Source organism: Zalophus californianus, chromosome 8 (assembly GCF_009762305.2).
Source record: "Zalophus californianus isolate mZalCal1 chromosome 8, mZalCal1.pri.v2, whole genome shotgun sequence".
In the NCBI taxonomy this organism is placed as follows: Eukaryota; Metazoa; Chordata; class Mammalia; order Carnivora; family Otariidae; genus Zalophus; species Zalophus californianus.
The window spans coordinates 57,675,812-57,819,990 of record NC_045602.1 but is presented as its reverse complement, the minus strand read 5'-3'; the positions used below and the strand labels follow the sequence as shown (position 1 = coordinate 57,819,990).

General features: G+C 41.0%; 2 protein-coding genes, 1 long non-coding RNA gene and 1 pseudogene across 10 annotated transcripts; 3 read left to right on the top strand and 1 right to left on the bottom strand.

Moving 5' to 3' along the window:
- The first annotated feature begins 1,786 nt into the window (after positions 1–1,786).
- LOC113937956 lies at positions 1,787–2,292 on the top strand (annotated as a pseudogene).
- Positions 2,293–10,175: 7,883 nt separating this feature from the next.
- Positions 10,176–17,599, top strand: LGALSL (galectin like). Its single transcript, XM_027623670.1, has 5 exons — positions 10,176–10,311; positions 11,120–11,191; positions 11,337–11,425; positions 12,304–12,481; positions 14,473–17,599. The coding sequence occupies exons 1-5, from the start codon at positions 10,276–10,278 to the stop codon at positions 14,614–14,616; spliced, it is 519 nt and encodes a 172-aa protein (XP_027479471.1). The 5' UTR covers positions 10,176–10,275; the 3' UTR covers positions 14,617–17,599.
- Positions 17,600–65,490: 47,891 nt separating this feature from the next.
- AFTPH (aftiphilin) lies at positions 65,491–133,271 on the top strand. Of its 5 annotated transcripts, XM_027621357.1 has the most exons (11): positions 65,491–65,766; positions 77,652–77,800; positions 93,291–95,254; positions 107,753–107,904; positions 109,814–109,940; positions 110,359–110,415; positions 113,456–113,578; positions 119,471–119,531; positions 121,075–121,158; positions 125,201–125,324; positions 132,134–133,271. In XM_027621357.1, exons 3-11 carry the CDS (start codon positions 93,323–93,325, stop codon positions 132,276–132,278), a joined length of 2,805 nt encoding a protein of 934 aa, XP_027477158.1. In that variant the 5' UTR covers positions 65,491–65,766; positions 77,652–77,800; positions 93,291–93,322; the 3' UTR covers positions 132,279–133,271. The 5 variants fall into 5 exon arrangements, 4 of the variants coding, with proteins under 4 accessions (XP_027477158.1, XP_027477155.1, XP_027477159.1 ...); XM_027621354.1 differs by lacking the exon at positions 77,652–77,800 and having other exon boundaries at positions 65,492–65,766; XM_027621356.1 differs by lacking the exons at positions 65,491–65,766; positions 77,652–77,800 and adding an exon at positions 78,020–78,097.
- Positions 133,272–140,508: 7,237 nt separating this feature from the next.
- On the bottom strand, positions 140,509–143,777 carry LOC113937015. Of its 4 annotated transcripts, XR_003524460.2 has the most exons (5): positions 142,466–143,777; positions 141,844–141,990; positions 141,599–141,671; positions 141,404–141,496; positions 140,510–140,983 (listed from the first exon to the last, which is right to left on the bottom strand). It is a non-coding gene; the product is annotated as an uncharacterized LOC113937015 (long non-coding RNA). The 4 variants fall into 4 exon arrangements; XR_003524458.2 differs by having other exon boundaries at positions 140,509–140,983; positions 141,404–141,671; XR_003524457.2 differs by having other exon boundaries at positions 140,509–140,983; positions 141,404–141,990.
- Positions 143,778–144,179: the final 402 nt, after the last annotated feature.

Here is a 144,179-nt window from a genome sequence, read left to right as displayed (position 1 = left end):
GGAGCCCATGTTTGGTGACTAAGTGAGGCTGGGGTATAAAGGCAGGCCATTCTGGTCTGATGTAGGACGCTGATGGGCAGCACTCGCCTCAAGCTCCCTGCCAGGCCGGCCAAGGCTTTGTTCAGCCGGCGTGGCAGTCTGACATTTTCCTACTTTTTCCCCTTCTCTTCCAAGGTGTTAATTCCTAAGAAGCATCCCAAACTCTGTCTCAACCATTGCTTCCAGAGACCACAACCTGAGATGGCATTTGTCAGGTATTTAGAGAAGTCCCTGAAGTACAGTGAACACTCTTGTCAGTGCTTGTTAAATAAAATTAAATAAGGAATCTGGAAAGGCAGCCCCTTCACCGCTCATCCCTCTTAGAGAAGAGGTTATAATTAATGTTGAACATCAGGTTACTCTAAAGAGCCTGAGCGTCTCCCTAATCGGGATGAGGAAACAACACCACTCGTACTAACTACCGTACTGCTATGTTTCGGCTTTAGGACTGTTTTTAGCTATTATCTTTCCTGTGCTTGCTCTTATCAACTCAGTTTTTTCTTGCTTACAAGGGTATTTGCTGACGTTTTAAATTTAGGTTCAGCCATTTCTCCCAATGGCTAACATGAATTTAGATATAACTCCGATGGCTTCTAGAATCAAGACTTCCCAGTGGTGGGAAGGACAGCTCAGTGCCGTCTTTACAACCCAAGGCGGATTGTTCTCAGGCTGTGTAACGGGAGGGAAGTGAGTGGACTCTGGCCTTGGGACCCCGGCATCCTCAACAGTTCTGAGGTTATATTTCATCTGTGGATCTGTGGTTGTGCCCAGTTTCACCTCACTTCATGAAGAAGAAAGAAAACAGCCTGCTCTCAAGGCCCTTACCCTCTGGTGTGGGAAGGCCACGCCAACTAATAAACAAGATGATTAAAGATGGAAGTTAAATACTGTGGAGAAGTTGAGGATACAGTGAAGAGCACGGGCCAGGGCCTAAATTAGGGAAGGCCTCTCATGGGAGGGGACACGTAAGAATGGAAGGGTGACAGATCAGAAAAGTGCATTCCAGGCAGGAGGAACAGCAAATGAGAAGACCGAGGGTTAAGTGTACTTGGCTGCTGGAAGAACAGCAGGGAGGCCAGTTTTGGCTGAAGAGCAGCTAAACAAGGGAGAGTGTGGCCCCAGGGGAAGTTGGAGACATAGGGCCAGATCCCGTAGGCCTTAAAAGCCATGGAAAGGAGTTAAGGTTTCATTCTAGATACCAGGAGAACCCACCAAGTGATCTTAAGGAGGGTTGATGTGGTACAACTTCCTTTTTAAATCAAGCTCAACATTGAGGAAGGGGAGCTGAGCTACAATTACTAAAAGAAGCAGCGTCTCCTGGATTCCTGGGTGACACTCTATTTTAGCATTGTGTCATTATTTCAAAGGGCTTTTAGGTGAACCTGTGGCTGTTTTATGTGCCACTAGGAGACCACTGAGAATGAACAGTATTATAGGTTAAAACCATCACTAGACCTGAAACAACACTCATCCTGCCCATACTCAGAAATGGTACCCATCGTCTGTCCTCACTAAGCCCGTTCCTTCTTATTTCCTTTTATAGCGTATCTGGCATTGGCTTGTCTGTGTAAATCATCTAGAGCCAACTCTTGGTTGTAACTTCTCTAGAATAATTGTTAGCTATATCACTTTGGCTTGAAATAGGATGATACTTTTTGGACTGTCCCAGCTATGGCATTAGTCTGTCAACAGTGACTAAAATTAAAAAGGATGGCTTTCCTTTTATTACTGCAGCTGCAGCCATGCTATGCTCAGGCTTCAGAAGAGGCTTGCCTCCAGGGTCCTGTGCTGTGGCAAAAAGAAGGCCTGGTTGGCCCCAGTGAGACCAATGAGATCGCCCACGCCCGTCAGCAGATCCGAAAACTGATCAAAGATGGGCTGATCATCCGGAAGCCTGTGACTGTCTGTTCCCATGCTCGGTGCCGGAAAAACCCTTTGGCCTGCCAGAAGGGCATTGGTAAGAGAAAAGGTAATGCTGGAATGCCTGAGAAGGTATTCTGCGCCAGAGATTGACCGCATGTCTCACAGCCTGTATCTGAAAGTGAAGGGTTACGTGTTCACAAACAAGCGGATTCTCATGGAACACATCCACAAGCTGAAGGCGGACAAGGCTTACCAGAAGCTTCCAGCTGACCAGGCTGAGGCCCTCAGATCGAAGACCAAGGAAGCACACAAGGGCTGTGAAGAGTGGCTCCAGGCCCAAAGGAGGAAATCATCAAGACTCTGTCCAAGGAGGAAGAGACCAAGAAATAAAACTCCCTCTCTTTTGTCTGTACCTAGTGGCCTCGGCAATAACACAGATCAGTTATTCAATAAAACAAAACTTTATCTGCCAAAAAGAGAAGGGGAGAGAGAGAGAGATGAGTATTGGCCTCCGGGAAGACAGGGACTTCTGCCTTCCAAAGAAGGACCGAATGTATACAGGATGTGTTTGTTTTTAATTTTCTTTCAGGCTGAGAACCTATTCCCTAAAGACGGGTGGAGGAAGAACCTGCTCAGGAGAGCCCAGAGCTAATAGAAGGAGTAGGGAGGAATCTAAAAGACCAGAGAGGAAGTGGACCAGCCTCTCCAGGGGAGAAGCTGGGATTACCAGGGAAATGAGCTATTTTGCATCATTAAGTGCAACCGATGTGTGAGGTGGGCAGGACTGGCCAAGAATCCAGTTGTGTGAGGGCAGATTCCAGATTAGTGTTAAGGGGGACTTGGCTTAACAGAGAAAGCTTCAAAGGATATAAATTTAATACTTGTGTCTCTGCCTCACTCATTTCAAAAACAACAAAACAAACAAACAAAAAACAAACCCCACTTTTTTTTTTAAAGCATGAGTTTCCTCTCTTCTCTTGATGGAGTTTTCCCTTGGTTCCTCTCCCCAATTTACTTGTGTTTATTCTTGGTAATTAAAATGAGGATTGGCTTTTAAGATAAGTTGAAAATTTCCCTCTGTCCCCATTCAACCCAGCCTTGACACACACACACACACACACACACACACACACACACACACACACACAGAGGCACGCTTGCCAGCAATCTTGAAAAGTCATGCCTAGGCCAAGCCCCAGTGAATTTATAGAGTTCCAACTTATTCTTAGGTGTAGGAGCAACACTAACCAACTCAGGCCAAGGTTGTGAATGAATGAAATGTGAGGAGTTTAATCAGTGTAGACTGCCAATGTGAACTTCTTCTGCTATTTAAAACATTTTCTTCAACTCGTCATTTAATCTTTCTCTGTGAGATAAATTAATCATTTAAACAATTCAGACCTAAAATAAACATGTAGCAGATAATCTAAATTTAGATAGAAAATCTGTTATCTGATTGGAAGTGGAATGTAACCAGCCTCTGGATTCAAAACATTTTATTTCTATTTTCTGGGCTTAAGAAAGTCATATGGACACTGATATGAGGAATTCTTAATCTCAGGAAACAAACTGAGTGTTGCTGGAGTGGTGGGGGGTGGGAGGGATGGGGTGGCTGGGTGATAGACATTGGGGAGGGTATGTGCTATGGTGAGCGCTGTGAATTGTGTAAGACTGTTGAATCACAGACCTGTACCTCTGAAACAAATAATACATTATATGTTAAAAAAAAAAGAAGAAGAAGAAGAAGATAGCAGGAGGGGAAGAATGAAGAGGGGGGAATCGGAGGGGGGACGAACCATGAGAGACGATGGACTCTGAAAAACAAACAGGGTTCTAGAGGGGAGGGGGTGGGGGGATGGGTTAGCCTGGTGATGGGTATTAAGGAGGGCACATTCTGCATGGAGCACTGGGTGTTATACGCAAACAATGAATCATGAAACACTACATCAAAAACTAATGATGTAATGTATGGTGATTAACATAACAATAAAAAGAAAAAAGAAAGTCATACGGAAGAAGAAGGCAAGTATTTTAAGTGCAAGCATGGGTATGGTTGTTTTTCTTCTTCTTCTTCTCCTTTTTTTTTTTTGAAAGTAAAAAATTATCATAATGATGACCAAAATGGAGCCCAGCTCCAGAAAGAATAATAAATAAATAATAAATGAATGAATAAATAAATGAAATCTGTTTTCTCTGAATCTCTTTGATTGGTCAAATTTGGATTCCAAGTTTAAATTTCCAGGTCTCTCCTGGCTGGTTGGTGGTCTGCTCAGAAGCTGCGCTGTGTTAATCCCTACTCTGTGTAGCTCACCCTGTAAGAAATCCAGAAATCTGTGTCACCCAACCACATTTCCTCTAAAAACCAAACGACCACCTGGCAGCCTGCCACCTGAGTTTTCCTCCCCACTAGCTGGGATCTCCAAATGACTGCTAAATCCGAATGTGTTGGTCTCCTTCCACCCAGCTGAGCCACGCAAGTTTCCATGAAACTACAAAATAAGGAACCCTTTCTGCCACTTGACAACAAGAAAGTAAAATCACAGACGCAATAAAAGGGAGGACTCTAAACCAGCAAATGAAAACAGAAACATCAAGCACAATGAGAAGAGTGAAATTAGGCCTGGGGCGCTGTCACACAGGCCTGTCATATTCCTCACTGGCAAAAAGACTGGCTGAAGACCAGATCCTCCTCTTGGAATCACTGAAAGGTGAGGCTGGGGAGAAGCCCCAGAAGCGCATCCTCAGCTCTCAGGATACGCCCAATGCCATGCTGGAGAGAATCTTAAAATATCTTTCATTCAAGCTGCCAGTTCCAAACGCTGGAAGCAGTGTTCTTTCTGTTTTCCTTCGCAGAAGGCTTTCACTTCCCCGGCAGCTCTTGTCACCCTTCCCGGGAGTGAGCTCTCAGGACAGGGTGCACCCCAGCGGCTCTCACACACACTAAAGGGCCCACAGTGACATCCCCTGGGTAGGAAAGAGCAAGTACCTCTGAAGCCTTGGGGGGATGGGCTCATTATTCTCTTCCTCAGCGAGGAGGTTTTCTGAAATCAATCCTTCTTGTGCCTGTAATTAAAACACAAGCAGGAGGCTGGTTCTAGTTTCCTCATAAATAAACTGAAAATAATGAAATGTTAGGAACTGCCATTGACTGCCAAGTTTTATGGTTGTCGCCTGATTACTTTGGTACAACACAAATGTATGCGTGTCTAAAATAATTATTTGATAACGGTGAGCATTGTTCCTACAATAATTAAGGACTTTAATCATGTACTGAAATATAGAAAAAGAGCTTGATAAAATGTGTGCCCTCCTACCTAACTAGGTAAGCAAAAGGATGCTGACTTTGTGTATTTTGCCACTTACATGAATATTTATCATGAGCAGAGACTGGCCTGGCAAAAATAATTATGGAGAGTGGAAAGCCTGACGGGCCTATAAAACTGTGCAGTGTCATCCCTCAAAATAGGCTGCAACCAGCCTTTAGGGCCTGGGGTGGGGAAGGCACCAAGCCACAGGATAAAAGAAGGTAAACACTTGGGATACTTCAATTTTACTGTAGTTAAGGGTGTAGGGAGCACATTAGGTTTATATCAAAAATAAACATGGCAGTATGATAAAACAATGCAAATTTCTCAATATTACAAAGACATTTTGAGCTGGGAGTTATAGCTACAGGGGCTTTCACAGGTGCCCCTTCATCTTAGGTGTTCTTTGTGCGACCACTTGTGAAGTGCTCATGTAGTATCAGGAAGTGATGACTCACCAAATACAAAAGAAGGCGTTTCTGATGTGCAAGTTTACTCTAGATTAGATTGGATACATTTCATATCATGTATAAAAATATGAATAATGGGAATCTTTTTTAAAGAAGATTTTATTTATTTATTTGAGAGACAGAGAGAGAGAGCACAAAGCAGGGGGAGCGGCAGGTGGAGAGGGAGAAACAGACTCCCCCGATGCGGGGCTCAATCCCAGGACCCTGGGATCATGACCTGAGCTGAAGGCAGACGTTTAATGACTGAGCCACCCAGGTGCCCCTGAATAATAGGAATCTTAGAGCACCTTCTAGATAGCAGGTCCTGAATGGGAGGCAATTTTGCACTCCCCACCTGCACCCCATGGGGTACATTTGTCAATGTCTGAGGACATCTTCAGAGTAGGGGGTGACATTACTGTCATCTAGTGCTGAACATCCTATAATGCACAGGACAGCCCCCCTACAACAAAGGATTTCCCAGCCTACAATGTCAATGGCGCTGAGGTTAGGAAAACCTGCTCCAGCCAACGTGTCTATACACACAGAGAAAACAGGCGGTGAGAAGGTCAAAGTCAGGCCGAGGGGGTCAGGGCCCGCAGAAAGCCTACGAAGGCAGGGGCAGGGCAGGGAAACAAGGCATGTCCATCTGTACCAGGGCGGGAGACAAAACGCAACCTCTGAGACATGGCTTTAGCTAGTTGCTGGGCCAGAGAGAATAGAGAAGACTGGATTTAGAACTCAGACCATAAATGGAGCTGTGATGTGGTGTTTGAAGACATGCTTTTTCGGGACTGTGGAAGTCGCTGTACACTTTTGATCAGAAATTTGCCACCTCCTCCAGGAAGCTGACTTAAGCCTCCAAATGCAACTGACTGCCCCGCTCAGTGCTCGGGCTATGGGTGTGAGGCCTTTATTACCTTACCAACCACGACATTCTGCCATTGGTTCCCAGAGTGAGCTGTGAGTGCCTGGAAGACAAGACTTGGGCCTTTTCAAGTATTTCTTTTTGGTCCATGGTATCACAGAACAAAACAATAGCCATAAAGTAGTTGTTTAATTGACATCAATGCTGTAGTCTCTTCCCAATATTAGAAATGCGGCCTGCACACATGTGAATAAAACACATTAAATGGGAAGGAAAAAAGGAAGTGATCTACTCTTTTCATCTGGGAAGACCATTTAGCAAAATCTTCAAAGACCTGTTTATACTTCTTTTTTGATGTTAACCATCTGTTTGACTGCACCACCCCCCTTCTTTAGCCTTTTTAGCATTTTCCAGTAGTAGTGCAGTTCATCTTGGAAATTTCACTGGTGCATCTCATAAAAGGGTCACAGTCTTGGTTAATGTTGTTTTAGACACAAATGCCTGAAATCCGAGTACAGAGCAGTCTGCCTTCTCTACACAACTAGGAATAAAAATACAGCTCTATAATTCATTAATTTGCTAATAACTTTTCCCTGTAAAAAGTAGTTTGACTCTGTTCAGCTTTAATTAGAATAAAAAATTCATTTAGGCTTTCTCCTTTCTCTTCATATTTAAAATAAGTCATTCTGTAGACTGAGAAGGAATCAAGCATTTTTGGGATAAAAGGCAATTTTCCACGTCAAAGTATTCTGGGACGGTTCAGTACCTTCCTGTTCTTTAAATTCCCAAGATGTAAGAAACACAGCTCAAACAATCCAAATATCTTCAACGCCACTTACAAAAAAATTAAAGGATTATTCTTCACCTTATAAAATCACTTATCAAGCCAAGATTCAACCCAAGATTGCTTTCATTCAGTAGCCCTTACTCTCAAACCCATTCAAATTCAGATGGTATTTACACATCTTTTCAGGAACCCCAAGAACTTTCTAAGAGCTCAGAAGGAATGATGAATGAACCCAACCCTTCATTTTGCAAGGGAGGAAACAGGCTCAGAAGTCAGTATGAACTCTCAAAGCTGCGTAATGGTAACAGCTAGGACTTCTCAAGGGCCCACGGCTTTTCACATCTTTATCACTTCCACCGGGTGTCCGAGCCGCCATTATATCTTGCTGGCCCGGTGGAGGAGTCCTGCCTGTACCCTCCCTCCTGGGCACTCCCCGCCCCACAAAGGCCACTCCACACAGCAGCCAGAGGGATGCATCTACAACAGAGGGAAAACTATGTCACTCCTTTGCTCAGAAACTTCCAATGTCTTCCCCCCTCTCTCAAGTAAAAGCCAATCCTCACATGGTCTATGGGGCCTATTCTATTGGTAATTATTTATCTCTTCTGTCCAAGCACCCAACACTCTTCGCATACTTCACCTGGGACTTTTTCCTTGCAGTTCACTCCACCAGAAACCTCTTCTTCCAGACTTCCAAAGGACTCCCTCCGCCTTCCCTTTCTTCAGGGGTCTTATCAAACATCACTTTATCAGAGGTGGCTTCCCTGTCCACCCCTATGTAAATAACACCACTCCACCTCCTATCTCTCTCTCCCACCTTACTTTCTTTCCTATTTTTTTCTAGCACTTTTACTGCCTGACATATTATGTATTTATTTGTTTATGGACTGCCTTTCCCCACTAGAAGATCAACAACAAAAAAATTCCCTGCTGGATCCCCAGTGCCTGGTACGTGGCAGGCACTGAGTTTTTTTGTAGAGTGAGTGCTACGATGGACCAGGTACTATTCTAAGGAAGGTACAAGAACCCATTTACTTAATCTTCCCAACAAGAAGGCACTAGGAACATCACTGCCATCTCTGGTTCACAGATGAAGAAATTAAGGCACAGAAAAGCTTAGAAACTTGTCCAAGATCACTCAGCTAGTAAACTGTAGAGACAGGATTTGAACCCAGGGCACAGGCTCTTTAACCACCAAGATGTATTCTGTCACACTTAACTAATGACAAAAAATGACTTCAATGGTTTTTCCCCATACCAGACTCTCAGAAACCGAGATATATCCAAGTGTGCTTTCAAAATGTCAATAGTTTCTTATAACTGCCTATATATTTTAAACAATCACTAAGGTGTGATTTTGAGCTAAGACTTGCAAACAAGATCAAAAATGTGAACCACAACTGTGTTGCGTCTGAGTCTCTACTTCAGAGTACACAAAGGATAGGACTGTGGCGTACTGATGTGTGCAGGTAATTCTCCCTACTGGACTGAGATTACTACGATTAGCTCTGGTCCATAAAGGGAAAGCTAAGACACAAAAGCTGCAGTGATGTTCCAGGCCACACAGCCAGCAGCTCTGGCCGGAAGGGAGCCTGTGAGGGCCCCTCTGGGACTGCAGCAGGTCACACATGCTCCCTGCTTATGAGTGTAAAACACCCTGGTGATTCATGCAATGGAATGTTTAAACCAAGATGTCACCTAATAGAGAGTATGTTGATACAGCTTTATCTAAGAAGTTACATAATCATCCTAATGTGGAAATGCCAAAAAGGAATTTGTGCCTTGGACTAAAAGAGGGCTGTACCCCTGGGAATTACTCTACAAAGGATATAAGGAGTTTCCCAGTGAGAAACTTATTGGCCCTCGTGTGAAAAACGGGGCCCAGTGGGGGCTGAGGACTCGGAGCAGTTCCGCTTGGTAAGACATAGCCAGACCCCTGTCCTGGAGAGCCTCCAGGGTGGCCCAGACCTGCCCATCAGTCCAAAAGGGAGAGAGACGCCTATTCTGTATCTAGCCTCCTGGGATTTAAAAAAAAAAAAAAAAAAAAAAAAGTCCTTACCCTGAGTCCTCTCTGCCTCTTGCTTTCGGGTCAAATATTTATTTACGCAAATCTAGAGCCCTCGCATTATCTTTCTACCCTAGAGGGCAGAACGAATCCATCTTCTCTTCCACTTTGTTGGAATTTTCTGAAAGAAATCTGGAGCTCTGGAATACCGCCCCGCCCCCCCCCCAGTCTTCCCTCGACCTCAGCCTCCACCGTTCCACCTGCCCCAGGACGTGACAGAAGAAAGGAGGTTGGCTGGAAGGGAGGGGCGAAGGTGTCACAAGCACCTGTCACCTGGCAGGCCCTGGTCCCTACTTCCCCAGCCCCCAGGGCCGCCGCCCTCCCGCACGCCCCGACTGCGACTGGCCCGTCCCTCCCCCTTTCAGCCTCCCGCCACCTTCCAATGGCCGAGGGGCAGGGCAAGCTGAGCAAGCCGCGGCAGCCCAGCCGGGTCCCCGCCCTGTTCCCAGTTCCCGAGCCGGGCCCCAGCGGCCTTTAAATGCCGCCCAGGGCCAGCGCGACGCGGCCCTCGTCACCTTTCTGCCTCGGGAGGCGACAGCAGCACCCCGAGGAAGAAAGCAGCCCGGACTCTGCAGCCCCGGCCCCGGCGGCGGCGGCCACCTCCGACCTCCCGGCCCGCGCCGCCCTCCCGCTCCCTTCCCCCTCCACCCCGGCCCAGCCTGCCGGGTCGGCGCCTGGCCTCAGGCGTGCGCGCGCGCGCGCCCGTGTGTGTGTGTGTGTGTGTGTGTGCGCGCGCGCGCGCGCGCGCCGGGCCAGCCTCGGACCCGCGCCCCCGCCCGGCGCAGGACCGCCCCGGGATCCCCGCCCGCGCGCCGCGTCCCACGTCCCCCGCCGCCGCCGCCGCCGCCGCCGCCGCCGCGGGGCCGCCAGCCGTGCACCCCGGCGCGCGGTGCAAGAAGATGGCGGGATCGGTGGCCGACAGCGATACCGCGGTGGTGAGTGCGGAGGGGTGCACACGAGGCGCCCCTTTCCCGCGGCCCCGCACGCCGCCGCCTGCTCAGCCTGGCTGCGGCGCAGACGAGGCTGAGGCCCAGCCCGGCGTCCCCCGCGTGGGAAGGCGCCCAGTACCTGTTAGCGAGCGCCGGCTGTGAGCGGCCGGCCTGGGGGGCAAGCGGGGTGCCCCGGGTGCACCGGAGAGAGGGAGCATGGGGGCGGACGGCGGCGTGGGGGTGACCGACTGCCCCCGCGGTGCCATGCAGCCGGCGGCCAGGTGTGTGCACGTTGCACGTGTGAGTGTGCGCTTGTGCGAGTGTGTCTGGGGCGCGCGCCCCGCGGCCGCCTCCGACGTCCCGGGGATTCCCCCTTGGAAATGAGTCTGGCCCGAGGGCCCCCGAGAGAAGTTGAGCACGGCCCTGCACCCCAGCCAGGTCCCTCAGGACAGGCCTGGGCGACTGTGGGTCCGGAGACGTTTGCGGTTGAAGAGGGGCCTCCCCTCCTCCGACGCGGGGCTCTGGCTCCCAGGCGTGCCTCGACCTGGATTTTGATCTAGATCTGAAGGTCTGGGGATCTTCAGAAGCTGAGCTACCGGGTGGAAGGGACGGGTTTTGTTCCCGAGCTTTATGCGGTTATTCAATGGGCTGTGAGGTGGCAGCATCTGCAGACGCTGCCTGTGTCCTGTGAAGGCTGCTGGATTCAGCCAGATTTGTATAGGTGCTTCCCCACTCCCTCCCCTTCTCCTCCCAGCCCCCACGCCCCCTAAAACTAGACCCTCTGGAAAGCCAATCTGTGTGCTGCTATTTTTAGAAACTAGATGATGGGCATTTAAACAACTCCTTGGGCTCTCCAGTTCAAGCCGACGTGTACTTCCCACGCTTGGTAAGTGATTTCGTTCTGGGCTCTGTGTCTCTGCCTGCACCTTTTTCCTTTCTAATTGCATTTTCTGATGGGTCAGGTCCTCAGGATCTGAGGGCTTGGCTCTTCCCAGACAGAAACTTCCTGTTTCTCCTGTCCTCCTTTGCAGATAGTTCCATTTTGTGGGCACATTAAAGGTGGCATGAGACCAGGCAAGAAGGTGTTGGTGATGGGCATTGTAGACCTCAACCCAGAGAGGTAAGCCAGAGAGTCCTTGTCACCCCAAAGCTTATTGGGCAGTTACAAGGCCCTGCCCACTCTTGTGGTTGCTTGCTCCTCCTCTTCTCCCTGTGGCCAGTGTTGCTAGTTGGAAGTGCCAAGAAAGTACCACGTTCCCATGAAAAGAATGTGTATGAATCCCAGCCATCATTTCTCCAGACAGCTATTTATATCAGAGATTATAAATATAGGTCCACATCATTTTCTCTTTGACCCTTGAGGAAGCCAAAGGATATTTTTTTGTTTTTGAGGGTTTTTAAACATGGTGCTTGGAGCAAGATCTACCAATATAAATGACAAGCAAATATTACAAGACATTATTTCCTCCGGTCAATTTCTGGGGCTGTTTTTGAAAATTCTGAAATGGATTAAGACACAGATGTGTGGGTGGTTTGGGGTATCTGAAATCCCTAATGTTAGTCATGTTCAACTCCACTGAAATTCTTACCAGAGTCTCCTTTCGGTATTAAAATACCTGGCTTGGGGGCGCCTGGGTGGCTCAGTCGTTAAGGGTCTGCCTTCGGCTCAGGTCATGATCCCACGGTTCTGGGATCGAACCCCGAATCTGGCTCCTGGCTCAGCAGGAAGCCTGCTTCTCCCTCTCCCACTGCCCCTGCTTGTGTTCCCTCTCTCACTGTGTCTCTCTCTGTCAAATAAATAAATTCTTAAAGAAAAATAAATAAATAAATAAAATACCGGGCTTGATTGTAATCCTCCTCCTCCAGACATAGTCTCATCTCCTATGGAAAGAGTAGTGGCCCATTCAAAGCAGACAAACCCCAAGGAGAAAGAGGAACTATGGGAGCCTGGGTCGATGATAGCCAAACCCAGAATAAATGAAATGATGTTCTTTTCAGCTTTGCCATCAGCTTGACCTGTGGTGACTCCGAAGACCCTCCTGCCGATGTGGCCATTGAACTCAAAGCTGTGTTCACAGACCGGCAACTACTCAGAAATTCTTGTATATCTGGCGAAAGAGGTGAAGAACAATCCGCAATCCCTTACTTTCCATTCATCCCAGACCAGCCGTTCAGGGTGAGTACCTCGAGCGCTTCCACTGCAGCCACTGGTGGGGTGATGGTGCTCTGCTCCTCCAGCGTACGCCAAGAAATGCTTTAAGCAGCCAGAATTTTTCCATGTCTAGGAAATTTGTCACCTGATGGTGAAAAAAAGAAAAATGATCAAAAGAGCCCTGTTTGCTGATACAAACTGATACTCACCATAGTAGCTCTTGGCTCTGTTTAGCCAGTACATTTAGTAAATAAACCCATGTCCAGATTGTTAAGAATAAATACTTTTCTATGTAGTACTCAACCTAGCACTAGGCACGTAATCTATACCTGTCCCAAAATATCCTGATTGATTAATAAATAATAAATGCTAGAAATTTCCTCATTTTTTTTCAATCTATAAGGAGCCCTAAACCTTATTAGTGGTGACTTTTTTTAAGAACAATAGTGATAATCTTTTCATTTTCTCTTGTTACTTTTGCTAATGAGGTCTGGTCCTTGTGTCTCCCTCTGGGTTAAGAAACCTCAGTCTGTTTTATTGTCACAGGCTGTATGGCTGGCAGATTCCTTCCCTTGGGCCCAGATGGGTATAACTTGGCTCTCCACTATCTAGTGGGCAGGAAGCACAACCCAAACTTCCCATCCAGCCAAGCAATATTAGTAGCACCTTCCTTATGAAGTGCCGAGTAAGAGATGCAAGTAATGTGGGTAATGTGTTAGGAAAGGATTTATTGAAATACCAGGCCTGGTGATGAAGTTGTTTGTATTACACCTTGTTAACATACATCACAATAATAACAGCTCGGTGAAAAGCTGCATGTTGCATATATGCCTAATAAAGCACAACTACCCTTAACCTGTTGCTCTTTATCTAGACATTTACAAGGGCCTTATAAAGAAGTAGTAATTTTTCTTCTCATCATAACATCTGGTGAGGGGGGGATAAGAACCACGACTTTTACGTCAGTGATAGAATTGAGATTGTTGTCCTTCTAATCATAGTCTGGGGAAGGTACCCGTACATATTAGCTGTGCCCTCCCCCTTCTCTAGAATGATAATGGCCCCTTAGGCTCCTCTTGACTATGACAGTTTCTTTCTTTCTTTCTTTCCTTTCTTTTGACTGTGACAGTTTCTTAATGATGAATCTTAATGCGTAGCTCATGAGTATGAGTAACCAGAGCTTCTGTCTGCCAAGAGGAATATAGTGCTCCCCAACAACCAAACTGAAATGAAATCAGCCCTTCTTGGTGATATAATTTTAGTAATAATATGAATTAAATGTGACTAATATCACATATGAAGTCTCTTCTTACATGGTGGCCACCAATGCTTTTAATAAATACATAGCACAGAACCAGTGATTAAAATCTATGGTGAATTACTTAAGGAAAAGAGGAAGAAAAAGCTTTTATGGAATCAGCATTTCTGTTTGGCTTAACAAAGCCTTGTTAATTACACATCCTTGATCCAGTGGTAATTACTGTGTACCCTTCTCTGTGCTTTAGTGTTTACCATGGTTAAATGCCTAGACTGTTATTACATGCTTCTAAGTGGGTACCAGTTTATCTCTGCGATGGTTTCCTCTGAGGGTGGGATAGGTTCAGGGGATGACCATGGAAGCCTTAAGTGCCATATAAATAAATCTGTGCTGCTTTACGTTACTTTCTGGAGTACAAAGAGAACGGAGAAGTGTGCAAGCATGAACAATTAAAATCTTTAAAGGATAGTGAAGAGTGAAGAACAATGGTTCACAAGGTGTGTTCCTCATTCCAGCAATAGCAGCATCATGTTAGAACGTGATGCAAATGCAGATTCTTAGATCTTACCCTAGACCTACTAAATCGAAAATTTTGGGGGTGAGGCGTCCAGCAGCCTGTGTTGCACTTCTGTATGATTCCAAGGTTTGAGAACCACTGAAGATGTTGCCTTTCTCTAAAGTGAAGTATTGTGTGTTTGTTCTCCCCATCAGGGTTCATTGAAATTGTGAATTGAGCTTATGATTTTGTTTCTTCCAGGTGGAAATTCTCTGTGAGCACCCACGTTTCAGAGTGTTTGTGGATGGACACCAACTTTTTGATTTCTACCACCGCATTCAGACGTTATCTGCAATTGACACCATAAAGATAAACGGGGACCTCCAGATCACTAAGCTTGGTTGATGCTGTTTAAACCACCTCTATTTCAAATAGGATCAGGTGCCACAATTATCTGACTGTGGGTCTGGAAGAAGTGTCCCAGCCAGACCTGGAGACTTAAAAAGAAAACAAAAACAAAAAGCAGGCTTCACTGTCTCTTCTTTCTGTGCAGTTTAAACCCAAAACGTCAACTTCAAACTGTGGTTTGCCCTTAGGAAGCTGTCAGAACAAAGACACCGAGCCATTATTTCCAGAACAAAGTAATACATTTATGCTGGATTTTATTCAGACTAAACTGACATGGATTTGTGATAATTTGTGATTTGGTAGCAAGTTATTCATCTTTTCAAAGCAAGGGAATACTTAGAAACAAAAGTGCTTAAGACTTAACACCACCGCCAACAAAGATGGTACACCGAGATCAACTCATTTCTGCACTGAGGTGAAGTGAAGTGTGTAGCACAACCAACATTTTAGTCAGGGTATTTACATAGAATGTAGGTTGTTCAAGGTTTGGTTGGCTTTGTTTTGGATTTATTCTTGTTTTTTGGTTTTTGCACAGCATAACGTTAATTCAGATTTTTAAAGCTTTCTCGTATTTATTTATACTCAATGTACGTATTAGAGAATGATTAACGTCTCAAAAATAGCAAGTTACGAACTTTTGAATGTACAGATATCTTAGGTCCAAAGGGGAAAATTACATATTACAGTCATGAAAGAATTGTTATCTTCCATACCCCTAAACTTAGGATCTCTTGATATAAATTGCTGTAAGTGCTTTTGGGAAAAGTTTGCAACATTTTGATAAAACTGCCCTTCAAGTAATCGACGATTACATAAATTCTATTTATATCACGTTTTCTCTTTACTCTGAATTAGCACAGTATTGGCTTCCTTAAGACTAATTAACTACTTTTGCCTAGGTCTTTATAACAGCTTGTTAAGTTGTTATTAAACTAACTGAAAACATGTAAGAGGTGATTGCGGAGACAATTTTTTAAATAACTATTATATAAACTTTCAAAAGTATACTATGAAAATGATTCTGGAATGCAGTGTAAAGCAGAAGCAAATGGCCCCAAATAACTTACTTGGAAATAATTTATATCAACTTAAGCTGTTAGCTCATTGTATTACTTTTATTATGTGACCCTCACCAGTATCTCTAAGCAATGCCTTTGGAACTTCAGAGGAGAGGATGCTTCCTACTGTGTTAGCTGTGCTGAGACATTAGGATAAGGGGGGATCCAGATTAGGAAATGATCCAATTAGTTTATCTGGAAGGTTAACTCCCAGAACTCCAGATCCCTGGAGTCCAGCCCATAGTGTGAATGTTTCAAATTAAGCTGTAGGAGTTTCCCTGCGTTTGCGGAGCTGATGGGACAGCAGAGCATCTCCAGGAGGAGGCTGCAGTGGTGTGAATATCACCGCACGGCAAAGGATGGCTGGAGTCCTGAGTGCGGGGCTTCACAAACTGCGCTGGCCCTGGAGAGGAGGAGCCTTGGCATTGCTTTGGTCAGGTAGTGGGGAGGGACAAGGGGGATCTGGGGTGGGGATGTATTTATATACAATTTAGGTTTTGTTTGCACAGCATACTGCGTCACGTTATGACATGTCCTCGTGCTTTGCTTTTGAGTTTTTTTACACAACATGCAGAGGCACGGAAGTGGCCACGTCGTTTTCACGTGTCAAGAATGTAGACAGTGTTTCAGTACCAAAGTCTAAGAAAAAAGCAAACTAAAATCGTGAATTTTTTTATAGGTGATATATTTGGGTACTTCTCAACTTTGAAACTATTTAGCACAGTTCCATTGTGTTATAGAAGAAGATAACCTTATCCAACAAGACTGGCTGAGCATTGAAAAGCTTTATGTACCAGCTGACTTAATCGGCCATATTCAGCCAAGAGGGCTGTTCTTTGGCTCCAGGTATTTTCAAGCCTGTGATTCACTTCTCGTGGTTTAGAAAGCCACTAGATTTTGAGGCGTGTTTGTGCAGACACTTCGAGGGTACCCTGAACCGTATTTGTAGGGGTTTTGGTGGAAGATCCCCCCCACGGGAGGTTTCCTTTGAGTGGCCCTCCATCCCCACACACTGCATAATTCAGCAGAAACCAGAGGAGCGGGGCTTGTGACTAATTGGAAGTGACACTGTTCTCTCTACCTATCAGCTAACCGCTTAGCTGCCAAGCCCTTAGGCAGCTCTGTGTAAACATACACTGTTAACCCTTCCTTTCTCTGGGAGGCCCAGTGGGAACCTCTTGGTTAAGCCTGTTGGAATTAATCTAAATGATGTGATGGTTTGATTCAGGTACAGCTCAATTAGCAGGGGGTGGGCTGTGTTACTCATTAGCTGTAAACTAGAAACAATGTTCTCGCCTCTCATTGGCATGTGAGATCTAAGGTGGGAATTCAGGGTGGAAAGTGCAATTTAAAGTTTCACAGGAAAGCATTTGGGTATGTAAGGAGTTATTTCTGAGCAGAGCCCTAATTTTGCAACGTGACCAAAACCAAGGAGTATAAATAACAATCAGGCTCTGGGGGAATAAAAGGCAGGCTTTAGACAATCTGTCCATTTCTGCATCAAAATTCGAGTGAATGTATATATCTACTTTAATAGAAGTGACTTCTACTTTCTGGGCTGTCCCAGAATTGTCTTAAAATTATTATTTTTTTAAAATCTGAAACCCCATTTCAAATCTTGCCAACCTCAGTTCAAAACCCCCTAAGAAGTCACTCTGGGAAATGATGGTGGCTTGTTAAAATGGCAAATCCTTTCATTTCTATTAAGAAGGAAATATCCAAAAAGAGGGAGGGAGCCCTGTTGCCTTGAGAGAAACAGCCTTGGCATTTTCCGGCATTAATGTAGGAATAATGTTCTTATGATGACGTATTTTCAAAGAAACACTTTCTTATTTACTGCGTGGTGTAAAATGTTGCTAAATGTGTTCTTACATTATTATGTCACTGCTGAAAGTTATTTGCACTATAATAAAGGAATTTTCTACAAAATGGTTTCCAGTTTATAAAATGCTAAATTTGGTACCAGGTAGGTATACTTAGCCTAAACCATACGGTATAGCAGTGTTCCCTCACTTTCATGTATACTCCCAAGACCAGTTGTTCACATTTCCCACCTTGATAAACGGATCAAGGAGAGTGTCTCAGAGACCTAATGAGTTTATGTTGTATGTGCAATGGGTTTTTTGTTTGTTTGTTTAAAGATTTTATTTATTTATTAGAGAGGGAACACCAGCAGGGGGAGTGGGAGAGGGAGAAGCAGGTTTCCCGCTGAGCAGGGAGCCCAATGTGGGACTCTATCCCAGGACCCTGGGATCATGACCCGAGCTAAAGGCATATGCTTAACGACTGAGCCACCCAGGCGCCTCCAATGGGTTTTTTTTTAATAGTTTATATACAGTAAATTAGCTTTATTTGGTGTACAGTTCTTGTGGGTTTTAACACATGCATAGATTCCTGTAATTACCACCTCAATCAGGATAGAGAATTGTTCTATCACCCCCAAAAATTCCCTTGTGCTATCCTTTTGTAGTTAAACTTGTCCCCCATTCCTCACCCTAATCAGGTAACCACTGTTCTCTGCCCGCTCCCTATAGTTTTGCCTTTTCCTGAGTGTCCTATAAAGAATATCATACAGTACCTAATCTTTTGAGGTTAGCTCTTTTCCATTTACATAATGCATTTGAGTTCCATGTGGTGTGTGTATCAATAGTTTTTATTGCTGAGTAGTGTTCTATTGTACAGATGTACCAATTTCTTTATCCATCTACCTGTTAAGGATGCAGTGGTTTCGTAATAAATCATTAAATATAGTCTTAGCACGTTGTATATACAAAAGCAAGGTTGCATTTCCCCATCTTCTCTTTCCTGTGGTTGGAATGATTAGGAAGGGAACTTGATTCCTTGGCTATTCTGCCTACAAATAAAACTATGGCTTATTGAAGTTTGCCTAGCTTCAGTTATGGGAGATGAGTAGAGAGTTACTCACAGGCTGTCCTACTTATGTCTTAATTATTTTTATTCCCCTTTTTTCCCATTTTTATTTTTTAAGGATGCAAAGCTATGAGACTGGTCTCTGTCACAGCTTTTGCAGTTAAGTAGAGGCAGGGTGGTACCTATATAGGCACCTGTTAAGATGGGGACAATTTGTTGACGCTGTTGGGCAGGGATGGGAGAGCTTCCCCTCCCCCACAGCCTAGCTAGGAGATCCCTTGTGGAATATGACATTATACTTGCTGTGTGACAGCATTGTGGATTAGATGGTGTGGAAGAGAACCATAACTGGAGCTTCCAAGTGCCTCAAACACGTAAGGCCTTCATTCATTTAACAGGTATTTATTGAGCTGTGTCAGTTGCTGTTCTAGGCACTTGGATACATCAGTAAATAAACTGACGAAGCTCTCTGGTGGATTCAAAATTTAGTGTGCTTTAAGAATCACCCAGAAATGGCTTAGTTGGTTAGGTGTCCAACTCTTGATTTTGGCTCAGGTGATGATCTCAGGGTGGTGAGATGGAGCCTCGTGTTGGGCTCTGCACTGGGCATGGAGCCTGCTTAGGATTCTCTCTCCCTCCCTCTTCTCCCACATTCCCACCTGGCTCATGCTCTCTCTTTCTCTTTCTCTAAAAAATAAAGATTAAAAAAAAAAAATCACCCAGGAAATCTGCTTAAAGGCAGAAGTCCAGCTTCTCCCTTGGGAGATTGTTTCAATAGGTCTGGAGTCAGTCCCAGGAATTTGTATTTTTAAGAAACATCCTGATACTACTCAGCCATCAAAAAGGATGAACTCTTACCATTTACATCGATGTGGATGGAACTGGAGGGTATTATGCAGAGCAAAGTAAGTCAATCAGAGAAAGATAATTATATGGTTTCACTTATATGTGGAATATAGGAAGTAGTGCAGAGGATCATAGGGGAAAGAAGGGAAAACTGAAAGGGAAGAAATCAGGGAGACAAACCATGGGAGACTCTCAGATGTAGGAAGCAAACAGGGTCGCTGGAGGGGAGATGGGTGGGGGGGTGCGGTAACTGGGTGATGGGCGTTAGGGAGAGAACGAGATATGTGAGCAGTGGGTATTATAGGCAACTGATGAATAACAACTCTACATCTGAAACTAATGAGGTACTGTATGTTGGCTAATTGAATTTAAATTAAAAAAAAAAAAAACATCCTGGATGTCATCAGTGGTCCTGGATCCTAAATTAAGCAGCTCTGCTTGGTGAATTCCATTCACTGTCAAACTGTTGGGCTGTATGGGGTTGTGATATTCCAACCTGTGGATATCTTCCTGTGAAAACTGCATTTCCACACAAGTGGGTCCTGCTCTCCCCACAAAAAATCATGCAACTGTCATTATAAACCTTACAGCTATGTGACATTATCCCTGATTTAACCCTCTCCTCTCTTCACTCTGTCCCCACCTCAAATATGACACTGTAGTAAAAGAAAGTGCCTTTCAACCAAGTTTTACGAAAATCTTCCTCATTTGGGTTGTCTTAGGACCTCAGGAACCCCCTGACACCTATTTTAAATAGTGCATGCTCTGAGAAAGATTGAGGTTCTGGAGGAAGCCTGCCTTCCTTATTGCTAAGTATTTCAATTAGTTATTCGTTGGAGAATCGCCAGGGTGGGGCCTAATTTTTCTCTGAGGCAAATATACAAAGTGGCTTATAACTTGGAAAGGGGTCAGAGGGCAAGTGGTAATGGCCCCAGTGAGCTGTTCATGGCATTCTGGAAATGAATTTAGAGTCTTCCTTTCACAAGAAAACACTGGTGAGTTGGTACACGACACTGCATGCTTGCCTTGCTTACTCATCACCATGTTAATTTCACAATGATTTTCCCCTTAAAAAAAAAAGTCTCCTGCCCAAGGCAAAGAACTGCCTTGCAAGACATATACTTAATAATTAATTAATATGGGTGTATACAGATGCCAAAACAATACTCAACCAAGAGAGAAGGGGAAGAAATAGCCACTGACGCTTTCTCTTGCTTTGATACACCCTTCCATCTCCCAGGGAAAGATGGTGACTAGGCAAGCAAACCCAGAAGGTAAGGAGACATCTTTGTGTCCCTAAAAGGCCCTGGGAAGCAGCAAGCCGGCCACAGGCCTTGGGGATGATGTGAGGTTTTGGGGGCCTTCCAAGCTTTCATGAATAAGAATGATAACAAACGTTTGTTAATGACCCCCAGCACCTCCCTTTCTGTCAGTATTCTGTCATTATTTCTCAAATGATAGATGCACATAATCGAAGCTTGCCTAAACAGCTGGTCTGGGAAGAGGAGGAAGAGAAGAGGTGAGGTGGTGAGAGGCGGGACTAGGGCGCCCTGGCCTCAGGGATTCCTTGTGTAAGCTCAGGTGGACACTTTATTGTATTTAGTTTTTTTTTTAAAGAAGGATAAAAATGTTTTGTTTTTTTTTTAAAGGTGATTTTATTTATTTTTTTAAAGATTTTATTTATTATTTATTTATTTGAGAGAGAGAGAAAATGAGAGAGAGAGAGAGCACATGAGAGGGGAGGCGAAGCAGACTCCCCACTGAGCAGCAGGGAGCCTGATGCGGGACTTGATCCTGGGACTTCAGGATCATGACCTGAGTCGAAGGCAGTCGCTCAACCAACTGAGCCACCCAGGCGCCCAGGATAAAAATGTTTTAATTGTTGAAATACATTAGTAAATTGAATAATCTACGTTGCAGTACAAAGCGGCTACACATGGTCATCGTCAGATTAAGAACTTTCCAGGGGTACCTGGTGGGTGCAGTCAGTTGAGCGTCCAACTCTTGGTTTGGCTCAGGTCGTGATCTCAGAGTTGTAAGATCGAGCCCTTGATCAGTGTGGAATCGGCTTAAGACTCCCTCACCTTTTGTCCCTCCTCCCCACACGCTCTCTCTCTCTCTCTCTCAAATAAATTAATTAATTAAAAAAAGAACTTTCCAAATACCCCACGAACCATCAGTCACAATTTCAGGTGGGCACTTTAAACTTCCAACTTTTCTTAGCCCTCCCGTGAGAAATAGAAATAATGACCCCTGTGTCATCGTGTTTGTAGAGCTAGAGTTAACAACAGCTTGTACAGGTGTAAAACATTCATCACAACTGAAAAAGCCAGAGTTAAAATAATCATGATGCCGGGGCGTCTGGGTGGCTCAGTCAGTTAAGCTACAGGCTTGATTTCGGCTTAGGTCATGATCCCAGGGTCCTGAGACTGAGCCCCACGTCGGGCTCCACGCTGGGTGTGGAGGCTGCTTGGGATTCTTTCTCCATCCTCCTTTGCCCTGCCCACCTCTCTCCCTCTCTAAAAAAATAAGAAGAATCATGATAACAATTTCTACAATAATCCTCCACAACGTTGTAAAACAGTATTAAAAGTGCTAGTCTTTGAGACTGTGTCTAATCCCTTGGAATATGCTTTTAATATTGTTTCATTCAAGTCTATTTTATTTAAAATCTAAAATCTTTAAAAAAAGGTCGGGGGGGGCGCCCGGGTGGCTCAGTTGTTAAGTGTCTGCCTTCAGCTCAGGTCATGATCCCAGGGTCCTGGGATCGAGCCCCGCATCAGGCTCCCTGCTCGGCGGGAAGCCTGCCTCTCCCTCTCCCACTCCCCCTGCTTGTGTTCCCTCTCTCGCTGTCTGTCAAATAAATAAAATCTTTACAAAAAATCTTTAAAAAAATAAATAAATAAAATAAAATAGAATCTAGCCAAAATTAGCAGTGTATTAGGCAATATTTAGAATGATGTTTGTAAAATATAATTAGAGATTTTTTTTCTACCCTCAATTATTACAGCTGTTCCAAAATTAGAAGCATGAGTTTCTCCTAATGCAGTGAAAATAATCTTTAGTTCAACATAAAATGATTTTTCATGTTACATTAAAAAAGTGAACAAGAAAGATATGCACAAAATGATAAGGAACTATTGAAAACACTCTCTTTTAATGAGAATCTTCATGGAGTAATGTGGTCTGTTACTCTAAGATCTAGTTCACCATTCATTTATCCTATATTTTTTAAATCCTCAAATTAAAAAAAAAAAAAAACCTCACATTATGGAACACAAGACCAGGCTCTTTATTTGAGGAGATTGGAAAGAGACCTGCTCTCATTAAGACTCTGATTAAAGTCGAATATTGGAGTTACCTCACAGTTTGGGGATTTTTTTAACATATTTTTAAAGATTTTATTTATTTATTTGAGAGAGAGAGAGAATGAGAGATAGAGAGCACAAGAGGGAAGAGGGGCAGAGGGAGAAGCAGACTCCCTGCTGAGCAGGGAGCCCGATGTGGGACTCAGCCCCGGGACTCCAGGATCATGACCTGAGCCGAAGGCAGTCGCTTAACCAACTGAGCCACCCAGGCGCCCTGGGGATTTTTTTAAGGCAACTAACATTCTCTCTACTTTTATAAGCAGGGTAAGTTCTTGACTTGGGATTCCCCTTGCAATCCTCAATAACTTCGAAATTATGTAAATGATTTTTAAAAATTCAGCTTGCTAAATTGAAAGGGCAAATACGTTTATACGGTTTATGCTCTTGAAGCACGTCTGCATTGTTATTCACGTCCACAGTTCCTCTCTCCTGTCAGAGAATCACTCGTAACTGATGCTAATGAAGTGAAGCTGGATATCAATGGAGCACTTTTACATGAAGGCAACCTATTAGGCACTGTGGCTTATAAAAAGAGATAAAAGACAAATGTCACGTACCTTTGAAGAATTGACCTAACTGGAAAGACAGGTCATGTACATATAGAGTGTACATAAAGATGAATGTCAATAAATAGGGGCCAGACTGAGAGGGCGGAACCTCGTATGTTCAGAGCACAGAGCTTGCTGGGGTGACCCAGGAGGGTGTCTGGGTCCAGAAGACTGCAGCTGGGCTTCCAAGGACCTGAATGCCCTTTGCACGTCCGTGCTACACCAAAACTCAGCGACGTCTGCACAGCCATCCACAGGACCACTGATGCCACCGATGAGTGTCGGGAGCACAGCTGTCCATTTTAGACGGCAGTGACAATCAGAAGGCTTCATTTATTTTTATGACTAACATGAATGTATTTATGTGTTTGTCTAACCCCTATGTGGCTGGTCTCCTGGGAACAGTCTTGGGTTCACCTGAAGCCAGTCTTGGAGGAGAACGCAGTGCTTTGTCATAGCCTCGAAAAGCCAACCTACTCCAGAAAGTGTTAGGCGGCAAGAGATTTTATTGGCCATTTTGTGGGAAGAAGAGCATTTTATCACATACCACTCAACAAACAGAGGAATAAAAATCCCTACTAGACATTTTTGTTCTCCCCAAGTCCCTCTCTAACTTCTAGCTGTCCACACACAGCTTCTGCATCTCCCCAATCCCCTTTCTTATGCAGAGCTATTTGGCCTGTACCAGCTCCCCAAGGGAGCTTCTTAAAGGCCATTTTCTCCATAGGGGAGATTCAGGCACAAAGAAAGCTAAGAATTCTCTATCATTTCATTTGCTAGTATCTTTAATACTGTGCCTCATTTCCAAAACAACTCAAGGCAGCAAAGAGTGAGGACACCAAGACAGGTGGGGAGGAAAATGCCAGAACCTCCTGATTCTTTCTAACCTCAAGACTCATGTTTAATGTCTCCTCTTCAACTCTCCCAATAACTTAATTTTAAAGAAGGTGCTTCCTTCTCAATGTTCTCTTATCTCTTTGCTTGTTTAATATCCCTCTCTCCTGCTAGATGATCATTTCCATCAGGGCAGGTACCATATTAATCTTGTTCACTACTGCATTTCAAGCATTTAGCAGGGTGCTTGTCACAATTAATAATAAATGTTTGTTGGATGAATCCATGGTAGCCAAGATGTTGTATGTTATCTATTGCTTTGCAACAAATTATCCCAAAATTTAGAGGCTTAATACAATAGTAAACATTTATTGTCTCACACAGTTTTTATTGTTCAGGAATTTAGAACAGCTTAAGTGGGTGGTTCTGACTCAGGGTCTCTCATGATATTACAATTAAGCGGTCAACCAGGGCTACAGTCATCTGAAGGCTTGCCAGGGCTCTGTAATTGGGTGCCTTCTTTGTATTTGACAAAATCTTGGAGAGGAATCACTTTCTCTCCACTCAGAAATACTGTGCAAAGGACATAGATCAATGGAATAGTATAGAAAGCCCAGAAATAAACGCACATTTACATGGTCAATTAATCTTTGACAAAGGAGGAAAGAACATGCAATGGGAAAAAGTCTCTTCAACAAATGGTGTTGGGAAAACTGGACAGCTACATGCAAAAGAACGAAACTAGACCACTTTCCTACACCATCCACAAAAATAAACTCAAAGTGGATTAAGGACTTAAATGTGAGAACTGAAACTATAAAAATCCTAGAAGAGAGCACAGGCAGTAATTTCTCAGACATTGGCTATAGCAACTTTTTTCTAAATGTGTCTCCTGAGGCAAGGGAAACAAAAGCAAAAATAAACTATTGGGACTAAAACACAACCTACTGAATAAGGGAAGGTATTTGCAAATGACATCTCCAATAAAGAATTAGTATCCAAAATATATAAAGAACTTATACAACTCAACACCCAAAAAACAAATAACCCAATTAAAAATGGGCAGAAAACATAAGCAGACATTTCTCCAAAGAAGAAATACAGATGGACATATGAAAAGATGTTCAACATCACTCATCATCAGGGAAATGCAAATCAAAACTACAATGAGATATCACCTCACACCTGTCTGAATGGCTAAAATCAACAACACAAGAAATAAGTGGTGGTGAAGATGTAGAGTAATAGGAACCCTCATGCACTGTTAGTGGGAATTCAAACTGATGCAGCTGCTGTGGAAAACGGCATAGAGGTTCTTCAAAAGTTAAAAATGGAACGGCCCTATAATCCAGTAATTACACCGCTGGGCATTTAGCCCAAAAATACAAAAACACTAATTCAAATGGATACATGCACCCCTATGTTTATTCCTGCATTATTTATAATAGGCCAAATTATGGAAGCAGCCCAAGTGTCCATCAATACACACACACACACACACACACACACACACACACACACACAATGGAATATTATTCAGCCATAAAAAAGAATGAAATCTTACCATTTGCAACAACATGGATGGATCTAGGGGGTACAATGCTAAGTGAAATAAGCCAGTCAGGGAAAGACAAATACCATATGATTTCATTCATATGTAGAATTTAAGAAGCAAAACAAATGGGCAGAAGATAAAAGAGAGAGAGACAAACCAAGCAACACTCTTAAATATAGAGAACAAATTGATGGTTATCAGAGGGGATGTGGGTTTGGGGATGGGTGACATAGGTGAAGGGGATTTAGAATACACTTATCATGATGAGCACTGAGTATTGTATAGGATTGTTGAATTGGTGTATTTTATACCTGATACCAATATAAAACTATGTGTTAACTATACCAGAATTTTTTAAAAAGTTAATTAAAAAAAAATAAATACCGTGCAAAGGAAGAGCATTAGGACAGACAGGTTCAAATCTTGCTGCTTGCAGCTCTGTGATCTCCCTGTATAAGTTTTGACCAATCTGAGCCTCATTTTTCTCTTCTGTAATGTGGGGATGCAAAAATCTTCTTCACAAGATTATTGTAAGGATTAAGCAAAAGAAGGTCCACAGGGCAGTTAGCATGGTGCCTAGCATGTAATGAGCATTCAGCAAAGGGTGGCTCTTCAAATACATCAGAATGATGACTCCCTCACCTGATACTTTATATTCTGGACCTCAACTTAGCAGTTCTGAGGCTACCCGAGTAGCAGAGCTTGCTAGGTTCTCACATGGCAGATGAGAAAAACAAGCCAGAGAGCTTAAGTGACTTGTCCATGGCCACTTGGGAGGAGGGATCCTGGGCAGAGCTTTCTGCAGAGACACAGTGCGAACCAGCTGAGGAAGGGTGACGAGAGGCCGGAGACAGCAATGTCCTGTCTGGGCTCCTTGGGGCCATTCCGGGGTGAGCTGGGACTCTGGTTACTGTCTTGGTTGATTCTTCAGGAGAGGCTTATGTGCCTGACCCACCTTCCAGTGACTGTTTGAAGGGATTATTTAGTGGCTGGTAAAACAGCAGTGACAGACCATCCTTATTCCAATAAGCCACCCGAGTGCATCCGGCAGCTAGAGCCAGATGGAAAACAACCACTTAGGCCTTAACGAGCTTGCTCAGCTGTAATTCTGGGGAGTCCTAAGAGCCTTACTAATTACCCCATCTTGTTGGGGTTGTTTAGGGGATTTGGGTCTTGTTTTGTCTTTTATTTGTTATGGGGTTTTGGGGTATTTTTTGTTTTTTGTTTTGTTTTGTTTTTAAAGTTCCCTCACAGGGTGCCTGGGTGGCTCAGTCGTTAAGCGTCTACCTTCGGCTCAGGTCATGGTCCCAGGGTCCTGGGATCGAGCCCCGCATCGGGCTCCCTGCTCGGCAGGAAGCCTGCTTCTCCCTCTCCGACTCCCCCTGCTTGTGTTCCTTCTCTCACTGTGTCTGTCAAATAAATAAACAAAATCTTAAAAAAAAAAAACTGTTGAAAGAAAGAAAGAACGAACCAACGAAAGAAAGAAGAAAGAAAGTTCCCTCACTGGAAGACTTCTGCTTTGATTAATCATCCACACTTTCCTGGCAAATTTTAAGTCCTTTGCAAATGTGAGCTTATGAGACTGTGTTTGTATTTGCCTGGGTCTCAGGCTCTCTTCAAGCCACCTGAATGGCTTCCATCTTCACTCCAAAGAGCACACACTTCTTTTTTTAATCCTATCTAGAAAGCTATCACAACCTACCCAGGGCTCTAGAGGAGAAAAGGATCAGATTTTCTCTTTTCCGCAAAAAGTAACTCCCTGGTTAAGCAATGAAAAAAGCACCCAACCTTTTTAGGTCAGGAGGACAGGAGGTCACGCCCTGCACAGGCTTTTATGAAAAACCCCGTATATGAAGCATCACCATGAAAGTTAAATGGGAAGTCGATCTGTGTTCTCACACTACAATAGGTTAAAAGGAACCCCCTAGTCCACCCACCGCCTAGGAGAGAGAGAAAACTCCTACTTACGCATGAAGTTTGCTTCAAGTGAAGTGTCTGGCCACAGTGAAAAAGACCCCTTAGACAAGCAAGTTCTGGGTGGCTGACTGTTTGCAATGCGTGGGAGACACCACAAAATCAGGCTCCGAATTCCACTCACCCACCCGTTGCAGGCTGTAGCGTTCCCACCAGCAGAGTCACGCTCTGGAGATGAGGCCTGCTTCTAGAAGTCACCAGGGAAGAATTCAAAGAAAAGATCTGGAAAGCCGAAGCTATTGGCCATGCAGGACTGGGACTTGGAAGGCTAGGTCTAAAGTGAGAAAGGGAACTGACAGAAGACACAGAACTCATTTTTGAGGGGATCTAATATTGCCATTTTACAGATGAGAAAACTGAGGTCCAGGGAGATGATATCAACTGCTTAAAATCACAGTGTGCCCAAGGTAGATGTGGAGATGGAACGCAGATCTTCTCTCTAAGGCTGGAGGCTCTGCAGGAGCAAAGCCAGGAGCAGGAGGAGGTGGTGTGAAAAGTAGGCGTGAGGCGGAGTTCCAGGCTGCTGGAAAGGCCCTGGAAGGCACGGAGTTGGATACTCCAAATACTTCACATGCTTTCCCAGGATTATCCCGGCTTAGAGAGTAATGAGGGTGGCCCTCCAAGAAATTGAACTTTGCTACAAGGGTAAGGAAAACAGATACAGAAAGAGAGAAGGGCCTCATCCGCTTACTCAGAGGCCCTACAAAAGAGAAGGGCTGAGATGAAGTGCTCTCAGGTGACCTTGGAAAGCTGTCTGCAAACACAGTAGTCTGCTGGAAGCATTGCAGACGGTTCAGATCTACAGAGATGCTTCCAGCAGAAAGTCTGTTGAAAGAGACAGAGATAACTTTATCATCTGTGGTACCCAAGAATAACATCGTTATCCAAAGACAGATGCCAAGGCCACCTTTGCCAGACATGCCCACCGCCCACACTCCAAACAGGCATTGGTTCGCCGGGATGGCTCACTCATGGGTTCTGGGATTCTCCGCCTCGTGGAGACCTGTCCATCCCTAAGAAATGGGGAGGGCCAGGGTTCCTGAGAGGCCCTCCAAACTGGGTCAGGAAATGGGGGTATGAGCACCGAGAGGACATGAGGTGGGGACAATAGGAAGGATGGCTAGACCTTAAGTTTCCCTAAGTTGAGGCCTCCACTCATATCCTGAAACAGAGTCCTCAGTAGTCCATGCAGGTGAGGGACAGTGCATGTACTGAGCCCCCTGGCGGGCAGGAGGCCGAAATGTCGAGCCCACGACAGCCTTGGAGCCTGCGGCATCTGCACGTGTCCCTGGGGCTGAGGAGAACGGAGAGGGCACTGGATTCTGCACCTCCATATACCTTCCACTTAGGGTGTCTGTGGTTCCGCCAGGTAGACATTTGAGTCCTCACAGCCAGACCCTCCAGTTTCTGGGCTTTTCCTCATGACCCACAGCCCCCCCCAAAAAAGGATGAGCTTTTCACTTCTCTTCCCAATAACTGACCCATACCTTCATGTGGGAATTGCAGGTGATAGCAGACACAAAGGCCAAGTGTAAGCTGGATCTGGAGAGAGAAGGTGCTAAAATGGCTGGCTCTGCTGCTGGGTAACTTTCTCTCTCTCGTGCTCCACCAACCTCCCCATCTTCCTTCACTTTAGATAGTGTGCTGCAGTCATAAACAATCCTTGAATTTTAGTGACTGAAAACAACACAGGTTTGTTTCTTGCTTGTTGCTACACATCTACCTCAGGTTGGTGGATGGTGTCGGATTCCGTATCAGCCTCACTCAAAGATCTAGGCTGATGGGGCCTCCAGTCACCCTGGCAGTAAGCACTTACTAAATGGACCTAATGTTTTTATTCTAGAGTCTGTTTTCTCCCCGCGGTACGGTTCTGTTAAAGAGCGTGTAACCCAGGGTTGACAGGATACGAATATTCATCACAGGAGAGTGGAAAGGTCAAACCATTAAGACTCCAGAAACTTATTCTCAATTTTCAAACTGCCAGTTACTAGCTGTGTGACCTAGAACAATTCATATATGCTATGAACAGTTTCTGTGGCCTTGATGTTGGTCATTGTGATGAGTAAATTAACCTCATGTGAATATGCTTTACGGTGTAGTTTTATCATCACGCATGATACATTTTGGTTCTCTGGTCATTCACTGATAACGAGCCTAGTTGTCTAGGGCTTTGGCCCATGCAGGACTCAGGCCCATCTCCATTCCTGGGTGGGAAGGAGCCGGCAGCAGCCTTGTGCGGTCCTCAGACTCACACCACGCTTAGTAGATGTGACGTCCCTGCAGCCATCTTTTCCTGTGGCCCCTGGTCTCAAAAGGGCTCCGATTCTGGTGAATGAATTGTAGAAAGAAGTCCCTTTGCTTGTCATACAACACTTTATGGGCTTTGGAGTGTATGAACACTGAGACTTTCTTCTTTTCTGCTCCTTGTTTGACTGCAAAGGGCAGCTTATGGGCCAAGAGGCTGTTCCAGATCAACCCCCACCCCCACCCCTGCTGTCAGCACACCACCTTCTCACCTCCTGAAGCACTAGAACATCCAGGCCAATGTTTCCTGTCCCTCAGGAGTCTCACCTGGACAGGAAGAACCAACAGGCCTTCTAAAAGCATTTGCTAAAGCCAAAGGACACTTTTTAAAAAAATCAGACCTTTGAAAAATAGTCATTCTCAAACAGCACAGGTAGAAGCATACATTGGAGCAGGCTTGTTGGCAGGCCAGTGAGCAGAAAGTATCCAAAGTGTGTCCGCCATTTGAGCCAGGAATTCCGCTTCTAGGAACTTACCTCACGGAAACAGTCCTAGACCTAAAGATTGAGATGCCAGGGGTTTCATTACAGCCTGCTTAGTGTAGTGAAAAATCTGGAAACAACCTAAAAGGGAGAGCATCGTCAACAAATAAATGTGATCATGGGGTGAAATCCTATACTGTCACTACAAATGATGTCCTAAAATACTGTAAAATGAAAGGAAGAAAGAAGAAAGAAGTGAGGGAGGAAGAGAGGGAGGAAAGAAGATAAAACAGTATGTAGAGTAAAATCCTATTTTTATAAAAATGTATGAAGGACACATTTCAAGAGGTAGTGGTGGAATTATGTGTGAATCTTATTTCTTCCTTATGCTGCTCAGTACTTCCCAATTTTTCTGCAGGAAACAAGGGCGTTCAGTCTTTCAACAACTATATATTGAGTACCTACTAGGTATCAAGGGCAGGGCTAGGTTGGTCCTGAGAGAGAAGATTCCGGTCCACCAGAACTTTTTGGTCTAGTGCTACTTGTGCAGTTTTTAAAATTATTTTTTGATCAGACTATTCAGTACTATGGTACTAATGGTTAGCAATCATACTAGTTAGTGATTTTTCAGGCTAGAGTCCAGGAGGTGAGTTATGTCAGAGGCTCTCAAATAGTTCCAGTCTTCAAACCAGCTTATAGTGCTAAAAACCCATGGTTCTCCTGGCTCTTTCTTTCACACCCTCATCCCTCTTGCCATGGCAAAATCAAGCAAAATCTTTGGAAGGGCAATAGGGAAAACCAAACTTGTTTTTAGAGAAGGTCATCCTTTTGGTAAATATAAAAGACAATTACCGATTTACGTGGGACACAGAGGGACACTGTGGTAGGAGATGAGCAGCTGGAGGAAGAGCCAGGTTGGCCGTGGGACCAGCCCTGCTGAGGCGTCTAGGTGGCTTACGGAAATACATTAACCTCTCTGGGCCACGCTTCCCCTGGGGGAAAAATGGGAACAATGACATCTGCCCTGCCTGTGTCACCACCTGTATGAAATGAGGGAAAAAACACCTGCCCTGCCTACCTGCATGGGGCGTCGGTTCAGTTCATACTGACCCTCTGTGGAGTGAACCTCACTCCAGGCTGGGCCTCAGCAGCGTGTCTGTAGCCTGTGGCCACCGCTGATTGGACCAGGAGTGGACACCAGTCGCACACAGTGCCAACCAGATTTGCCCTCCTGCAATCTTAGAATGGGTACCAGGGGACCCAGGTTCAGTCTGGGCTGGGTTTTTTGAGGGAAAAATAAAAACCGCCGTTTCTGACCTTGGCCACCCCTTGTTAGAGGAAGCTGGGTTACAGAAGAACCAGCGGCTGGCTGAGAAGCAGAGCTGACAGTCCTGATGGATTTCCAGTTCTGGAACCCTGACCTGACCTCAGGCTGGCCTTTATGCTGATCTTCAAATCTGTGGCAATGCCCCAATAGTTTTATCATAAATTCCCCCGTTTTGCTTAAACTAGCTTAAATGACCTCTAATTCCCATAATTAACAGGTTCTAACAACGCTTCTGTTAGAATCAAACCGACTCGTTTGAGGTGAATTTGAAAACTCCTCTGGAAAGGCTGTCTGCTGACTTTGCAGAGTTAGGGTGGGATCTCAGGGTCTGAGTGTTTTTTTAACCTGAAAATTCAAGCAATTCTGCTAATTCCAACCTCACCCTTACCCCACATTCAAAAGTATCTGTTGCCTGGCACCTGGATGGCTCAGTCGGTTGAGTGCCCGACTCTTGGTTTGGGCTCAGGTCATGATTTTGGGGTCGTGAGATCCAGCCCCACATTGGTGCATTGGTTCCATGCTCATTACAGAGCCTGCTTGAGATTCTCTCCTTCTCCCCCTGTCCCTCCACTTGAGGGGCTCGTGCTCTCTTGCACACACACACACTCTCTCTCTCTCTCTGAAATAAATAAATAAAATCTTAAAAAAAAAAAGGTATATGTTGTATCCAATTCCTGGGCTTTCCAAGGGTCTGTGGCACAAAGTAACATGATCCTTGGATTCTGCACTGTTTCAAAGAAGTAACCTTGGCTGCTGTAACAAACCAACCCGCAATTCTCAGCCAGTTAGCAAAATGAAGAGTTAATGGCTACTTCCTGTCTAGGTCTGACAGTGTGGGCAGGGAAGCTCTGCCCAATCCTATTATCTGGGAACCTAAGTTCCTCCAACCACGTGACTGCAATTTCTGGGGCCTCAGAGTTCTCCCCTGTCTCCTGCTGTACCAGCCAGCAGATAAAGAAAGAGCAAGTGAGAACACAAAGGCCAGACCTGAAAGTAGCATACCCTATTTCTGCCCATTATATGGCACTCTTCAGAGCTCAGTCACATGGCCCCATCTAACTCTGAGGGAGGCTGGAAAAACACAAGCGAATATATGTCTGTACAAAAATGGGGTTTGGTGAACACATAGCCATCGCTGACTCCATTTTCCAGCCCCATTTCCCCCACTTCTCTTTGTAGTTGTCTCTGGCCTGTTATTGTTTAACCAGTAATAGAAGGATTGGCCAACAATGAATGGCCTGTGGGCCATATCCAACCCATGGCTGTTTTTGTAAATAAAGTTTTATTGGAACACAGCCATACCTATTTGTTTACTTACTGTCTATGGCTATTTTCATGCTATCATGAGAGAGTTAAATAGTTTTGACACAGACCACGTAGCCCGCAAAACCTAAACTATTTGCTACCTGGACTTTTACAGAAAAAATTTGACAACCTGTGCAAAAATACATCAGCTTTCCAAATTCCAAAAGCGGGTAGACCTCTCTTGACTGTATCTTTTCTTCTGTTTCTTTCCCCCTTGTGGGTCAGCATGGTACATTGGGCAAACCACAGGATGAGACAACCTCTAGAGAAGAGTTCCAACATGTTGGAGAAGAACTTGGATGCTTGTTTACTTTCAGGGTTCATTGGAGGCATTTTGGTCATTTTGTAACATAAATGAAGTTTTTTATGTTGTTTAGGCTTGAGGAAGTTCTTCCTGAACTTAATTTCTTTCTCTTATGCACCCTCTAAAAGAAAGTTCCCATACCACCTGGAAGTTTTATATATATTTTCAACTAATGGATCAGAAAGTAAACAATCTGAGTATGATCAACTAAAGGACAAAAAATGAGTTCTCGGAGGAACAAAAATTGGGAAGAGACGTGAGATGTTAAGACAAATCTCACAGACTGCAACACCAACTCTTCTCCTCTTGTGTCTTCTTATTGTTACTGAGAAAGACCAACCGCAGAATATGACGTACCACGTAAGTCGTGCTATCTTTGTAAATTCAGACATTATATGGCACTTCCATCATTTTTAGTTAACAACGACCATATGTTGCCTCATTGTCCTTCATCATAGACAATGTTATTAAACTGTGCTGTGTGAGCAAGGCTTCCCGGATCCTTTATTTAATAAAGATTTTGGTACTTCAAAAGAAGCTGCATCCTGCTCAGATGGCCTCTCCTTGCCTGGGGTTCCTGTGATTCACAGCAGCACCATCCCACCCCCAGGGGTTCTGCCAAGCCCTTCTGTGGTGTTTCTAAGGACATAGATTTGATTTCAAAAAGCACCGACACCTCCCTGCCTCTCCCAGCACTCAGAAAATAAGTTTCCAACCTCCTAGTCTGCTGGCTTTGGCCAGAGCCCACGCCCTGTTCCCCTGTTTGCAGAAGGGAGGCCGGGCCCTCTGGCAGAGGCATTGTCCTCTCATCCCACGGAGTCACTGGTGGGGAGGGGGTGTGGAGGCTGAACTCCCAAGCTGTAGGGAGACTCTGGGTGGGGTTGGGGCTAGAAGATTTGAAGGCTCTCTCTCTGGGCCCCCACCTGAAAGAGTAGTTGTAGCCTACAAAGCATCTCAGGAACGTGGGCTTTCTACTTTCTGGGCCCTTTTCACTAATCCCCCCCTTTTTGTGGATCACTGAGGCCATCTCAATGGCCTGAAATCTGCGGCCCTCCTGCTAAAAGCCTTCCTTCACCCCCCAAAGGGTGCTACTAGAATGTAAGCTCCATAAAGACAGTGCTCTTTGTCTCTTCACTGATGGATCCTCAAACAGCCCAGTACATATTAGGTGCTCAGCAAATATTTGTTGAATGAATGGCTCTTAGATGATTGGCCTATATGACACTTGGGAATGACTCTGTGTCTACTTACTTGTGTTCCTTTAGAACTATGCCTTTCCTTATTTCCTAGACAAAAGAGGTTTTATTTAGGTAAAGTTTACACACAGAGAAATGTCAGGTCTTCAATGCACACAAGGTTTGAAAAATATATTCCCTATGCAACCAAAACGCCCATCAAGATTTATAATATTTCCATCACCCCATTAAATAATGCCCTTTAAAATCAACCTGGGGTCTTACCTCACTTCACATATTCCGCTTTAGGGTTCTTATTTCATTTCACACTTTAGAGGGACTCATGTCTGCCTTCATCTACCAAAGTATAAGCTCAGTGAGGTTGGAGATACCGTGATCCGCTGTGGCCTCTCCAGAGCTAGGCAAGTGAATAAATGTTGAAGGGCCCTCCTGGATAAGCAAAAGATAAAACTTACATCACAGATGCATGGATGTGCCTGTAACTATTTCTGAGTGCAATGCTGGGTGCAGAAGCACAGAGAGGAGATCCTGCTGGAAAGGAGCAGCTTCTGAAGTTGAAGAAAGAACAGAACAGGCTTCAAGAAGTGCCCCACGATGGGACACAGAAACCTGCCAATTTTGCCTCAAGTCAGACCTGCTCTTCTTACAAGCAAAAGGATTTTCTTTCCAATCTTCAAGTGAAAGATTAGCATGGTTCGTCTCCACACCAAAACCTACACCTCAGGTTTACAAGCTAGCAGTGCTTTGTACCCAGGAGATATTCAACACATGATTCTGGAATAGAATTTATTGAATACCTGTCTTATCTCATGATAGAGCTACACCTGGCCTGCAAATAACAAGGGCCTAAGGGACCCTGCAGAAAACGGGCTAAGATCTGGCACCAGCCAATAACAGTGTCATGGTGAAGAACATCAACTCTGGAGCCAAGCTGACTGAGTTCAAATTCTAGGACCAACACTAGACTGGTGACTCCGTGCGTGTCACTTAGCATCTCTGTTTGTCAGTGTCCTCATTTTATGACAAGGAGAACAAGCTTCTCGTGAGGATTAATGAAACAACACACATGAAGAGCTCAGCACAAGTCTTGTTGATACTAAGTGCTCAGCAAGGGTGTTCATTATTAACAATCCTCAGAGAAGGGCCAGCCTTCCAAGAACAGCCCCGACTGCAGGAAGTAGGTAAAAAGTAGCTAGCCCATTCCAGGGCCAGCCACAATATGGGGGAGACATGGCCACAGCACATCAGAGTTCCAGCAGAGAGGAGCCTTGGAGAATCTGGGAGGAGGCAGCAGAACAGCCCAAGGAGCAGAGACGAAAAGCCTGGAATTCGGGGGAGCAGTGGGGATCGAAGACGAGGCAGAGAGAAATCCTGACGGTGAGGATGGAAACCGAATATGTGTGACTTGTCCCAGAAATGGGAAGAAGTCAGTTCAGCCTTCAACCCTCATACATCCGATTCCTTCCCCCATTTCTTGAATTAGGCTATGAGCACACACCAGGTATGTGCTGATTATCGGCGTGTGTACAAATACAGCACGGATCAGGGGCGCCCGGGTGGCTCAGTTGGTTAAGCGACTGCCTTCGGCTCAGGTCATGATCCTGGAGTCCCGGGATCGAGTCCCACATCCGGCTCCCTGCCCAGCAGGGAGTCTGCTTCTCCCTCTGACCCTCTTCTCTCTCGTGCTCTCTATCTCTCATTCTCTCTCTGTCAAATAAATAAAATCTTAAAAAAAAAAGATTTTACAAATACAGCACGGATCTGTCATGAAGAAACGATTGTGGCAATTACCATAGGCTATTGAAAATATAAATGGGGAAAAGAATGTGTGACACGCTTCCGTGGTAGCGGTCTCTGCTGAAATGCGATTGTCAGCTCTATAAATGAGATTAATACTGCAACGCAACTGCAAATCACTAAGGTCTGTGAGAGCTTTGCTCTGGAAAGCAGAGCTGAGTTTCGACATCCCTCAATGAGAGCAATGCAGGGAGGTGGGAGGCACAAATCAGATGTGGAGCCTCTTCCAAGCAATTTTTTCCTTTTCCACGCTACTCTCCCAACATCACAGTTATTAATTATCCAACTCTGTAGTCCCTATTAGAAGCACCCCCTCCAGGGAGAAAGCAGTTGACCTTTAAAAAATGTAGTCCTTAAGGTTTAGACCTATGACTGTCCCCTCGGTGATGTTCTAAAAATGCTTCTCTGGGCAGTTTGGCTATGACTGATACAGCATAGAATAGCATATCAGGGAAATTATTTTTTGTCTGTCTCTGAAACCAGGCTCATGGTCTAGTCACTGTTGTAGGTTTCTCTTGCTGGGCTGATGGGACTTCATGGGACCATCTTAGTGATGGAATCAGAGTTGTATCTGCACATAGAACCTCTCCACTCCATCGCACGTCTCTCCATTTGGTGTGGCAGGAGAAGCTAAGGTGGAGGTTTTCCATTTTGTGGTGTGGAGGCCTGGGACATCCTCTCTGGGCCCTGAAATTCCTGGTTCCGCTTTCCTGCCAGGATGGGCAGCTGTTCTCAATAAACAAGGGCTGTTGCCGGTGCCTGTGGGAGCAGGTGGCCCTGCGTCCTCCCTGGCACGCTCAGTCTTTGATTTAACACAGAAACAATTCGACTTGGAGAGTGAAGAAGAGATTCCTTCCCAGGGGATTTGTTCACCTGGCAGCAGGTCTGGTTAGAAATTTACCTGCTGGCACAGAAAGAAAAGAAGAGAGGAATTCTGTGGAAGCTGTACAATCAAACTGGGCAGCCCTCTCTGAGTGAAGGCCTCATGTTGGAGTCCATGCCCCATGAGCAGGAACAAGTGGGCCTGTTATTGGATAAAACAATTACCTGCATGCCAGGAGGCAGCAGGCTGCCAGGGAATGACCATGTTTCCCTGTGTCCCAGCACTGTACCTTCCCTGATAAGTGATCTTGAACAAGTCATGTCAACTTTCCAGGCTTCTTACCTATAGAACAGAACTAATAAACACAAAAATAGGGTGTGGGGGAATGACTAAATTAGACCAGTCATGGAAAGTGGCCTGCAAAGTGCTTGACAGTAGGCTGTCATTATTGTGAGTTTCCTAACATATTTCTCTTCCTTGTTCCCTTCCCTTTCCTGCTGGCTCTTATAAAAGCATGGAGAATGGGAAAATAAATAAAGAAAAGGCATGAAGAAAAAAAGGATAATCCAGGCAGGGGGGAATACAGAACTGGAAGGAAAAGTCTCAAAAGGAAAGTTCAGGACATTCAGAAACGAGAACAATGATGGTATTTTGTGTCCTAGTACGTTCTGTGATGGATATCTCTGTTTTTCCTATCCGCTCAATGTCGTTCCTTCTTGTGTTGGTTTTCTATTGCTGTGTAACAAATTACCCCCAAACTTAGCAGCCTAAAGCAATGCACATTTATTATCTCTCAGTGTCTGTGGGTGGGGAATGGGAGGGTAGCTTTGCTGGATCATCCAGCTCAGAATCTCTCACAGCTGCAATCAAGCAGTTGGCCTGGGCTGCCCTCTACTCAAGTCTCAGGTGGGGAAGCATCCACTCCCAAGTCCACTTCGTGATTGCCGGCAGGACTCAGTCTCTTGTTCTCTTGTTGACTCAAACTTCAGTTCCTTGCCACATGAGTCTTTCCACAGGGCAACTTACAACATGGGAACTGATTTCATCAGAGTGAGTAAGGAAAAAGGAGGGGGCAGGGGTCCCAGACTTTGGTTAAGCAATGTCAGAAGGGATAGCCCATCAATTTTGCCATATTCTATTCATTAGAAATGAGTCACTAGGTCAAGCTCACACTCAAGGGGAGGGGGATTACAGAAGGCCTGGATACAGGAGGTGGTGGGGATCATCTGGGACCATCTTAGATGGCTTACTACCTCACTGCTCTTCTGATAAGAGCACCTGCCTTCCTCTATAAAGGCACATAACGATTCTGGTAGGGCTGCTCTCCATTATACCTGCCATCTCTACCATACCCCCACATTGGGATAGCATGGGACCCAGGTCTGGTCAATCATCATAACACAACCAGACAGCCACAGTGCTTGGTCCAAGAAGTATCGATGTGACCCAAGCTTGGCCAGTCAGTCTTTCCCTGGGATTTATATACACTGAAACAAGGAGACAGAAGTTCTCTCTTATCTAAAATCACTAGCATGAAATCATATAGCCTGGGGTTTCCTGTCGCCATATCTTCTACCAGCCATATAAAGGAATTCGAACTATAATAAGAACAATTGAAGCCATGACATTTTGAAGTAGAGACAAAAGATTTGAGATTAAAAAGAGAGCACAAGGGCGCCTGGGTGTCTCAGTTGGTTAAGCGACTGCGTTCGGCTCAGGTCATGATCCTGGAGTCCCGGGATCGAGTCCCACATCGGGCTCTCCCTGCTCAGCGGGGGGTCTGCTTCTCCCTCTGACCCTCTTCCCTCTCATGCTCTCTGTCTCTCATTCTCTCTCTCAAATAAATAAATAAAATCTTTAAAAAAAGAGAGAGAGAGAGAGAGCACAAATCAACCAGTGACATTTTAAAAAAAATTCCCTGAAAGCTAATATATCTCTGATATCTCTCTCTCTCTTTTTTACTTGAGATAGCTTAAATTGTGTTGTTTCTTGAAGCAAAAAGAATCTTGGTTAACTCAGCTTCAGTTTTTGCATCTGTAAATCAAAAAGCTGAACTAAATGATCTCCATGTTTTCCCCCATATTTTGAGTTCTCAGATTCAAACTTAAATGGCCTGATCCTTTACTAAGAAATAGGTTGTTTAAAAGTGGAGAAAGAGCAGGAGGAGCAGCTTGAAGAAACAGGAGTGCATGAGAGGGGAACAGGGGCACGCCTGTGACCAATGGGAGCCATAGACCGAGTCTGCCTTCTTCATAATGTAGGCAAGGCTCCAAGATGTAACTCAGAGCTTTAAGAATGCCACCAAAAAGGACTCATGCCTCTAGGGATCCAGAGTAAAACCCAGACATGTGCTTCTTTCACATGCTTCTGGAGCCATAGTAACACAGTATAAGGGGCATGGGCTTTATTAGCTAATGTTTACTGAGTGCTTACTATGTACCTGGCAATGTCTCATGTCCCAGCTCCTTGACTTACTAGGTATGTAACCTTAGGCAAGTGACTTAACCTTCCCTAAGCTTCGGCTTCCTCATCTGTAAAATGGGCATAACAATTTCTTTCTCACAGGGCTGTTATGAGCCTTGCATATCCATCAATGCCAGTAAAGCACCAAGCACAGTATTTGGCATGGCTGTTCTTAAAAAGCTTCTTCCTTGCCTTTTACACCCAGCTCAAATGTCAGCTCTTCCACAAACCTTCCCCAATTGCTCTCCACCTCCTCTGTGCTCCCACAGCACTTGGCCACTGCCTGCTTTTCTAGGCCTAGGACCCTGCCCTACGTTTCCCTGCTCACATACTTACCACCCCTGGCAGACTGTATCTTAGTTATCTCTGGGTCCCTGAAGGCTAGATCAATGCCAAACACGCAGTGGGAGCTCAACAAATCCAAGTGGATTGATAGACACAATGAGTCTCTCAAGAAGAGGAACAGACGGGCTGCTTAGTACATGGCCACACCTTTTGGTTTCACCACCTCATTGGGCATGAAGGGTTTTTGTCAGGCGAAACTCTGATGTGTGTTTGTAAAAGTGCTTCTCAAAGGAAACCACCAATTGCTCAAGTTAAAAGTAACAATTCCTTACAACTAAGAGGCCAGCCCATCAGTCACTGGTGGGGAGCCCAGTGTTAACAGGTGTGGTACTGCTGGTTTGGAAGCTGACCAAAGACACTGTGAGTAAACATGACGGTTTCCCGGGTGCATAAACACAAAACCACTGTCTCAGCACCTCATCCCAGGGCCACTCCAGTCACAGCATCGGTGACACCCACAAGTGGTTACTTGTTGGCTCCCGTCAAGTGCAGCAACAGGGGCCATCCAGCCCCAGGAGGCAGATATTAAGGACAAAAACAGAGTAACAGCAATTTTTATCAGAAGCTAAATACTGTGTGTGTGTGTGTGTGTGAGTGTTCAGAAAAAGATATTTTTCTAAGGAGAGTAGAGAACAAGGGCCTGTGTTAAAAGAGGAAGTATTGTTCTACTTTTGAGACCATATTCTTTTGTCCAGCTAGAGGCTGGGGAGGACTAGAAGGGACATTTTGTTGGAAGTGCCCACCCAAATGAGTAGAGAGAGGCCCTCTGGAGTATAGTCTGCTAGGCTGACCGTGTGGCACCTTATTTCTCATTAGTGCAAATCCTAGGGAAGCAGTCCAAAGTGCTTTCGGAATCTATAAGGAGAGTAGAGGAGGAAATGAGAAGCCTGCCTGGCTGGGGTGGCATAAATAATCGAATAAAAGATTTTAAATCCAATTTGCATTCCCCTGTCTTGATTGGAATTCAACTTAAGGGCTTACAGGATTGCAGTGGTGGGGTCTCCTATCACAGGACAGGAGTACAATAAAACTCTCTTATTCCCAATTCCTCTTCCCCATTTGTTTGTTTCTATTCATTCCCTCATTCATCTATTCCTACCTTGCCTGGTTCCTGAAAGTAACGCAGCCTCATCCACTATAGGCACTGGGGAGCTGTCAGTGGTTTTTAAACAGGTGAACTCCATAATCAAATATGACTTTTAGATCATCTGGAGTCAGTGTTGAGAATGGAATTTGAGGAGACAGAGGCTAGGAACCATCCACATGAGTCCTCATTAGTGGCTGTGGAAGGGAAAGGACAGAGAATCATCAGGATTCTTTGTTGCCTCAATGTGGATGGCAGAGAGAGTAGAAAATAAAAAGTTTCTTGTTTAGATGAATTTGTAAATGCTGACGATAAAATAGCAGATTGACAATATGGGACGGGGACCAACTTTGGAGAAGGGGAGATAGAAAGCTCAAGGAACTGCTTTAGTGCAAAGTGCCACCAAATGATGTGTCCATTACCAGTGTGGGGGACAGATAACATTGTTCCTGAGGGTCAGTCATGATCTGGCAGTCCGTCATGGGTCGGTCACTTGACGTTGCTCTGTCCTCCATCCATAGCTTGTCTTATGTGCTGATCATGTCCCATGGCATGGTCACTATGGGCACTAGAGAATCTTTGAGAGAGTGAGGGAATGGAACAGTACTACAAGCCTAGGGCCACTCTCAGAGACTCAACCAGAAGGCCTCTCCTACTGAGAGTAGGCCCCACAGGGTACCACTTTCACATAGAAATCAGCACATCATGGAAAAGTGAGTACAGGTGGGTAGATAACGTGACTGTTGTGATTTTTCTCATATCCCTCTCTTGAGTCTCTACCCAAATCTGACCTCCTAGTCTGAGGGTTGGACAGGAGAGAGGAGCCCTTTCGAATTAACTTAGTTTTCTCTTTTGCCCAAAACGCCTTCTTCCCATCTCAGAGCCTCTGCTGCTCCTTGCATGTCCCCAGAATGCCTTCCCTTTCCACACTGGACAAATCTATAGGCTGGGCAGCCTCCTGAGTGGGAGGATTGTTATTTGTTGGAGCAGCACCACCTCTGGATTTAGTAGGCTCTCTGTTTGTAGTACAAATAGAATACTGTCATTCAGCTTGGGAATTTTTTGTGTATTGCTTATTTATTCTCATCTTGTTTTAAATAAACGTTTGAGGCATTTTGCAGTATCACATTTTTTTTTTTCCCCACATAAGAACAGAAGGACTGGGGGATGCCTTGCACCTTGCAGGCGCTAAGAACCTACAGAGCAAATGTAGAGGCTCCCCCTGCTGGCTGGTTTTGCTCCTGCAGCCCTCTGTCTGAACGTGTTAGCCTTGGTGAAGTCCTGTGTCTCCTCACAGGGGAGAAGGAGTCACTCAGCTTCAGAGGACACTCTTGCTTTCACAAACAGGGGTTGGTGTCCCTGGTAGACTGACAGTGTTTAAAACTCTTTCCATCCCGGGGCGCCTGGGTGGCTCAGTTGATTGGGTGCCTGCCTTTGGCGGGGTTCATGGTCTCGGAGTTCTGGGATCCGGCCCTGTGATGGGAACCCCTGCTCCATGGGGAGTCTGAAGAGTCTGCTTCTCCCTCTCCCTCTGCCCCTTCCCCCCTTGTGTGTTCTCTCTCAAAACAACAACAACAACAACAACAAAAACTCTTTCCAACCCTTTCTGCCCTTCTCTTTCACTGGCTCTTGCACAAATACTCATTTTAGGGTCTTATTTTGTTCGTTTGTGGAACATTTATTGGGCCCCGAGGCTGAGCCAGCCCTTTGCTAGCAGTGGGAACACTAAGGCGAATGTGACCCACTCCTTCCCTGCCTTTAGGAGTCCCCCATTAGCAAAACTGACCTCTTTCGGTACTAAAGCCCCAGTCAGCCCATGTTGAGAACACTCAGACTGAAGGGGCTCCCCAGCCAAGGGTCCAGATAGATAGCATCTGTCTAGGATTTTCAGGAAATAGGAGTATTTTATCAGCAGTTAACCTCCAGGTTATGGGGGGGTGGGGGGGGTCCTTACTCTAGGCTGAGACAGAACCAAGCTGCCCCCTACAGGTGCGAGGGAAAGGAAAGGTAGACATCCTGGAGGCTACAGCCCTGGGCGGGGGAGGGGGGGGGCACTGTGCTTCACCCGTGTGATCTTCATCTCTGAGGGCTTCCCCGCCTGGGCGACGGGGAGATCTAGAGCGGTGGTTGTCAACCAGTGATTCCCAGACTAGTGGCAGCAACATCACCTGGGAACTTGTCAGAAATGTAAATTCTCAGGCCCCACCCAGTCCTACTGAAAGGCGACTGGGGGGAGGGGGTCCACAGTCCAGTCTAGGGGATTCTGATGAACCCTCAGGTTTGAGACCCACTGGCATGGCCACATCTGGCATCCCCGCTTGCTAGCTTGGCTTCATGAGATGTGGCCCCTCCTGCCTCCTCTCAGCCTCAGAACCACAACAATTCAGAGGTACCTGCAGCATACCCTTCCCTTACAAATGGAGAACAGTGAGGTAGGAGGATGTGTGGTTTGCCGGAGGCCATCCTGTCAAGGAATCTTCCCCCAAGCCTCCCAAATTACAAGAGAGGAAAAGGGAGGCCAGTAAAAATGACTGTCTGGGGTTCCTCAGACCTAACCGCTCGTGGTGGTCTGCCGCTCCCAGGCCTTGCTGCGTACCTCAGAGCCCCGGGCCCTGGCACAGGCTATGTGGCACCCCACCTTGTCCTCCTCTCTCCTCTGGGGCGACGTTGCATTCAGCTTTACCCTCTTTGCTCACACTGGTCCTGCCTGCCACTCACTCAGAGACGAACACAAAGGGCCCAGCTGTGAAAAGATCGCAACAGGATTTGGTTTTGTTTTTATCAATCCCAGCAGCTAAAACTACTTGTCAATCATGGACAGACGGGAAGTCACTAGAAAGACAGGAAATGTTTGAGGTTGGAAACGCATCCCCCTTAGTCTGGTCCTATGGCACAGATGTCTTTTCAGATAAGTGCCAGGGTCCTTTCGGCAGGCTGACATTAGGAGAATGCTCCGCCCCTGGCCCCCCATAGAATTCACAGGTGTTGATTTTCTAGCAGAGGGGTGGGGGCAGGAGAAAAGGAGAGGAGAATAGCATCTTTATTAATATTAGTATCTTTGTTGGTATCATCAGAAGCATAGGGCCACAAAGGGGAGGCTGTGCTTTTAAGACACAGCTTTCTCTCCAAGAGCAGAAAGATGATCAGCCCCCTTTTCTAAGCACCCTCTGCGTAGCACTGCGCTCAGCCCCAGACAGTCTTTCTGTACCTCTCCGCCTTTTATGGCCTGTGCAACACGTCCAGTGTTCCTTTGTTTCAAAACAACACCACATACACACTTCTGTCGCTTGCCCAGTGGGCGGGGCAGGGAGCGGAAGGAACTGCATACAAAGGAAAAGCTACCGTTTCTCACCAAGTGTGGAGGAGTCACTCTCACAGGAGGCTCTAATCGGTCGGACGTTGCGGGATTGAGGAAGCACTGGGGGAAATCCTCCAGTAATAGGACAACGCTTTCTCATACTTGCAGTGGGGAGCTGCCCTCCCTTCCAGCCCTCTTGGGAGGTGGGCTTTGCAGAAAACCCTGTTCCATTCAGAGGGGCTTCAGCAGGTATTGGTAGCATGGCTGGACTTTGGAACTAGAATTAAAAGAAGAGAAGGAGAGGAACTTGGTAAGGGGAGCTCACGGTATAAAAGTCTTGCTCATCTCTCTCTCTCTCTCTCTCTCTCTCACACACACACACACACACTTACACACTTACTGCTGATTCTGTTTTGTTTTCTGGATATCCCACTTCATTGCAATAAAGTGGCCAATCCTTCTATTTCTTAACCTCAGGAGCACTTGCTAGGTGGAAAACTGATGTTTCTAGAAGATGAACTCTTTCCCTGGCTTCAATGAAAGTTTAATCTCATTGAGGATACTATATTATTCTGGAAGTGGGCAGTGTCTGGGGAAGGGATGGGGTTGAGCTGAAGGAAGAGGAAGATTCATGGGTTCACCGGTGGGTTGGGACCCACTCTCAGTGCCCTGTTCGTGCCCCAGGGCTGCGGCAGGCCCTTGAGGAGGAACAATGTGTCCAGGGAGGATACATCCAGGTCTGGGGACTACCCAGTTCACACAAAGATAGTGTCGTGGTTAATAGAAATCGGATGGCCTGGATTTCAACCCAAGCTCTGTCACTTGCTGGGTATGTGACACGGAATAGCTACTTCCCTTTGTGTGTCTCGCCTGCAAAATGAAAAATATGTATGTATTCCACAAACATTTATTGAGCTATATGCCAGGTACTGTCCTAGGGGCTTGAGAGACAGAAGTAAACAAAATAAAGACCCTAGCCTTGCGGAGCTTACATTCCAGTAAGGGAGGCAGACAGGAAACACTACTAGTATGGAAATCATAAAGAGGAGTATGTTAGAAGAAAGTGCTCTGGGAAAAAAAGTACCATAAGGGAACGAGATGGGTAGCTATGGGGGGGTTAGGCCCAGATGCAGGGAGTCAGAATAGGCCTCACTGGCGAGGCAATAACTGGGCAAAGACTTGGAAGAGATGAGGGAGAACCGTGAGTTTTCTGGGAAGAGTATGTTCTAGACCAAAGAGTAGTTGCCGCATGTGAATTATTCACGTAAAGCACTACTGAGTCCCTGGCACTTCAGTAACATTCCATAAATGCTAGTTGTTATTATTATTCTGATGCCCAAGTGTGGCCCAGCAGCTACCAGACACCAGGTACCGTGTGGGCGTGGAAAAGGAACATACCCACAGTTACCAGCATGCCCTGAACTGCAGCAAGCAAGAGCCGGGTCTGAAAGAACATAATGCACCAACAAGGATCCTGTTGTAGGACAGACCTGGAGATACTAGAAGTGACCTATGAATGGCTCTACCAGCAGGGGCAGGGGGAGAGCCTAAGTCAGAGCGGCTGGTGGTGACGAGGTGGGGAACAAACGCAAAAGAAAGGTGGATACAGATGAATTTCCTTATAACCTGCGGCCTGTGGACAAATACTGGAGGCAGACAGAGTAGGCCATTCCTCCAGGAAACTCCGAGCTATCCCAACATTAATGCTTTGCTAGAGGAAAAAACAACCTTAGCTTGACAATAGTTAGGCCTCCAGGATCCTGTGAGTCTTTAGCACATGGAAGTTCTTTTGGAAACTTCCCTGTCTTTAGCTCCCCCAACTCCACAGTATATAATCAGTTGCTCCTCACAATCCATTTCTGCCCATGGGTCCTGTCCCTGTGCATTAACAAAACCATCTTTTTGCACTGAAGACATCTCAAGAATTCTTTCTGGGGCTCCAAACCCCAACATTTCCTATATCAGTGATAGGGGCAGAGTGGCATGTGACTCTGGGGAAGCAAGTTCACCCACAGGCGAAAATGTTTGGGCTCCATAGCTTGAGAGCCTTAATCGTGTTAGAATTCTATAAAGTGTTGAAATCCTGGAAAAGGCTTTGGTGCTTTTCTAATGTGACCCACTCCTTTCTATAAGCAAAGGAACTGAGACTCAGAAACATGAAACAACTTGCCCAAAGTCACATTCAACTTGTCAGCACTCTGTCATTCACAGTGACAGAAACCCAGCTCAAACGCAACTCAAACCCAGCTCAAAGCCAGCTCAAACCCAACTCAAACCCAGCTCAAAGCCAGCTCAAACCCAACTCAAACCCAACTCAAACCCAGCTCAAGCCCAGCTCAAACCCAGCTCAAACCCAACTCAAATGCAACTCAAACGCAACTCAAACCCAGCTCAAACCCAGCTCAAACCCAACTCAAACCCAGCTCAAACCCAGCTCAAACCCAACTCAAACGCAACTCAACTGCAACTCAAACCCAGCTCAAACCCAGCTCAAACCCAGCTCAAACCCAACTCAAACGCAACTCAAACCCAAAGGCATGGCACTGGCTCCTGTAACTGGGAAGACCAGGACTGGTCCACACGCCAGGATCTAGACAGAAATTTAGGAATGAAATCCAGGCTTTACAGCCGAGGCAAGATGAAAAGTAGACTGCTGTCCCAGTATTCTGGGAAGACGAAAGCAGGCATGAGGCTCCCTGAAATAGACAAGACTTTTCTCAAAACGCATTGTGGTCTATTTCCCAGAACAAAATAAATCAAATGTCTACTCTGTGGGAGGCAGAGGACTGCTCACAACCCTAAATGGCACTTTTCTCCAAAGACTGCTCAGTAAGTGTCTAAAAGCAAAATTGTAAACTGATGGCTCTTGAACTGAATCAAATCTCCAGGTGTGCTTGGTCTGATTCACATAGTGGAGTGTTTTTTAAAATCATTTACTTAACAAATAAATGTTGAGCACTATTTGCCAGGTACTATTCTAGGCACTTGGCATACAAAAGCTAACAAATCAAGACAAACAATTCTTGCCCTCATATACTTTGAGTATAGTGATAGGAAATGGGCAGACCAATCAAAATTTTTTTAAATTATTATTAATTTAGAAGGTAATAAATAGTATGGAAGAGGGGGGAAAAACAGGGAAAGGGGAGAGAATACAGGGGGGAGGGAGAGGGTGTTGCAATTTTAAAGAGGGTGGTCAGGAAAGGCTTTGCTGAAAAGGTGATATTTGGACAAAGACCTGAAGCGAAGAAGGACCAGGTCTTGCAGGTGTCTAAGAGGAAGAACATCCCAGAAGGATCAGCAAGTGCAGAGACCTTGAGGCAGAGGCATTCCTACGATGTTTAGGAAATAGCAAGGATGTCTATTTTTGGTTTTGACTTCATTTTGTTTTAAATTTGCATGAGCTGCCAACATTTAAATTTTGAGGGAGTTCACATTAACATCCAGATTTCCAGCTTCTCTTGAAAAAATAAAAATTCGGTTAAGACCCGGCAATGCTGGCCCCAAAATATTTCATAAGAGAAAGAGCTAGGTCTGAGCCCTGCTCTTCTATAACGGGACAAGCACCTCCTATTCAACACAGTTCCCCTCCCATTCCTAGTTCACTGATAGCTACTTTATTCATTTTAATTGTCTGCTAGTCAAGCCCCTGTAAGCATTTAAGCCCTTGTAGTCTGCATATCAGGCTAGGCTAGGCTGTGGTCATAAGTAAACCCTGACAGCTTAGTGGTTAATTTCACAGATTATTTCTTGTTTACACAAAATCCAACAGGGGTGGGGTAATTCTTCTAGGCATCTGTCCTTCATGCAGTAACTCCAGGATCCAGATCATTTCCATCTTGTGGCTCTACCATTTCAACTTGTCAGTTTCACAGTCACCACGGCCAGTAAAGAGAGAGCATGGAGGGGACACACTTGCCCTTAAATACTTCCCATTGGAAATGATACACATCACTCCCGCTCACATTTTATTGGCTAGAACTAATCACATGGCCTTTCCTAACTGCAGTGAAGATGAGAAGTGTAGCCTTCAGTGTCCAGGGAAGGAGAAAGAACTGGAGAGAAGTAAGAAGTATCGGTCTCTTCCCTACCCCTGTTTAAAACCGTTTAAAGGGGTGTCTGGGAGGCTCATTCTGTTAAGCATCCGACTTTTGGTTTCAGCTCAGGTCATGGCCTCGGGGTCATGGGATCCAGCCCTGCATTGGGCTCCCCATTGGGCAGGGAGTCTGCTTGAGATTCTCTCCCTCTGCCTTTCCCCCCACTCGCATGCACATGCTCTCTCTCCAAAATAAATAAATCAATCTTTTTTTTTTTAAAGGAGAAAAGAAAACTGCTTAAAAACTGTGAATGTAGTCCCAGCCAGAGCCACCTGGTTATAGCTACATGATGTGATGTCATTGAGAATTTTCCAGAGAGCTGAGCTAGCCAGCCAGATGGCTGATTAATCTAAGCAATCTTTGGTAAATTATACATGACACAGAGGTGAAGTGCATGAGCTCTGGAATCAGACAGCCTCTCTAAATTACGGCTCAAACATTCCTAACAGTGGGACTTCGGCCGAGTCTTTTAACCTCTCTAAACCTGTTTCCTCATCTTTAACTTGCAGATAGTAAGAGTACTTGCCACATGCAGTTAATGTGAAGATTAAAAGGTATTACACATACAAAGTGCTTTGAAGAGTATTTAGTAAGTATTCATCAAGTCTTCAATAAAAGTTGGTATGATTATTATGAGATATTTTTAAACTTTATATTGTGAAGTAATTGGAAACTGATAAGTTGCAAAAGTAGTACAAAGAATCTCCATATACTTTTTTCAAATTCCCCAGATGTTAATATATTATCACACTTTATTATTCTCAGCCTCTCTCTACACGCATGCAATTTTTTCTGAACTATTTGAGAGTAAATCACAAACATGATACCCCTTTACCTCTACATATCTCACTGTGTATTTTCTAAAAAACAAGGACGTTTTCTTACATAACCATAGTATAATTGCCAAAATCAAGAAACTGGCATTGAAGCAATAACATTTACTCTACAAACTTTATTCAGATTTTGCCAGTTGCCCCACTAAAGTCCTTTTTCTGGTCCAGGATTAGATTCCAAACCACATGTAGTGTTTAGTTGTTGTGTTTCTTTAATCCCTTCTAATCTGAAATAGTTCTTTCATGACCTTGACATTTTAAGATTTTAAGAATACAGACTAGTTCTTTTGCAGAATAGTTCTCAGTTTGGGTTTGTCTAATGTTTCTTCACGATTAGATCGAGGTTATGCATTTTTGTCAGGAACATTCCAAAAGCCATGTAGTAGCCTTCTCAGAGGTTCATGTCAAGAAGCACATGATGCTTTTTTGTCCCATTAATGATGGTGTTCCCTTTGATCACTTGGTTAAACTGGTATCTGCCAGGTATTCTCCATTGTAAAATGACTAATTTTAGCTTTGTGGTAAGTATTTTATGGGGAGATACTTTGAGATTATATTACTATCCTATTTCTCATCCTACATTTGCTCATTTAGTTTTAGCTTTTCTTGGGGTACCTGGCTGGCTCAGTTGGAAAGAGCATTTGACTCTTGATCTCAGGCTTGTGAGTTTGAGCCCCACATTGGGTGTAGAGATTACTAAACTAAATAAATAAACTTAAAAAAATTTTTTTAGCTTTCCTTGATGAATCTTGCCTGAAGCAGTTATTACTGTGGTGATGGCCAAATAGCAATTTTCTAATGCTGGCATTCCTTCTACCTTCCTCATTAGTTATCATTACATATCAATGTGTCTTGAGTCTCTCAAAGGAATGGGCCCTCTAGTATGAGACTACAAAATGTGCCATTAAATTAAAGATGGTGAACAATGAAAGGATGTGGCAACCTCAAGGGACTTGTGGAATGAGCACTGTTGTTTCTATAGGAACTTGTAATTTCCAGCATGAATGAATGTGGCCACCATCACCACCCACAGCCTTCCAAACTGGTGAATTAGGGTGCGGTAGCCTGGTGCATGTTTGCATATCTTTCAAATTAATCTAAGATAAACTGTGCCTCCTAGGACCAGTATACTCTTGGTCACATCAGAGGACGAGGGTGCTTCACCGGGCTTTCCGAGAGCATGGGAATGAGAGAGAACTCAAGGGTGGATGTACTGAGAGGAGAGGAATCAGCATGAAGGGGAACTTGGGGTGTTTTGACTATTACAGCTCATGCAACAGATGAGCCAGTGAGAGAGGAAGACCAGAGAGGGAGGAATAGCATGGTGTTATGGAAACCATGGTAAGAATCTGAAAAAAGAGAGAGCATCCAAGGTTATCTTGCGTTCCTGAGTATAGTGTTGGATTTGGAGTGACTTGGGTGCTTTTGATTAGAAACACTCAGGTTGAACATTTTCGGTATGCCTGACTCCATAAAGTAAGTGGGAACCTTCCCGTAGGCCCTGGGATGTCTGTTCAACTCCTTTCCCTAAAACAAAAGTCATACAGCCAGTCCTCTGCCCAAGCAGCACTGTGCCCAAGGTCCACCAGGATGTACAGGGCCTGCTGTTTGGGCTCTGACAATAGGGCCTGGGAGGCAACTCTGCACCCTCCAGCCTCCACAAAAAGGAACCAAGCCCAAGGTCCTGGTGTGTCTGACTCAGCTTTACCTCTGTAATGGCAGCTTGCAAAAACTGCACCTCCCCTCTGGAATCTCATTTACCTCCTTCTCCCTCTCCAACCCCCTTTGTCCTCCTTTCCTAAGCATGGCCCACAGTCAGGAGTATCAAGGGTTACAGAAATCAGCAGCATGAGGTCATTGGGTGTGGTGTTTAAGCAGTGCATTGATGACCTTTAAGAGTCCAGTTTTAATAAAAATTGTGATCATTCCAGGGGCACCTGGGTGGCTCAGTCGTTAAGCGTCTGCCTTCAGCCGGCTCATGTTCCCAGGGTCCTGGGATCGAGCCCCGCCTCGGTCTCCCTGCTCTGCGGGAGGCCTGCTTCTCCCTCTCCCACTCCCCCTGCTTGTGTTCCCTCTTTCGCTGTGTCTCTCTCTATCAAATAAATAAAATCTTTAAAAAAACGAAATTGTGATCGTTCCAGATAAATTGACTATAGCCTACACTTTCCAGAAAGACAGGTTAGCTAGCAATCTGACAGGAAAGCATAGCTGTGGTATAGGTTTTTGCGGTCAAGACAACAGGGCCTGCTTTCAAGAAGCTAGAGGAGAACAAGAACTTGAAGATGCCAGAAGGAGTGAGATAATGAACAATAGGGATTAAGTGGAGAATCATTGGTAAAAGACCCCCGGGAAAGGTTAGCTTTGGGGTGAAAAATAGGATGTGGCTTCTCTGGAAACAGATAGAAAGAATGGACGGTGGGGGGGGGGGGGGACAAAGGATGGATGGTGATTCAGACAAAACTGAGATAGTAGAGAGAAGAGCTGAGGCCTTGACCTTCTCAGTAAATTAGGGGTAGAGGTCATCTGTGGCAGTAGGGGGAGGTCAGAAGTTTTGTAAGAAAAGTGAGAAGAATTTGGAAGAGCTGCCTCGAAGAATTCAATAGAAAGTTAAGAGGAATAAAAAGGCTGCTCGGACAGCAAAATACTTATGAATCTGAAAAACAAACATACCTGGATAATGCAGTGGGTACAGATTGATTTTCTCCAGAAAAGTCTTTACAGGTCTCTGCTGATTGTAGTGTTTGTTGGATCATCTATCTGAATGCCTAAGTCTGATAGGAATCTTTGGCAGACTAACCAATGGCTGGAATAACTATTAGCATGCACTTCTCAATACTTAGAGAAATGAAATTTTCCACTCACAGTAAGCTGTTAAAATCCTAATTATCCCCTTGGAGGCTGGTCCTCTCAATTTCAGAAACTAGCTCCTTTATAAAGGAAGGAAATCTCACACACACACACACACACACACACACACACACACACACACGAGTACCCATTCATACACACCATGAGTAAAATAAATTGATCTTCATTTCCTCATCCAGTAGGATACTCTAAGTCACTCCTTGACACATTGACTTTCTGGTAATTTCATCATTGATCATTCCAAACACAGTAAGCTTTCTACCCACTTCAGTGACAACCGCAGCTGGTTTTTGTTAGAAGATGCATTTATGTCAACTATGGAGAACATTTACTCTACTCCCATTGCATCCCATCGCACACAGTGGCCAATTATGAATGAAAGGCCAGTTTCTTTCCTTCTGGGCTTTTGTGGAGAGACTGAGAAAATCATTTCCTAGGGAGATGAAGTCTGAGAGCCCTGGCAGGGAAGGAGACAGATCTCCAGAGAGGGATAGGAAGAAGTTGGCAGGGAGAAAGATGGAAGGGAATGATGCCAGAAGCAAGGTACCGAATGTTGACAGCACCTTCTTTCAAGCCCTAAAGGGGTTCTTTGTGCGCTCTAGCTTTCAGCAAAAGGCAGCTTGCAGAAAGCAGTGAGGAGAGCTGTCCTCGCTAGGTCTTGAGCAAAAAGACTGAGCAATGCAGCTTAGGAAACCCCAGATCAAACAGAAGCCCCATGGCAGGTTGTCCAAAGCAGAACCCAAGAACAGAGTGGACATTGGAGGAGGTTTGGGAAGCAGAGGCACGCTTCAACCAAAAGGTGATCAACAAGAGAAGGAAAGAGAATAGGAGTCTCCTGTGAAGTTATGCCTGCAGAGAAAATGGAATTAAGAGTTAAAAATAATAATAATAATAATAAATACATAACATCGAGAGATTCAAATATACTCTACAAAATTGAGAATTTGCAGCATTTTGTTATTTGAGAGCTTGTGTTAAATTGTAATTAGATGAGTAATTTAGCATACAGATCATATCATATTACATAGTTTAACATATGCAGATCATATCATTTTACATATTGCTATAATTATTAGAGTTACTTTGCTCTTTGCAAAATATGCCTTATAGGAAATGACCATCTCCCCAAATACGTGATGACTGAAAAAGTGATTCTGTTGTGGGGAAAGTAACTGTAAAGTCAAACGCTTTAGAAAAGTCAAGCTTGGTGGGGGGGTGGGGGGCACAAGTGTATTTACCTTTAAAAGTTATGCTAGAAAATGCTGCAAGTGTGCATTATAAATCCACCAGTAGTCAAAAAGGGAAGAAGGCAACAGGGCTATGACGATGGGGGACACCATGGGAACATAGTTATATACAGTAAAAGTACAAATAATACGAAGTTAAATGAATAGAATGGGGCTACCCCTGGAGATAAAAGTAAACAACTGAGTCGAAACACAGCCAGACAGGTGATATATTGTGTTCTTTCCCACAGTTGGCTGTTCTTTAATAGTGCTGTTTATCTCCTAAGAACACTTGAGTGGTCGCAAAGCAAACTTCTGAGCTGAGATCTGAAATCTCAACTCAAGCACAGTCCATTAACAGCTTCCCTATTGCTTTAACTCTTTGGTGCACAATTTTAAAACCCTGCATAAATTGGTCTCAGCCTGCCTTCCCAAACTAAGGTATAGAAGAGCCAGTCATTAAAGCGTTCACTTGAGAAGAGATGAGTTAACACTGTGCTAACACCATGTTGGTAATTGAATGAATTCACCGGTTGCCTAAAAAAGACTGGGATACTGGAAAGAACAAGACCTACGCACTGATCCAGGCATTGTCCCAGGTCTTCTGCTGCCCTCTCCACTTCCTCCTTCCTTCACCTCACCCCATTTCCAAGGCATCCAGTTGCACTCTGGAGGTGAGTTCAGACTTATTGTAGTCATCATCATATTCCAAACCAGACTTGCAGCCAGCCCTTTGACATGCTCCAAACTTACTTCCATTTTCTACCCCACTCCCCTGATTGAGAAATCATGGCATTATTTGTCACAGTTAAACATAGTAGAGAATGTGGAATTAGTTAAAAAAAAAAATACATAGTTGGCCACATTATGGAGAACTATGCAGCCATAAAAAAGGAGAGAAAAGTGCTGTATGAACTGATGGGGGAAACGTCCATAATATGTTATTGTGGGTTTTTTTTTTTAAGTAATTATTTCAAAACTGTATCTGGAGTCAGATGATTCCATCTTTGTAAAATAAATGAAACAAAACAAAACTACATAGATGTCTTGAGATCCCAAGGGTAGGATTGAGAGGGTGATCTGCTTGGCTAAGGCCAAAGACTCTTGCCTTGCTGGGCTGGGTTGAATGTACACACACTGAGCGCATCTAGAGGTGATAGTGGTGAAGAACGAGAGCCAGTTCTAGAGCAGGGAGGATGGGAGGAGGCAGGTTTAGGAGAAGGATGGGCAGGAGAAAACAAAGGGCGAGAGAGATTCCAGAGAGAGAACGACCTTGAGGCTGTCCTTCTAGCTATTCTGAAAGTCATGTGGGGTTGTGGTATGATAGGCTCTTGCCAGAGCCAATTGCTCAGCTCGGAATATTTTTTAAAGCACGCTGTGGAAGAGACAAAACTCCTCATTGAGTTTTAGGTTTATAAATTGTCAGAAGAACTTTTATTTATTTATTTATTTATTTTTAAACCCCTGCAAAAGGAAGATAATGGAGCTGGTTCTTGCTGCCTCAAACACCAGAAATCACGTTGTACGGTCTTGAGGAAGAAAAACCCAGAGAAAAGCGAGAAAGTAGAAGAAAAAAAATGCCTCGAGTGTAATGGAATTTCATATATGTCTCTCCCTGTGATTAATACTAAGGTCATTTGTGAACCATCATCATTTCCTATCATTGTTTTACTACCTTCCACAACTGTATGAGCCTTTATCACAAGCCTTTCTGTCCATATAGATGTTATAAGTTTATATTTGACAAAGATGAGGCTCTGTAGAAAAATCATTTGACAGGATGGTGATTTTATCCCCTATAATCAATGACAAAAGAGAAAGTTGCACTTTGATGGGTATCAGGGCACAGACAATTTATGCTAATCTGAGACCTTCATCACTATCCCAGTAGCCAGCTAACAAAGCCTTTTTGTTTAGTTCATTAGGTCATTTCAGCTTCTTCATCAAAAGGGCAGGCCATTTTCAATACAACATTGAATAAATAAGAAATTTTAGATCCAAATGATTTGTTTCATAGATTCCATTGAATAAAAACTGATTCTCTTTTTTAAAAAAAAAAAGATTTATTGGGGCGCCTGGGTGGCTCAGTTGGTTAAGCGACCACCTTCGGCTCAGGTCATGATCCTGGAGTCCTGGGATCGAGTCCCACATCGGGCTCCCTGCTCGGCGGGGAGTCTGCTTCTCCCTCTGACCCTCTTCCCTCTCGTGCTCTCTATCTCTCATTCTCTCTCTCTCAAATAAATAAATAAAAACTTTAAAAAAAAAGATTTATTTATTTATTTGAGAGAGAGAGAGAGCATGCAAGTGCACGAGCAGGGGGAGGGGCAGAGGGAGAGGGAGAGAGAGCATCGCAAGCAGACTCACCCACTGAGCTGAGCACGGAGCCCCCCATGGGGCTCAATTCACGACCCTGAGATCATGACCCGAGCCAAAATCAAGAGCCAAACACTTAACTGACTGAGCCACCCAGGCACCCCAAAACTGATTCTCTTCTTAAGGAAAAATACACTTCTGTTTTTTTGTTTCAAATTTAAATACGGTCATGGATGTTAACTAGACTTATTGTGGTGATTATTTCTCAATATATGCAAATATCAAATCATTACATTGTACACCTGAAACTAATAGTATAATGTTATATTGTGTGTCAATTATCTCTGTTAAAAACAAATTCTGGAAAAAAATTGCTGCTTGGGATTTTGATTAGGATTATGTTGAATCTATAGGTTAAATTGGGGGAAACTGCCAGCTTCACAATGTCAAGTTTTCTGCTGCATGAACATTATATATTTCCATTCAATTAGGTCTTTGCTAAAGTTTCTCACAATGCTTTATTGTTAGCAGAATAAATGTCTTGCAGATTTTTATCAAGTTTATTCCCAAATATTTTATTTTTGAATGCTATTATAAGCAGTATTTTTAAATTCGCTTTTTCAATTGTTTGTTGGTAGCATATACCAATAGAGTTGATTTTTGTATACTAGCCTTGTAATAGGCAAGGTTTTTAAATTCACTTTTCAGTTTTAGTATTTTTTTCATAGATTTTAGGAGTTTTCAATATAAACAACCATGTTGTCTATAGTAAAGGGAATCTTGAGAAATACCCCACCAGAAAGTGGCTGCCCTACATGGCCGAAAGATTTAGAATTCACATAAATGTAGATCTAGATTGCTAATCTGTGATGAAGCTGGCATACTGAGTGAACTTCAATAACATTTCTCCAGGTTGGGTGTTACAAAGGATGGGTAACTTGGATTCTCTTAGCAGGAGCAGATCAGTGCTCCTGGATTCGGAGTGGACACATTTCTGTAGAAGGTAACACAGACTTAACAGCGATGCATTCTAAACATTTGTGCTCATTCATTCAATAAACATGTGAGTATCAGACGTACATAATACTGATGGAAGGATAAAAGCACCATAGTAAGCTTATAAAACCTCCCAGGGGCTGGGAACCACCAACACCATTTCCTTAGTTCATGTTTCTTTACATGCTCTCTTTTATACCCAAGTACTACCCAAGATTCAGCCCTACTTCATCCCAGTCCAGGAACTGCATTGAGAACAACATGGAAGGAAGGGTCTTGGAACACTGATTCTGAAACACTGAGACACTTGAACTCATGCTTGGGAGTCCTCAGGGGTCTATCTCAAACTCTATGCACCTGATACAGTAGGAAGAGATCGATTCTATGTCCCAGTCAGTAGAGATACAACACTCATGGAATAACCACATCAGTGATAGCTAACATTTGCTGGTACTTAGTATGTTCCGAGCTCTGTGTTCAGTACCATATTTACAGCATCTAATTTCGACCTCAGATAGATCCATGAGGTAGAAACTATTAACGATTGTTCTATTGAAGTATAAAACACAGAGAAAAGTGCACAAAACATGTAAAATCTTTGCATGTACCTGATACCAGGCTTCAGACTCCTGAGGGACAAGGAGTATCTTGTTCATATTTGTCTTCACAGCACCTGGGACAGAGCCTTAACACAGTAGTTAACGTTCTTACATGGCTAAATAATAAGCTCATAGCCAAAAGTAAATCAATGGTCCCTTGTCTTAATTGTTATCCACTTTTGGCTCATCACTATCACCTGTGGAACTCTGAAAGCCATAGCTGTCTATGCCTCAAGCCCAGGGATACTGATACAGTGGGAGAATCCTGATTCAGTAGCTGGATTTTTGGTCATAGAAATATTTTCATTAACCTTTAACCTGATGCTGTTCTCAAATGAGAACATGTTTGTTATGACTTCACTAAATTATATGGCTAGAAGCTTCATAATGTGTATCTGCCATCGCTTTACTTCTAAGATGACTTTTTTACACAACTCTTTATCTCAAATGCCTAAATTAAAGTACTCTAGGGAATATCACTAAAAGGATTTTTTAAACCCACAATTTCAACATTTTTACGTCAAAAAAGAATAAAAGTAATCATTGGAATAACAATGAAAATGTCTCTGGCAGTGCACAAAAGGGAAATAGTTACTAGGTTAAGAAGGAATCCATTAATGTTATGGATATCAGTAGTATCCAGAGAATTTACAGTGGTATTTTATAAAAGCAATACTCTAAAATTTGCTCTATTTTTCTTGTCAAGAGAACCTTATCGATGTTCTATTATGACAAGAATGTAAATGGTAAAAAAAAAACCTTAGAAATGATAACTATTTATGTCCAGAGCTGTTATCAACATACTAAATTTCATACCACCAATTTCATTCATTCAATTACTCATTCATCCAACAAGTGTTAGATAAACACCATACTAGGCACTAGAGATACAGAGATGAAGAACCCAGTTCTTTCCTTTAAAGTTATGTGTTTAGTGAGGGAGGCAGTTTGGGAAATTGGAAATTACACTGGATGTGATAAGAGCAGTATTATAGATACACACAAGGCATGGCAGGGGCTTAGAAGAGAAGAAACAAATTTGAGGGGGGCAGGGAGTACAGAGAAGAGGTCAGTGAAGGAGGGGTAATTCTTGTGGTTTGAATTTTATCTTAAGGAACAAATAGAAGCCACATAGTTTAAGGGAGTATCTGTCAGAGTTCTTAGTCACCGGCAACAGAAACGGACATTGACGGATTAAGTGGAAATTTATTAAAATATTAGATAGCTCACAGAATTTCCTACATGATTCAAGAACCAAGCTCAGAACCCAAACAGCCAGAAACATCTCCCGAAACATGCCAGAGATCTGGTCCAGTGAGGAGGCTGCCGAAACTGGTATTGAGCCTTGAACATGAAACAGCCACCAGCTGCTGCTGCCTCAGAAGCTCTGTGTTGCCAAGACAGTTCCCATCACCATCAGAAAAAGTTCTCTGTGGTTCTTGATTCTGTTTGTTAATTAGCTCCTATTCGAAGTCTGGGGAGGGGCATCTGTTCAGCAAAGCCTCGTTTGCACGCTCCACCTAGCAGCAAAGGAAGCTGAGAAAAGAAGTTTCTGCCTGTTTTCATTGCCAATTGCTGAGTAACAAACCACCCCAGAACTTGATGGCTTAAAACAGCAATGACCATTATTGTATCTCAAGATTCTGTAGAATGACTGGGCTCAGCTGGTTAGTTCTTCTGCTCTAAGCGGTGCCTGCTGGGTCTAAAAAGTCGTCTGAGGGCTCATCTGCCCGGAATGACCAAGATGGTTCACTTGCATGGCTGGCTGTTGGCTGGGAGCTTAGCGTAGGTCACTTCTATCTTCAAGTAGATTGGGCTTCCCACAGCATGCTGCACTCAGGGGAGTTGTACATTTTATGTGATGTCTCTCTTCCAGGATGAACATGCCAAACAGCAAAGTCAGAAGCTTCAGATCTCTTAATGCTCAGCCTGAAAAGTTACACAGCACCACGTCCACCCATGCTGTGGGTCAAATTAAGCCACAGGCTAGCACACACTCAAGAAGAGTGATAGACGCCATCTCAAAATTGCAGAGTGGCAAAATCTGCAGCTGTCTTTGATTCCCCACATTGGCCCTCTCAGCCTTATACTGGGAGGAAGGGGTTGCCTCCCACCTAGACTCATAAATTGGTGATTTTCCCAAACATAGGAAAGGGGTTCAGATTCTGAGCTCTTCAAAGAAGAAGGAGAAGGAGATGGAGACGGAGAGAAGAAGGAAAAGGAGGAGAAGGAGAAGGAGGAGAAAGAGAAGGAGGAGAGGAAGAAGAGGAAGAAGAAGGAGAAGAAAGAAAGAAGAAAGAAGAAGAAGAAGAAGAAGAAGAAGAAGACGACGAAGAAGAAGAGGAAGAAAGAAGAAGAAGAAGGAGAAGAAGAAGAAGAAGAAGAAGGAAAAAGGACAGTCATCCACTGTAAGAAGCAGGAAGAAAGGCATTCCAAGTAGAAGGACCAGTCTTGGAAAGTCAGAGAGGGCTTCAGCTGAGACTGCTGCTTAAATAGTGCACTACTCTTGATAATGTAATTCCTGCTGTTCTCTTGCTAACACTGCATTAGAACTGCTCCTTGTTGAGCAGAGCTGTAATTCTACTGTATTTGTGCATATTAGAGGATTTAAACTAATTACAATTGATTTGGAAGTTGCAGTCCTTGCCTGTTTTCTCCTTTCTACATCTTTAAACCCCTTTACAAGATCACTGTTTACAAGGTCTGCTCCAGAATCAGAAATGTGTATTTGACAATGATTGCCTAGGGAATGCAGTAATTTGGAAATAAATGTAAGGGAAATCCAGACCTCATCTGTATACTTGGGTATTTTTTAATGGCCTTTTCTTTTACTTCTTATTATGAAATACTCAAAATAGCAGAAAAGTAAAAATAATAGCATAATAAACACTAAGACATCCATCACCTAGATTCAATTTAATAATTTCTAGCATTTTGCCATGTTTGCTTTATCTCTATGTATTTGGGGGTTTTTTTCTGAACCGTTTTTTAATTTCTTTATTTATAAAGATTTATTTATTTGAGAGAGACAGAGCAAGTGGGGGAGGGGCAAAGGGAGAGGGAGACAAACAGACTCCCTGCAGAGCAGGGAACCTGCCGTGGGGCTGATTCCAGGACCCTGAGATCATGACCTGAGCCAAAATCAAGAGTCAGATGCTTAACCAACTGAGCCACCCGGGCATCCCTTTCTGAACCGTTTTGAAATAAATTATATACATCACTACATGTCAGGCATCTCCAAAAAGTAAGGAATTCTCATACATATCCATAATTTCATTACCATATTATTAAAAATTAGTAATAATTCCTCAAGACATTTAAGTCAATACATAGTCAGATTTCCTCAACTATCCCCAAAATGTGTTTTATAACCAGTTTATTCGAATGATTCTATCGATGAACCACAAATTGCATTAGATTGTAATTTCTCTTAAGTCTCTTTTAACCTAGACTATCCCTTTTGAAGAGAATGAGTTGTTTGTACTGGACTGGTGCAATTGTTTCTTAGTAGTCCTGCTTAACTTGTTCCTCCGGTATTTCCTATAAACTGGAAGGTAGTTTTAAAGGCTTAGTAAGATTCAGATTAAACATATTTGGCAAGAATACTGCGTACTTCTGCCATCTCCATGCTTTCTGTGACCTGTGTATTTTAGCTATGATCTATATCACATCGGGGGCTCACTGCGTCCAATTGCCTTTGTCTTTCAGTTTGGGGAGGGACAAACAGAAATAATGTACACAGGTTGAGTGAAATAAAATAGTCTAAGACAGGATTACAGCAGGACTGAAGGTGTGGAGAGAAGTGATTGCCAGCCCCTGGAATTGCTCTCTGCCTCTGAGCCCTTAGGCTTGGGATGACTCGATTACCTGAGAGGAGAGACACTCGTCTTGATGGTATTAATGAAGGGAGGCAAAGATCCGGCCTGAAGTCTGAGAACAAGTCCCCCTCTATCCTAGGGAAGAGTAAGGTCCCAGCATAGCTCCTGCTCAAGTCTCTCTTGCCTTGTTCTGGGAGATGTCTGGCCTGATTTCCTGTTAGGAAAAGCACCACAGCAACATTTACTTCAGGGGGTCTACAAGCTATAAGAATTTAGGGTCTGGCATACTTAATATGGACCCAGAGGCCAGAACACCTGAATTATTGTCTCTGTCAGTTCTAACATACCAGTAGAGGCCCAAAATGCCAGTAGGAAGCTCTCCAGAAAACCAGTATGGCAGTTTGGCTCCTGGAGTGATTTTTAAGTTTGGGGGAACAGTAACAGACACTTGAGGTAGGGACCCTAGAGGCTCTACAGGGACTGTGTGAGAATCAGGAGGGGTAAGATACTGAAAAGCATTTTGAAAAGTTGTACAAATCTCAGATACTAGTATTAGCACAATATGTCAGGAACTCTCTCTGAATGCTGTTCACAGTTCATGGTTTTAAACTAACTAGCTCTGGAAAAACTATTTTTTAACCATGAAAAAGTGAATACAGAGCATGTCAGAGAATTATATAACACACACCCATGTACCCTCTACCTAGAATTAAATGTTAATGGCTTGATCAAAACATCAATTGTACATCTTAAGTAAATACAATTTTTATTTGTCAGATCTTAAAGCTAGAAACAAAAAGAAAAAACTGTAAATGGCTTGTCACATTTGCTTCAGATTTTCTTAAAGATATAAAACATTCCAATGACAGATAAAGTCCACTTTAGTGCTCTCTGGCCCATTCTGTACTAGCCCCTAATCCATATTTTTATACTTTATTATATAAAATTCATATCCATAAAGTATTGGTCTCTTTTTAAAACTCACAGATACTATAAAATTCATATCACATTTTACCCATTCTGAAACTTCATTCACTCTTGTTTTTATAATCTAACCGTATTGATACCTATAGCCCTAGTTTATTTAAGTGCTGAAAAGTAATCCATCTATGAATATACTATCATTTGTTTGTCCAAACAAGTATTACTTAGCCAGAAAGTGTCTACTGGGTCATAAAATGAAATCCTAGGAAAATGTGTAGATGCAAAGGACCTTGGAAATCATCTGATGCAGGGTTTCTGAAGCTGCGGTTCATAGACCCTCTTCCATGAATGAGCTTTAGGAGGTCTAAGAAATCTGAACCTCTGTGGGATGAGTATTTTCTGCAGGATGGGCCAAAGCTTTGACCATATTCTCAAAGAGATACATGTGCTAGTTACTTATCCTAAAGGAGTTGAGAACCTGTGATCTAGCTGCACTCTCTCATTTTGACATATAAGAAGACTGAAGCCCAGAGAGGTTAAGTAATTTATACAAAAATCATAGTGATGATAGACCCTGTTCATAGATCCAGGTCTATGTTACTGCTTTTCCAGAACATCACTGCTGGGGTTTTGTGCTTGTTGATTTCTTATACAATATATGTTAAGTTCCTTTCAACTTTTAGTCTATAAAGTATAATTCCATCTTTTTTTTTGTTTTAATTATTATCCACTGCTGGTAGGGAGGTGGTAAAATTGGTACATTCCTACATTACTGGTGGCATTGTAAATTGGCATAGTCTTTTGGAAAATAATGTGAGATGATAAAGCGCCAATAAAACATTGTTTTGGCTCAATCATTTTTATATTGAGAAAAAAGTCCTACAATCAGACAAAGCCACATGCACAAAATGATCATCAGAGTATTATTTGCAATAGTGGAAAATATCTACTAATAGGATAATGGATGGATCACAGTATGTCCACTCCATTGAATACCGTGTAGGCAATTAAAATTAAGATTTTATAAAATGTTAAGCAATAGAAGGAAATGCTTACAACATAATATTAAGTGGAAAGTTATGTTTACATAACTTTATTAAGTTATGATTACAACTTTATAAAAAATCTGCACAGGAGAAAAAACTAGAAGTAAATATAACACATGATAAATGATCATGTACTTTTTCTTTTCTTGATGCAAATTCTTAGGTAATGAAGTTATGGTCATAATTTTTAAAAAGTAAACAAAAATAATACCATCATTAGATCCAAATGCAATGACTTTTTTCCAAATGCAGTGAATTTTAATAATTATGTTTCCTACAGATTCATCATCTTAAAAACATTCAGAAACAAAGACTGACTGTCCTTTTGTACTACATTTTTGTAGGCTTTGGAATGCTGTCTTCAGAATCCTGTGTAAGATTACCAATTACAAGTTGGTTGGTTGCACTCACAAGTCATCTGACCAAAGAGCTACTCAATTTCCATATTCAAAGTTGGACACGGATTTCTAAATTGTTGCCCTTAAGTGAATACGATTGGCTTCTACATTTATCTGACAAGAATCATCATTTTATAATCATATGTTATGTATGGATCAGGGAGATATTCTTCCTAAGGCAGGGTTTTCTCTTTAACGTTTTGATGTTTAAATTCGTTATTTCAATTTATTTATTTTTTTTAGGAGTTTTATTTTATTTTTTTTTTAAGATTTTATTTATTTATTCATGAGAGACAGAGGGAGAGAGAGAGAGAAGCAGAGGGAGAAGCAGGCTCCCAAGGAGCAGGGAGCCCGATGCGGGACTCGATCCCACGACCCTGGGATCATGACCTGAGCCGAAGGCAGACGCTTAACCGTCTGAGCCACCCAGGCGCCCTCGTTATTTCAATTTAAACATTTACTTGGTGTAGGGTCTGCTTTAGGATTTTATCTTATGTTCTTCTTATTCCGATATTCCTGTTTAGTAGAGCTATCAAATTAAAACAAGCATGTGTTCACCGAAAGTCAATTCATTTCGTCTCTACACAAACACACACATATATTTTTTTTTCTTTCCTTAGTCAATAAACATTTATAGTGACATATACATATATTTTTTTTCACGCTTGCACGCAAGCTACACCAGCAGAGGGCGAAATACAATAGGAATTTGACAAGTCATATAGATTTTTCTTTAGTGACTGAGCAACGGAACAAAAAATCCAGTACCACCACAAAACAATTGGTACTCCAATTTAAAGTGATGCAGTCTCCGTATTTCTTACAACGACTGAGTTGTAAAAAGACAAATGCGAGTCTATTTTAGCGCTCCAAGTTAATTTGTCTAGAACATTGCAGAGGCGGGATAAACCGTGATGAACTGCTTTTGTCCTTATCTTTCCCCTGATTTGTATAATTTCTCCACTCAAGGGGGTGGACACTTCTCTGTGGCTGAGGGTGTTTTCCGTCCTTGTTTCTTTGCGTAGCTGTTGAGCTTTGCTGTCTTAGAACTATTACCGGTGCAGGTTTGGCAAAAGTGAGCAGAATGAGCACTCAGGAGGGCTCATGATTTGCAGGGTAGGTACTCCGGGCTCATCATCCCGGACGATAACAATAATCCTTAAAGCATTGTAGTCTGATTTTTACAGTGGTCGGTGTTCTAACAGATATTTGTGATGATAAAAAAAAAGGGAAAGGTTATAAAAACGCAAATGATCAACTGCCCAAGGCTGATGATAGAAAAAGAACCCGTTATGACCCCTACTAGAGAAATGCATAAGTTGATTTGCTATCTTTAGCTTCACTGGATATTCTCCCACAGCATCTATGAAAAATTATCACCGTCTCCATCTGTTAGCAAAATTTTTTTTTTGGTATTGGTCTCAAAGCCGATTTGTCAGTCTTCGGCGGGTGCTTCCCCTCTTAAGATTGATTTATAACAATCTCTTTGTTATGTATCAACTACCAGCTTCCTCTTCTGTCAGTTTAAATTAAAAAGAGGAAGGGACTTGGACTGAATGAAAAGTCGTTTTTCGGGGCGAAAAGGGCAAGCCGATAAGGGCTCTCCGGTAGGTTTTTGGTGGAGAAGATATGGTTCTGTATTTCAAAATCTTGGCAATTTTATTTGGAGAGCAAGAGACTTAACTCGGTCTTGACTGAACGATATCGTTAACCGTCTGAAAAGCACCTGTCCCTCGCCTGGAGCGCAGCTTCAGCGGGAGGCGGAATGCGGAAAGACGTCTTTCTCCGCAACAGCTTGATGACTCGCAAGGAAGTAAAGAAAAAGGGCAGCTTGCCCACACCCAAAATGGCGGCCGGCACGCTGCGCGACCGCGCCTGCGCAGGGGTAAGCGTTCTGTGACACTAATTCCCCTGGAGTGTCCTCCCCCGCCCCCCCCCCCGCACCCACCAGCGCCCGGCCCCGACCTAGCCACCTGCGCCCGGAAGTGACGTGTCGGCGGCAGCGGTTCCCCCGCTGCATGATGGGAGAGTGTGTGGAGTGGGCGGGGGGTCTCGGCGGAGGAGGAGGTGGAGGCGGCGGCGGCGGCGGCGGCGGCGGAAGAGGGCGGAGGGTGATGGGATGGGGGTCCCGCGACAGCGCTGAAACTCCGGGTGGGCGTCCATGGCGCTGCTTCGCTGACAGGGCTGTGAGCAGCCTGCCTTCCGCTCTCACCAGCTCCGCGTCGGACTAGCCGGTCCTTCCCCGGGGAGCCAGCTACTCCCCGGGCCCCTGAGCCATGCCCATCGCGGCCGCCCGGAACGAGCCAGGTAAGCGCCACCGCTCCGCTTCCTCGGCCGCGCGTGGGGAACAGGGTGCTGGGACCCGGCCCGGCCCACTGGCCGGATCCTTGCCGGGGCCGGGAGCACCTGCCTGCCGCGGAGCCTGGGACTGCGGGGACGGGTACGGTGCCGGCTCTGCGGGCCTGCGGGCTCCGGACTTGGGCTCTGCCCTCTTCCGCGGCGGGTGCGGGAACGCCGGCGGCAGCGCCCAAACCGCACAGATCCCTCCCCGCCATCCCGGGCACCGGCCGGGGAAGTGTGAGTGGTTCCCACAGCCCCAGCCGCCGCCGACTTGCCCTGCCCCTCCGCTTCCACCTGCCCACAGCTCCGGCCGGCCGCTCCCTCCCGGGAGCTGTGCAGAAGTTTGGGGCTTTGCTTGGGTTTCCTCTTTTTCCCTCCCCCTTCCTCGTGACAGGTGTAAACACTGCCTGCTTCTCCCAGGCCCGAGGCCGGCTGCGACCGGAGTGCGGCTGCTTCCAAGGGTCTCTGAAGCAAGCGGATTTTGAGTCCTCCAGCAGGCAGAGGAGAGCCCCAAAGCTCATGCATCCGCTCCTGAAAGGATCTTTTCTGCTCCTTTCTTGCACTCCTCAGGAAATAATCTTTCTCCTCCCCAGATTGCGTTCGCAAAGTTGGACCATTATTCTTTACGCTCCCAGTTTGTCAAGTGCAGTGTCTTGCTTCGGCAGAGGACAAGAGTATAGGGTGAACAGTGGCAGGGTCTTTTCTCCATTAGGAAAGTACTGAGAGTGGCTAGGTTTTTCTGTTAGTGGTTTAGCAAGTTTTAGCTTGGTTTCCCACTGAATCTTCTCTTGGGGGCCGAGGAAAGGACTAACTCATACTTGTAAATATTTTAGTGGGGGCACGGGAAGGGGGCAAATTAAAAGCAGTGGTTCCGTTTCAGAGTTCTCACTTTAGGAGAAGAAAAGTAAAACTTTACTTTTGAACTTTAATCTTCCCTCTTCACTGGCTTTCACGGAGTACTTTCTCATACTCGGAATTGGGTTTTTTTGAGTTTTGTTTGTTTTTTATTTTGAGGGTGGGAGGGGGAGACAGATCCTTGATGTTACATTTAATTGTTACTGTTAACCTTTTAGACATTGAAATATATGCCAAACTCTAGGGGAAACAAATATTTCAACACTATTCCATTGATATAATTTGCACAGTTTATCTACATTTTATATGCTTTGCTGGCTTAAATGTTGGCTTTTGTAGTAGTCATTTTTAACTCTTTGCAAAAGTATATGTGTCTATACAGAGTACCTATGGTAGCCTTGTAAATTTTGTCCATGAAGATACTGTACATGGATTTAAAGATCTTGTATAAAGTATCTAGACCAGTAAATGACACCTAGTAAATGCTTATTAGATCGAATTCCTTTGTGTATCAATCAGATACATTAATTGATCTTCAAAGTATAGATTTATATTTAAAACCTTTAAAAAGCTCTTGTAAGAAATTTACTAGAATTCACATAATATGTAGGGCATTTGTTTTTGTTTTCTGATTTTTAACCTGGAGACTATTAAAAAATAATCCTATATCATATGTGTCCATAATTAGATACTGAGCCCATGGATAAATTTTGCGGAATCCAGTTGTTTTTATGAAAATTTTGTAATCTAGATGAATCCTATTATGAAACATCATTTAAAATTTTAATTTGTTTTACTTGCAGTTAAGAGTTCAGAAAACAATGAAATTTGAGTACCAAATGTTTTATTTTTGTGTGAGACCTAAATTAACAGTCTAAAAAGTCTTTGAGGGGCGCCTGGGTGGCTCAGTCGTTAAACGTCTGCCTTCGGCTCGGGTAGTGATCCCAAGGTCCTGGGATGGAGCCCCGCATCAGGCTCCCTGCTCAGCAGGAAGCCTGCTTCTCCCTCTCCCACTTACCCTGCTTGTGTTCCCTCTCTCGCTGTCTTTCTCTCTGTCAAATAAATAAACAAAATCTTAAAAAAAAAAAGAAATAAAAATAAAAAGTCTTTGAATAGCTTCCCATTGAGGAATTACTCCTCTCATAACCCTACCTACCAAAACTCATAAAGAGGCCATTACATACTTAGGTATTTTTAAACTGTCATAAATTATTTAAATCAAATGTTTATATTGTAATTTAATGTTACCTACAATTCGTAAGTTAAAAAATAAGGACTTTATTCTCTCTTAGCAGTTTCAGTTCCTCTCTTAGCAGTTTCAGTTGCAACTTATTTAGGCTGGTGAATCTTTCCAGCCTGAACTTCATAAGTATTTATACTTTTTACACAATTTGAAAAATGTCTGGCATTACATGGGTTATATATATCTATCAATTCAATAATTAGTCTTTTCTCAGAGTGTGTATATGTAATACAACCACAGGTTCTTTTGCAACTATGATAATTACTAACACTGATATATACTACTTACTATGAGTGAGATACTTATCTAAGTGATTTATATAGAGTATATTAACTCATTTAATCCTCATAACCCTATAAACTCATAGGTGGTATCCCCATTTTTCAGAAAAGAAACTGAGGCACAGATGTTAAGCAACTTGCCTGAGGTCAAACAGCTGGTAACAGAGCCAGGATATAATATGATAGTTTTGCTTATATTTATGTAATTTTAATATAGTTTTTAAAACATGCAAAACTATACAATATATTTTCTGGGAATCATGGAATGTGTAGCAAAAGTATAAAAACATTTATTGGAATGATAAATACCAAATGAGAATAAAAGTTACCTCTGAAAAACTGAAGAGGGATAAAGGATCTAGGAAGGGCCTGTGTTTTTCAACCATAGCTTTACTGTTTTTAATATAAATCTGAAGCAAGTTGGTAAAAGGTTAAGATTTAACACAGCTAAGTGGTGGGTACTTGGTCATTCATTAGATTTTTTTTCTAAACTTATGTGCTTGAAATCAAAATAAAAGGTCAGATTTTTCATTTAAAATAAAGTGTCACTTTGTCTTTTAGCATTGTATATTTAAAAAGAGAACAGGGGAGTAGTTAAGTGTCATTTTGTATTGTCTTCCCTTTAAAATATAAGGAGGTTCTAACTTGAAAATGTTTAAAGAATTGTTCCCCTTCCAAGGTTCCTCTGCAGTAACCTCCCTTGCCTGGGCTCTCCTCTTATTCCTGCCTGCCATCTCCACAGCCCTGTATCACACTCCTAGTTTCTATTTCTGGCCTTACCCTGCGGTTGGGGCTCATAGGTCTGGATTAGACCTATTCCCTGGGAAAAGGAAAAAGTCAGAAACTGTACACTGGGGAGGAAGCAGAGAGTGGGGAATCATTGCTCTTTAGTTTGGGAGAAATGAAAAAAAAAGGAAAATAGGTTTAATACTCTCTCCTTTCTTCCTCAGTCTTAAGTAAACCTTGCAGAGATAAATTGCTGGTAAATTAAAGGTTGTCTGTATGCTCAAAGCTTAATTTATAAGCACTGTTTTGGTGAATAGTTCCCAGAGGAAAATAAAGTAGTAAATTAGAATAAATTTACTGTAGGCTCTATTTATGTAAATACTTTTTAAGATGCCATAAGCCATTTCAGCTAAATATCTAACACTGGTATTCTCTTTCATTCTCACTGCAATATGTGAGGCCCTGTTCTAGATGCTGGGGATACTGAAAAGAACAAATAAGAAAAAAAAATGCCCTTATTGAGCTTCATTTTCTTGCATTTCTGTGTGTGTATATATATGTATGTGTGGGGATTAAAAAAATAAAATATAGAGATGGCAGATGATGTTAAGTATCACAAAGAAAAACAGTCCATTTGGAAGGATACGGGAGTTCAGACTTTTTGTCTTAGAGACAGGAGTGAGAGGTGGTTTTTGTTGCGGCTTGCTGTTTTATACAGGATGGGCTCAGAGAAAGCTGAAGACCTGAAGTTGGTGAGGAAAATACAAGGGAAGAGTGGTAGAAGCGGAAGTATGCCTGGAATAGTCAAAGAATTGCAAGGGGAAAAGTAGTATATGTGATCACAGAGTTAGAGGGTAAGAGGGCAGTGTTGAAGGGCTTTGTAGAAATTCTAATGACTTTGGCTTTTTACTGTGTGAAATGGGAAGCCATTGTAGGGTTTTTGAGTAGAGATGTGACATAATCTGTTTTAAAAGGATCTGGCTGGGGGGAAAAAAAGGATCTGGCTGGCTTCTGTACAAAAAATAGACTATGGGAGTGCAGGAGTGGAAGCAGGAAGATTCCATTAGGAGGTGGTTACAGTGATATGGACAGTTTCTTGAATTGGAACCTCTAGTAATTTCCCCATTGCTAAATTCAAAAAACTTACAGAGGTACTCCCTTCTGAAAATTCAAGGCCTTCACAGCCCACTTTTCCAGCATAATGCCTACTTCCTTCATATATCCTACATTCTAACCAAACTCCTATTATGTGACTTACTGTTCTTTGACACTTGCCCCATACTTTATTTTTAGTGCCTGCTGTTACCTCTGTCAGTTAAAATCCTTTTCATTTCAGATTCTATCTCTACAAAGCTTTTTCTCATTTTCACCATTCTTCCTCTTTCCAATCAAGTGAGATTCTTTTTCTTCAAATCCTTGTAACTACATTTGACTTAATTTGATGTTTATATTCTGGCTTGTGTTACTTACTTTTATTTTTCTCTTCTCTTGTTCCCCCTAAATAGTTGTAGTTTTCTTTAAGATTGTGACTCCTTTTACTCATTTCTACCTCTTATAGAACCTAGCACAGTTTTGTATGTAGTAGATGCTCAGAAGTAGTGGCTGTATATATGTATTTTAATTTTTGAAAATAGACTTTTATTACAGGGGCATTGTAGAAAATTGGCAAGCCAAAAAAAAAAAAAGAAGAAGAAGAAAAAATCACATTCCTGCTATTCAGAAATATCCTGTTAACAGTTTAATATATAACTTTCCCCACATTATATATGTGTGTGTGTGTATGCCCTTTTAACAGACTGAAGTCTTATCATACAGACTGTTTTGTTTTGTGTTAGTCAACTAAACTTCCCTTGCCATTTCAGAAAATGTTCATCTAAACTAATATTCAAGGCTATATTCACATTCTTTCCCAGGTGGATGTCCCTTTTCAGTTGCTTTGTCCAAATCAAATCCATATTATATTTTTTCTGGTTATTAAAATTATGAAAGGATAACATGTTTATTATAGAATAGTTGGAAGATGTGGAAAAGCATAAAGAAAACTGGTATGCCCCTTGATGGCAGGGACTCATCTGTTTTAATGCCTGGCGCAGAGTAACACTCAATAAATATATGTTAAAAAGAATAATATGTGTTAAAAGGACTATTAGTCATCACACTACAAAGAGATAACCAAATGTTTTGGATTGCCTTCAGTTTTCCCGTGCCCCGCCCCCCCCCGCCGCCCCCCCCCCCCCCCCCCCGCCGTGGGTATATGAGTGTCATATACACATGTATGTATAAATCGTATTATATCTTGGTGAAAAAGTTTGTGATCTTTGACTTTGTTTTTGGTTATTTCCATAGGACTGAGTCTTAGAAGTGGAGTTACTAAATCAAAAGTTAAAAACCAGTTGCTTTCCAAGAGATTATAATAAAATCACTTATCTACAAGCAGTGTTTGAGAGTACCCATCTTCCTTTAATCTCCTCAGGTGATCAGTAAAAATGCAGTTTTTAAACTGTTTACCTGAATTTTTATTTTGGATTTAGGCTTTTCAGCAGTATGAATATTTGCATAATTTAAACATTTTTGAGCAGTTTAAAGGGAGATGTGTCCTTATTTGATACGAATTTAAAATTGCTTAATGACATGTTCTTTTTTTTTCTTTTTTTTAAGATTTATTTATTTATTTGAGAGAGAGACAGCGAGAGAGGGAACACAAGCAGGGGGAGTGGGAGAGGGAGAAGCAGGCTTCCCACGGAGCAGGGAGCCCAATGCGGGGCTGGATCCCAGGACCCTGGGATCATGACCTGAGCCGAAGACAGATGCTTAACCAACTGAGCCACCCAGGCACCCCTGCCATGTTCTTTTTGAAATAACTCTGATTATGTTAGCAAGCTATTTAAGTACAAGAAAGAAAACATTAGGGGCGCCTGGGTGGCTCAGTCGTTAAGTGTCTGCCTTCCGCTCAGGTCATGATCTCAGGGTCCTGGGATCGAGCCCCGAGCCCCGCAGCGGTCTCACTGCTCGGCGGGAAGCCTGCCTCTCCCTCCCCCACTCCCCCTGCTTGTGTTCCCTCTCTCGCTGTGTCTCTCTGTCAAATTAATAAATAAAATATTTAAAAGAAAAAAAAAGACAACATTATCTTCTGGACTGTGTTGTGCCACACAATAACCACTAGCCACGAGTCACACTTTTAATAAAGCCAGTCCAAAGTAGATATGCTCTAAGTATAAAAAACACACCAGATTTCAAAACTAATGTTAAGATATATATTTTAGGTTGATCATCTATTAAAATCATTTAAATGCTTTGGGTTAAGCAAAATATAATTTCATCTGCTTTTTTAATTGACCGTTGGAAGAGTTAAAATTGTATATGTGGCTTGAGTTGTATTTCAGTTGGACAGTGCTGCTCTGGAGCATGACACTGACTTATTTTTATCTATGGAAAAGAAATAAAAGATTAACTTCACTACTCTGGAAAGCAGTAAATAAGTTTTTTAAAATCACTTCTTATATTTCAGTTTGTCAGTACATTTTTCATAGGATGCACAGTTTGCACAATCATTTTTCAGATTATAAGTGTTTAATTACAGACTATAATTTACTGCAGTTCTTATGCTCTGAATGAAATATAGGACTTGGGGGAGGGTGTTAGGAAATTTACCTGAGAACCTGATCCCTCATCTAAGAATTGAAGGATGTGTGGGAATGTTTTAGGCAGTGGGACTACAGGTGCAAAGGCCCCGTGGCACAAAAGAATGTTTGCCTTTCAATAAATGAAAGAGGGCCTAGTTTAGAGCTTTGGAAACAATAGAGGAAGGGAAGAGGAGGTGACTGGAGAGATGGGAATGGCTTATATAGATTTTATTAAAGATTTTTTAAAAATCTTTATCACCATCAGGGAATCAGTGTGATCAGATTGACTTTTTAAAAGATTACTTGGGGGCGCCTGGGTGGCTCAGTCGTTGAGCGTCTGCCTTCGGCTCAGGTCATGATCCCAGGATCCTGGGATCGAGTCCCACATCGGGCTCCCTGCTCAGCGGGAAGCCTGCTTCTCCCTCTCCCACTCCCCCTGCTTGCGTTCCTGCTCTCGCTGTCTCTCTCTGTCCAATAAATAAATAAAATCTTAAAAAAAAAAAAATAAAAGATTACTTGGGTTGGGCATGATTGAATACCAGTCAGGAAGGGGCTGTTTAAATGATAATGACAGCTTAGACCAGAACAAGTCACAGGAGGTGAAAGGAGCTACAGATATTCTAGAATTGAGGGATTTATGAGATAAAAATCGTAGTTTAGAGGATAGGGGAAGGTGAGGAGCTTCGTCAAAGGTGGCCCTCATGTTTGACTTAGTAACTAGGTGGGTAAAGGGGCCATTCCCTGAGTTAGAGAGCCCTGGAAGAGGACCAGATTTGAGGAAGAAAAGCTTGAGTTCTCTTCCTCTTAAGCTCAGTTTGAGTTGAGGAATTCAAGTAGAGAGAACTAGTAGAGTGTTGGCCTGGCAGGTCTGGAGCTCAGGTTTGAGAGCTGGGCTGTAGGGATAAATCTGGGAGTCCTAGAATGTGGTAATGAAAGCCTTAGGTGGATGAGATTGTTTTGGGGGAAGTTGAATAAGAAAATAGCCTGGATGAAACCTGTTAGACCTTATACTACTAATTTGAATATGTTTCATACTTAACAAGAAAATTTAAGTTTGTCTTGAGACCTACTTGTAAAAGTGAAAGTAAGGAGTAAATTGGATCAAGTAAGTTAAATATTTCTGTTTGACATGTGTAATCGGGCAAGTAATCTAACACAATGCTTATTTGATTATTTGGAAACACCTTTCTCCAGCAGCAGAAAACAAACTGGGCTTCTTCCCCCACGAACACATTGAAAACAATTATGAATAAGTATTGGGTTTTTTGTTGATTTAACAGAATTAAGGAAAAATTATGTAATTATCTCCTTAAATACTGTAACTCGCTCCATAAATTTTGAAACTCATTTTTAATTTTTTTAACAAAGCAATTTAAAATAATTATTGGATAGTTCTATAATATGATAAAATGTATATATGCCTCAAATCAAAAATCAGTGTCTTAATTTAGGGGGAATACTAATGCCTACTATCACCACTACTATTAGATTTGGTATTGGAGGCATTAGCCAGCACAATCAATAAAGAAAAAGACAAGAATTGGAAAGGAAATGGTCAAACTACTCCAGTTTGCTTATGATGTGATGGTAAACTTTACAAGTAACAGGAGTTTTCAATTTTATAAATAGTACTCAGAAGTTAGAAAATAGGATGGAGGGGCGCCTGGGTGGCTCAGTCATTAAGTGTCTGCCTTCAGCTCAGGTCACAATCCCAGGGTCCTGGGATCAAGCCCCACATCCGGCTCCCTGCTCCGCGGAAAGCCTGCTTCTCCCTCTCCCACTCCCCCTGTTGTGTTCCCTCTCTCGCTGTGTCTCTCTCTGTCAAATAAATAAATAAAATCTTAAAAAAAAAAAAAAGAAAATAGGATGGAAGTGGAGACCCCATTTTACATGAGCAGCAAAAAAAATAAAATACCTAACAAGTTTTAACAACAAATGTAAAAATTCTGCCTTGCTAACATTGAATTTTTATGTTAAATAACAATTCCATGTTTAGGTTAGAGGATATCATTCTTAATTCACATCTTATTATTCTTTTAAATGATACTTTTCAAAGCAAGCCTTCTAGGAGTAGGATCTTTAATATTTGCATATATCTTAATGAGACCACAGTTATTTAAAGAGATAAAATGAATAATGTTTCTGCCTCACCCACCCTCCAAGGTGGGTGTTTTTGGTGTTGTTTTCTTCTTAGTCATTGCTTGTGTTTTGTAGTATTTTCTGTTTTGCTGTGGTTAATCATCTCTCATCTTGTTATCTGATCTGGATGCAGAAATGTTGACCTGGACTATTTTCAGGTAAAACACTTCTGCTACTGTGACACTCAAAATCTGAGGCATTGATTTCTTAAGACTTTTGATTGTAGTAGCTATTTATAAAAAGTCATGAACCTACATTAAGAGATAAATTAACTCTTTTTGCACTGGATATTTTTAATAGCGTCTTTGTTCGTACAAAAAACAACACCAAGAGTTTCAGGAATCTCATTCAAATTTTCTCTTTCCTGAAGCCCAAACTGGAATGTTTGACTATTCATTACTTAAAAAAAAAGAATATTCATGACTTTTTACCTATAGTTAAGTTGTCATTTCTTCTTACTCCTTTCATATTTCAGACGCATTCCTCTATATCATAATGAGCCAGCAGATGACAGCTTTCCATCTCATTAGGTTTCAGAAGTTTACCTGACACACAGTGCAAGTTTCGCACCTAAATAAAAAGTACAGATTTTAATCAGATTACCAGCGACCTTGGTTTCTGGAAGTAGAGAAAAGTTTGTTGTTGCTGTTCACATTCGTTTCTTAATATTCAACTGCAAGTGAAACTAATTAATTTTTTAAACATGATTTTATTTTTTCCAAGGATTCTATAACATTTAAATTATATACATAATTGCATCTGTTTCAAGGATTGTTGCAGTAATTTAATTTTGATCCTTTAAGGAAATCTTCCAAGTTTCATTTAAGAAAAATATCAAAAATTTTATGTTGTAAATTCTTTTTAAATCTTGAGTGAAATTTCTCTGTGATATTCTCAGATAAATGTGTATGACGGAACTTTAAGAAATGTCTGTACAATTAAATCATTGTAAGTAGGGGAAAACTTTTTATAAGAAAAATTAGAATTTCATTGATTTACCTGTATCAGTGAGTTCAGCAGTGAAGTTTACAGATACTTATGTCATCCCCAAAGTTATAAAGTCTGGTGATATTCTTATCCTCTGGAAACTTAACTCAGTAGCTCTCAAGCTTTGCTGACAATCAGCATCATCTTTGAAACTTTAAAAAAAAATACCGATCTTTAGGTCCACCTGTTCTATTAAAAAAGGAAAACTTAATACAAAGCTAAGATTGAGTAACATTGGTTTATAGGCTACTAGAGGAGAAAAACATGGAGACAAATTTGGTTTATTTTGTCAAATGTAATAAAAGAGGTAGATATAAAGAAGGATTAATTAATTCAGAAAGACAACCTAACATAATGAAAACACTGGCTATAATGTTAGAGCCCTACTTTCCATACTTAGGCTGTATGAGACCGTGAGCAGATTATTTGACCTCTCTAAGCCTGGTTTTTCCTCCATAAAAATGAGTGGTTGAGATTAAATTGGATAGTGTATGAATAGCACCTAGCATAGTACCTATGACATAATAACTTTATAAGTATTGGTGATCTCACTTCACAGAAAACTTCATGACTGAATAGGGTTTGAAGGTATATAAATGGGTTCTCCAAACAGGTAAGGATAGTAGAAGAAATGACATGTGACAGCCTAGAGGTAACAGTGCCAGTGGAGGAACCAGGGGGTACTTCTGTTTGGCTGGAGCAAAGAGAGAGTATCTTAGCCATGTTGGATAAAAATAGGAGTTTCAAGTAGACTGTAGTAATCCTGGCCAAAAATAATGAGGCCCTGAAATAAGCTTTTGGTTGTAGGATGTTAAAACAAATATAGTAAGCAATGTAGAAAATTTAATTTTGTGGTTGATTTAATTTGTGGTATGGGGGTGGCGAAGGGGGAACGGTCAGGGCTAACACTCAGATTTCTGGACTTAGAATTCAGAATGTTGTATAGAAACTGTATAGTTTCTGTTCTTTGAGTAAAGATTGACTTCAGTTTTGGAATTGAAGAATATGAGATAGCTTTGGGACATCCAAGTAGAGAGATTCAGAAAGGCATTCAGATCTGGATGTTGGTCAGCCTGTAGATAGATAGAGGTTTTGGCATTATGAACATACAAAAACAAAAGGTGGATGAGATTTCTCCAGGATAAGAATATGGGGAGGCCAAGGCCTGGGAAACACTGAAATTTAAGAGGCAAGCAGAAGCAGCAGATCCGTTGAAGGAGGAGAAAGGCTATGGTAAGTAAGAGAATCGAGAGAATGCCTTTCAGAAATGCTTTTGTCACTTAAAAATGTGTTTTAGACACGTTTCCTGATTAGTAATGTAGCTTTATCTTTTTTTTAATGGCTATATTATTTACCCTATTCCTTATTGATAAATATTTAAGTTATTTTCAGTTGCTTTTTAAACAAACTGTAGGAATTAACATTTATGTGGAATGATCTTTGTATACTTGTATAGGCTACATTCTTGTGGATGAAATTGTTTAGTCCAAAAAATATACATTAAAATTTTTGGTATATTAGAGAATTGCCTGGAGTATGAACCAACATTTACTCCCACCAATAGTATCTTTAATTTTATTAAAGTGACTTGCTTCCTAGATTGGGGGTAGTATGAATTTGAAAAATAAATAGTATTTTTTATTACTATATGTAAAATTCTGTGAAGAGAAAAGGAACACTTTCATTTTATCAAATTACTTGGTTCATTCAAATAATGTAATTTAAGAATGCATTTTGTCCTTGTAAGCACCAGATCAAGGAGGAGTTCTTTGTTTTGGAAGAAGCTCTGTTCCCTCCTCTTATATGCTGGAAGCATTAATTGGATTTAGAGGAAGTGGTTCAGAAGGAAAGAGAATGATAGTATTATTGTGAGGGGGATTAAACCTTGAACAAAATTGATACCTGCAAATAGTTCTTGTTATGGTAGACATACATTATTAACACAAATTCTGTGCTAAGATTTTGCAGAGATAATTTTGAATTTTTTTCTTGTTGTAGCAGACTTTAAGCAATGGCTACAAGACTGTAAAATGAATTATTCCTATAAAACTGATCATAGGAGAATTGATGTCTTAGAACATACCCAGAATAGAAATACTGCAGAAGTTTTAAATCACCTTAAATTATGCCGCTTACATAGTTTAAAGGTAAATATATGGACAACTTTCAAATTTTTTTATTGATTACTTGACATTGTTCATAACATCTATATAGAAGGACCTGCATTTCCCTAACCTCAGTGGTACTAATAGTATTTAGGGGAAATTGACTGTTAATTTTGGTCATTTTCTTTAAATTCTTCAGTGTCCTGTCTTTTTTTTTTTTTTAACTTTGGGTTATGACCTATTTCTGGTTTATAAATTTAGGTTTGTAAAATCAATTTAGGGGATCCTGACCAGCTTTTAAGAAAAAATGAAACTATCAAGAGTACCCAGAGAGTAAGGGTAAGTACTCTTTGGTGAAATTCTTTTTACCCTTTAGCCTTTCTACCTCTCAGGAGAAAGTAAAACTTTAAACCATGGAACATCACCATTAAAAGGTCAACCACCTGGAATTTGTTTGCTATGGGAATTCCTTCCATAGTTTCCATGAAGGTTATCAGTACAGGGGGACCTATTTGTGGCATTACCTGTGTATACCACACACACATACACTCTTGAGCACTGTTTCGTAATGTGTTTATATTTGGTTTTTCACATATACAAAGCTTTTGTTTTATAAAACTCATCCCAAGAAGGTCATTATATGTTGTTATTTGTGGATGATTTATGACTATTTTTAAGTCTGTTTCGTCATCTGGTTTCTTTCTCACAAGTTTCTAGGTTATCTTTTTCTCAGTTGATGGGTGGTCAGGGAACAAATTAAAGTAACAAATATCACTTAGCAAAGACAATTTGTGAGGTAAATCTACTGTTACATAGGTCATATTTTAAAGCCAAATTTGTGAGTTATATATTATATAGGACACTGCATCCTTTCTCATTAGCTCAGATAATTGAATTCTAACTGCATTTGGTTGCAGTTTCAGAACTCTTACTAGATGGTTTTTTCTCTAAAAGGTGAGTTGCTCTCATGGTAGATATTTATAATAATAGAGAGTAGCACTGTCAGGGAAGGTGGCTGCCAAAGGCCTGCCAACATATATGAATTTTAGTTACAGACTAGAGGGGGGTTTCCATTTTGAAAGTCCACAAAGTAGGTTTTGTGTTTTGGTTTTTGTTTTTGTTTTTTTTTCAGAATACCATGGGATCTTGAGTTTTAACTCATCAATCTTGACCAGAATTTAAATCTAAAGCTTTACAGTAAGAAATTTCTTCTAAAACATGTCAGCTATTCATGTCGGCTGATTGCAAATCTGTGGGAAATTTTACATGGAGTATTAAAGTTGCTGGGAGCAGAGAACAAGAGCAGGGGAAATTAGTTGGGCCATCCAGAGTCGCATCACGCTCTGGAAAAACCAGCTGACACCTCCACTTATGGTGAGAAACTGCCTCAAATCAAAGCAGAGAGTCATAGTAGCTGGTCTGTTAAAAACACATGAACAAAAATTTGTCCTTTAGCTGTTTTGTTTTTTTTTTTCCCCTAGCTTGCATATAAATACTGCCCCTCTCAACATATTCTTTTTTCAGACAGTTGCAGCACAAATGATTGGATTTGCTTTCTTTTACATGTATTACATTTCAGACCATTCTCTCTCAGATCACACTTACTTACCTTAACTCAACTTCAGTGTTTTCCTAACTTAATTGGTGGAGCACCAGAGCTAGGGTTATAGAAACCTAGTGGGAGGTGGAGGAGACAGTTCACGGGTAGTCAGTGGAGTAAATGCCCCAGCAAAAACAATAATAGTGTATTCAGTTCCTCCTGTACACCAGGCCCTGAGGATGCAGTGGCCAGCAACAGAGGCTTGCCTATTCCTGCACAACATTTCCAGTCTTTTGAGCTCAAGTAAAGTACCTCTTGCAAGAGCAGTTTCAGTGGAGTGGTAGGATAGAAGCCAGATTGTGCTGGGTTGAGGAGTGAGTGGGAGGTTAGGAAGTAGAGATAGCGAACAGATAGGGCCCTTTGAAGAAGCTTGGTGATGAGGAGGAGGAGAGCTAGAAGGACACAGAAGGGAGGAGTTTGTTTTGTTTTGCTCTGATTTGTTTGAGGTTGGAAGACTCTTGAACATTTACAAGCTTGATGAGAAAGCATCAGTAGTAATGGAGAAATTCAAAGGGTCCTCTGGAGCAAGCAATTCAGGTAGAGAACAGAAGGTCCAGGGGTTATCTGTAGACAATATTGTAGATGTAAGCAAGATTTTAGTGAAAGGACATGAAACGAAGTAGTTCCTGCTTTTAGATTCTGTTTTTGTCGTAAAGTTTCTGGGATATTAGAGGGAAAATTAGAGTGGCTAATTTATTCTGTAACTGTAATAAGAGCAGCGAGTACTAGGGAAAAAACTGTTTGGCTAATGCATCCATCCTCACTGCTGCTTCTGTTTTGTTGTCTTTGTTATTAACAGTTATCCAGTATCATTTATTCAACTTCAAGTTGAAGTGCCTTTTGGGGAATAATAGCTAGTAATCTCTCAAATATGGTCAGTTGATATGATGAATTCAAGGTAAAACAATTTCAGATGTTTTTATTTATCTTGTTTAATTTTTACTGTGCAGCCATACAAACACAAATAAAATGTCTTACGGATTTACACAGAAAGTTAAAATACACAGTAAAAGGAAAGCTCTTTCTTAAGAATTTTTGAAAACTACCTTCTGTAAAATGATTAACTCATATTGCTATTTAGCAACATTCATTGAAGAGTGAATGTGAGTTGCTGCTTATGTCATCATTTACATTATATGTATGATATTTGTACTTTTGTGAATCATTCCTATTGACATCCTTATTTGTGAATCATCCTTACCCATCAAAATCAGGAAGACAGAAAATTTGGTTGTCATTTTTGGCAGTCTGGCCTTTTGAGGGTGATCAACTTAGTTATAAAGATATTTTGCTGCTTGTTTCATTCTTCATCACATTTTTAATACTGTGTACATTAATATTAAAAGAAGACATTCACCTCTTGGCATTTTTGTTGGTTATTAGGTTGTGAGCATCTTTTTTTCTACTTCCAAATTGTGGAAGTTTCAGAAACCTTTTTCTGAACAACTCAGAAACCTTTAAGGTGATTCTTGTAATTCTAGTATTTGCTGTCAATTATTTCTGCAATAAGACATTTTTCGAGTGTTTTATTAGCTTGTGACTGATTCACTGCTTAGTAGTTACACTACCATGAGGGATTATTTAACCTCTATAAGCTTTTATTTGTAAAATGAAGATAATAATCTCTACCTCATAGCATAGTATGAGGACTAAATGAGATAATTCATGAGTACTTTTCACACAGTATCAACACATAGTAAGCGCTGAATAAATGTTAACTTGATATTGGTATAAGTACTGGGAATATACTATTCAACGAAGTTTTTTTTTAAGTTTTTATTTGAGAGAGAGTGAGCGAGAGAGAGAGCATGAGTGGGGTGGAGGGGCAGAGGGAGAGGGAGAAGTAGACTCCCTGCCGAGCAGGGAGCCCGACGAGGGGCTCAATCCCAGGACCTTGGGATCATGACCTGAGCCAAAGACAGATGCTTAACCAGCTGAGCCACCCAGATGCCCCTCAACAAATGTTTTAAATAATACTGCATGTTATGCAGTTGATGTCTATGATGTCTTGGGTTTTTGTTTTTAAATCGGAAAGTTCGAAGGAATTACGGGATCTCTTAAAAATATTCAGCTTCGGGGTACCTCGGTGGCTCAGTTGGTTAAGCGACTTCCTTCAGCTTAGGTCATGATCCTGGAGTCTCGGGATGGAGTCCTGCATTGGGCTCCCTGCTCAGTAGGGAGTCTGCTTCTCCCTCTGACTCTCTCCACTCTCATGCTCTCTTTCTCTCTCTACCTCATTCTCTCTCAAATAAATAAAATCTTTATAAAAAAATATTCAGCCTGGGGATTATGGAAGTTTGATTAAATAGCCTTGAAGTTTGCAGCCTGTTTTGAAGGGAGTCCTACAAACAAATAACAACAAAACTTTTCTCAATTCTTTACTAAAAAGCATCTATTTCTAGGGGCTCTCATTGTTTTGTTATCATAGAGCTAATAGGCTGAGGACAAACCACTCAAAAAGAGAAAATGAAAATTATTCTTATAGATTTTCAATCTTAGAAGCATGAAAACTTTTGTGACATCATGCATGGTCCAGTCATTTCTAGTTGTATGGAAAAGCAGAAAGTTAACTAAAACCCATATTGCTCAGAAGAAGGGCTCTTTCTGAGACAAGGTGATGAGAGGACTCTTAAGCAGAATGTAGGCTGGGCAGATTCAATGAGAGTATATTTTGATAGTATCTTAAAACTCCCGTAAGGATATTACAAGTAAAGATTTGAATAATTTGAACTACTGCAATAGCAGGCAACATTTGTAATGCAAATCGATGTTGTTAATTGCTTATGTAACATTTTCGTTCATTTTTCTAAAGAAAATACACATTTTTTCCCCATCACTCACCCAAATGATTTGACAAGTGACATTAAAAACCTCAGACATCATGGTAAGAAGGTAGCGGTTTTTTTGTGTGTGATCCATTAACTAAACCTTGCTGGTGTAGTTTGTGCTACTTAAAGCTTATAGCACAACTTCAGATATGGTTGTCTTTTCTTTCGTCATTTCTTACCACCATCCTTCTGCTTGTTTGTGTTCTCCATTACCCCCACCCCCATTCCAGTTCAGTAAAACTAAGTTTGGAGTGAAAGGTCCTCAGTAAAGCTGGGGATTGTATAATCTGGGTGTGCTTATCTGGCCTTGAAAGTTGATGTACACATTGATGCAGCTTGACTGGAGCCCTCTAAAACGTGGGAGTTTCTTTCTGGTGAGTTTTTAGCTTGTCTGGAAGGTTCTCTCAGTGTTTGAATCTGGGAAATTCCTAAAGGGCCTCTTAGAGACCCCACCACTACCACCAATGTGAGCCCAAGACCCTGAAGATAGTTAATACTCTGTGTGAATGATGGAGGATAGAGGGGTGGTGAAGGATTAACTCTATCTTAGAGGAATATGTAGAATCCTTTCCATCCCAACCAGGTACCCTCTTAGAAGCTTTTATTCTTGTGGTCTTTTCTCTAAATGGATAGTATCTACAGCCAGTTTACTTCAAGTTACTACTGAGGACATCTGGGTTGTATTGTCCTGTTCCTCATCAAAACCTCCATTCTTTTAATAGACTACTATTAACCTCTGTGGTCTCAGTCCTTCAACCTTGAGCATTGTTTCATATTTTCCAGGGATGGGTTATAGAAATTGGCAATAAAGTCAGTGTCATGTATCTTTAGTGTTAGTAATATTTTTAAGTGACTTATTCTTTCAGTGACCTTTTAAAGTATATGCAGAGTCATGTGAATGTTTTTGGCAAAAAAGCAAACACTGGCTTAGATTTTTGTTAAGGGTAGATTATGGTTTGAACCACACACTTGGTGTAAGTTAGAATGTAATGATAGTTGATAGCTTGCTGAGGCACAGAATGTGCCAGGTACTGAAGGTCTGCTGTTATCTGTAATCCTCACAACAGCATTGGAAGGGAGGAACTGCTGGCCCTTTTTTATAGATAAGAAACTAAAGCTCAAGGAGGGCAAACTCACATAATTAGTAAATGAGGAAACTGGAATCTGAACCTAGGATCTGACTTTCCAAGTCCAAGATCTTTCTCCTATACCATGCTACCTTTTGAGACATACATATATTACCTTAAATCCCAGTTAGGCAAAGTATAAATAAGCAAACTTTTTTATTAGAATGGTATGCTTATTATTATGGTCCCATATGCATTCACTTGTAATGTAGTTGTTGTTAATCTAAGTATATTGATTTTCTGAGAAACACTTTTTGTTTTTTATTGTTGCATACATACAGCAAAGTGTACAAGTCCTAAGTGTACAGTGGGATGAATTTTTACAAATATATGTGCCTGTGTAACTAGTACTCTGATCAAGAGAAAATAACATTATTTGCACGCACCAGGCTCTTTTATACCCCCTTCCAGTCAATACTGTACCTGCTATAGGTACCCCTATTCTGAATTATCACCGTAGTTTAGTTTTGCCTGTTTTAGACTTCCCAGAAATGGAATCACACAATACATGTTTTGTGTGTATATATCTGGCTTCTTTCACACATCATGTCTGTGATAGCCATCCATGTTGTTGCATAATAATAATTCATAATGTACCCCATTGTGTGTGTGTGTGTGTGTAATATGTATATATATATATATACCATGATGCATTTTAACCATTCTGCTGATGGACACTTGGGTTGTTTTAATTAAGAATAAAGTTGTCATGAACAGTCTTGTATATGCCTTCAGTGCATGTATGTACTCACTTTTGTGGAGTATGTACCTGGTACAGTTTTAGTATATACTGACAGTTTTCCAAATGTGTATTCTAGTTTACACTCAAACCATTAAAGTATGAGAACACCAGTTGTTCCATATTGTTGCCATTGGTAGCTATGATTAAAATTGTTTTGTTTTGTTTTAAAGATTTTATTTATTTATTTGACAGAGAGAGCGCCAGAGAGGGAGCACAAGCAGGGGGAGTGGGAGAGGGAGAAGCAGGCCTCCTGCCGAGCAGGGAGCCCGATGCGGGGCTCGATCCCAGGACCCTGGGACCATGACCTGAGCCAGAGGCAGATGCTTAACGACTGAGCCACCCAGGCGCCCCTAAAATTGTTTTGTTTTAATTTTAGCTGTTCTGGTGGGTGTATAGTAGTGTCTTGCTGTGTTTTAATATGCATTTCCCTGACGACTTTTCATATGCTCACTGGCTCTTTGGATAATCTCTTTTGTGATTTACCTGTTCAGGTATTTTGGCCATTTTTCTATTGGGTTGTCTCACATCGATTTGTAGGAATTCTGTATATATTCTGGCTCGGAGTTCTTTGACAGTTATATGTACCACAGATTTCTTCTCCTAGGCAGTGGCTTGCCTTTTCACTCTCTTAATGTTGTTCTTTAGGTGACCGTAAGTTTTAAATATTCGTGAAGTCCAGTGTATCATTTTCTCTTTTATGATTACTGCTTTCTATGTCCTATTTAAAACACCTTGCCGCCCCTAAGGTCATGAAAATAATCTCTTAAGTTATCTTCTAGAAGGTTGATTGTTTTTACCTTTCACATTTAGGCCTACAGTCTGTCTGGAGCTGATTTTTGTGTGAGTTATTAGGTAGAATCAAAGATTGATTCCCCCTGTGTAAGTATTTACTTGATCCGGCACTGTTCAAAGAAAAGGCTTGTCCTTTCCCCCTCCACACTGCAATGGCATCTTTGTTATCACATGACATGTAGCTTTAAACCAGGTCTTGATACCTGGTAACTTAAGTGCTCCAACTTTCTTTCTTTTGGGAAACTATTATTAAATTGCCAGATAGTCTTAGGTGATAGTTAGCCCCATTCCTCCTTTTATTCCTCTGTGTTCCCAGGCCTACCTTTCCGCTTGACCCCAGAGCTTTCAACCTACAGACCTACCACCTCTTCTTTACCATGATCATTTCAGACCTGAGGCTAGAACTCCTTGAGCAGGTGCAACTTCTTTTCTTATGAGAGATTCATACTGAATCACTTCACCCATTGTATGCCTTGTTGCCCTGGCAGCTAATCTGGCACAGGACTCAGGGTTCCACTGCTGACTGCTACTAGGATTGTGGATTATTCCCTTGGCCCCTCTGTATTCGACTCCTATAATAGAATTACCAAACCCAAGATCCTTTGATTTTCATGGTTTGTAGCCCTGAAGGTCGTGTTTGGCTTACATTTTTTTTTCCAAGATTTTATTTATTTGACAGAGAGAGACACAGCGAGAGGGGGAACACAAGCAGGGGAAGTGGGAGAGGGAGAAGCAGGCCTCCCGCTGAGCAGGGAGCCCCATGTGGAACTCGATCCCAGGACCCTGGGACCATGACCTGAGCCGAAGGCAGACGCTTAACGACTGAGCCACCCAGGCACTCCTTGGCTTGCATTTTTATTTACTATTTTTCACTTATGTTGTCCCCTAGGCTCTGTATTTAGGGTGTGATTTCCCATGGACAGATCTCCAAAGTGCAGGAGGTCTACCATATTCTCTTATCTGCATGCTCTAACTAGCTTCAGGATACCCCATTTATTACCCAAGCACGAAAGCCCCATGTCTACTTTTTGTGTATACTATAGCTTGACTCTTTCCTGGATACCCCCATTACTTGTTTAAACAGTTACTTGTTTAAGAGGTCTTGGAATAAGCAGGCATAAAAATGGGAAGTTGAACATGCCCCTCCACACACACACACACACACACACACACACACACACACACGTACGTACGTGTGTGCATGCACTTGTTCAGATTAAAAAGAAACTAGAAAACTGATTAGAACTCCTTGTGGTGTGGAGTAAGTAGTCCGTTAAGAAGGATGAAGAAACATTTATTAAGGTTGCTATGTGCCAGGCACAGTGTTAAAGTAGCTCATCTATCCCTCTTTCCTGTTAAGTAGGAATAGCTATTTAAAGTCCATATTTTCTGTGTAAAAAAAAAAAGGATTTGTCATAGTCAAACTTAATAAGCTAATTCATCATACAAATACTTCAGTTAACAAATAGTACTTCAACTAACAGAGTTTACTGAGTTGGAAAATTCTGGGAAGTTTCAAGCCTCCTCCACACTGGCTGGTTGGCATTCTTACTGAAACTTGAGAGTAGCGTTCTCTTAGATTTTTGAAGGATGAATTGGACCAAAGCCAAAACCTGCTGAAGGGGAATATGTAGCCCGAGTTCTTCCCATCAGTAGGTGACACAGTTTTGAGAAAGAAGGAAATGTTCATAGTCTGGGAGGCTGACAGAGCTTGTTGCATCAAGAAGGAGAAAGAAAGAGTACTTTTTCAAGATGTGACAAGAACTGTTTTCTGTGTTGTTGGTTTGATTACAAAGTTTCTGATTCAGATTGGTATTTCCTTAACATCTGAGTTTTAAATAAGCCTGAACCAAGTAAAATATTTCATTTTTCAAACAATGAAAAGTTTTAGGAAAAACAGTAGGTTAATCATGAAGAGATTCTACCAATAAACATCACAGGTGGTTCTTTAAAAAAGTAAAGTATTATGGGGGCACCTGGGTGGCTCAGTCAGTTAAGCGTCTGCCTTTGGCTGAGGTCACGATCCCAGGGTCCTGGGATCAAGTCCCACATCTCACATCGGGCTCCTTGCTCAATGGGAAGTCAGCTTCTCCCTCTGCCTGCCATTCCCCCTGCTTGTGCGCTCGTGTGCTCTCTCTCTCTCTCTGACAAATAAATAAAACCTTAAAAAAAAAAAAGTATTACGGAAGGTAAAATGGTACAGCACTCTGAAAAATAGTTTGGCAGGTTTTTACAAAACTAAACTTGTACTTACCATAGAACCCAGTAATCACACTTTTGGGCATTTATCCCAGAAAATAAGAACTTAGGTTAACACAAAAACCTGTACATAACTGTTGTTAGCATCTTTAATATGTATACTATTTAAATATGCTACTGGTACATATATTATTAATGTAGTTTATGTACTACTTATAATAATAAAATATAGGAGGGGCGCCTGGGTGGCTCAGTTGTTGGACGTCTGCCTTTGGCTCAGGTCATGATCCCAGGGTCCAGGGATCAAGAGTCCCACATCGGGCTCCCTGCTTAGCCGGAAGCCTGCTTCTCCCTCTCTCACTTCCCCTGCTTGTGTTCCTGCTCTTGCTATCTCCCTCTGTCAAATAAATAAATAAAATCTTTGAAAAAATAAAATATAGAACTAACCCATATGTCATTCAGTCGATGAGTAGTTGAACAAACTGGTATATCTGTACTATAGAATACTACTTAGCAATGAAAATAATTGACCTACTGATACATTCAATAACCAGGATGGACCTTAAGGGCATTATACTTAGTGAAAAAGTCACCTTCAAGAGGTTATATACTATATAATTATATAACACTTTTGAAATGACAAAACTATGGAGACAGAACACAGATCAGTGGTTTCCCAGGGATGAGGTGTGGGGGAGGGAGCAGTTCTGTATATTGATAGTTGGGTAGTTACACCGATGTGTACATGGGATAAAATTGAACAGAACTACACACAAATACAGGTGGATGCAAGTTTTTTTGTTTTGTTTTGGTTTTGTTTTTTATAAAGGTGAGGACTGAAGAAGGTCTGTAGTCTAGTTAATAGTACTGTGCCAACATGGTCAATTTCCAGGTTTGCTATTGTACTAGAACTGTGTAAGATTCACTGTTAGGGCTAGGTGAAGGGTGTGCAAGTGTCTACTATTTTTACAACTTTATATTAACCTATTATTGTTTCAAAACAAAAAGTTAAAAAAAATAAGGTATGCTGTACACCTATGTTCATAGCAGCATTATTCACAATGGCCGAAAGGTAGAAGCAACCCAGCAGTCTGCCAACAGATGATAGTATATACATACAATGGAATAATATTCAGCCTTGAAAAGGATGAATTCTGACACATGGTACACAAAATGCATGAACCTTGAGGACATTATGCTAAGTGAAGTAAGCCAGTCACAGAAGGACAATTGTGTAATTCCACTTATATGGGGTACCTAGAGTGGTCCAATTCAGGAGACAAAATAGAATGCTGGTTGCAGGAGCTGGGAGGAGGGAGAATGGGGAGTTATTGTTTAATGAATACAAAAAACGAGGCCAGCTGGGTGGTTCAGTTGGTTAAGCATCTGACTCTTGGTTTCAGCTCAGTCATGATCTCATGGTCATGGAATCAAGCCCCACGTCGGTCTCCATGCTCAGTGCAGAGTTTGCTTCTCTCTTTCTCTCGCTCTTTCTCTCAAATAAATAAAAAATAAAATCTCTTTAAAAAATGAGTACAGAAAACATTTTAATATTTTGGAAGATAAAAAGTTCTAAAGATGGGTGGTGGTGATGGTTGCACAACAGTTTGAATGTACTTAATGCCACTGAACTGTACACTTAAAAATGATTAGTAAATTTTTTTATATTTTTAAATAGTAAATTTTATATATATTTTGCCATAGTTTTTTTTTAAAGGAAGTTGAGGATTTTTTTTTAATTTTATTTATTTGAGAGAGAGAGAGCACATGAGAGGGGGAAGGGTCAGAGGGAGAAATTTGCCACAGTTTTTTAAAATAAGATACAATATAAGTAACACATTTATTATACAATGTGCACATTTAAATGCAAACATAAATCTCCTTGAATGCTTTTAATTTTTTCATTTTCATTTTGAGATGATCACAAACATAGAAAAAGTTGCAAGTTCAGTACAAATAAGTCTTTTTCCAGAATAATTTGAGACTGTTGCCAACCTGATGTCCCATCTCTCCCAAGTATGTTAGGGTGCATTTCCAACAACCAAAGACATTCTCTTACATAACCACAATACTACCCTCAAAATCAAGAAATTAGGGGCACCTGGGTGGCTCAGTCGTTAAGGGTCTGCCTTTGGCTTGGATCATGGTCCCCAGGTCCTGGGATCGAGCCCCACATCGGGCTCCCTGCTCAGCGGGAAGCCTGCTTCTCCTTCTCCCACTCCCCCTGCTTGTGTTCCCTCTCTCACTGTCAAATAAATAAATAAAATATTTTTAAAAAATCAAGAAATTAGCATCAACACATTGCTCCTTGGACTTCATTCAGGTTTCACAGTAGTCCCAATAATGACCTGTATAGAAGGGGAAGCCAGTTCAAAATCAGGTGTTGAATTTACTGGTCATGTCTCTTTAGTCATCTTCAGTTTGGAAGAATTCTTAAGTTTTTCCTTAACTTTCATGACATTGATACTTTTGAAGATTACAGGCCAGTTTCTAAACTAACTCTCAATTTGAATTTGTCTGAAGTTTCATGAATAGATTCAGGTTGTGTATTTTGGGCAGGAATATTCCAGGAGTGATCCTGTGTTCTTGTTGCATCTTGTCAGGTGATACATGATTTCAGTATTCCCATTACTAATGATGTTCACTTTGATCATTTGATGAAGTGTCAGCCTCCACCACTGTAAAGTTACATTTTTTTCCTTTGTAATTGAGTATGTTGTGGGGAGATATTTTGAAACTGCAGTATCTTAAATGTTCGTATCTGAGGACTGATAGTTGATTCTTTTATTCAGTGGATTATAATCCAGTATTATCTTTATTTTGATGCTCAAGTTGTCACTGATTTTACCACCAAGAATCCCTTCAAGCTGGCTTTTGTGTCCTTTTGATATGTTGCCAACATTATGAATGCTTTTAAATTAAAAAAAAAGGGGAGAATCATGATATTAATAGCTACATAGTATCCTATTGGAAGGACAAAGCATGATTTGCTTAAATAATCCCTTTGGAGCATTTTGTTTTACTTTTAAGGAAAAAAAAAACAGTTTGTATAGTATAGCCAGATTGCCTTCTGGAAGCCTTCTAACAATTTACACACCCACCAGCAGTATGTGTGTGCAAATGTCCTTTTCTCCACATACTCATTAACAATCAGAGTACTTTTAAAAATAGGAACTTCATAATCACAGGAAAACTGTTAGAGGTCAAATTACCCTGTATACCTAAGCATTGGAAGGGGTTATCAGGACTCTGGACAAAGGAGGAAAATAGGGTTTATATGTAACTTTTACTGTTATTTTCCTTTTCTCTTTAAATCAGAAAAGTTATCTCAGAAGTAAAGCCATCATTTTCTTCTTTATGATGCTGATTTTGTAAGGAAGGCAGTTTAAAATAGATACATTGCAATGGAGTCTTTTTCTTTTGATTTGTTCAATTTCTTTCAAATAACTCTCAGTGACTGTCCAGTCACTGACCTCAAAGAACCTTTTCAAAATTCTGAAGCCATTCTCTACTAACCAGCTGTATGACCTTTGGGAAAGTTGCTTACCAATAGGCCTCATTTTCCTCATGTCTAATTAAATTAAGTGGTTTCTAATGTGCCTTCTCCCTATAGCTGGAAGATCTTATGAATTTTTATTCTGAGAGTTGGGAGAAAGTGGTTGTTTTGTTTTGTTTTGTTTTGAATTTACAAAACTGGTTGAATTTTGTAGTAAAATATTTTCTTCATATATCTAATTTTGCATGTATCTAATTTTTGTGAATTACAGGGAATATTCCTTGGGCTTCAGTTCATTGAAAGTATCAATTTATGGACTGGTTTTATTCTAGGACTTTTGTTGTTAATTCTCCCTTTGCTTTTAATGTAAATCTGTCTTGTGGCCCTTTTGACTTTTTATTACAAAGGAACGGGATAACCCAGACATAGATTCCACTTAAGAGTTAAATGTATATAGAAAGAAGATATCATAAACTAATGGGTATGGGAAGGATTATTCAGTAAATGGGATTATGATAATTGCTTGGCTATTTAGAAAAAAAAATTGCTTAGACCTTTGCCTTAGATCATATACCAAAATAAATTCTAGATGTATTAAAAACAAAATGCAGCAACAGATGAATCACTGAACATTACATCAGAAACTAATGATGTACTATTTGTTAGCTAATTGAATTTAAATTAAAAGAAAACTAAAAGAAAAAAAGTGAATACTTATTAAATCTCAAGCTTATATGAAAGTAAAATAATGAAAATACTAATGAAAAGTTGATCGATTTGTCCCTTTAAAAATTAACTTTGGAAAAGTTTGTCAGTTTCTTATAAAGTTAAACTTACACTTACTGTAACCCAGCATTTGCACTCCTGAGAATTTATCTTAGAGAATTAAAAACTCACAATCAGATAACAGTCTGTACATAAATATTCATAGCAGCTATATTTGTAATTATTTGTGATTAGAAATAATCCAAATGTCCTGCATTGTGTGAACAGAGAAACAAACTGCGGTGCAGCTATACAACGGTGGACTACTTGGCAATAAAAAAGAATGACTTCTTGGACATGCAACAACATGGATGGATCTCAGGGGCATTAAGGGCAGTGAAAAAAGAAAACTTCAAAGAATTACATATTGTATAATTCCATGTACATAATACTTGTGAAGTAGCAAAATTATAATGATGGAGAATAGATCAGTGGCTGGCAGGAGTTAGGGCTTCAGGGAGGGTATGAATATTGAGAGGTAACACAAGGGAGTTTCTTTATATTGATGAATATTATTGAACTATTTTACGGCAGTTCTTATCCCAATTATAGTGGTGGTTATTTGAATCTAATCTGCACATGTGATAAAATTTCATAGAACCACATACACAAAACTGGTGAAATCTGAATAAGGTCTGTAGCTGAGTTAATAGTGTTTTACTGATGTCAGTTTTCTGGTTTGGTCCTGTACTATCATTATTTACCGTACTATCATTGTGGGAAATTGGGTGGGATATACATGAGAACTCTGTATTGTTTTTGCAACTTCCTTTCAGTTTTCTGGTTTGGTCATGTGCTGTCATTATTTACTATACTGTCATTGTGGGAAATTGGGTGGGATATACATGAGAACTGTGTATTGTTTTTGCAACTTCCTTTAAGTCAGAAATGATTTTAGTATTGAAAGTTATAAAAAAAAATTGACTTAAATAAACTGGGATACATCTAGACAATGGAATATTATTCAGCGCTAAAAAGAAATGAGCTGTCAACCATGAAAAGACATGGAGGAGGCTTAGATGCATGTTACTAAGTGAAAGAACCAGTCATACAGTATGTTCAGGCTATATACAATGTGACATACTGTACGATTCCAACTATATGATATCCCAAAAAAGGCAGAACTATGGAGACAGTAAAAAGATCAGTGGTTGCCAGGGGCAGGGGAGAGGGAGAGATGAATGGGTGGAACAGAGGATTTTTAGGACATTGAAATTACTCTGTGTGATACTGTAATGGTGGATACATATTTATGCATTTGTCCTAACCCATAGAATGTGCAACACCAAGAACAAACCCTAATATAAACTATGGACTTTGGGTGATAATGATGTGTGTCAATGTAGGTTCATCAGTTGTAACAAATACACCACTCTGTAGGATGTTCATAATAGAGGAGGCTATGCATAAATAGGGGTGGGGGATATATAGGAATTCACTGTACCTTCTGCTCAATTTTGCAGTGAACCTAAAACTGCTCTAAAACAACTGCTCTAAAAAGTCTATTTAAAAAAAAATTAACTTGGGTTAGAAATAAAATTGAAAAGCAAAGTGAGGAATATATTTGTAGCAATTATTAGAGATAAAATTTTCATGTCTTATTTATAAAGAAGTCATACAAATCCATAAGGCAGGACCCGAATCCTCAATGGACTGGAAAGAGAACTTAAGAGAACAAGCAAGTTCCCCGAGAGGGAATTTTGTAGATATACTTTTGTGTTTATTCCAACTTTTTTGGAAACCTCAAATTCAGTAATGTAATGCCAGTGTTCTTGGAAACATGCACTAGAAGAATTTTTTTTTCTTTTGCCATTAGAGCTGTGTAAGGTAATCTCACCTAAGGGAAAAATAATTTAAAAGATACAAAACAGAGCACTGTAAATTTGCATTGTTTTGAAATAGCTTTGAGAGAATTTTGAAAGACCTTATATGTAATCTGTCCCCTCCAAAAAAAAAAAAAATCTGTTCTCTTTTTTTTTTCAGGTGTAAATTAATTATTTGAAAGCAATTGAGCAATGGAGCCAGACATCATTCGAATGTACTCTTCATCCCCACCACCACTAGATAATGGAGCCGAGGATGATGATGATGATGAATTTGGGGAATTTGGTGGGTTTTCAGAAGTTACCCCTTCTGGTGTAGGGTTTGTTGATTTTGATACACCAGATTATACTCATCCCAAGGAAGAGTTTGTTCCTTCAAACCATTTTATGCCAATTCATGATTTCTCAGAAAATGTAGATAGCCTTACTAGCTTTAAGTCCATTAAAAATGGTAATGATAAAGACATCACAGCTGAACTTTCTTCTCCTGTAAAAGGACAGTCTGATGTTTTACTTTCTACCACCAGCAAAGAAATAATTTCATCTAAAACTGTAGATACTTCCACTGATGACATAGAAAGTCCCAGAGATTTAAATACTATAGTGAAGCAAAGACAGAATGTTGGAACACCTGAAAGTTTCTCTCCAGGAGATTTTAGAACTGATATGAATGTTGTTCATCAGAACAGGCAGTTAGAGAGCTGCAATGGTGAAAAGCCTCCTTGTCTGGAGATTCTGACAAATGGGTTTGCAGTACTGGAAACTGTAAATCCTCAGGGAACAGATGATCTGGACACTGTAGCCAATTCGAAAGGAAGAAAGCCTCTTAACACTCATAGTACTGAGTATAACTTAGACTGTGCACCTAGTCCTGCTGAGGAATTTGCAGATTTTGCCACATTTTCCAAAAAGGAAAGAATACAACTAGAAGAAATAGGATGTGAAGTTTTAAATGATAGAGAAGCATTAACCATTCAGGAAAACAATAAAATTAATAGAGTCAGTGAACTGAATTCTGTAAAAGCAGTGTCTTTGGGTAGAAGTTTTGATGATAAAGGAGACATGGATGGAGAGGATCAGGTTTGTGTTTCAGAAATAAGCATAATGAGTACCAGAGGTTTCAGTACTGAAAAACAAGGCCTTCCAACATTGCAACAGGATGAATTTTTAAAATCCAGTGTTCAATCAAAGCCTTGGAGTTTGGCAGCCTCAGCTGATAATTCAGAAGCCAGTATGAGAGAAGAGTGTAAAACTGAGGAACAACTTGATTTGTTTACTTCGAAGTGTGCTGACCTATGTATGGATTCTCTTAACACTTCTGATGCTGATGATGAAGTTGCTTCTTCCAAAGAAGAAAGTAGAAGGTTCACTTATTCCCAAAGCCCCAGCATTGATCCTACAGAAGAAAATGTTCTGGATGATTCTCTAAGTGTAAAAAATGGTGATAGTAGCACCGACTTTGTGACTTGCAACGATACTAACGAGGATGAGTTTGGTGACTTTGGCACAGCCAGTGGCACAACCCCACCCTTTGTTACTGGCACTCAAGATTCAATGAGCGATACCACTTTTGAAGAGTCCTTAGAGCACTTTCCACATTTTAGTGAGCCAGGTGATGACTTTGGAGAATTTGGGGATACAAATGCTGTTTCTTGCCAAGATGAAATTATATTTACTGAGTCTGACCTAAAACAGACTTCTGATACTTTATCAGAGGAATGTAAGTTGGGAGGAAAGTCTACTGGGACAGGCACTGATCCTGTTTCAAAATTGGAAATTGGGCAAGAAGGTGAATTTGGAGATTTCGATTCTGTGCCAAATATTCAAGATGGCTGCAATGCTTTTCAAGACTCCGATGATTTTGCGGACTTCAGTTCAGCTGGGCCTAGCCAAGTTGGGGATTGGAATGCTTTTGAGGATGGACAGAAAGATAGTTGCTCTTGGGCTGCTTTTGGAGACCAGCAGGCTACTGAATCTCACCATCGAAAGGAAGCCTGGCAGTCACATAGGACAGATGAAAAGATTGATACTCCAGGAACCCCCAAAATGCACAGTGTCCCTTCAGCAACTTCCAGAGGAGCAGTTGCTGGTGGCCATTTACAGGAAACAGCCACTTCAGTTCAGGTATTTACTGATTTTCTCTATTTTGTATGATATATTAATTGCTGTGGAGGCTTTACAGAAAGTATTTTTAGATTGGGTACCTGTTGAAGGAGTCTCTTATGATACATAATGCTTGCTTGATTTGTAGATCGGTTAAATTTTTCACAACCCTTTGGTGGTAAACTTTAAATAGTTCTATAAGAAGTAATGCTTGGTAATAAGCTTTTTCTTTATCTCAGTGAATTTAATATTTACAGAAATTCATCAGCTTGGTTTTTTTGATTAACATAAATACCACTTATGTCCAAATTCATTAACTAGCTAATTAACTATCCAATGAATCCTTCAGTTTTTACCTTTACAGTGATTTTTAGAAGAAGGTTAGGGGCACCTGGGTGGCTCAGTCATTAAGGGTCTGCCTTCAGCTCAGGTCATGATCCCAGGGTCCTGGAATCGAGCCCCACATCGGGCTCCCTGCTCAGCGGGAAGCCTGCTTCTCCTTCTCCCACTCCCCCTGCTTGTGTTCCCTTTCTTGCTGTGTCTCTCTCTGTCAAATAAATAAATAAAGTCTTTAAAAAAATAAAATAAACTTAAACAAAAGAAGGCTAAACTGAGATATAGATTTTTTTTTTAAGTTTCAGAAATAATGTCTCTTAATTTTGCCCACCAAAAGACCTAGGAAATTGAAGTACAGTTTCTGTTTGTTTTTTTTTAAAGATTCATTTATTTTTGTGAGAGAGAGCTCATGCATGTACATGAGCTGGGGGAGGGGCAGAGGAAGAGGGAGAGAGAAAGAGAAAGAACCCTCAAACAGACTCCCTGCAGAACCCGTCGATGGAGGGGCTTGATCCCAGGACCCTGAGATCACAACCTGTGCCGAAATCAAGAAGCCAACTGCTTAACCAACTGAGCCACCCAGGTGCCCCTGAAGTACAGTTTTGAGTGCAGGAGAGAGCAAGCAGAATTTGAAACCTCAGCCTCTGCTGAAGGCTGTAGGGAATTGAAGGATAGAGAATTTGAACAAAGTGGATTTGGACTTCATAATTTGACAGCAACTAAAGACCTGGGATGAGAGTATGAGAAAAATTAAGGGTTAGACCTAGAACAAGAAACAGTCATAGGTTGACTTACTATGGCTGTATTTATTTGCTTATAATTTCCTGCAAACGTACATTTATGTTTACACTTCTTGGGGATTAGGTGTGTCGGGGAAAATATTTTTACCCCCCAGCGCCTGTACTTTATCCTTTTCTGTTCCAGACTATTTCAGAGAAGATTCACTAAGATTTATTTTGACCTAAAATAGCTCCTAGAGATGCAGTTTGATATCCAGGTTGTTCCGCAATCCTGAGTTATACCCTGTGTTAAACCTAACCTTTCTTCAACCCCAGAGGTGTTGAAGAGCACTCCCTAGAAAATCACTGCTTTGTAGTGACAATTGATATAGGGAACACTTGTCTCACCAGCTTCTTTTAAAGATACTAAGAACAAGATCAGAATCTGCAAATTCTTCCAGTTATCTTTTGCTAAGCAAACCATTTTCAATTAGAAGTATTTCCAAAGTCTGAGTGTTAATTGAAATGGTTATACATCATTGCTTTGATACATGAAGATATTATTATGGTATTACCAGGTGGTGGAAACAGCTAATCACTTTTCATTTGACTTTGAGCATTTGAATAGTTTAATTTGCTAATTCAGTTATTATACGATTTGGCTAATGCGTATTATTCCTGTTGATTATTATTGAAGTAGAAGGTTTCCATTTTAAACAAGGAGTAAACTAATTATATAATACAAAGCCAAGACTGTTGATTTTGACCTAATCCTTTCCTATTTAGTTTCATCTTATTGTAAAGTGACACTGGTATTGAATAATCTTTATAGCCCTAGAGCTTGTAACATCATGAGATAATGAATTTTTTAAAGTATGACCACTTCAAAAAAGAAATTTTGCATTACACAAGTTGATTGAAGTTATTTATAACTTGACAACTGGAGATAAGAGGTAATAAAGTATATAAGCTTTATATAATCTTAAAAATCTGAGTTTGAATCTTGACTCAACCTCTTATATAGCTTTTTGGATAAGTTACTTCTGAGCTCAGTTGTTTGTAAAAAAAAAAAAAAAGAGAGAGAGAGATAATATCCACTTCAAGGGACTTTTGTGAAGATAAAATGACAGTAAACTTTAAAGTGAATGAAAAAAATCCACTGAAAAGTAAAAATTTTGTCGTATGATTCTATTTTATAAAGATAGAGCAAAAACTGTGTAGATGTGGCAAGATACATTTAAGACTTCCTGAGATTTGTTTGGCTCGGTCCTCAGACTCTTATTTTTGCTGAATAGGTTTGGAAAATGATGGATTTTGGAAAGGAGAAATTGTTGGAAGGGGCTGGAAGATAAGTTTAGAAGGAAGTTGAGGTGGGGAAATGGGTAAGCCCTGCTGAGTAAATGACTGAATTGGAAGTGATTTTCATTCTTATCCTGCTGTTGTGAAGGCAACTTGTGGCCTGCAGTTTCTTCCTTTTCCAGAAGTGCCCTAGGAGAGGATTAGATTTACTGGTATTTTTCCTAAAATATTTCTCCTACTTGCTACAGTGTTGAGGACAGCACAGAAATCCTCACATACTAAGGACAGTGAACATTGAGTTCTTTTTTTTTTTTTTAATTTGAGCACGCACAAGTGTGGGGAGGGGCAGAGGGAAAGGGGGAGAGAGAGAGAGAGAAACAGACTCTCTGCTGAGTGCAGAGCCTGACGTGGCACTCCTGAGCTGAAATCAAGAGTTGGATACCTAGGGCGCCTGGGTGGCTCAGTTGGTTAAGCGACTGCCTTCGACTCAGGTCATGATCCTGGAGTCCCTGGATCGAGTCCCGCATCGGGCTCCCCGCTCAGTGGGGAGTCTGCTTCTCCCTCTGACCCTCCCCCCTCTCATGTGCTCTCTCTCTCTCTCATTCTCTCTGTCTCAAATAAATAAATAAAATCTTTAAAAAAAAAAAAAAGAGTTGGATACCTAGGGGCACTTGGGTGGCTCAGTTGGTTAAGCGACTGCCTTCGGCTCAGGTCGTGATCCTGGAGTCCCAGGATCGAGTCCCGCATCCGGCTCCCTGCTCAGCAGGGAGTCTGCTTCTCCCTCTGACCCTCCTCCCTCTCATGCTTTCTCTCTATCATTCTCTCTCTCTCTCTCTCTCAATAAATAAAAATCTTAAAAAAAAAAAGAAAACCTTTATTTCAAAAGAAAATCCTTAAAAAAAAAAAAGAGTTGGATACCTAAAAAAAAAAAAAAAAGAGTTGGATACCTAACCAGCTGAGCTACCCAGGAGCCCCAAATGACAGTGAACATTAGGTTTTTAATGGTAAAATTTAGAATGATTTATTCCTCTTGAATCTTAACTGGATGCAACAATTCTGCCCTGAACAGAGTGCAGTGCCTTTAAGTCATTTTGTCCAAATTCTGCTTTGACAGAATGTTGTGAGTCTTTAGAATTCATAGCTCAGTTAATTCAATTAAGCAAACACGGGGAGCAATTCTTTGTTTTGAGAAATGAAACAAATGGTGCAGTTGTCATTTCAAATTTCTAATTTTCACTGTGACATTGTCTGGGTCCCTATTTTTTAGTACTTTCCTTTTTTCAGGCTACCAAAAAGATCTTAATATTTTAATAAAATATATCTTCCTTGGGTCAAGAGACAGTCAGTTGTTGCAACTTTATTGTAATAATTTATTACTTAGGGAAAAGTCAACCAAGAAGACATCTTTCAAATTTATAAAATGTTCTTAGTCAAACATTCTCAAATGTGGGTCTAGTGAAACTCAGAGGTTCAAGCCTTGATGTAAAAGCCATACATGACCATTTATTAAGAAATATTCTTCCCTTTCAGTGAATATTTTTTTCTGAGAACCCAGAGCTCGGGGCGCATGGGTGGCTCAGTCGTTAAGCATCTGCCTTCAGCTCAGGTCGTGGTCCCGGGGTTCTGGGATCGAGCCCCGCATCGGTCTCCCTGCTTGGCAGGAAGCCTGCTTCTCCCTCTCCCACTCCCCCTGCTTGTGTTTCCTCTCTCGCTGTGTTTCTCTTTGTCAAATAAATAAAATCTTAAAAAAAAAAAAAAGAACTCAGAGCTCAATATATTTCATTTTCTTGTTAACATTCTTATAAATGGCAGAAATCAAGTAGTGGTATTTCTGTTGTACAAATTGGAAAAGAGGTCCAGACTGTTCTTTGCTTTTTGGGCTAAGGTTCAAAGCAAAATGATAATAACAAAAAAAATCCTCCTTACTTTCAAAGCAGTCCTTTTTTCCAGATTTCTTTATTTCTTTCTTTTTTTAACCTCTTAATATTCCGCAAAGGAAATTTGATTGAAATAACCAAGATTACTTTTTTCTTAGGTATATGGTAGAGGAGGTTAATATTGTAAGTACTCAGCTTTTATAAAATTTTTTAAATATTACTGTGGATGTTATTTGAGAATTTAGGTAATTGGTAAGTAATCTCTTTTTATTAACTGACTATAGAAAAGGAAGCTATGAGTAATTTTTTCTTATTAGCCATCTACTTGATAATGCTGCTGGGGAAGTGTTACTAGATGAAGATTGGTTTTGAGAGCCTTAAAAATTAAGAGTATCACAAAGAGAAAAAGGAAGAGAATTATGAATACTTTGGCCTATTTTTACTTTTAAATTAAATTTTGATTTGTTCACCAGAAAGTCAGCATTCTCAAACTGACTCTAACAAACCCCACATTTTCACCTTTGTTTATTTAATCATCTGCCTAAGATTTGTGCAAGTTTTCCTTTCTGTGGATGAACACCTGAACTTATTGAAAACAGAAGTAAGCAACCAAATAAAGAAATTAAGTGGTCAAAAGATACAGACTTCCAGTTATAAAATAAATAAGTCCTGGAGATGTAATGTATAGCATGGTGACTATAGTTAATAATACTATATTGTATATTTGAAAATCTCTAAGAAAATAGATCTTAAAAGTTCTCATCACAAGAAATGAAAAATTTGTAACTATGTGTGGTGATGGCTGTTAACTAGACTTATTGTGGTGTCATTTTGCAATATATACATATCAGATCATTATGTTGTACACCTGAAACTAATATAATGTATGTCAATTATATCTCAATTTTTTTTAAAGAAATTAAGATTTTGGCCTTATAGCTCTTTGCTTACTTGAAGTATGTACATAGCAGTTTCTTTTATTTTTCCCTCGGGAAATTCTGGTCTTTAATTCCAAAATAGGTAGAAGTACTTTATTAGATTTATCCACAAATTGTGCAGAAGGGCCAAACCCATCTTTTTAAAACATGGGGAATATTACAGTTGGTCACTCTTCTTACATAATAGCTTGAAATTGGGAATTGATAAAGTGTACAATTGTAGATCGTACTTGATATCTTACTTAATATTTAATGGTGGCAAGGTATAAGGTAACCTTTTAAATGGAAGATTAAATTACCCAGTGGATTTTATATTTTTTCTAAACTTGCACTTAAGAGCAAGACCTAATGCTATCAATGTTAAAACTATTAACATTAATCAACTTTTGTTCCAAAGGAAGAAAAGAAAACTAACTAGAAATATGTTGAAGGAACTTTAGAAATTACCTTAAATACAAGATACTTCCAAGAAGATAATGCATTTGAGTGGCCTAAGAACCAGAGTCTAGGATCCTGGGTGCTGGTCTTACACACCCCTTTGGAAAACTGAATGAGATTTTCAATACACTTTTTATACTCCAGTATAGTTATTTATAAAACAGAGATATATTAGGGTTTTCCAGAGAAACAGAACCAGGAGGAGGGAGGGAGGGAGGGCTTGGGAGATGGGGGGTGGGGGTAGAAAGAGAGACTTATTATAAGGGATTGGCTCAGGTCTTTATGGAGGCAGATAAGTCCCAAATACAGTCCTAAAGCTGTCTTCAGTTGATTGGGTGAGGCCCACCATATTCGAGAAGACAGTCTGCTTTACCCAGTCTACCAGTTCAAACGTTAAACTCATCCAGAACCACCTGCACACATATACGCAGAACAACGTTTGACCAGTCATCCGGGCACTTCATGGCCCAGTCAAGTTGACACATAAAATTAACCATCAGAACAGGAAGCGCCATTTGTCCCTGTATAGCTTTCAAGATTTGGGAGAGACTTGTAGCCTGTTTGTGACTGGAGCCTACCAATTGGGAAACTCTGCATTCGATAATATGATTTGTTTGCATCAGTGGGTGAAATGAAATGGCTGCTTATATACCTCCTACCCTAAACACGGAGATATGACAGAACTCAGAATGAGAGTGAATTCATACATGATGCTTTGCCCTTATTGATGAATTAAAACCATTGGATAGTTGATCATTTGTGCTTTCCCAGAAATCATATCAGGTTTGAAAAAATAATTATTATTATAGAGACATTCAAGGTAATAAAGGACCCTGATAGGAAAACAAATATATGAGAAATGAGAAAATTGGGAAAGATAAAAGCCAGTGTATCTTTGAGAGTAATGTAGCCAGGGCCACATATGACTTTTATGTGTCTTACCCATAAAAGATATTTAAAATTCTATTTTATAACTTGGTATAAAGATGAATTTGTTAAAATTAGCCCTTAAAACATTTTCATGAATCCCAGGGGCGCCTGGGTGGCTCAGTCATTAAGGGTCTGCCTTCGGCTCAGGTCATGATCCCAGGGTGCTGGGATCAAGCCCCGCATCAGGCTCCCTGCTCAGCGGGAAGCCTGCTTCTCCCTGTCCCACTCCCCCTGCCTGTGTTCCCTCTCTCGCTGTGTCTCTCTCTGTCAAATAAATAAATAAATCTTAAAAAAAAAAACATTTTCATGAATCCCTAAATTTATCGTGGGCCTTGGGCCCTGGCCCTGGCAATAGTATAGTGCTTAAAAGCAACGCTCTGGAGTCACACTGCTAGATTGAGATCCAGGTTTCAGCACTAACTTGTATTAGTCACTTCCCTGAAGCTTAGAGAATAATAATAGCAGTTATTTAAATCTCTCATTCTGAAGGTAGAATGAAATTGTGTGTGTAGATGTGCTTACCACATTGTCTTGCACATAGTAAGTGCTCAATATATGTTAGTTACTGAATAATCTCAGAAATGAACTTCTTGGAAAATGGTCTGTAAAGGAGCAAAGAAATAGTGTTGGCAACTGAATTTTTTTGGTGAATGGCAAAAAGTAATAGGGGGGCAGATGAGAATTTGTGTGGGAGTAACCTCTAGTTCTGGCTATATACTCTCCTGTCAAACTATTTTGAGAGAAAAGCTGCTGCTTTGGGCTGGTTTCCATTCGCAGAATAGTTTTGACAGATTAGGAGCTCTTCTGAGTACTAGTGCCCTCCTCCTTTGTCCTAGCACGACGTGAACGTGAATAGAGAAAATGGACTCTGGCATCTGCCTCGAATAGCATTTGACTTTCAACTCTACATTTATCAGAGCCCTCAGTTCTTACAGTGTGTAATGGCTAGATATGCTGCAATTTGCCAGGCTGAGAATTTGATGCACGTGTGAACTGGTTACATAACTGGTATTCGGCTAACCAGTCACCAGTTCTCTGAGTCCAAATTCAAGGGAGAACTGATGACTACTTTTCTTCTTTGACTTTGGAGTTAAAGGCATTTAAAAGTCAAGTAATTATTGTGACTATTATTTCATTGTTTGCTATTTAGTTACTATTGTAACCTCAGCTAACTACTATGCTAAGTGTGTGGGCACTCGGCACCTTCTCATTAATTTACAGTGTAGTACTCTTTAGTAAAAATTTATAATTTGCTTTGTTGAAAACTATGAATTGTGTTAGATGAATCATTGCTTTCTTAAGTATAGTCATCACCTCAGCAGTTAACAGCTGAATCCCTTATCTAATGGCTACAAATGTTTGAAAGACCACCAAAATTGGATAAAAGCATGAATTGGTGAAAGGAGAATAGGCTTTGGAGTCAGACTTGGGATCAAATCCTTGCTGTGCACCGTACCAGCATGAGACTGTGGTTAATTAATCTCCCTGAGCTTTAGTTTCATCTGTAATATTGGAAACAGTTGGGGTTTTTTGAAAAAGATTCATAAAGTAACATATGTAAGTACCAAGAATAGGACCTAGTATGTAAGGGATTCAGTTATTATTCTTGTTACGATTATGTAAATATATCCAACCTGTGTACAAAACCTATGATTTAGATGGTTTATAATAAGATATACTTTCATAAGTAGAACAAATATGCCCCCTGCAGTCTTAAATAAAAGTGAAGTGTGTTTTGTTTTTTTTCTTGAATCTAGTGCACACTGAACTAGCTAACATTTCTGTATCAACTGTATACAGGAACCTAAGTACTGGAGATTCAAGATGAGACATATTCCCTGCCCTCAAAGCTCCTGTAATTTTTAGAAATTGAACTTAGAACTGCTTTGATGACAGCTTAATACAGTGTTTAAGAACACAGACTCTGAAACTATACTAGATTAGGATTCAGCATGTAATATTCATCTGACTATGGGCAAGATAACCTCTTAGTGCTCTCTTTTTCTCATCTAGAAAATGGGTATAATAATATGACTGTTACCTCCCTCCTGTGGTTCCTCTGTGTTCTTCTGTGAGCTGATATTTGTAAAGCATCTAGAATAATGCCTGGCATGTGGTGTGACATGACAAATGACTGTGTAAGCATTAAATAAAAAACATAATGCGCTTTATCAGGCTTTTGCAGTTTTAACTGTTTCAGAGGACATCTTTGGATATTTTACTGAATTTAGGCCCTCACTTCCTTAAACAGATTGGGGTTATACTGATATTGTTTGCTTTATATATGCTGCCCTGTCTGCCTAGGGAAACTCAATTAGCCAGTCTGACTTTACCTCTAATTCCACATAATAAAATACAATCTTTTAGAATTTTATATCTAATACAAGTCCACATGTACATGTTAATAAATATTACTATTTATTATTAAATATTACTGTTATATGTTATATCATTATATTATATTATTAAATATTACTATTTAATTCACATCTTGTTCTGAGTTAATCAGCTACAAGGAGTTTAAAAATGTGTAGTGTCCCCATTTAATCAAAACCAGGAGTAGATTGCCTCTTATGGCTAGATATACTCTATATAGAAATAAGAATTCTTATAAGCAGGGTAATAATAAGTTCCTTTTCACTTACACACAGTAGAGTAAGTCCAAGTTTAAATAATATATCACTTTGTTGACCCTAGTGTTGATGTAACATTAATTTTGTTACTAATTTGGTTTAAGGCTGTTGTATGTATTAAACTGGGCACTGGGTATGGAGCCTGCTTAAGATTCTCCCTCTCCCTCTACCCGCCCCCCTCCCTTACTCTCCCTCAAAAAAAAATTTCTTTTAATAAAAAATAAAATCCACAAAGAGTAGCAGTAAGAGGTTCTATTTATGTAAGTGACTCTTAATGATAGACATTTTTAAATTGGTAATTATTTTCCAATTCAGTAGGAGGATCTTAGGGAGGGTGTAAAAATTTGGATTGTTTAATTTCTTCTTATGGTAGAAATTGATAGATTGAAACAAGTACTTTCATAATGATTTAGAATGCTAAATCGTGGTAGAGAAACATCCCTAGTGAGATTTGAACCTAGTTTTGATACTTATTTTTTTCCTTGGTAGGCCACTGTGTTTTTGTGTGCCATCTGTATAATAACAATAGTAGTGATAAAAGTTACCACTTCTTGGGGCGCCTGGGTGGCTCAGTGGTTAAGCGTCTGCCTTCGGCTCAGGTCATGATCCCAGGGTCCTCGGATCGAGCCCCGCATCGGGCTCCCTGCTCCGCGGGAGGCGTGCTTCTCTCTCTCCCACTCTCCCTGCTTGTGTTCCTGCTCTCGCTATCTCTCTCTGTCAAATAAATAAATAAAATCTTTAAAAAAAAGTTACCACTTCTTAGGCACACACTGGGTGCCAACTATTTAATCCTGTAATTCGTCACCCACCTGTGAGATTGCCCCTGATATTTCCAGTTTATAAATCCAGAAACTGAGTCTCACTTCTGGGTCCACAGTCCTCCATTGAAGTATTCTAGTTAATCAGCCACTTACTTCCTGGAATTAACTAGTAGCAAATGAAATTTGGCATGTATTACCATGAACAACATATTAGTAAGAAACTCTTTTTAGAGGATCCCCTTTTACCATCAGACTAGTCTTGTGGGTTTGTGGATAGCTGGAAATTGATGTACTTTTAAAGGAAAATGTCAGGAAATTTAATTTGCATCACAGTCTTTGTTAATTGTTAGCTACTTTCTTTTTGAATTGTTAGAGTTCCTCCTTGTGGTGGGTGGTGTGCTGTTCAGTTAGTGGATTCTGATTATTCAAATCTTTTTTACTGCTCTACCTCAGGGGTCAGCAAACTGGCCTATGAGACAAATCTATCCTGCCGCCTGTTTTAGTAAATAAAGTTTCATTGGAACACACCACACTTATTTGTTTATAGGTGGCACAAAACTGAAAATACTTACTAGCTGGCCCTGTATTTAAAAAATTGTTAAAAGAAAAGAAAGAATTGCTGACCCCTGCTCTACTGCATTCAACAAAATATTTCATTGAAGCAATTGAGTGTAATATCTAACTGTAAAGATAAATGGAATTTTCTTATAAATTTTTCATGTAATTTACATTCTGTATGAGAAAAGGTTAGGTAAGAAGTAAAAACTTGAGGTGAATGTGATGTTCTGTTTGTTCACGTACATTCCACTGATTTGAGAATTTGCTCACTGGTGTGCCTAAGACTGGTAGTTAGATATAATATTGCCCAACTGACTAACTGTGTTTTGGCGTCATTTCTTCCTTCCTTTGATAAATATTTTTTCTTTCCCATTAAAAGGATAACAAAGGGGATACGAGAGAGATTCGGTTTTAATTTACAGAGAAGTAAAATTTGGTCATATGTGAGTTTTTGTTTACCTTCCCTGCCCAGAAGGAGCCAGCACTCATCATGTTTCCAATTAGATTGTTATCTGATCCCTTTAAAAGTAATGTCTGTCCATTCCCTCTGTTGAAGCAAGTAAGTATGGGTCCCCTTGACACACTCAAGTTTCACAAGCCTTGGGATCTTGAGTCTACTCTTTACTGTAGGTTTCATAATTGATACTGTGAACCTTTTCCCATATCACACACATGAATATAATGAAGGTGTTAGAGTAACTTTGTAGAGATAGCAGAAGAGTACCCTGAGACTAATTATTCAGTGTTAAAGTTTTTGCTCTGATACTGCTTCCAAAAGAGAGATTTTGGTTTGGAAAACATGTTTGTGAAGATTTTTCCTTTTGTTTTTCATTTGCCTGTTTGCTGACTATGCTAAACAACAGAAATCAAGCGTTAACTTGTTTTTGTTACTTGGCAAGAAATACCACCATGATGTGGCATTTTCTTACACACTCGGTATCATTTCAGGAGTACACTTCCAACAATCTTTAACTTAACAGTCTGTAGTCCCCTTTGGTGTTTAAGTAGTAAATTGAGCTAAGTTGAAGATATTTTACATGTATCTGACATACAGTTAGGAAAGTGGGAATAAATGTTCTTGTAGGCTGCACATGTAGAATAACATAGTAGTACCCCCCAAAAATGTAAGTTAATCTCAATTCAACAAGTTTTAATTAATGAAAATACTGCAAAATGCCAATGTTCTCAGTGAAAATGCTCTAGGGAATATCCAGTCTTTGCTTGGAGGAAAGGCAGTGTTCTATTCAAAAATACATTTATACACACCATAGATAGAAGAATAGAGAAATGGAATTTTTAAAAGATAACACAGATCATCAAAATGTTAAATGAGCTTTTGAATTTCTTAGTAAAAACTGAGACATTCTTTCCTACTCTGGTTTGTTGTATTAGCAGCAGAGATATTTCTAAAAGGCTTTTAAAATTCAAATGTTTATATTCAAGAAAAAGGTTCTGTTCAACTATAATAGCATAATGCTTTTCATAAACATTCAATTTAATTCTTAAATCTAGAGTACATGAGTGGTAGTAGGGAACATCTAGTGATAGAAAGAATATGAGTGCTGCTTGTTTTTCTGAATGTTTCTCTTTGTTTTTATTTTTGCTTTGGGTAGATTATTCACACTTTGAGATTGCTTTCTCACTGTACAATTGAGTAAGAATTTCTTCTTTGGGAATTCTGTGGTAGATTACATAAGGTAATGTTTGTAAAGTACCAGATATGTTGCTTGGTATAGAACTACATTTGTCACCACTGTATCACTTATGATTACTTAATGTAATCATTTAGAACCGTTGTTCTTTGAGTTAGTTAGGCACCTTTCACTTAGTGTTTCCTGTACCTGACTGGTAGTTAACCTCTCTCATTGTAGTGGACAGGGTGTGGGGTTAGAGGTGTGTGTGTATGTGTGTGTGTGTGTGTGTGTGTGTGTGTGTGTGTGTGTGTGTGTGTGTGTGTGTGTGTTGATGATAAAACACATCATTAAAATTAGAGAAATGAAAATAAACTTTTGGGGTGTGTTTTGATGCAGACAGCTTTACTAAACCGCCTGGAGCGAATTTTTGAAGCATGTTTTCCTTCAATATTTGTCCCTGATACTGAAGAGGAAGTTACTTCCCTGAAGCACTTGCTGGAAACAAGCACCTTCCCAATAAAAACAAGAGAGGCCTTAGCTGAAAGTGGGTAAGTAGTAGACAGTTTTTAGACAGCATGTATATTTGTTACTTTCAACTATTTTAACTTACATGGTTATCTTAAAGTATCAAGGTTCTGAAATGTTCTTGTAACATTGTGTTGAAGTTTAAAAAGTAAAATTGTGCTCTAAAAAAAACCAAAACTCCCTGCTCCATTTTTGAACGCTTTTAAAAATATTTCTAAATCAATATTCTCATCAATTTTATGTATTATCTTTTTTTTAATTTTATGTATTATCTTTTGACTTCTAGTATGATAGATGAGAATTTAGACTTTACATCTGCTATCCTACTCCCTTCATTGTCCCTATATATTTTTTTTAATTTTTTTATTTAAATTCAATTAACCAACATGTAGTACATCATTATATTTATATCATAGTTTTTCATTAAGTTGATATTTGGTATTTTCATTATTATAATCATGTAAATAGTGTTCACTGTCCATTATTAGAGCTTCTTCCTGGACGTATAGTTGCCTCTCTTTTTCATTTACTAAGTCTTTTCCTACCCTGCAGCAGCCTATTAATACAATTTTACTTGTGATCAAACCTGTCAGGCTAGCCATTCGATTTTTTTCCTGAGTCCTCCATTGTCCTATTCCAATCTGGAATGGATTCGATGTAGAAACACATGTTGTGTTGGGACTTCCCTTCATTTAGAGCCCATTTGGTGGAGCACATCTTCTAATAGCCTCCTGAGAAATAAAGTACATGGGTGGTAAAATTTTATTTTATTCTACCCTTACATTATAATTTAGGATTTTTTGTTGTTGGTATTCTGAAAATTCGCAATGAAGTGTCTTGATAAATCTTTTCATTCATTGGACTGAGGGCAAGGTGTACAGTCTTTCAACCTGGAGACTTCTGTTCTTCAGTATTGGGCAGTTCTCTTGTATTGACATTACCTTCCCTCCATTGTCTGTTTTCTTTCTGGAACTCCTATTAATTATTAGATGTTGGAGGCTCTAGATTGATTTTCTAATTTTAATTTCAGAGTTACTCTTATTCCTGTACTCTTCTCTTGCATTTCATTACTCTCCACCTCTGGACACATTCTGTGCAAGTCTCTCCTTCATCTCTCTTTGTAACCTCAATGCTTGTGGTGCAAGGTTTTAAGTACCTCTTAATTTCTTTAAAGATGAAGATTATGATTTGCTTCTTGGTTTTTTGGGGGGTGATTTCTGAAAAGAAAAGGGGACAAAAACGATTATGCTTTACCATCTTAAAACCATTTAGATGTGTTATTTAAAAATATGCTAGTTGTCCAAATAGACCCAGGAATCTCTCCAAGAGATTCATTTTTGGGATATAACACAACTCTACAACAAAACACACCATAAAATACAGGAAGATATTTTTGCCTTAACTAACAATAGGAGCTGAATAGTAAAACAACTTATTTAAACTGTAGGGTTGTGGCCAAATAAATAATGATGCATTCTGTCTAATAGAACGTTACACAGCCATTGAAAAAGGTATACATGTAGATGAAGAAATGCTTAAAATCTGAAAAAACACAAAATTCTCTATATGTTATAATTGCAGCTGTGTTTGTGGGTCAAGACTAAAAGAAAAAAAGCACAAATATTAAATGGCTATAGTAATATGGTGGAAGGTTGAATGATTTCTTTTCTCCTTTTAAATATTTTTGTTTTACAGTTAAAAAAACATACTAAATTTTGGTTGATTACTGGCATATTGTTCCAAATGAGTTTAACTTAGCCACTTTAATGACTAAGTGGTGGCTGTTGATTTTATTCAGATAATAGTTGTGTACTCACGTTAAATGCAAGATTAATTGGAATGTATAACATTTCACCATCACATTAAAACTAGAATTCATGGTGAAAGCTATTCAGTAACCCTTCGTTGGTGGCTTTGTCTTGACCTTTGCAGGGAACTGCTGGATGTGTGGACTGAGCTACAGGATATCCATGATGCACATGGCTTGAGATATCAGTGGGGCGGCTCCCATAGCAACAAGAAGCTTTTGTGCTCCTTGGGTATAGACACCCGAAACATTGTGAGTTTTGTTAGTACCTTGGAAAATCCTTTAGTGGACCTATGAGTGTTTTTAAATACTGTTACAACTTCTGATCAAGCTGTGATAAGCTAGTAGCTCAGAAAAATAATTATTAGTTGTCTTAAATGCTCATGTATTTTGAATATGCCAACTTTTAAACATAAATCTATCTAAATTTTTCTCCAGTCAATATTTCTTATTTTAAGAAAAGGTTGTTTCAGTGTTTTTTGTTAATTATAAAATGAAGGGATTGGACTAAGAGATCAAAAACGTAATCCCATATGGGCAATTTAATAATTTGTTATAGTTATGTTTCACAGTGTATATAATAAAGCATTGCAAGCATATTTTAACTGTTTCATTATGTGCCATAGCATTCTCTAAATATGTGTTCTTTTTCTCTAACACATGTATGTAGCTCTTCACGGGTAATAAGAAGCAGCCTGTTATAGTGCCCATGTATGCAGCAGGATTGGTAAGTGCAAAAATGTCTGCAAATTTATCATTGCTGCATTCTATTAAATTATCTTACATAGCATAACATGGAAAGTATATTTTAAGGGGCACTTAGTGTGGGAACATTAAATGAATATTAATTTCCTTTTTGATGTCATAAATCCCTTCAAGTCTTGATTTAAAGACATTTTTCTATATTCTATTAATTAAAAACACTTATTTTTTTATTTTATTATTTATTTATTTATTTATTTAAGAGAGAGAGAGTGAGAGAGAGCATGAGAGGGGAGAGGGTCAGAGGGAGAAGCAGAATCCCCACTGAGCGGGGAGCCCAACGTGGGACTCGATCCCGGGACTCCAGGATCATGACCTGAGCCGAAGGCAGTCGCTTAACCAACTGAGCCATGCAGAGCCCCCAAAACACTTTTGTTTTAGATTGAAGATTATTTTTATCCTAGTAATATAGTGCTCTTAACTCCATAAAATGTGCCTTTGGAGGTCTTGCTCTTCTTCTTTTTTTTTTTCCCCTCTCTAAATTTGCTTTTAAAAAGTGGAAACTGAAGTATCTGAAGGCTTAGATATCATATGTTTTAATTCAGTTGTGATAATTTTTAAATGTTGCATTAGTGAAGCTATGGATGTCTATAAAAGCTTGGGAATACTATATGATAGTAATTGAAAATGAGCCAGGACCCATAATTGGTCCTCAGTTTTTCCATTAATTTTTTAAATGTGTTGAATTTTGTTTTTTCAGATATGCCAGGTAGTCCAGGATAACTGAGGAATTTTCTTTCTGTACCTTATCAAGACTCAGTCATGAGTCTGTTCTGTCTATTAAACTAAAAATATTTTTAAATTTTTTCACCAATAACTTGAAAATAAGATAAAAATACAATGATTAAGAAAAAAATAACTAACTTGGTGTGGAATTTAAATTATACAACCCTTTATGTGCATGCAAAAATGAATTTGCTGTGGAACTTGACCTTCTTTAATTTACAAACTTTTTCCCTGAATAAGCTCTATTTATTGGTATTGAATTGGAATGTTTTACTTTGTTTCATTCTTGTAGTTTTGTTTGTTTTATGGAATTAGACAAAAACTTTTCTGTGCTTCAGCCTTTTATTCAGTTTCTGCTCCTTTATAAATGTAACTTATCTGGTATTTTCAAAACACTTTGATTATCCTTATACTTTTTTCTGTTGTAAATATAATGGAGAACATTCTTTAACTTTTTGGTTATTTGTATTTCTTTTTTCCTCAAGGAGTAGCATTCTAGAGATTGTTGGTGTTACTGTCACATTCTGAGTAGAAAGTATGAATTTGTAGGGGTTTTCATTCAGCACATTGGGAGCAATAACTACTTAATCCTTATGTGTAGGCTTAGCACATTAGCCAATTCTTTAAATTTTGTGAGGAGTTAGAGACTAATATTTTTGCTTTATTTTCCTACCTTAATTATCTTTATTAGTAATAATTTCACCATTTTTATAAGCTTTTAATACCAAAGTTGATTTAGTGACTATACCTCTCCTACTCCATCTATATGATGCCTTACATTTAGAAACTTACTCTTTTTCATATCTGGTTTCAAAATTTAATTATACCTGAATTTTTCCCATGGTGCTTCACACAGATGAGGTGTTCAGTATCCTTTGGTCTCGTCTGGAGGAATAAGACCTGAAATGATCACTTAAGTCACTGGTCTCAGACCTTAATATGCATCAGAATTGCTTGGAAGACATGTTAAAACAGAATGTTGGGCACCACCCCCAGAGTTTCTTATTCAGTAGGGGTGAGGCTGTTCATCTGACAAGTTCTCAGGTGATGCAGAAGCTGCTGATTGGGAACCCCTTTGAGAACCACTGATTTAAGGGATAGTTCACATTAGAGAAGTTGCCTAAGGCTGGGAATTGTTTGCTGAATGCATTGTCTCTTTATACAAGGGTGCACTAGATAGAAAGCCTGTATAATATATAAGCTACTGAGTTAGACCATTAATTTATTTTCATACAAGCTGCTAGAGTAAAGCCTCTCACAAATACCATTGTAAAGAATTCAGTCTGTAAGTTGCTTTAGTTAGCATTTGCCGTATTTTATGAGAAGAGGGAGGATTGTCCTGAAAACTTGTTTTTGGGAATATACAGATTCTGACCTTACTGTCTTAGCCACTTTAATATTTTCCCCCCAGTAAAGGGAGACTTTTGTGTTGTCTGGATAATAAATATTCAAGAGTTTATTGAGTATTATTTTAAAATGTATTAAAGCTTAGCTTTTTTTCAGACCATTAATTAATGATTACCCATTATTATTAGTGTTTGGTAAAGTATTGATACAAAATGCCGGGGATTTTTTTTTTCCTTCTTTCCCTGAATGGCTTCCTTTCTTACTCAGAAAGTGCATTAGATTTGTAACACACCTAGAGGAACATTTAAAATGTTTTCCCCCCTCTGAAATGGCTGTGTCTCTGCTTTGCTGGTCCCAGGAACTAAGTATTAAGGCTCCCATCCTTTAGTGGAGATAGGATCAATACTAAATTTACATTGAAGCATGTAGACAGCATCACATTAGATGGCATGTTTTAGAATTCTCACTTCTCCAAGCACCACCATGGTGTAAAGGGTACAGAGGGTGTCCTTTTCTGCAGTTTCAGTGTCTGGACCATCATAAAATTGTTGGGAGTCTTAGGGCCTGGATATAATCTGCGGTGCTTGCCTCTTCCCCACCCCTGCCATCCCAAATTGCTTATGTTTTTGTAAAACAGTGATAATTAGGTACTTTAAAACCAATCAGATTTAAAATACAAGGTCTTACTTCAAAAAGGCTGGATTCCAAAGGTACTATCGTAAAACATTTTCCATGATAGTGCTAGATCGTCTCTTTAAACATTTTCCATTATAGCGCTAGATCGTCTCTTAACAAAATCTAAGAATAGTTCCTCTTTGTCTTTAGTACTTTCCAAATGACTTGGTTTTTTACTTTCTACTAGATTAACTTTCTCATAAAGTTTGAGTTGGTTTCTCACCCCCTTCCACTAATGGCTAATATGCCTTTTTCAGGGTATGTTAGAGCCCACCAAGGAACCATTGAAACCACTATCGGCTGCAGAAAAAATCGCTTCCATTGGTCAGACAAACACCATGTCACCAGAAATGAACACATGTACATCTGACCAATTCCAGGTAAAAATATCTGTACGTGTATTGATATATTTATGCATGTATACACACATATGTCCAGACACAGTGTTTCCTGTAATATGTTACTTTTTAAAATGTTTTAAAAATTGATTTAATTAATGATGGACATGATTTTGATTACTTATTAACATCCCTTGGAATACAATAAACAAGCCATCTTTAATTTTCAAAGAAGGCACAATATGAGAACTGGCTGGTTACTGGTAAGTCCTTAAAACCTTTCTAGGCCTTAGTTTCTTTACCTGTAAAATGAAGACTTTGAAGCAGGCATCTCTAAAAGTCCCTTACAGCTTGAACATTGTATGATCATAATTACTGACACACCAGTCTGGTAAGTACTGATTTTCAAAATAATTGGGAAACACTGCATTTACACCAGCTCTGCAAATCTGCTCATATGTGTTTTTCCTGAAGCCTGCAAATTTTATAAAGTAATAAAATTAGGTGTGTTTATTACATCAAAACTGTTGTTTTGAGAGTTTGAATAGAAGTGTTACTTAAGTTGAAAAAGACGTGGCCTTTTACAAAACATTATTTGGATTAAGAAAAAAAGAAAACTGTCTTACCTTTCTTATTCTTTAGCACCTTGGCACCATTAAGCACAAATTTTCTTTTCAGTTTGGTATGTTTATTATCAAAGCTATCCCCCTCACTTTTTTATCTGGGAAAAAATTTGCTTACTCTTCCCACATCAAATTAGAAACTGACTCAGTGCTAGTTAAGCATTCTTTTTAGAAGATTAATATTTTTAACTGAACATTATCATTTGTAAAACATTTTCTGTGTTTGTCATTTCTTACCTTCAGTATCATCTTCAGTTTTATCTAACACAAAAATGTGTATTTGGACAGCCGTTCCCAAAATGTAAGTGTTCCATTGAATGCTAATCCCCAGAGATACTCCACTAAAGAAGGGTTCCAGGGGGAAATAAGTTTGGAAAATTTGTCACATCATACCCTGTAACCACCCTTGGAGATTCTCAACACACATTAAGGACTCTGGAGAATCCAGCAGTGAATAACCCCATTTAATTTTAATTATTTCTTAAATTTACTTGGCCACAAGACCCTTCTCTACAGGGACCAGAGGAAAAGAGTCATAACACCCATAGAACTTGTATTTTAAAGAATATACTTTAGAAAATAATCATATAAAGCAAAGTCCTACCCTTTCACGTGTGTTTCAGGGAACATCTAATATTACTGCTGTGTACCACTGTGGTGTATACTTGAGCATAGCTTAAACATTCCTGTGAAGCCAGTTTATTACTAGCACTGAAATAGTGGGCAGGGAGGCCTGAAGCATACAATGCCTGGCCTTGCTGATGGTTGGGCAGCAGGCAAGGAGGTTTGGCCAAATTTGTCTCCATAGGTATAGACTGTCCTTAGTTATCTTCCTTTAATTGCCCTTATATGTTCTCCAGCTATCAGCTTCCCTCCCAAGCCTACCCTACATAAGCAGATTCCAAAATTACTTCTCCCATAGCACATTCCCACTTCAGCCTTAAGCAACATATTTCTTGTAGCAGTACTGGATGTTAGGAAAGTAATTTGAACTACCTGGTTCAAACTGCCCGGTATGTTAACTGAAAATGAAGCCGCTCTTTATTTGAGGCCACTTGTTGCTAGTTTTGCTTGCCGATGCTGATGCCTCCTCTTCTCCCCCATCCAAGCACTTCTCTGTGTTATGGCCCCATAAGCTATTGCTTATTTGATCATAGTTAGCTCTCACCTGTCATTTTTGCCCCGAGCTGATTTAATCAATCTCATATATTTCATTCTAGTCACACCTCATAATTTATATCACCTTTCTTATAGAATTTAATTATAAATGACTAAAAGTCTAGATGATCTAATAAAAAATGTTAATTTAATGGAACTTTTAATGGAAATTAATGTGTATTAATTTAATGGAGGTTAGTCATAGCTCCATAATATGTGTTTAGTTGCTGCTATCTCTTTACATGTACACACACGCCTCTAGATTTATAATCAATGGACTACTGTCCCCCTATTCATAGGCAAGCATATCTAACTTCTGCTGGAAGATGAGACTTTGGTCTCTTGCTAATAATTACATAAAAAAAACTTTTTAATCACATCCTTTTATTTTGTTTAGTGCACACATCTCTCTTGTTAATCCAATACTTATGTGTAATTTTAGAAAGTTTATTCTGTACTTTTTTGTGGTAGTCTGTGATCCTCATTAGCTTTCACTTTTAGTATTTCCCAGTGGAAGTTGTTGTTCAAACTGATTCTGAATCAACTTGAGCCTCTCTAGGACTTCATTGTAACATACACACAATTAAACTGAACATTTCAGTATTCATATCAGGATTTTGTGCTGAGATGCCTGACCTTCACTAAATTATATGATCTTTGCTTGGCTCTGTACCCCTGAATCAGGTTAAAATATTTTTAAAACCTCTAAAATGCATTGTAAGATTCTCTTAAAGCAATATTTCTTACCACTGTTCTTTGGCAGTCAGTGTGTATATTATTTTTACTTTACATTTTGGCCATGCAATAATACTATTACATCTTCCCCCTAGTCATAATATCCAGAGGAAATAGCCATAACCTTTAGTGCTGGAAGTTCAGCAAAATGTGTCAGGAAAGATCTGTTTATAATTTTGTTTTTGGTTTTTTTTTTTGTTTTTTTGGGTTTTTTTGGTCAACCATACACCAAACCTTGCTTTTATGTTTTTATATTGGCACCACTAACAGTGACTTTCGAACTTAGCATCATTGTTTAATTCTCATTATGACTAACTGCTTTCTGATCTGTCTGTTCTGTCTGTTTTGGTACCCATTGGATTTTTACTATTTCTTCCAAATTAGTTTGTACTCATTACTCTTGTAACCCTTGCATCTCTTGTTTAGGAGCTGGATGACTTACTAACAACTGTTCTGGTGTTTTTTCCAGGATACTTTTACTTGGAAAGATAGCTTATGGGCAAAAAGCAGTAGTGATACTTCTGTTGTTTTGTTCTTTAAAAAAATCTTTATTCACTGAATTTCAAGGTCACATCATTCATGGTGCCATTACTGATTCCCCTCTCGGTAAGATCAGTATGTTAACCACACTTTATCCACGGCTGAGTAGAGTCAGCTCTCTGGCTAGCAGTTATCCAGCTAGTCACTACTTATCCAATTTCCTGCTACTTGATGTGGCTCTTTCATTTGTGAGTCAGAATTTTAAAGTTAGAAGAAAGAAAAAAATGATTATGTAGCATTGTGCTCTTTTTACATTAAGAGAACATATTTGGAAAGGCTAAATGATGTACCCCAAATCATTAGTCAGTGGTACATCTAAGACTAGAACCCAAGTCTGTGATCTCTAGTCTCCATTGGTTTGGGGGCAGGAGCGGGGCAGCTCTTTTTTCTTTTTTTTTTTTTAACTTTGTCTTTATTCACAAATGACATGATCATCTACATAGAAAATCCCAATGAATTTACCAAAAAAAAGATGGTAATGTCAATAAGTGAATTTAGTAAAATTTCAGAATATCAGATCAATATATAAAAATGAACCTATATTTCTATATATACTAAAAACAAGCGATTAAAAACATGTTATTTACTAAAGCAACAAAACCATGAAATACTTAGGGATAAATCTAAATGTACTTAATGTTTCTCCTTTCATTTTTTTTTATTTCAAGTTTTAATTTAAATTCCAGTTAGTTAACATATAGTGTTTTTACTCTTTTTTATTATGACCTTGTCTTCCTTAGTACTTTTAGTTGCTGTAGTAATCATTCATACCACATTGCTTGAGGTTGTTTTAAAATGCTTCATTTAGTGCTTTCTCTTTAAGTAGCCTTCCTCACCAGTGCCATTTGTTGCTAAGGTCTTCTGTTTTACTTCTGTCTTACTTCCATTAAATGCTGATTCGTGTTTTAGCACCTCATTATTATAATATTGGCTATGTCTTCAAAATGCTGTACACCTGTATAAGAATCTCAGATTCCAGCAAATCACTGAAATATTTCTAAGCAACCAGCTACTTGACATCGTTTAGATAAACCATGTTAATGAAAGAGCTTGGCTCCATTTAACCAGAAATTTTGTTATTGCATAAACGTGGGTGTTGTCCATCCATTATTCAATAGGACTGAAGGTTTCACTGATCTCTAAGGAGAATAATAGGAGTTGAATCTGTGGGAATGCTTAGAGGTTTTTGTTTGTTTTTGAGATCAGCTAAAGAAGATATTTTCCAAATGGTTATTAGTCTTGCGGGTAAGTTATAAACTAGATTTTCACCAGCATTATTTTTAATTTTATTTGAAATAATTATAGATTCACAGGAAGTTGCAAAGATCGTACAGAAGAGATGCTTTGTACCCTTCAGTTTCTCCCCCTAATTACATCTTAATTATAGCATAATATCAAAACAAGGGATATTACTTGATTATTACAATATGTGTGTATAGCTCTATGTCATTTTATCATGTGGGTAGATTTGTGTAACCACCACCACAATCAAGATACATGACTCTTCCATCACCATAAAGAATTGTCTTAATGGCCCTCCCCACCCCTAGCTATCCTGTAACGCCCTGGCAACCACTAATGTGAGGATTTTGCTTTGTTTATACCTCCCTCCTCAACCTCCAGGCCTGACCTGATTTAGGAAAGACTAAATGTGTAATAGTAACATGCCTGTCATTGATACCCCAATTATCAAGACAATTGTATTATAATGGGATTAGACTTTCAAAAATAATCAATTCATGCTCCTCTCCTACAGGGAACAAGTCTTTATCTACACACCAAAAAAACGAATGTAAAGTTTTAATAGTACCTACCTTACAATAAAGCATAGTGGTAAGCAATACCGGGGAAAAAAAAAAAAAAAAAAAGGACAGCAACATGTTGGTATTAAGAGTCTATCAGAACACAGGCTATTTCAGTAGTAAGTGTTGTCACAGCCACCCCAAAATAAAAGAAGAAAGAAAATCAGGAGTCCCAATTTTTTCTTGTAAAATTTGTTCTTAAAGCAATGATCGTTTTTTAAATGTTTTGTATTATTTTACGTCTTACATGTATCATTTACTCAATTTATCTTTATGTGTTTGGCAGTCAACAAAATTTAAAACCTAGAATATTCATATGAGCTCTGAGTATACTTTTAAGTACATTGTTTTAAAAATTAAATTCTGATATTGATTATAAGTAATTTCTAAACTAGAGAAGTTGATTTAAATTTTTTTTTTGAATTTTAAATTTAGTTCCTATTTACTGGCCCATACTTTTCTTTTACTTGGGAAATTGTAAAGAACCAGAGACCTTGGACTTTAAACCTTCTCATTTTATATACAAAGAGACCAACTAAATTAAGCTACACATGGTCATACAACTAGTTATTTAGTAGTTATTTGGTCTTGAATAACTCAAATCTCATTTTCAATATGGTACCTTCTCTATTGCATTAGACTGTCCACTGAGAAATTTTAAGTGGCTAGTCATTTAATATAAAGTAGATGACTCTTTAGTGATTAAAGTCAGTGATTTTTTTAATATTTGAATTGTAATCTAGCCAATAGTTTAAGTCCTAACTTGAGACTAGATTGAAATCTTGACATAGAATCAGTCCATAAAAATCTGTTTGAAAATGTAAAGTGAATTCCATTTCTCAAAGACAGTTTTTTAATATCAGTAAACTGTATTGTTTGTCAATTTTTCAATTTCAATTTGTGTTCATATTTTTAGATAACCTTCTGAAATTGTAAACTCTCCCAGTTTTGTCTTTTAGGTACTTTATTGCCTAATGATCTTGCTATAATAGTTTTTTGTTTTTGGTTTTTTAAGGATTCTTTATGTTGCTACAGCCTGTACTGATTAATTTTGATTTTTTGGTTTTCAACTCTAGGAGTCTCTACCACCCGTCCAGTTTGACTGGAGTAGCAGTGGCCTTACTAACCCTTTAGATGGTACGTCTCTCCGTAGAGCCTCTAGCACCAGAGCTAGAGTTAAGAAAGCTACAAAGTTCAGACAGACTTCTCTCTGCTGATTTCCTTTTTTGTTTGAACATAATTTCTTATTCTTATCTTTGGAAATTCAGGCTTTCTTTCTGAACAGTAATTGCTCAAAAACAACAGCTGTTACTATTATTAACGGTATTAATGTCCATAAGTAGGTAGCAGTAGCTAGGTAAAATTTTAATTTCTTTAAGTCAAAAACAAGCTTCTTTACGTTTTACAAGGATCTAAGTAGTTGGAATGATATTTTAGGTAGGATCAGTTTACTTGAAATTTGTTTCTGTAGATTTAATTTATGGAATTTTCTTGGATGCAAAGTCTTGTGGCTAGAGGCTGCTTAAAAAAAGCACAAAGCACAATTGTATAACCAAAAACAATGTGCAAATAGATCCATATTTATTGACTTAAAGTAGTTTTCAGATTTAATAATATTTTATAGAGCACTTATTATGCAACTGGAAAATGAATGATTTTCATGATCCTTTTCTAAAACTCATCTCAAAATACTAGTAGGTAGTTCCAGAAATAATTGGTTTCTCTCAAGGCTTTAAGAGAAAATCCTGAAAAGGAATAACTTATCCTAGTAATGTGGGTCTTTAAAATAAATGACACAAAATGCTAGTTTTCCCGTGTGTTGACACCACACATTTTAATTGGACCCTAAGATAGAATTATTCTTATTCTTTATACTTCATAAGTTATTTGAGCCATTGTCTAAAACACCTGTCATTCTATCAGCTTTGCCTTAGACTGGGGGTCCTAGGACATCTGGAAAGCATCCAATTGAATAGCAGTGCTGAAGGAAAGCCTGGATGCACCTTTTGCTGTTGTCTGGTGTCTCGAATATTCAGTCAAATCATCATGCTTTTTATTAACAAACAACTTCTTTAAAACTGTATGCTATTTCTGATTACTGTTTCAGAGTTAAAGGGGAACAGTACAGCTTGAGGCTGCACATCAGGGTAGGGCAGTTATGACAGTCCTTATTAATGTTATTTTAATTTAAACCGAGTTAATGTATTGGTGTGTGTCCTGAAACTGACAACTTTGTCATTTTTTAAAAATCATTAATTCGAAACCAACATTACTAACACAGAAGATTGATTGGGGCATGTATAGTGATTTACTGTTGGGTTGAGATTAAAGTATTGTTTCCCTTTAACGGGTACACTTTCCCCTTGGTCTTTCTGGTATGGCTTTGAGTTTTGATTGAAAGAACTGAACTCTTAACTAAAACCTTACTAAGTGTTAAATTATTTACTTTGTACATGAGAAAATGTACATTGAATTATTAAATTGTTACTTTAGAAATGTCCTTAGTAATGAAAAACTAATACTGTACACATTGTTTTAATGTTGATTTTAAAATATGTAATGACTACTAATTATAACCTGCATGTTCAAGTGTGTGTCTTACCCCTTTTTACACATAACCCCTCCTCCCTTGGCTTACCTTCTGTGTGGCTGCCTACCAACACGGTCACTGAATTTCAAGCTAGTGGAGGTTCCACTCTTCTGAACCTTGATTTCTTTGGGCCCGTGGATGACAGTAGCTCTAGCAGCAGCACCACAATCCCAGGTCAGCAGAGTGTTAAAACCACAATTCTAGTTTAATTACTAAAAGCATGACCACATCACTTGACTTTCCTATAAACAAGGAAACAAGTAGTTGTATTCTCTATAATATCTTTCTAATACTTTTCTTTTATCTATCATTATTTTCTAGTATCTGACTATAACAAATGACTTCTGTGAAATGTGTTTTAAGGAAAGCTTTCTCAGTGTACCAGTCAGAGCCGAAAGTAGTTTCTAGGACTAAAGTAGCCCTAATGTGCTTAGACAATTAAAGGCAGGGTTTGTTGGGGGGGGGGGGGATCTCCTGTAAATGCAAAATGTGATATTTTATATGCTTATTTTTGAAAGCATATCCTATAAGGCCATTTGAAAAAAATACAGGTTTAGAGCTATAAGAATATTTTAGCATACAAAGATGACTTTACATTGTAGTGTCTGTGGTAATAGAACCTCTACAAATTCTAGCATTCAGTTAGTTGTTTATTAATGCTAAGTGTATAAATAGGTTCCAAAATGTTAGAGTCTAGCACTTAGTTCTATATAGACCCCACATAGAATTTATTATGTAGTTTTTATGTAGCTCTCAAATAGAAAGTATTCTGTTAGACTTCCATGGAGAAAAAAGAAATGTTACAGAATAGTAGAAAATAATTGCTATATTAAAAGCTAGAAATTAAAACTTACTGGAGTACCTGTTAAATTAATGTTCAGCCCTGCGAAGTTCAGTTTATTGACCAAAGGACTAATGTACTTTGTCATTTTTTAACTGAATAAAAGATTAAAATATAATGGCATTTTTATGTTTACATTTTATTTGATACGATTTTAATGAGTCCCTGTCATCCCTCCTTGTGATCTGATAATCATGCCCATTGATCACCAGATGCTGATGCCCAGAATGCATAGCGAGGATCCCTGTCTATCCCCACTAGCAGCCAGTTAACAGCCAGCCTGGTTCCTGAGAATTTGCTGGTTTTATTCTATTCTGCTTGATACCCTACCACCCACTTTGAGCAGTTCAGGAGCCGTGGTGGGAAATGGGGGAGACCATAAGTGTCAGATAAGGGTGAGCCTGGAACCCAGAACATCCTTCTCCAAAATCTGGTTATGGAAATCTCATCCTGCTCTAAGGAAGTTCCAAGGCCATTTGGTAGAATGACTGGATTTCTCAAATCTAAGCCCCTGGTTATCATTTTCATTATTTCCAAGATTTTGCAAGCATATGAAAAACCAATCTGTGTCTGGTTTTGACTTCAAAATGATATTTTACTATTTACTCAAATTACTTCTAAATATGTTTGAGCTATGGAATGACCGGAGTAAGCCTAATTAGCTGTTTTTAATACTTAATTGGGGGGAAAAAAAGACAACAAAAACTTGTGTATCAGTTTCCTTATTACTGTATTCCCAAGAATGAATTACCAGCCTCCCATTTTTAATTTGCTCTCAGATTTGTTTTGTCATGAACTGTACTGTAATTTACATGAGGTCACTATTTTTAGACACCTAAAACCTGGTTTAAGTTTAATTTTTGGTTACATCTCAAACTCAGTTAAGAACACAAATGAAGTACAGAAATTACGTGATAACCAGGCTCAGTATACACAGCTTCAAGAAGAGCAAGTGGTTTCAGAAGCTTAGAGCTGTAATGGAAGTGAAATTAGCATGCTCAAATGCAGTCCTCCTTATTTGGAACCTTTTAAATATTTTTGTTCCGTATTTTCATTAATATGCTCTAGCTGCTCTATAAACTTGATTACTATAAATTTGCTTTGGCTTCTTTTTATTGCTATTGGGTTTTGTTAAAACTTACCATCAACCTACAGGTATCAACACCTTTCTCAGTGTTCCATTTCACCACTTGCTTGCACTTTTTCTGACTTGTTTCTGGGAAAGTCATTTTGTCTTAGCTTGCGGTTATTTAATTATTTGTGTGTGAGACTTAGGAGGTTGGCATAGAACTTGGTTGGCTAGCTTTAGTTATGTAACTAAACTGTGCCTCATTAAGGTTCTGTAAAAAACAAACAAACAAAAAAAACACAGGCAGACTCTTCCATTAAAAAAGAATTATTCTCCAATTATTAGGGTAGAGTAAGTAGTTACCTTGTTTTTGAAAAATATAAAACATGGTCATGGTACTTTCCTGGGGTTGTTTTCTTTTGTTTTGGTTTGGTTTTTTTGTGATGGTAGTGGTTTTGTTTTGGGCAAGGGGGGTTGGGTTTTTTGTTGTCTTTTTTTTTTTTAATCTCCCACTTTATTTTTTGACAGCCAAGTGGCCAGTATTTTACAAACCTGACCAAATTTTTACTACCACTTTTTGTTGCCAGTCAGAATGCAGTTGTTTATTCTGTGCTGTATATTAGACATTAGCTTAAATTTTGTGGTTACTTGGAATCTAACCTTTCACAGTGGAGGAAGGAGGTACTTTGGGTTCATTTGGTCCCCTACAGGTATCTACAATTTTTTAGATTTTAATTGAAACCTATATTCTTACAGTGATACAAAGAAAGGGTCTAAGTATTTTTCGAAACTGTACCTTAATGAAATAAATATTAAGAACTTGGGAGAGTCAACAAACATTTTCTATAGCCTTCCTTCCTTGTTGGACATAACAACTGTGGAAGCTGCTTTTGCTTGTTTGATTTCTGTAAACATCTGAGTCTGTATTTACATCTGCCAGTCATCTGCAAAGTTGGTTAATAGAAGGCAGTTCCTGATTTTTTTCTTAACCTTTAAATATCTTAAAAGGAGGAAACTTGTTAATAACATTAGTATTTACATTTATGTATAATTTTCTCTTCTGATCTTCAGAGCTTTTTTAGAAATAATAAAAATTGATGAAACTATAAGACATTCTTCCTTACAGTCTGCTTTTCTGCTATACTCTGAAACTGCTAAACTTTTTACCTCAAGTAATTTGCTGGTACCATAGAGAGCAGAGGATTAGTTTTTTTTTTAAGATTTTATTTATTTGACAGAGACAGAGCGAGAGAGGGAACACAAGCAGGGAGAGTGGGAGAGGGAGAAGCAGGCTCCCCGCGGAGCAGGGAGCAGGATGCGGGGCTCAATACCAGGACTCCAGGATCATGACCCAAGCCGAAGGCAGACGCCTGACAACTGAGCCACCCAGGCGCCCCGGATTAATTTTTTTTTTTTTTTATCTGAGTCTCTATTACCCAAAATTGAGCCTGAGTCGAAAATATTTAATTGTTCTTTTAAGTGTTTTTGTAGTCATTGTTATTTAATATAAATCTATATTCAAGGGAAATACAAAAATATATACGTATGTTTTAGTGAAGTCAAATAAATCTAACTCAGCTTCATTTTGAATTCTTTAAAACCAACTCGGATATGAGACCATAGAAATATAATTAACCCCGAGACAGTTTTCATTTTGTCTAAAAGTAGTGCTTTTATTAGTTTTTCTGGGAATATTTTACCCTCCCTACTTCAAAGAAAGAGCAATGTGGTATATAATATGATGTTTTGAGTAGTATTTCATGTCCTCAGGTGGTCAGAATATATTTAACCAAGTCATTTACCATATTTGAGACTTAAGCTTCTAAATCTTTGGGTGTGGAAGAGAGTGTAATGGAGATAGAATGGTTAGAGAGGTGTAGAGGGAGAGAAAATATCAAAAATGAGGTTAATCAGTCCATTTAAACATTAAGGTATCATATAACAAATCATGTGCACTCTCTATAAAACATTGATAACTTTCATGTCAGTAATCCAAAATTGAGAGAATTTTCTACAGCAGATAGAAATTTTAGAAATATTTGCATGATATTTACTACATAAATGTTAGATGAATTAAGGCTGTATTTATACCAAAGTGAGATTTTAAAAGTATTTTCCTACTTTATAAAAATCCTGAAAGGTGGAATTGTAATTTAAAAAATACATGCAGTATTACAGTAGTCTAAAGACATGTGCTCGTAAAATACTCAGATGTTTACAGAATGAGTGCCTTTTGCGTCTTGATGGTGGCTGACTGAGTAACGCACTACAGCTTGCCCTCACTGACTGTCATTTTATACTATAAGGTGTGGATCCAGAGTTGTATGAGTTAACAACTTCTAAGCTGGAAATCTCCACCTCAAGCCTCAAAGTGACTGATGCATTTGCAAGACTCATGTCCACAGTAGAGAAGACAAGCACATCTACCAGGTAAGCAGATAGTGTTCATTACACCCTGTTTTGAATTCTGTATTAAAACAGTCCAAATGGGAAAGCAAATAAGTTGACAGTATTTCAATAAATTGTATTAAAATTCACTTTGTATTTATAAAAATCAATAGATGATGCCTAATTCCAGAAAACAGTTATCAAATTATGTTTCATTATGAACTTTATCAGAACGGAGCTATTTCATAAGAGGCTAGAAAGGGCTGACAGATGTGGTTTTCTCTACTTACCCCCTCTTCCCCCCCCGCCCCACCAAACTTTGTGGAGAAGAATTCTGATTAAATATTGAGATCATTAGCCACTGTAGAAACAATCCCTTTTTCCCTTCATAACCACTGAGATGATCATCTGTGGGAACCCACTTTCACACTCCCAGAGTCACTTAGGCTAATCTTTCTAATCCTGACCTAAGCTGGAATAGGTGATGGCTACTATTTTATTTTCGGCATTTTTGCTGATGTACAGCATCTCTGAGTTGGGATGTGAAGGCTTGCTTTGCCAGGCTTTCTGGGAGGCCCTTCAGGGACATGGCCTTTAGAAAAGCAGTGTTGGAACCAGATAGAAGGAATGTCACTTGGGCCCTGTGCTCAGGATTCAGTAAACCTTTAGTTTTACATAAATTAGCACCAGAACAGTAAGCCATTGCTTTGACATGTTAGCCATAAGAATAGGCCAGTTCCTAATAAGAGGTAGTCATTGTGAACCAGGAAATCACTACTGCGGGAGCAAATACTGGTTGATAGGAGCACCAGCTTCACTGTTCCAAATCCATTGTTCATCAGCATTTTCAAGCGGAAATACTTACCTGCTAGTGGCCCACTTTGGCAGAAGTATTATAGCCCTTACTCCTAAATAAATACATTCTGTTTCCATGTCAGATTCAGGTTTATCTTTTGAATCAATTCTTCTGTAGAGAAAAAGCCATTTAAAAAGTCTTTTTTTCTGGGCACCTGGGTGGCTCAGTTGGTTAAGCGACTGCCTTCAGCTCAGGTCATGATCCTGGAGTCCCGGGATCGAGTCCCACATCGGGCTCCCTGCTCAGCAGGGAGTCTGCTTCTCCCTCTGACCCTTTCCCCTCTCATGCTCTCTCTCTATCTCATTCTCTCTCTCAAATAAATAAATAAAATCTTTAAAAAAAAAAGAGGTCCTAAAAAGTCTTTTTTTCTTATGAATAATAAATGCTTACCAGTCTTAAAACTTTGGTTTGAATTATCCCATTGCCTTTCAAACTGTATTGTGTACTTAAATATCCATTCATTCAACAGATACGTATTATTATTAATATTTATAATTATGAAAAGGCATTATTATCTTATAATTGTGGACACCCGTAGCTTTTCCTTAGAATAATTTACAACATGCACGCACCACAGATTCTCCTGTTCTCATTGTTCCCGTGTCTTTGTGGTAACACCTGCTGGCACTGGTAAAGCCTCCTCTTAAGTGAACCTATTTGTAAATGAATCCTCTGTGGATTCTTTTTGCTCACTTTCTAATTTTTCTTCTCCCCAAATCATATTTTCAAATCGAAATTCTTCTCATACAAATTTCTCGTCCATTTTTTCTATATATGTTAGCCAAAAGCTACTGCACATTTGACTTTAAAAAAAAAAATACTGATGCTTTTATTGTTTGGGCTTTTCCCTACCATTTTTAGGGCGACCTTTTCTAAGGACAGTCCTACCATTTCATTACGTTTTTACTTCTGCAGTCTCACTGGAGGAACTGCGGTAGAACTTTGAAAATCCCATGATGAGAATTCAGTCTTTGTGCCATTAGGAGGAGCTCTACACCACATTGTTAGCTTGCTTGCTCTCCTAACTTTGTAACTCATCCTTGAAACATCCTGTGTACGCCAGGGAACTTGAAAAACTTCTATCGCTTTAAGAAATTATTTTCATTGTTTCACTTATTCTGTACTATTACGGAATGAACTAGAACCACTGTGTGTATCTTAAGGTGAGTGTTGTAACTGCATTGAATTGCTCTCTAGTATCTGTCCAGCTTCGTGTTTAAAACACAAATTGGGGGGGAAAAAAACCACCAAGTTGCCAACGGTGTCTTCTGTTTTGAGGAATTATTTGAAAATGGTAAGAAATGCACATATTCACGTCTTATAATTAGAAGGTAATACCATAAGGTGTCCCTGTGAATGATTCTCAGTTGTACAGGGTGGATGAAAGGTGAATGGCATGCATCATTTCAGAAAATTTCAGAGTCTTTGTTGCTTTTACATTTTGTTCTATTTTTCTTTTTGTTTTTGAATAAAAAAAACTACAGAAAGTAAAGCTCAGCAAAATCTTCTTGACTGTTGACAACACACAGAAGGTAGAGTGACTGCAGGGTACCACAAGGTTAAGAAACAGAGGAGTAGGTAGAGGAAATTGACATGTAACAAACACATACTCTTTTCTGAATGCCTTTGCTGCATATATAGGAAGAAATGCATGTGCTCATCTCTTTCCCTACCCAGCTTGTTAAAGTAACTTCTCACTTTTTAAAGAAATGCAAGATCTTAGTTTTAAAATAGTTCCTTCTTCTTGCTTTACCTTTTCTAACACAGAGAAAAATTACTTCATTACCTTAATCAGTAGGTGACCACCTAGTTAGTAGCGGCAGACCTCTAACTCGTTTATACAAGCCAAACGACTATTTGCCAAAAGGGATACATACGTCTTTTTTTTTTCTTTTTTTCTTTTGACCTTTTAGTTGGGATATAATCCACATACCATAAAATCCACGCTTCTCAAGTATACAGTTGAGTGGTTTTTAGTATGTTCACAGCATTGCACAACCATTACCACTATCTAATTCCAGAACATTTTTATCACCCCAAAGAGAAACTCCATATTTATTAGCAGTTACTCCTATCTGACACTTTTCCCAGACTGGGAAAAGTGGTATATTAGTATATTAGTGTATTAGACATACACTAATCTGCTTTCTGTCTCTAGGAATTTGCCTGTTCTGGTTATTTCATATAAATGGAATCATACAGTATGTGACCTTTTGTTCCTGGCTTCTTTCTCTTAGTGTGTTTTCAAGTTCGGCCATGGTATTGTGTGTATCAGTGTTTTTCATTCCTTTTTACGGCTGCATAATATAATATTCCTTTGATTATACCACATTTTACTTATCCATTAATTAGTTGATAGATACTTGGTTGTTTTCGCTTTTTGACTATTCTGACTAATGCTGCTATGAACACTCATGTACAGGTTCTTGTGTGGACAGATGTTTTCCATACTCGGAGTGAAACTACCAGGTCATATGGTAACAATATGTTTAACTTTTTGAGCAACTGCTGAACTGTTTTTCAAAGTCATGCCACCATTTTACATTCTTCCAATACTATGTTAAGGATTCTAGTTTCTCCACATTCTCACTGAGGCTTGTTTTTGTCTGACTTTTTGGTTATAGCCATCCCAGAAACCATTGCCTACTTCAAGGTCAGGAAGATTTACACCTATGTTTTTTTTCTGAGAGTTTTATAGCTTCAACTCTTACATTTAGGTCTTTGATCCATTTTGATTTAATATTTGAATGTGTTGTGGGGGGGGGTCCAGCTTCATTCTTTTACATGCAGATATCCCACACTGTTTGATGAAAAGACTCTTTTTTCCCCATCGGTGGTCTTGGCACCCTTATTGAAAATCAGTTTTCCATTAATATATGGGTTTGTTTCTGGACTCTCAGTTGTATTCCACTGACAAAAAGGATAAATCTTAGCTAACGAGAATGTAAATCAAAATTAGGTCACTGCTTTTGTATTTGAGAAAAGTTCATGATACAACTTTTTGTTTTCAGGTTCTCCTCAAGCATTTCTTCTTATATTCCAAGAAAACTAGATCACATCAATGCACAGTGACTACAGATAAATACACAAACTATCAACTCTGTAAACTTTTTTTTCAATTTCCTGTTGCTTCTAAGTAGTGCCTCTGAAGTAAGGCCGTTTAGTAGAAAGTCTATAGAGTAATCTTTACCAACCATTTCTTGGGTAAAAGCTTCTACCTTGCTCTCCTTTCTCACACTCCAACTGCGTTTCACAAATAAGAAAGTTCATTAAGGTGCAATTTTATTTGTTATTGTGTTTTGTTTTGTTTTAAGATTTTATTTATTTGCGAGAGCACAAGTTGGCAGGGAGAGACAAGGAGACTCTCCGCTGAGCAGGGAGCCAGACTCAGGGCTCCATCCCAGGACCCCGGAATCATGACCTGAGCCGAAGGCAGACACTTAACCAGCTGAGCCACCCAGGCGCCCCTATTTGTTTCTGTTTTTTTTCTTTAATTCAGTTAGCCAACATATAGTACATCATTCGTTTTTGATATAATGTTCAATGATTCATTCGTTGTGTATAACGCCCAGGGCTCATCACATCATGTGCCCACCTTAATGCCCATCACCCAGTTACCCCATCCCCCCACCCACCTCCCCATCCACAACCTTTTGTTTCCCGGAGTCAAGAGTCTCTCTATTTGTTACTGTTTTTAATAACCTTCTATCATTACAGAAGCAGTAAGATATATTATAGAAAGTTAGAAAATACAAAAAATTAAAACTTAATTTTTATTAAGTTTCTTACCACTCAGATCAGTGTAACTCCTTTCAGATCATTTTATGCAAATAATATATGTATGTGTGTTGTTTTAACCAAAAACGAGATTTTATGGTCCATGCCAAATTGAACTTACCTCTGCAGTCTGTGATCTCCATCTGTGAACTTAAGTGCATTTTTATTCTATCTAATACCGAAGCTATATTCAGATGTCCCCTCAACTCAGTATTGGTTTCAGCAAAGCAGAGAACTGTTGTACCTGCCTGTTACAGCTCCTCAGCTTCCTTTAATCCAGCTTATCTACCCCAACCCTTTTGTTTGTTTTCAGTTTTAACAATAGCTTATTAAAAAGATCAGTCCAGATGTCCTGCAGAACATCCCAATCTCAGGATTTATCTGTTGGCTTCCTTCAAGTAGTATTTAATATATTTCTCTTTTCCCCTTATTTCCTGTAAGCTAGGAATTATATCCACAAGTTTAATGAATTCGGGTGAAACGTTCTGGCTGGATTCCAGCACAGGTGTTGTACTGCATCAGAAGTTGCATAATAATCTGGTTGACTCCATCATTAGTGATGCTAAAATGGACCACTGGTGAGAGGCTGGCCTTTTCCATCATTCAGACACTTATAGTCTTTCACTTTACTCTCTGGTTTTTCTTTCTTTCTTTTTTTTTTTTAATATGTATTTTTATTTATTCATTCGAGACACAGAGATCGAGAGAGAGAGCATGAGCAGGGGGAAAGGCAGAGGGAGAGGGAGAAGCAGACTCCCCACTGAGCCAGGAGCCCAATGCGGGGCTTGATCCCAGGACCCTGGGATCATGACCTGAGCTGAAGGCAGACGCTTAACCATCTGAGCCACGCAGGTGCCCCCAGTCTCTGGTTTTTCTTCATCAAACATCCACCTAATAATTTTGCCACCATTTAAATGCAATTAAAATTGTAGATTTTAAGTGGAAAATACTGAATTGCTATTCCATTCTGAGAAACCCTAAAACTGAGTATTGGTTGATCTGATGGCTTTGGTGTGCCTAAAGCCCATCCCTTGTTGAAGAACTTTGGTCCTAAGATTCTTCCGTCCCAAAATTTTTCCATCATTCTATTAAACCTTTTCATTTCAGCCTGAATTCAAAAGTGATAACAGAAAATCTAGGTATGAAATAAAGGCCCATATTTGTCTTTCCCTTCTTGCTTCTTCTCCTGACGTCCCGTTCCCCATCACGACGACAAAGAGAATAATTAGGTGGAAGAAATAACTTGTGTCACACCTAATATAGTACCAACTATTTTACCATAAAAGAGAATTGGGCTTTTTAGAATCAACAATTTTAAATGAACTTTGGTCTAAAATTAATATCTTTCAATATATTTAACTTTCAACTATTCTTTCAATATATTTAACATCCTGGAAAAAAATCAAGGTTGGGTTACAGTCATGTGCTCAATTTGAGCCACATTTGAGGCTCACTTGACATTTCTGCAGCTCACTATCTGGGAAGCCCTGGATGAAAAGGAGTTCTTCCTATCTGTGTTAGGCACTAACCTGCTCACCTCTAATACCGGGGGCAGTGAGTAAAATGTACTTCGTCTACAGAACCCCTAGGATTTTGAGATTTCCCCTCTCCCCAAGCACTTCCAACCTGTGTCCATTCTCAGCATCCAAAACCAGCTCCCCTGCTACCCCTCTTGGACCTGCCACCTGTGTCCCAGCAGGGCCAGGACTGGGTATTTTTTGAGCTGAGGGCTTTCTCTCCTGGAATTCCCCATGTGGAATGAAGAAAGCCCGGGTTAAAATGACTTACAAGATCTTGTGCCAGACATAAACTTTGTTTTATGTTGAAGTAACTTTGGTAGTTTGGGGGTCAGGGAGAAATCTGGTTGGGTGAACTTTTATTAGGGCTCCAGCATCCTATTTCTGCTTAGTAACATTTTAAAAGTGTGCCCCGGTAGATGCTTCGAACCCTCAGCAAATCTGTGTGCTGTACATAGGTACATGGGAATGTCTGTAGGTCCGATCCTGGCTGTAATGAGCACACACAACTCGGGCATGCATCTCTGTGAGAGATTAGGCATCTGGCACTGGAAGCACACACACAAAGGGATTACGAGGTTCAGGACCTGGCAGAGAAGTCCCCACAGATCTCTAACTCTCTACCTTGAGAGTGGATTTTCTCCCATTTGACCTACAGCAAAGTCACATTAACACGGTTCTCTTTTTTCATTTGTCAATAGGAAACCGAAAAGAGAAGAGCACCTAAGTGAAGAAGCCATCAAGGTGATCGCTAGCCTTCCAGACTTAACGTTCATGCATGCCAAGGTGTTGATGTTTCCGGCCACATTAACACCTTCCACAAGGTCCCAAGAGAAAGCAGACTGATAACTGATGTGAATTGGACAATTTCAATTGCTTTCCCTTCTCCAGCCCTTCCCTCCCTTCCATCAAAAGCATACCTGCTCTAATTAAAAAAAAAAAAAAAAAAGTTCAGCTGATTTGTTGGTAAGCCGCACTAGAAAGGTATACATAGTAATGTATATTTATTTACATACTGAAGTCCTAAATTTATATTAGAAAAAAATGTAAATAATCGGGGATGAACATTTTTGAAGATTTATTCTTTTTGTGTTGCTGGGGTGTATACATTTATGTCTTTGTGAAATACACTGGTGGTGTCCTTCTTACAAAACTTTTGAAATAAAAAAAAGAAAATTAAAAACTCAAATCTCCACTGTCTGTGAAATCCCCTTCAGTCTTTTTCAGATTGCATTGAATGTCCTATTAATTTTTCATATCATATGTTGAATTAATTTTTGCTATCATAAATAAGCTCCAAAGTCCCCGTTTAATTTTTTTTTTTCAATTTTATGTGTAGTGGGTTTGTTTAAGATCTGGCTTTTGTTAACAGTTTTGCGCTCTTTTTTAATCTTTTCAATCTGGCATATTGCTGTTTGACCTTTTGCAAGGTACTTTATCGATTGCTCTTTTGTTACAGGGTGTAGATCATTGTCAGAACTTGATTGGAGGGGTTTAAAGAGATTGTGTCTGTTTTAAATCAGTTTAGTTTGGAGAAGGACCAAATTACATGAATGTCTTACAATGAAATTTACTTGTTAATGATTTTTTGTTTTATCATACCACTATTTTTTGAGGATTTTGCACAGTGTAAAATGACATAATCATAGATTGCTATGGTTTAGGCTGTATATACAGTAAAAACTATGGGTTTTAAATGTTTGGGGAAATTCCTATGGAAAAAAGAAAGACACGTAGAAGAACCTCTGACAAGGTTAATGTGCATGCCCAAGGTCTTTTGAGATTTCAGTGTGTAAATTTCCTTTTAGCTTACACAAAAATAAAATAATTTAAAAGAAATTTAGCCTGGTGTTTTTGTACTTTGGCATCTGAGGGAAAAATATGAGTTTGGATGGGAAGGTTTATTCCATTTTAATGTATTTCAGTCCAGAGGAAATCACTTGGTAGTTCGGACTTCCACTTTTTTGAAAGCAGAAGGAATTGGGATCTGACCCATAGGAACTGGATCAGCACTGAGGCGGAGCTATTTTTATGTAGAACATGAGATCATGAAAGAATTTCCCATGATTCACTATAATGTATCTTCATCAGAACTGGCAAGGTTAAATAAGCATTTCTAGGGAATTTTTTTCTTTGCCAGTAAATATATGCATGATACTAAGGTGAGCAAGAAATTTCTACAAGGTAATTTTTAAATATTGCTATCGACTATTGCGTCAGCAGAGTCACATGACATAATTCATTAGAAACAGGCAGCCGGCCCGACAGTAGTCCACCTCCTGCTCTGTGGGAACCCTCTGCCCCTCCTGCACGGACATCCCTGTGCTGCCAGCTTATCACACAGGCCGTGAGAACCGCTGGTGAACATACTAGAAGTATGGCCTGGAGTGACCGTGCCTGTCCGACCTTTTTGTTGTCATCGTGGTTTCAGAGAAGCCTCTCTTTCAGAATAGTCCCAAGTCCCCAGTGTCCAGTGACCCTTCCGAATGGAAGGATAAAAGTATTCCTCAGCAGAACTTTACACGTTTCGGTAATTGAAGCTGAAAGGGCTGCTTCTGCCGGACGACTAGACTATAATGGCAGCCTTTACCAACAAAAGTTCAGAGCCCATCTATCAGCTGCGTTACTGAGAGAAAGTTAATCAACTTCTCTGAGCCTTAATTTGAAAATGGGAATGATACTGCCTTCCTGTGGGGTTGATGTATTAAATAATAAATGTAAAACAGTTGTCATATGAGGAAAGAGTCAATAAATGGTAGCAGGAACGTAGAGTCAGCGAAACCTGTGATGGCCCCTGGAGACCCAGCGGATTCAAGAAGCAATCATGGGAGAAAGGATCCCGTAAAATAACAAGTGATTGCATTATTATTTAGACATGGTCAAGTGGGTCTTCCTCATGAAAGTGACCCTGCTTTAATGACACACAGGATGGATATTTCATCTTAGAACCACGTTTAGATAAGCCAGATTTCCCTCTTGCTTGTCCTATTGGCCTTTGATGTTTTAAATCACAACAGGCACATCAGTATTGGATTATCACGGGTTAAAGTCAGGACTCGCCTTAAGGACCAGAAGTGCTTGCCCCAAACCAGGGCTCAGGTTGCACCCGAAAGCAGGAGCAGTGGCTGGTGAGGGAAGAGCCTCAGGCGTCTCTCTGGGTCTCAGCTAAGGGAGAGCCCGCTGGCTGCACACAGCAGCTGACCATTTGTCTTGCTCAAAGTCAACCAGGTGAGCCCTGCAGAGTTGGGGGGAAGATGCCGAAGAGGCAGAGACCCTAAAAGCCAATCACACACAGTGGAGACTGGTTTATCAGTCAGCTTTGTGTCCTCGACACCTTAAAGCCACCTCAACTCATCCCCTAGAGTCTCCTCTCACTTGATGGCCAAATCCAGACTGGGAAGTATAGGAGAAATGTCCCTAAATTGAGTCATGTGTCACTACTATTTTTGTGAGTCATTCTTTTATATAGAAACTTGTTCCTCCCTCTACATGATTATCATGTTCTTTATTTAGAACTTGCCACTTTTCGTTCCCTCATGTTTCTTGAATCAGTTAGGATTAGGTTTGGCTGTGAGTAACAAAAACCCAAAATACTGCATTCCACGTAATAAGATTCATACTTCTGTCACATCTGAACTTCTCTGAGATTGGAATGTGCCCCACAATTGTAGGGGCATCCATTTCACCCACAGTGGGTTTTCTGTTAGTGATGTACAAAATAGTTCCATCTTACAGCCAATGACCAGAATTGATGAAACCTAGCAATTGTGGCTTAAACCATAGAAATTCATTTCTCTTGCAGTCTAGGGCTGGTGAAGGGGCTTCATAAGATTATCAGTGACTGAAGCTCTTGACTATCTCGTTCCACCAGGACCCACACATGGTGTCTACCTCATGGTCCAAGGGAGCTGCTGATGGTTCAGCCAACATGCCTATCTTCCAGCCATCTATGAAGGAAGAGCAAAGAGCATCTTCCCTCTTGTTAAGAACACTCCATAAGGTATACAAAATATTTCTAATTACCATCTCGCGGCCAGAACTTCGTTGCAGCACCCTATCTGGCTACAAAAGAGACAGGGAAGTACTTGTGGGCAGCCATCTAAGCGGCATTCTAGTGGTAAGAAGGAGAGGACAGATACTGTAGGACCACTGCAAAGCTGGGCCTCACTTTTAACTTCACATTGCATACACACAGTATTTCATTGAGCTCAAGTCATACCTAGAGAAATGAATTCCAGGATTGTTGTCTCGGGGCTGGATCTGTTGACTTCCTGGTGTTTTCTTAGAAGAGGGGAAGGAATCTATAGAGGGCCACACAGGTTTCCTGGGCCCAGGGAGGAACCCGTGCTAAGACAAATCGTGGATGGTGGTAGGCAGCAGCCTGGGGAGGTAGAAAGGACGCCGGATTAGGCTGCGAGTTGTGTCTTCTAAATACAGTTCTCCACTAATCAGCTGGAAGATGTTGAATAAATCCCATTTCTAAGGCTCCGGTACTTCAGAGTCTACAGAACTGAAAACTAAGGTAGGAAGAAACCTTAGAGAATCACAGAATTCTAGAGCCGGAAGATGAGCCAGTCGGGCACCCGCAAACCACCGCTAGGAGCCCTGCAGCGCTGGCCCCGCAATGATGGGGATGGCCGCTACTAACTCCGTGGGCCTCTATGTTGGGGGACAGGGGTGTTGCAGATCACAAATCTGAAAAAGCCAAGGATGATTCCCTTCTGCAAGCTGGAGCAGTGGGAAGCCTACACAGGAAACCGACCTGCACAGCATTGTGCATCTATAACCAGAGAGGCAGGACCCGACCACAGTTTTCCTGACTCTCCTGCGTCTCCCCTCTGAAGGGGTGGCTGGGCCAGCCCGTGAACATTCACGGGGACCTCGAGCAAGCTCCGAATCTCGCTTGCTTGGATGGCCAGCACTGGCCGGTAGGACCCCTACCGAGCGGACCCCAGGGTCCCCACAGCCTCCTGCGGTTGTGCTCCTGACGGTAAGTCAGCCTGACCTCCAGAGCCTTCCGTGTCGGTTATCCGTTGTTTCAGCTGATCCTTTGGGCCTGGGCTGTCGCGGAAAAGAGCATTTCCCATCACTTCACGTAATATGTGTGAGTTCGGCACAGCATCTGAGAACCTCCTCTCTGCCCCTGGGCTCCTGGGGACCGATCCGGGCTGGCGCCTCTGCCAGGAATGCGTCTCCTCACCAGCCGGCCAGCACTCCTCCCTCTGGGAGCCTTTCTGGACGCCCCTCACCCCGGGCCCTACCCCAGGCCCCACTCACCCCATGCAGCCGCTCTCCAGCCTCCCAGAGTGCTCAGCAAGCCCCTCCGATGGTGTAACACTCCTACTAAACCTAGTATACGTTGATTCCAAGCAGTCCTGAGCGCCAGACACGGGGGCTTCGCACACATTCTCTCCCCGAATCCTCCCAGGAACCCTAAGAAGTACCTGACCTATTTCTGGCTCCAGTGTACTGGTGAGGAAACCAAGACTTGGAACATGATGTCACGTCCCCAAGGTCACCCAGCCAGGAAGAGGAAGTCTAGAACCCAAGTCTGTCTGGTCCCAAAGGCTGAACGCTTCCCCGCAGGGTATCAGCCTCTTGGCATGATGAGGGCCGTTAGGGCACCCGTCTCCTTGCTTTATGATGACTGATGTGCTCTTCTTTCTCCTCCAGGCTATGAGGTCCTTGAGGGCAGGGTCAGTGTCTGGCCCAGATTTGTCCCGCTGGCCCCTGGCACAGTGCCTAACACGTAGGCAAACTCTCACCTGGTTTGCTTCCTAAACCAGTTTATGCATAAGCCTCTCAGTGAAATGGATGGGGATCCTTCCAGAAGCTGTGTTTTGCCTTTGCCTGCAAATATTGTAAACCCCACCTCAAGCCCCTCTGAATTTTTTCCAAAACACACCCTATTCTATTGATCACTGACTCAATCCTTCAATCTCTGAAGCAACCCCCAAACACTACCCCAACCCCCTGGGGCTTCCATTTTGCCAAAAGCTATTTGTTTGGGTTTGGTTTTGCCTCCATCCCTGCCTTGGGCGAGCAGCAAGTAAGGGCTGGACATATGGGGATCCGGGCCACTTCTGGAGCACGGCTCTGTGGCCCTACACCACCGGTGGCCCCTGGCTGAAAAGTACCCAGCTCTCTAGGAGACTCCCAAACCTAGAATCATCCTGACCACTTCCCAGAGGGTGCCCTGAGCAGATGGTTATCTGGGACATGGGAAATCAGTAAAGATGCCTCTCAGTCTCTGAGCAAGGTCTGACGTGGCTCAGAGGGGCTCACATGACCACACCACTGGGTGCTGGGTTCTCAGACAAGGCTGGATAGCCCTGAAAGCAGATGTCACAGTGATAGTCTTTACCCCCGAGGGATACAACGAGGATGCCTTCAGGCATCCTCCATGATGCAACCTGCCAGGAGGGCCACCCATTTTCCCCACTTACCCCACCCCTTTTCTTCCATCCTGTCATCCAAAGCAGAACTTCCGTTCCAGAGCTGGCAGCCATGTGGGCCTGGTGGGCGGCGCGGGCCTTGCTTCTGACCGTGTGGTTCTGGGCCCAGGCTCCCATCATGGCCCCAGGACCCCAAATCCAGCAGGATTGCCGCCAGAGCAGGCTACCCCAGGGGTCCGCCTTCCGTTAGAAACTCGAGCCTCCAGGGAAAGCAGACGTTTTACTGAAATTAGTATTTTCATTCTGCGGGAGGAGAGAAGTGTGGCCCAAGGACCGTCCAACTCCCCCTTCAAGCCCTGTTCATGGGAAGCATCTGTTTGATGGGGTTACAATTTGTTTCACTTTATTTTTGCTGAGTTGCCTTGGGAGCCTGAACTTTGATCTGGGTGGGAGTCACTAATTGATCGGCTCCAGAGAATGACCCAGACCAGCGTTCCGCCTCTTGTCAGAGGAAACTGCTCTCCCCGGGTCCGAGAAGAGGCCAGAACGCCCTCTGCAGCCCCCTCCGACCAGTGGCGGGCCCCCCTGCGCTTCGATCCCTGTCCCTGGGTGCTCGGCCCCGCAGTGCAGCCCCAGCTCCGACCCAGAGAACAGGGAGGCCTTGTTTGCCTGCAGCTACTATCTTGTAACTCCCTCTTAATTTACAATCTGTTTGCTGTTTCAGATGTTTGGAAAGAAAACTCCTTAGTCAGCAGCTCTGGAGAGCTTCGTTTTCAGTGAAATCTGGACTCTTCTTTCCCACCCCAGATTTTTTTTTTTTTTTTTTTTATTCTGGTTTTGTGGCTGGAACCTAACATCTGTGAGGCAGGCAGGACCTCATGGGCCTGTGTCACCCAACACCTATTGAAAGGACGCATTCAAGGGTAGAAAATCAGGGCAGAGCCCACCGGTGACAACTGGTATTTATCTAATATTGGCCTCAGCCGACCAGCCGGCCCCAGGAGAGGAGCAAGGATGAAACACAGTGCTCGGTCCCCGCTCCGGTGCTCCTGGGGACCCGGCAGGAATGCCTTGCCCTCGTGACGGATAAGAAAGCCCAGGCTGCTTGAAACATGGCTGTTTTCCCAGTGGAAGGGGAGCACCTGCCACCACAGGTTCGTATCTGCAACGGCCGACCTCCACGGAGAGGGTACCCCCCAGACACTTCCAGAGAAGGTGACACTTGTCCATCTGCCCGATGGACCTCGCCTTGTGGCGGCTACCGCAGGGCTTGGAAGAAGGGGCACGAGCTATATACCATTCCAGCTCATCGGTGCAGCACGGAGCTTGCGAGTTGCAGCCCCGGGGCCCTGGGGGCTGGCGCCCTTCCTCGCTGGCTGTCTCCACGCGGTCACCAGCCCCACGGCACGGGACTCCTCGGGCTTCCAGGGCCACCAAAGAGGCGGCCCGCACATTCCTCCCGGGAGACAAGCAGCAAGCAGGCAACCAGAGTTTGAGAGTCTGAATCCCGCACTGGCACTTCCTAATTGTGACACCATGAACCTGTGTGTAAACTGCGGATGGGAATTAGAGTAAAAAATACCAACCCAGGCTTCTTAGGAGAATTAAAGACATTAATTCTGTTAATGTTAATGTTAAACACTTAGCATGACCCTTGGAAATACTAAGTGCTCAATAAATGTTAGGTATCATTAGTATTATTATTGAGGACGCCAAGTTCTCTTGGGCGCCTGCAGTGTGCCCTGCCTGACTTGGGACCCAGGCTGTTAGGATGCAGCCCCTGATTCAAAGAAATAATGAGAGACCAGCAGGCCAGCTGTACGTCCCAGTGATTCTGAGCAACGTTCTCTCCACCTGAGCAGGGAGGCTCCAGAAATAACTGGGCTCCGGGAGATGCCAGAGGGGCTCCAGGGGAGGGCAGAGGGCAGCAGGGCCTGGAATCATCCGGAGAGAACCCATAGGGCGTTTCCATAAAAAGTGACAAGTGGAAGTCTGCCCATGTTTTTCCTTGTCCTATGGTGGGCTTCAAGGGTAGGTGGGAGGTAAACGTGAAGGGGGGGGTGGCGTTCAGTCCCACAGAGGCTATCCACGCACTCACTCATCTTCGATTAAGCAAGTGAACGCCAGGTGCTGGTGCCCAGTCCCTTCCCGGACACACGGGAAGTGCACAGGTCAGGGTCTGTCAAGCATGGAGGGCCCAGCCAACTCCAGGAAGGTGAGCCAGGGCCCGTGGGACATTGCATTCTCCCTCCTTGAGCCATCCTAGACCTTAGATAGCTTAGATTTTATTTACTTACTTTGCTGAACAATTTCAGAATAAATTGTGGCTATCAACCCATGTCCCTCTCCCACACACCATCATATCAAAATACAGAGATATTTTCATCTAACTGCAATACTATTATCACACCTACAAAAACGAACAATAATATCCGAATACCATTTGAAAACCAGTCTATTTCAAGTCCCCAAAGCATCCCTAAAACGTCTGTCAGAGCTTGCCCATTCAAACCAGGGTCTGCTCAAGGAGGATGCATCCCATTTGACTATATGTTCCTTTTAATCTAGAACAGTTCTCCCATCCTCTTATTTTTTTTACCTTTTTTTTTTTAAGAGCCCAGGCCAGTTGTGTTGCAGAATGTCCCACATTCTGGATGCACCTGTTTCTTCCTAGTGTCATGTAGCTTGCTGGTTTCTCTGTCCCCCATATATCCTCTATCAGCGTCTGAGTCCCTTTAGGCTGCTTAAACAGAAATACCATAGACGGGGGTGTTTGTAACATCGGGAATTTATTTCTCACAGTTCTGGAGGCTGGGAGGTCCAAGATCGAGACACCAGCTTGGCTAGGTTCTGGCGAAAGCCTGCATCCTGGTTCATAGACAGCTGTCTTTTACCTCATCCTCACATAGCAGAAAGGGTGAGGGAGCTCTCTGGGGAGTCTTAGAGGGGCACTAATCCCATCCCAAAGGCCTAATCACCTCCCAAAGGTCCCACCTCCGAATACCATCACACTGGGGCTTAGAAGTTCAACAAAGGGATTTTGAGAGGACACAAACCACAAACATTCAGTCTATAACCAACAGTATGGCCTTTCTTAAGGTTAACATCTTGAAATATCACCGACTCCATCCAGCTTTCAGCAGAAGTCTTTGGGCTCTGCAAAGTGTAGGTACAATAGGGAGGTAAGGCTCTGGAAGAAACATGCTCTCAGCGTGGCAGAGAGGCCCAAGCACAAAGCCAGGAAGGACCTATGTGCCCCAGGAAAGGTTCCAGCAGAGGGTGGGGGGCATACAACAGCCTGACCATCCAGAAACCCCCTGCTGGAGGAACTGGCCCTTGGGACCTCAGTCGTGCTTGGCTGTCCCAACCCAACCAGGACTGGCCACCTGGTGGATGGCCTTCCTTCCTCCCTGGGACCTCCCCAGACCTCTGCATGGCTCCAAGCCTTTTCCTTTAGGCCTCAGCTCAAAGAAGCCTTTCCTGAGCACCAGCTATAATAGTGTCCCGCGACCCTGTCTAGCCACTGGGGGCCGTGTTTTTCTTCTCAGTACACATTACCATCCGACATATATTTACCGTTTATTTGGTTATCTATCTCTCCTGCCAAGGCTGCAAACTTCATTAGGACAGGGACCTCTGTTGCCTTGTACACTGCCATTACTCCAGTACCTAGAACAACTCTCATGTGTAAGGAAGGCACCTAATAAATCTTGAATGAATGAATTGATTGGGCCCTACAGCATACAGCCCTATTCCAAGCCCACAACTGACCTCAAGTTAACAGATCTTGTTTGGGGTTATCATCTTCCCAGAAACTTGTACGAAAATTCCGAAACTACACTTACTGTAAGTAGATAAAAAAAAAAAAAAATCACACCAATCGTGAACAATATAATCTCCCCTGCAAGTTGTCTGATCTCCCTACTCCCGTGTCTTTCCTCCCTGCTGCCAGAGTTTGGGCAACTCCTGAATCACTCAACTCGGGGTGAGTCCAGGGCCTGTTGGGTCATAAATACCATTTAGTCCCACTCAGCGAATAAAAGCGCGGTGAATTATGGCGTTTGGCTTGGAGGACGATTCCTTCTGTTTCTCTATCAAAGTTGAGTCTTCTCCTTCTTTTTCTTCTTCGCCCTCAAACGCTGAACAGGTGTTGTTTTTAACTCCTAGCCAAGGGTCGAGGCTTGGAGTAGGCACTCAGTGAGCCAGGGGGCCTGGGGAGAGGGACTGCGGGGGCATGGGAGCCAGGGTGGAAGCCGAGGTGCCTCCCACTGATGAGTAAAGGAAGAGGGGCAGCTTTTGTTTTGTTGGAGTAAAACCGACAAGACATGGAGGGCGTCTCATCTAAAGAGGGGCTTCTCAGGGCTCCTGGGTGGCTCAGTTGGTTAAGCGTCTGCCTTCAGCTCTGGTCATGATCCCAGAGTCCTGGGATGGAGCCCCATATCGGGCTCCCTACTTGGCAGGGAGCCTGCTTCTCCCTCTCCTTCTACTGCTCCCCCCTGCTGTGCTCTCTCACTCTGTCAAATAAATAAAATCTTTTGAAAAAAAAAATAAAGAGGGGCTTCTCACTCTGGCCCTCAAGGGGTCCGGGAATCCTCTAAAACCCTGTGCAACATATTGTGACTACTTGCTTCTGAGCACCTTTCTGGGGAGATGGTCCAGAGCTTTCATCGGTTTCCCAGCAGAGTTTGTGACACGGTCCCAACCTCCACTTCCACCAGAAAGGGAAAAAAAAAAAGGTAAGAAAAACACAGAGGGGCATCTGGCAGCTCTCTGGATGGTGAATCAACAAAGTTGTGTCAAACTCCCACCGCATGCCCCTCCCACCCAGGAGCACAAGCTAACCGGGAGAGAAGGCCCCCCCCCCACCCCGAGCAAGGAGTGGGGTTGGGGCATCAGGGCTCATTTCCTGAGGGTCTGCCATGCGCACAGCACAGGGCTCCCCTCTCTACAGCAGGCGCCCACCTAGCACGCGGTAAGGGCCAGGCACCACTCAAAGCGCCCTCCGTGCGTTCGCTCACTTATTCTCCCAGCAGTCCTGGGAAATAGGTGCCACGCTTCTCATCTCACCTTATAGACAGTAAAGCTCAAGTAACTTGCCCGAGGCACACAGCAGACTGGATTGAATCCTGGAGTTTAGAGTGCATGCGCCGTTGCTCAAGCTCTGATCTCCCCTGAGCCGCCCCACCACCCCCTTGAAGTACCTACGATGATGATCTTCATTCCACAGGTGAGAACACTGAGGTTGGGTAACTTGCCAGACGTCACCTTAGGCTTTCCAGACCTGCTGCTGGGAGGGCCAAGAGCCAAAAAGAAAGAGAAATTCCAAGGGGCGAGAGGTCACTCTGGGCAGGGGTGACCGGGGGAAGATTGGGCACAGAGCAATGGGACACTGGAAGGCCGCCCAGCTCGCTGAGGGTGCCTCCAGGACAGCTCCTGGGGGCCACCAAGCAGGGCTCCTCGCCCTGGTCCCATCGCTTTGCCTCCTTCCAGAGCCCCCAGCCTGGAAGAGATGACTTGTGAGGTGGGGTCCCAGGGTCAAGGTTAACACCCCCTCTCGCTCCTTCTTCTGCGCAGGATCTTCCGAGGAGTGCCTTCCATGGGGAGAGAGAGATGCACAAGCCTCCCCAGCCTGCCCCCGCCTCAACCCTCCTCCTTGGGCGGCTGTCCCACTTCTGCTGACTGGGTACCTATTTACAGTTCTGCAGGAGAGGCCTAGCTGAAGCCGGAGGGGCCCCCGGCAGACCTTTCTCAAATGTTCTGTGTGGTTTGCTAAGGATTCCCTTGCTCTAGATGTTCGGAGAAGAGCCGCAGTGAGACCTCAAGTCGCGAAGCTTGGGAGCTGCCCTCTGAGTCCCTCTGCATTCAAGACCCATCACATCCCTGCCCTTCCTGCTGGTATTTGACCTTTATCTAGATTCTGTGAGACAAATATACATACAAAATAGTACACGTATTTATACATTCTATATGTACATATCTTTTTTTTTTTTTTTTTTTTGACAGAGACACAGAGAGAGCGGGATCACAAGCAGGGGGAGTGGGAGAGGGAGAAGCAGGCTTCCTGCCGAGCAAGGAGCCTGATACAGGGCTCGATCCCAGGACCCTGGGATCATGACCTGAGCCAAAGGCAGACGCCCAATGACTGAGCCACCCAGGCGCCCCTGTACATATATCTTTAAGCTCCTTCCAGGGGCATTTTTGCCACTTGCAACCAGACTGTGTTCTATTCTTCTCTGAGCCATCTAGACATTTCGTAGGAGCTTCCCTTCTTGCAGAGCGGGGTAGGGGTGGGCTGGGGAGCCCATGAAGGCCTCTGGGTTAATGTGTTGGAAGCTGCTGCCAAGCTTATAAA

Coding starts and splice junctions, on each gene's coding strand:
- AFTPH (XM_027621357.1), top strand. CDS start 93,323: ATGGAGCCAGACATCATTCGAATGTACTCTTCATCCCCACCACCACTA. Junction 95,255..107,752: donor AAACAGCCACTTCAGTTCAG/GTATTTACTGAT, acceptor GTTTTGATGCAG/ACAGCTTTACTAAACCGCCT. Junction 110,416..113,455: donor CCATGTATGCAGCAGGATTG/GTAAGTGCAAAA, acceptor TGCCTTTTTCAG/GGTATGTTAGAGCCCACCAA.
- LGALSL (XM_027623670.1), top strand. CDS start 10,276: ATGGCGGGATCGGTGGCCGACAGCGATACCGCGGTG. Junction 11,426..12,303: donor GTAGACCTCAACCCAGAGAG/GTAAGCCAGAGA, acceptor TGTTCTTTTCAG/CTTTGCCATCAGCTTGACCT. Junction 12,482..14,472: donor TCCCAGACCAGCCGTTCAGG/GTGAGTACCTCG, acceptor TGTTTCTTCCAG/GTGGAAATTCTCTGTGAGCA.